Source organism: Corythoichthys intestinalis, chromosome 8 (genome assembly GCF_030265065.1).
Source record: "Corythoichthys intestinalis isolate RoL2023-P3 chromosome 8, ASM3026506v1, whole genome shotgun sequence".
In the NCBI taxonomy this organism is placed as follows: domain Eukaryota; kingdom Metazoa; phylum Chordata; class Actinopteri; order Syngnathiformes; family Syngnathidae; genus Corythoichthys; species Corythoichthys intestinalis.
In genome coordinates, this window is record NC_080402.1 from 55,672,599 (window position 1) to 55,785,327 (window position 112,729).

The following is a 112,729-nucleotide window of genomic DNA, read 5'->3' on the forward strand; positions in this document are numbered from 1 at the left end:
TGAGTCCTTGAGTGGCTTAGCCAGTCTCCAGATCTCAACCCCATAGAAAATCTGTGGAGGGAGTCTGTGTTGCCCAACGACAGCCCCAAAACATCACTGCTCTAGAGGAGATCTGCATGGAGGAATGGGCCAAAACACCAGCAACAGTGTGTGAAAAGCTTGTGAAGAGTTACAAAAAACGTTTGGCCTCCGTTATTGCCAACAAAGGGTACATAACAAAGTATTGAGATGAACTTTTGGTATTGACCAAATTCTTATTTTCCACCATGATTTGCAAATAAAAATACTTAGTTTCCACCATGATTTGCAAATAAATTCTTTAAAAATCAAACAATGGGATTTTCTGTTTTTTTTTCCACATTCCGTCGCTCATGGTTGAGGTTTACCCATGTTGACAATTACAGGCCTCTCTAACATTTTCAAGTGGGAGAACTTGCACAATTAGTGGTTGACTAATTACTTATTTGCCCCACTGTATATCTGCCATCAAATGGATTTGATGTCTATCACTGCCAATGGCCTGAATGAGTAGTGCTCTTCATTTATTGGAGGACATCGATCACGCTAACTGCATGTTTTTGTCCCCAAACAATTCAGTAGTGTTGGATTTAAATAATCTGCCGTTCTGTTTCACATCTCCTACTGTGCCCATCCGATTAGGCAGGAGCATACTTAATGGAGTGGTACTCTCACTTTCATTCACTAGCAAATGTTGCTGTTGAGGGCTTAGAGAAAGACAAGCTCCACCTGAACCTTTTAAGCAAAACCCATACAAAACTCCTCCATGCCAAAGAAGCACATTTACACTGAGTAAGGGGTTACAAAACTGGAGAATTCTCATGTTAGACAAAAGTTTGTCACAGCCTGCAGTGAATTGTTTGATTCCTAATGTTTAAACATAATAAAGGTTCTCTATCAGGTCATAGCTGCTAAATTAAGACCTATGCAATGTCCTTTCAGGGCTAAACTTGTTACATAAGCTAGCAAACTAAAGCTATCCTTCCTTCAAGACAGCCTGACGTATAGTAGATCACCTCCCTTGCCCTGAAATAAAAATAAGTCTCTGCCCATTCAAATTCAAATAAAACCAAACTTAGCACAAAAAACTAGCAAGCTTTGAACTGTAACAAGATCTCAGATCTGGTGTTGTTGAATTGACCATTTTATATATATATATATATATATATATATATATATATATATATATATATATATATATATATATATATATATATATATATATATATATATATATAGCTAAATCAAGAAAAAACATTTGGAAGCTTTCAGACAAAAATATTAGATGATATGAAATCATCATTGACAAAATTTTAGGTTGAGAGATTGCTTTTAATGGTGAGGATGAATTAATAATAGTGTTGAGGCTTCTGAAGGTGGTGTTCTGCCAAGGCTTAGTGGCGTAAGACTGAGCCTGAAATAACTGCAGCTCTCCAGTCACCCTTCCCCCCATTTTTTGAGAAATTCCATTGGTGCATTGACATTAAAGGGGAAGTTCAGAATTTTTGACATCAGGTTTAATCTTTGCGTTAGCGGGGGTTTAATTAGTCGGTGGCGTTGATTATTAACAAATTCTGTGTAGTTTGTTATTTTTTAGTTTCAGAGCTCCGGAGTGGCCACGAAAAAACAACATATGCACACATGAGAATCACAAATGACCCGTGCACTCAAGAGTGTTGGGTATGTTTTCAGGAGAAACTTATTCAATCTAACCATTGCATGTCAATAACAGAAGTATGAACAGCAACATTTGTAATCCAGCTGATCTACAGGGAACAGGCTGTCTAGGCAAACAGGGCGGAGTGATATCCAAGGGCATACGTTTGCATAGGGAGAGTAGGGAAATGACACTCCAAACTTTTCAGAATGTTCAAATTGACCCCTCCAACTTTTAAGCCACTTTATATGCATTATACAATGAGTTCAGTTATGTACAGTGCCTTGCAAAAGTATTCGGCCCCCTTGAATCTTGCAACCTTTCGCCACATTTCAGGCTTCAAACATAAAGATATGAAATTTAATTTTTTTGTCAAGAATCAACAACAAGTGGGACACAATCATGAAGTGGAACAACATTTATTGGATAATTTAAACTTTTTTAACAAATAAAAAACTGAAAAGTGGGGCGTGCAATATTATTCGGCCCCTTTACTTTCAGTGCAGCAAACTCACTCCAGAAGTTCAGTGAGGATCTCTGAATGATCCAATGTTGTCCTAAATGACCGATGATGATAAATAGAATCCACTTGTGTGTAATCAAGTCTCCTTATAAATGCACCTGCTCTGTGATAGTCTCAGGGTTCTGTTTAAAGTGCAGAGAGCATTATGAAAACCAAGGAACACACCAGGCAGGTCCGAGATACTGTTGTGGAGAAGTTTAAAGCCGGATTTGGATACAAAAAGATTTCCCAAGCTTTAAACATTTTAAGGAGCACTGTGCAAGCCATCATATTGAAATGGAAGGAGCATCAGACCACTGCAAATCTACCAAGACCCGGCCGTCCTTCCAAACTTTCTTCTCAAACAAGGAGAAAACTGATCAGAGATGCAGCCAAGAGGCCCATGATCACTCTGGATGAACTGCAGAGATCTACAGCTGAGGTGGGAGAGTCTGTCCATAGGACAACAATCAGTCGTACACTGCACAAATCTGGCCTTTATGGAAGAGTGGCAAGAAGAAAGCCATTTCTCAAAGATATCCATAAAAAGTCTCGTTTAAAGTTTGCCACAAGCCACCTGGGAGACACACCAAACATGTGGATGAAGGTGCTCTGGTCAGATGAAACCAAAATTGAACTTTTTGGCCACAATGCAAAACGATATGTTTGGCGTAAAAGCAACACAGCTCATCACCCTGAACACACCATCCCCACTGTCAAACATGGTGGTGGCAGCATCATGGTTTGGGCCTGCTTTTCTTCAGCAGGGACAGGGAAGATGGTTAAAATTGACGGGAAGATGGATGCAGCCAAATACAGGAACATTCTGGAAGAAAACCTGTTGATATCTGCACAAGACCTGAGACTGGGACGGAGATTTATCTTCCAACAGGACAATGATCCAAAACATAAAGCCAAATCTACAATGGAATGGTCTAAAAATAAACGTATCCAGGTGTTAGAATGGCCAAGTCAAAGTCCAGACCTGAATCCAATCGAGAATCTGTGGAAAGAGCTGAAGACTGCTGGTCACAAAAACTCTCCATCCAACCTCACTGAGCTCGAGCTGTTTTGCAAGGAAGAATGGGCAAGAATGTCAGTCTCTCGATGTGCAAAACTGATAGAAACATACCCCAAGCGACTTGCAGCTGTAATTGGAGCAAAAGGTGGCGCTACAAAGTATTAACGCAAGGGGGCCGAATAATATTGCACGCTCCACTTTTCAGTTTTTTATTTGTTAAAAAAGTTTAAATTATCCAATAAATGTTGTTCCACTTCACGATTGTGTCCCACTTGTTGTTGATTCTTGACAAAAAAATTAAATTTCATATCTTTATGTTTGAAGCCTGAAATGTGCCGAAAGGTTGCAAGATTCAAGGGGGCCGAATACTTTTGCAAGGCACTGTAGGTAATTTTGATTGTCTTCCCATATGTTATAAGGATTGAATACACCCTGCCATTATTAAGTGAATTATTTTCATTATGTTCAGACTAAAATTCATCCCTTTTCACTTGCTGAATGTGCCGGTCCATTTTTATTTATTTCTTTCCCTCAAACACACGTTTCATTGGCTGATGACTTTACCCCCTGCTCCCTCCTCCCGCCACATAAACATACGCACACTCACACAACCTCGCCGACAGAAATAAGGGCTGTCAAATGATTAAACATTTAAATCGATTTAATCACAGCTTTAAAATTAATCGTAATTAATTGCAATTCAAGCCATCTCTAATATATGCCATATTTTTCTGTAAATTATTGTTGGAATGGAAAGATAAGACACAAGACAGATACCGTATTTACATTCAACATACTGTACATAAGTACTGTATTTGTTTTTCATAACAATAAATCCACAAGACGGCATTAACATTATTAACATTCTTTCTGTTAAAGGGATCCACGGATAGAAAGTAGTAGTTCTAAAAAGATAAATGTTCTTACAAGTTATAGTAATTTCATAATAAAACCCCTCTTAATGTTTTTGTTTTGACAAAATTTGTAAAACTTTCAATCAAAAAATAAACTAGAAGCTCTACATTGTTGACGTCGCCGAGCGGTGACATCACAGCGGTTCTTCCACAGTGTCTTTAACTACGTAAGATAGTGATTGAAATACACCACAAGGTGTCAATGGCGAGTTTTAAATTACTTAGAAATCAAGCTAATGAGTGTGTGTTGTCCCTCGACTGACGCCGTAGCTCCGTTTTTTTAAATTTTTTTTTAGACTGGGTCTATTGTGATTCACGTTCAAGTGCTGGCTTCACAACGTACGGGACCACTGATAATTTGTATATTGTGACTAAATATTGCCATCCAGTGTATTTGTTGATCAAACGAAATGTTTGAATAGAGTTTGTTTGAATAGAGTTTCACCTTTTGTGAACATTATTATTTTTGAGAGATAGGAATAATATTTTTGTTGTGCTTGCACTAAATTATACTTATGTTTGTTGTGAAGGAGTTGCCGAAGCTTATGCCAATAAACAGCGCGGTCCAATGAACACCTGTGTCCACTGCCTTTCTCTACCTCTTAGCTCTCAATGTGCAAAAAATGGCTTAATTGTAATTTGTTTGAGGTAATGCATGAGCGGGTCCTTCCGCACATGCGTTAAAAGCGTCAAATATTTTAACGTGATTAATTTTAAAAATTAATTATCGCCTGTTAACGCATTAAATTTGACAGCACTAACAGAAATACAACGTGCCGCCTCCTCCACGCCCTTCAAAGAGGAGCACTCCAAATGTTGGATAATATCTAAAAAACTATGATTGCTATGAAACAAGGCTGCCATGCCCAACAAGGTAGTAAGACACTTCAACACAAGAACACAAGAAAAAAAACTCAGGTAATATGTACACACACGGGGTAATGGGGAACAGGTGGAAATAGGCGATTTGGTGACAAGAGGAAGGCCAAGTACACAGACACAAGGAGGGTAAAGCCTTCAAAATAAAACGGGAAACAACATGACATGACCTGACAGTAACTTGTCTTTGCAACTTTTTTTCTTCAACTAAACTTTGTGCCTAAAACAAGGTGAAGGAAATTATGAACAGTTTAAATTAAATGGCAGTAATAGCACACAGTCTTCGAGCTTCCGGGGAGGTAAAGAATTCCAGGAAAAACTAGTATAACAGAAATTTATCGGAATATGGAATTATTTAGAGGCAGCTTATATGCTTGCAGGTCTGTCTGTACATCTTTCCATTCTACGAAATACAACCTCATTGGTTTTTGGCAACATTCACTTAACAGTTATAAGATGTGCACACTTGTGCAACTACAATATTTCTGGGTTTATTTAATTAATTAATTTATTTTTCTATTTTCTCTTAAGAGGCTTTTTTCCCCTCAGTTGAGTTTGCAAGTTAAAGGACACAGTAATCGTGGAAACTTTTAAATGACTTGTTTCACTATTTAATTAACAAATACATTTGATCAGGCATGTGAAGACTTTTTATATCCACGGTAAAAAAAAAAAATGCAATGCCAGTAGAAGACTTTATTTTTCTACTCGTGTTGGGTCAAAATACAGTCTATGTAGATTTCAACAAGTAGCAGATAAAAATTTGCTGGAGGGAAAAAAAACAACCTCGCTCAATCAAAAAATGCTAAATACACCAGGCAAATGGGTTTTGTTTTTTCTATCTGTCTTTGCTGTAGTTAACTGTCAAAGATGGCCGACCCAATTTTTTGCTCTTCAGTTTCATGTGAGTGGATGTTGCCTCAGTATTTAGATAAATTATTTATTAGAATTATGTTTAATAATAGCAATACAAAACAATAAAAAACTAGGCCTGCAAGCAGGACTGAACGGGCCCTCGCAATCTAGCGCAACTGGGACGTCACGCAACTTGGACAGTGTGCAGGTCAGGGTGGTGGCAGATCGTCCTCTCTAATCATCTCATTAGAACCTAACATGCTCGAAAGTCGCCTCTTTACATTGACACACGTAAGAGATAAAAACCCCTATTGGAGAGAGTACTACAAAAAAGGAGGTACTATTGAGCTGTGCAGCCAAGCCCTTATTCAAAACCAAAATGAATCTTCTAACTGGGCCAATTCGACCAAGTGTGCCAAATTCTGTGGCTCTATAAGCTGCCTGAGTCTCTGAAAAAAATATTTCCTTTTAATGGCGAACAAAGGGTCGTCACGGCAACAGACAGATGGGCCGTAAAATAGTGAGGTCTTGAAACTACAATGACCAACCTGAAAAGAACTGGACATGTATTGGAAAAACGAGTGACTTTCTATTGCCACTAGTTGGCGCTGTAGGGTTGATGGAAATGACCCCTGCAGGACCCTTCAGAGTATGACTCAACAAGCACGAGATGTTTGGCGCAGATATGTTGTAGATCTTCCAAGTTATGACTGTTCAAAACTTGTGGTTAGACGAAATGGCTTCAGTCATTTTCACTTCCCCTGTTGGACCCTTCTGCTTCAACCAAACCTCACTATTTTTCATCAGGCACCTGAACCCATGTCTTAAGGCTCCTCTGATGCAGGTTTGAGGTGAATAGATTTTTTTTCCTTGGAGGAGGAGCCTGTTTCGTAAAAAAAAGGCATTTCCTGTTCCCACTAGGGGGTGCTAGGCCTAATGGGTAATATTTCAATGCACTCGTGTTAAGGGTGGGATCTCGCACATACATGCCAGATATGAAAAAGATTGAATGTTGTGTCAAGGAGCTATTAGTCATTTACTGAATTTGTCATTTTGCCGAAAAAATGGCCAACTTTGGCACCACGCCCAGGTCAGACCCATGAATGAAAACGCACCATTTAAATTTGAATTGAATTTATTGTCATTGTCATCATCATCATAATCATTGACAGTTTCAGAGTGTGGAATTTGCCCGAAAGACAGACGATGACAAAGGAAAGACGGGAAAAAGCAAATGCTTATCGATACCCGTCCCCCAACAGCCCGGGACGCACAGTCAAGCATATTTGTGTTACAGTCCAGTTATTATCAGTTTTTTGTTGTTTTTTTTTCCACATATCATTCAAGTCATTGATTGCCATGGAATTTCACATATTGTCAATTTGAGTGGGTTCATTGTATCAGTTGATGTCTAAGTTGGTGTAGGGAGTTTAGCTCATTTCTATATTTCTTAAACTCCTCCTAAGCAGGCCCTGTCCTTTGGAATACTTATACAGAGCTGTTTTCTTTTTGCGTTGATAAGCGTCTTGGTCATCCAAGGTTTGTTTTGAAAATTTAAGATCGCCTATGTCTCCTGAATAGTCTAACCAATTTTGAAGATGATCCAACTAACTCCATCTGTGACAAGGTCTCAAATGTGCACCCTGTTAATTGATAAAAATTTCACATTCGATCCAAAATACCGATTTCCTGGGATTTGGAATATGGGTTCAAGAGACTTTTTGGAGCAGTTATGCACAAGGTATTGACTCCCCAAATTTCATTGCTCTACATTAAAAAAAACTAATAGGAAACACCTTTTTGAAAAATTCAAGGGGGCGCCACTGAGCCATTTTGTTACATTTTTTTTTTTGTAACGTCGCAAGATGATCGAAATCCACGCAAAGCCGCATGTATGTGCAAAATTTGGTAAGTTTTCGTGCATGTTCAGGCCTCCAAATGTAAACTATACTACAAATAGATAAACATTTCACATTTGATCCAAAATACCCGATTTTCTTTTGGATTTAGAAAATGGGTGCAAGAGACTTTTTGGAACAGTTTTGCATAAGGTATGGACTCCCCAAATTTCATTGCTCTATGTTGAAAAAACCCAATAGGAAAGGCCTTTTTAAAAACTCCTTTCCGTCGCCACTAGTTGGCACTGTAGAGTTGATGCAAATGACCCCTACAAGACCCTTCAGGGTATGACTCTCAACAAGCACCGGAAGTTTGGCGCAGATATGTTGTATAGCTACCGAGTTATGACTGTTCAAAGTTTTTTGCGAGACAAATTGTTGACTGTCATTTTCACTTTCCTGTTTGGACCCCTCCGCTTCAACGAAACCTCAATATTTTTCATCAGGCACCTGAACAAAGGTCTTAAGGCTCCCCTGATCCAGGTTTGAGGTCAACTGATTTTTTTCCCTTGGAGGAGGAACCTGTCTCGTTAAAAAAAGGCATTTCCTGTTCTCACTAGGGGGCGCTAGGCCTAATGGGTAATATTTCAATGCACCCGTGTTAAGGGTGGGATACCGCACATACAGTGGGGAGAACATGTATTTGATACACTGCCAATGGGTTTTCCCATTGACTGTGTATCAAATACTTGCTCTCCCCACTGTACATGCCAGATATGAAAAAGATTGAATGTTGTGTCAAGTAACTATTAGTCATTTACTGAATTTGTCATTTTGCCGAAAAAATGGCCGACTTTGGCACCACGCCCAGGTCAGACCCGTGAATGAAAACACACCATTTTAAAAACTTAAGATGTCATATGTCTCCTGAACAGTCTCACCAATTTTGAAGATGATCCAACTAACTCCCTCGGCGAAAAGGTCTCAAATGTGCACCCTGTAAATCGATAAAAAATTCACATTCGATCCAAAATAACCGATTTCCTGTTGGGTTTGGAATATGGGTGCCAATGCTTTTTTGGAGCGGTTTTGGACAAGGTATAAACTCCCCAAATTTAACTGCTCTACGCTGACAGACCCTGGTGTTATAGGCCAATTTTAAAATTTCAAGGGGGCGCCACTGAGCCATTTTGTTACATTTTTTTGCAACGTTGCAAAATTATCGAAATTTACAATTTTCCGCACGTATGTGAGAATTTTGGTGACTTTTCGTGCATGTTCAAGCCTCCAAATTGGCCGTTTTCATTTGCCCTGAAAAAAATTAAATTTAATTAAAAAAATAATCCTTTGCAAAACAATAGGGCCTTCGCACGCTTAGTGCTCGGGCCCTAAAAATAATGTTTTGCTGCTGTGTGGGAGTCTGGCCTCGGAGGGGCAGTGTGGCGCACACATTACCAAAATCCCAATTTAATTTTATCAGTCCAACAAATTGTTCACATATTAGGAGGAATATAAGATTGCATTTGTCTGTAAATAATCATTATTTGGAGGTGAACCCCTCCATAAATTCTACTGCTAGTGAGTTTAATTTTATTTATGTATTCATTTATTTTATAGTAACTCAAGATCAGTCAAGATAGTGATCACTTGTTCATTAGGTGTTCGAATGAGGGTGCTGGTGTTTTACTTTAAAAAATGTGCCCCCCCCAAGTGTAGCCTTTAAGTTTTCTGCCAAATTCAACATTTACAAGTGTATAAAAAAGACAACTGACATACTGGAAATAACATAGAACTTGCTTAATAGATCCAACACATTGGTAAAGTGGGATTCAAATCAAAATTCCATTGTGATACAAGATTTGAAATAAACAGTGTCAACAATTGTGATATCACTTATCTAACATTTAACAAATTAGCAACATCTATTTACAGTGCTGCTCAAAAGTTTGTGAACCCCCTCAACATTTTGGAATTTTCTATTATTTCAACCTGATTTCCTAATCAATCAATTCAGTAGTTTTTTTTGTTTGTTTTTTTAACAGTTGTGTTGTCGAGACTAAATTAAAAAGAGTTTTCATCAACTGATGTAGGTGCAAAATTGAACTGTTTGGTCACAACCAAAACCGCCATGTCTGGCGAAAAGTCAACACTGCATACCACCAAAAGAACCTTCTCCCAACAGTGAAGCATGGAGGTGGGAATGTCAAGATCTGGGCTTGCTTTTCATCCTCAGGACCTGGACAACTCCACATAGTCCAGGGAATCATGAATTCTGAGGAATATTGTCAAATCCTAGAACATAACCTGACGCCATCTGTTTTGAAGTTAAAGCTTGGCAGAAGGTGGATCATGCAACATGATAATGATCCAAAGCATTCCAGCAATACAACCAAGGAATGGCTGAAAAAGAAGAAGATTCGTGTTCTGGACTGGCCCAGTCAAAGTCCTGACCTAAATCCCATTGAAATGCTGTGGCGGGACCTGAAGCGAGCAGTTCATGCCAGACGCCCATCAAACCTCTCTCAACTGACTGCGTTCTGCAAGGAAGAATGGGCAAAAATCTCCCAAAGTAGATGTGAGAGGCTGATTAGTCACTACAGAAACCGTTTGGTTGAGGTAATCTCTGCAAAAGGAGGCGCAATATCCTATTAACTGAAGGGGTTCACATACTTTTGCACACATGATATCTGAGTTTTTCTTAAATCAACCACTTTTGTTAAATAAAGAATGACAATATAACTATTTCTTTTGTTTCAGTCCATTATTTGGAATGTCAGTATTGTGGATTTGGGTATAACTTAACATTTAATAAGGTTATTTTAGTTTTTTTTACAAAAAATCTGACCATCGCTGTGGGGTTCACAAACTTTCGAGCAGCACTGTATATTGTTATTTCAATGTCCTGGGATCGCGATTTTTGTTTGCAGTAGAGGACTACGGCAAGGACAACTGCGACAATGAAGAGCGCGGTGATAGTGATGACGAGGGTAGCGAATGCAGTGGTTGTCAGCAATAGCGGACTGCTCATATTTTTGTCCTGGGGCAGTGAACAGTTGAAGTGAAGGTCGCAGTGTTTGGTGCCCACCATACTTTCCACCGTGCAGCGATAGCTTCCACACTCCTGCTCAGTGTTGTTCAAATGCAAGGTGCCTCCTTTGGGGTCCACAAGGGCTTGAGTGGACAAGACCATATTTCCGCTGGTCTTGGTCCAGATGTAATGCAAAGGTGGGGTGCCGTGCAGAGATCTGCATTTGAGCGTCATACTGTTGTATTCTTTGTCCACACTGCACAGAGGCCGACTGGGTGCCTCTATGACCGTCAGGTCTAAGTTCTTCTGGTCCACGCCTGGTAACTTCACCGTACAACGGTACATCTCCATGTCTGAGGGACGTACATCTTTGATGCTGATAGACGCGTCTCCATTTTGGGGATCTGCTGATGTAAAGTGGACCCTCCCCTCCATTGGTTTGTACAAATCAGTATACAGGTGGCCGCCAGTAAACCAAATGATGGGCTGCTCGTCCCGGTCTGCAGACACGATACTCCACAAGACGTCCATGTCCTGCCGAGAGTCCACGGTGTGAGTATACGCACAGGGTAGCTGGACACTTGCCCCCCTGGCGACGTAGTAGTGGTTCTTTTCCTTCTGGATTTGCAGCGGGCATGCTGGACAAATGGTGCAAAACAATCCCAGGAGGACAGAAGGCCAAAAGAGGTGCCACATCATCATCATCTATACACTGGTAAGTACAAACAAAAACATACTGGAATCAGTAACATGTATTTTATTTTTTATTTTATTTTTGTGACAAAACACTTAATGGCCTTGGACCAAAATACATGCTTGATTTGTTAGATTGCTATGAAACATCTAGACCCCTGAGGTCGTATGGAACCGGTCTCCTGTATGTTCCAAGAACAAGAACCAAGCAGGGTGAGGAAGCATTTAGTTATTATGCTCCTCACCTCTGGAACAAGTTACCTGAAGGTCTGAAGTATGCTCAAACTGTTAGCACCTAGCTTCAGGGCTAAAAACGCTTTTGTTTAGAACAGCATATCCATAACTGTCTATATATTTCAATCTATTTGCTTTCTATTCCTCATGTGCTTTATCGCCATTGCTGATTTCAATTATTATTATTAGTTAGGGGTGTGACAAAATATCGAAATGGTGATATATCGTGATACTTTGTATCACAAAAGGTTATCGATATGCTCCTGCCAAGAATCGAGATATCGTTTTAAAAAGGTGTCAATGTCTGGAAAAAAATAAATAAATAGGAACCAACAAGTTGCTACCAAAATCTTCCACCATAATAGTGTCTCAGTTAACTCTAAGGCTGCATTGACCATGCACGACGCCGAATCCATTTAGATTGGGAATGTTCGTTCATTCGAAACCAGAGCAGTCATCCTGTCCGATTTTCAGGGCATTTACAGGCCATTTCCTGTTGAGTTTGAGTCACTGCCTATTCATTTGGGTGATTCTTGCTTTTTATTTTGAGTTACAGAACAGGGAGCGAGCCATAAAATACCCCAAAAATCAACAGGAAGTAACTGAAAATCAACAGGTAAATGGCCTTAAATAGCTCAAAATTACCTTATTGCCTGGGATTGGCTGCCACTGACGGCCATAGACGTTCAATCCGTTTGAAGTGGGAGGGATGGCATTCGCTGCCACCCTCCCAGTTCAAATGGATTGGACGTCTACTGGTGACAAACTCATTCCAATTCACAGCAGAGGCTTGTTTTCCTGTTTATTAGTTGTTTGTAGAATATTCTAGAAGGATTTCCTGACCAATGTATCGATAATCGTCGTATCGCCGTATCGTCAGATCATCGTTATCGTGAGCTTTGTATCGCAAATTGTATCGTATCCTGAGGTACCAAGAGGTTCCCACTCCTATTATTAGTAGTAGTATTTTTTATTTTATTCATTTTTTTTTTTAATTCTACTCGTGATTAAATGCGATTTTTATGTATAATTTTATTTCCTGTTTTGATTGTCTTTGTTTTTACATTCTATGGCTTTAATGTAATTTTTATGATCTTCATGATGTAAAGCACTTTGAATTGCGTTGTGTTGAATTGTGCTATATAAATAAATTTGCCTTGCCTTGTTACATCACAAGAAAGCATAGACTTGATGTCAGCAATTGTTTTTTTTTTTTTTTTTCATAACGAGTGTAAAAAAAAAAAACGGAAAACAGAAGAACACATACTTCAGTTAGATGTATTTTGCCTCATTACAAGTGTAAATGTTATAAAACATTAATGTTTACACTTTAAATGAAAACATACAGTTGAGGTCAGCAATTATTTTTTCATGACAGGTGTAAAAAAAAATAATAATAATGGAAAACACAAAAACACTGACATATGATGTTTTTTTGAATTATTGCAAGTGTAAAAGCTATCAACCAGCAATGCTGAGACTAAAATGAAATTACACACACACACACAAGATAACGGAACACTGTACAACACCACAAAATTTTTGCTGTTATTGAGTTACTGTAGTTACAGTTTTACACAACTAATTACACTGGTCTAAAACATTTTGGGGAAGAGAATCTTTACCTGGTAAACTTTAGGAAGGAAGAGGCACAGCAACACTTGTCTGTTTCTTTGGTATTTGTTAAACAACTTAATATCGAAAACGCTTAACGAGAAGATCAAAGCATCTTAGAGGAAAAAGGGACACTTTACTTGTGACGTCACGCATTGCTGACACGCCTCATCCGCCATGACTGACGGCAAAATACGCCTTTGAGTGCCGCAAAGCATACAAACAAACAAACAAACAAACAAACCTATAATAAACAAACCTTGTCGTGGTGGGTTGACGAGGGAACGAGAGGGGGGCTCGGCACATTGGCCACAATAAACTGATGCATGTCGGTACTGTGCTGCTCCATTGCCTAACGGTGACACCTGATGGATCCTAATATCTTTGCAAGCAACATCGTTAACTCACAGGCTAATTAATTACATGACCTCTAAAATTAATAAGGACAAAGTATAATTCATATTTTAAACTATTCTAAATATATGGCGCTTTAAAACATGTTTTTTTTAATGAAATCAATAAATATGAACAATAAAGTCAGAGTAAAATTGTTTAAATGTGATGTTGCTTGATTTTAATTTTCCATCTCAAAATGTTATTCAAGAAATTAAGAATCTCTAATGATTTGGGCTTAAGGAATTTCGTGCCTAATGCCCCAAGAGACCCTGGCAACGACACTGCACAGTTTTATGAGTGTTGGTGACCTGCTGAGAGGTGTCATGCACCCAGAGGCGTAGCAAGGGTCCCTGGGGGCCCCAGGCAACAAGCAACATGGGGCCCTTCGAGCGTGTGCAAGTAAGGGGGACAGTTGGACTTGGAGCAATAGCATATTTAATAAAAGTCTAATAACGCCTTGCTCTCATAGAGCGCTTTTTAGGACACTCAAAGTGCCCCCCATTGCATTATTCATTCACTCCACACTCAGTGGATGTAAGCTTCTATTGTAACGACAGCTGCCCACACACCTTCTGAAAAAATTCCTACATGAAAATGTGTATGTTGATTCTAAACACTGACTTTATGTTCTAGGTAACATCTTTATGTGTGAAGAAACGCTAGCATGCTGCAATGCTTTTAGCAAACGCTAACAAGTTAGTTACAACAACTCAAGGCAGTTAATTGGTTTAGGACATAAAAATACCACGACCACTACTAGTCTGCAGTGCTTCTACTACATTAGGACATAAAACAACAGTGACATAGTACACTCACTGCTGTTTTGCTTCCTTTTTTTCTTTTCTTTTTTCGCTTCCAGAAGAATAACTTCTCTTCATTTTGCCAATTAAGAAAAGGCCAGATCGCCAACCACTTTCATTCTGAGTCACGTGACACACATACATACTGGCGCAGAATAATGAACACAAAGGTGCGGGGGTGCGAGTGCGCGCTGCGTGCACGTGCGGTCATCTTGGCCATAAAAGTGGCGAAAACTAAGCACTTTACGCTGACTCATATGGATGTACTTACATTCGTTCATGGATGCACACATTTTAACAGGTGGCCATCCTCTGCTCAAAATGCGCACCTTAATGTTTTGCGTTTTGGACACATTTTGGCTAGGACATTTGTATTTTAATCACTTTAATCAAAAAAGGAAACATTTCAATCATAGAAAAATAATTTAATTTTTCATTGAAAATGTTTTCTTTGATTGAAGCAATCATTTTCATGTTTTGGGCCAGACATTTGCGTCTAAATCCCCCCAAAAAAGTAGCTTCGATGAAAAAAATATTTTCAATCAATGAAAAAAAATCATTTGAAAAACAAAATTTTTGAAAATAATATTTTTATTTGAATTTTTTTTATTTTTTTTTTTTTGCTGAAGTGTCACTTTTTTTGAGGTGCAAAAGGTTTTGAACTACCTTTTTTGATTGAAGAGGGAAAAGTTTTGAAAGTACTTTTTTTTTTTTAATTGTAATTTTGACACAAATGTTGCACTTCGCCAATAGAGCCTACCCACGTACCACGTGTTCGCTGTAGGGTTCCGCCCACTTGTCCGTCAAAACGACTCTGTATTAGCATTGTTTTCAATTGATGGCGCAATTTAAAATGCATTTCATGGAAGACCCGGTGCTTTCTGATGCCGCAAACTCACTGGATCTGTTGCATAAAAGGCGTTATGAGGAAAAGCTTCGTTCTATACAGTCGCCAGATCCATATTTGATGCCCAAATCGATGTTTTTCGACCCACTGTCTTCGTCCTGTCTGCCTGACATCTGCTACGCAGATATTTACAATGATCTTGTCCACACAAAATCAGCCTATTCTCACGAAAAACTTCAAGAGCTTGGACACTTATAAATACTTCGTTGCTGGTTGGGTGAAACAGGTCCTCGTTTGGCAGGAATCTATCTTGTGCTTGGAAAGGTGAGTTACGAAATTTTCAATTCGAATTCTTTTGTTATTGCTAACATCCACTGTCAAGTCTAATGTATTTCATGTCGTTTGTCACTGGAGTTAAGGCTTTTAATGTTTTTATGGTTTAGCGATAGCACTCACTACATACATACGTGTATGTTGTCGGCGATGAGCCTAGCAATGATCTTAATTGTGGTTATTTGTCAGCCCCGTAGACGAGGCCAGTTTCTTTTACTTGGTACCAGCTAAATATTATTCAAAAAATAACGATGGTGGAAGAAAGGGAAGTCACAAACATCTTGAATTTGAAACTATGTCGTACTACGTCGTATGTTGTCGCCGATTAGCCTAGCAATGATCTTAATTGTGGTTATTTGTCAGCCCCGTAGACGAGGCCAGTTTCTTTTTCTTGGTACCAGCTAAATATTATTCAAAAAATAACGATGGTGGAAGAAAGGGAAGTCACAAACATCTTGAATTTGAAACTATGTCGTACTACGTCGTATGTTGTCGGCGATTAGCCTAGCAATGATCTTAATTGTGGTTGTCAGGCCAAAACCCTCTAAATATATATTAAATGCATCTTACCGGATATAAAATGACTACTACATAGTCTGTGGTGATTTTTTGGTGTCCAGTTTTCACGTCGAATTGCAGCCGTCCATTTCGCTCTTCTCTTTGGATCCCTCGGAATACGGTAAAACTTCAAGTCTCTCCTTCCATCTTCTCTATTAGTGCAACCAACAGCCACACACGCCTTCACCATTTTGATTATTAATGTTAAGGAGCAGAAAAACACGCCGTAAATAGGAGAAATGTACGTAGCCGTAATAGGTTAACACTATGTTTTGACGGACAAGTGGGCGGAACCCTACAGCGAACACGTGGTACGTGGGTAGGCTCTATTGGTCAGACATGCTTGTGTGACAAGTGACTATGCCAGTGGCGTAAGCCATAAAAGCATGATGAAGCAAGAATCATGGCCACCACTCGTTGGGCTCCAGCTGTCGGCTCCAGCCCAAGCCAAAAATAGCGCAAAGGCGGATGACTTCGATGCGAGGCAGCGCTTCTATGATCCGAGAGCCTGCTGCATCATGTGATTCAAAACAGTCAACTTCACTAGCTAGCTTGACGGCTGGCTATCAGGGTCCAACCGGAGCGTGACTTTTTTTTTTATTGAAAATATATATTTTGATTGAAGCAACTTTAAGACACAAATCTACCTCCATACAAATCCGCCTCACACCAAAATACAATCTTTCATCTACCTCAACTACACTCTAAATGGAACATTTTCTCATGAGCATGGATGCTACGATGCATGAACCAATCAGGTGTCTAAACAAATGGAATATACAAATCTAGTATGCTTTCTTTGTGAGTCTAGTCAAATCTTTTGTTGTTATTGAGTTACTGTAGTTAAAGTTTTACACAACGAATTACACTGGTCTACAACATTTTGGAAAATATCTGCTTCAGTGATAAGATATACAGTGGGGCAAATAAGTATTTAGTCAACCACCAATTGTGCAAGTTCTCCCACTTGAAAATATTAGAGGCCTGTAAATGTCAACATGGGTAAACCTCAACCATGAGAGACAGAATGTGGAGAAAAAAAACAGAAAATCACATTGTTTGATTTTTAAAGAATCCATTTGCAAATCATGGTGGAAAATAAGTATTTGGTCAATACCAAAATTTCATCTCAATGCTTTGTTATGTACCCTTTGTTGGCAATAACGGAGGCCAAACGTTTTCTGTAAATCTTCACAAGCTTTTCACACACTGTTGCTGGTATTTTGGCCCATTCCTCCATGCAGATCTCCTCTAGAGCAGTGATGTTTTGTGGCTGTCATTGGGCAACACGGACTTTCAACTCCCTCCACAGATTTTCTATGGGGTTGAGATCTGGAGACTTGCTACACCACTCCAGGACCTTGAAATGCTTCTTACGAAGCCACTCCTTTGTTGAGCTGGCTGTGTGTTTGGGATCATTGTGTCAGCCACGTCTCATCTTCAATGCCCTTGCTGATGGAAGGAGATTTTCACACAAAATCTCTCGATACATGGCCCCATTCACTCTTTCCTTTACACAGATCAGTCGTCCTGGTCCCTTTGCAGAAAAACAGCCCCAAAGCATGATGTTTCCACCCCCATGCTTCACAGTGGGTATGGTGTTCTTCGGATGCAATTCAGTATTCTTTCTCCTCGAAACACGAGAACCTGTGTTTCTACCAAAAAGTTCTATTTTGGTTTCATCTGACCATTACACATTCTCCCAGTCCTCTTCTGGATCATCCAAATGCTCTCTAGCGAACCGCAGACGGGCCTGGTCGTGCACTGGCTTCAGCAGGGTGACACCTCTGGCAGTGCAGGATTTAAGTCCCTGGCGGTGCATTGTTTTACTCATAGTAACCTTTGTTACTGTGGTCCCAGCTCTCTGTAGCTCTCTCTGCAGGTCTACAATTTTTTCTCTGGTGTCCTTTGACAGCTCTTTGGTCTTGGCCATAGTGGAGTTTGGAGTGTGACTGACTGAGATTGTGGACAGGTGTCTTTTATACCAATACAACAGGCATTAAAACAGGTGCCATTAATACAGGTAACGAGTGGAGCCTTGTTAGACTTCGTTAGAAGTTAGACTTCGACAGCTGGAAATCTTGCTTGTTTGTAGGTGACCAAATACTTATTTTCCACTGTAATTTCGAAATAAATTCTTTAAAAATCAAACGATGTGATTTTCTGTTTTTTTTTTTTTCCCAACATTCTGTCTCTCATGGTTGAGGTTTACCCATGTTGACAATTACAGGCCTCTCTAATCTTTTCAAGTAGGAGAACTTGCACAATTGGTGGTTGACTAAATACTTATTTGCCCCACTGTATAGACCCGACTCACATGACGTCACAACCACGCCTCCGCGCCATATTGTCCGTCAGCTCGTCGTGTTTACGCATTACCGCTATGTAAATTCCTCCTATTATGGCGTGGTTTTCTGCTCGTTAACATTAATAATCAAAATGGTGAAGGCGTGTGTGGCGGTCGGTTGCAATAACAGAGAAGATAGACGGAGAGACTTGAAGTTCTACCGTATTCCGAGAGACCCGGAGAGGAGAGCGAGATGGACTGCTGCAATTCGACGAGAAAACTGGGCACCAAACGATCACCACAGACTATGTAGTAGTCATTTTATACCTGGTAAGATGCATTTAATATATATTTAGAGGGTTTTGGGCTGACAACCACAATTAAGATCATTGCGAGGCTAATCGCCAACAACATACAGTTTCAAATTCAAGATGTTTATTTCTTATGCCACCATTATTTTTTGAATAATATTTAGCTGGTACCAAGTGAAAGAAGCTGGCCTCGTCTACGGATCATCAGTTAAACAGGGGTGTCCAAACTTTTTGCAAAGGGGGCCAGATTTGGTGTGGTAAAAATGGGGGGGGCGCTACCTTGGCTGATTTACGTAGAACAATATATTTAAACAATTTTTAGCAAGCCCTTCTGTGTGTCACATTTGCTTTATTATCATTTTTTTAAATTCATAATTTCAACAATCTCGCCTTTGTGGCATTCTCTTTCGACACTCGGGCTCTTGCGAAATACTGCTGCTGTGAAATTAAACTAGCTTCAAGTTGCTGTAATTTCTCGCTGCGTATCTTCCTTGTAATGTCGTACATCTCAGCGTGTCTTGTTTGGTAATATCGCGTCACATCGAACTCTTTGACAACAGCGACTGTCTCTTTGCAAATGAGGCAGACACAGTTGTTGCGTATTGTATTGAAGAAATAGTCCAATATCCACCTATCCTTGAAGCGTCGGCCAACGCAGTAAACTTTTTTTTTTATTGATTGTCGCCATTTTAGAAAATTGAAAGTAAAGGGTCACACGGGGTAATGTTGCTTGGAGTGCTGCTCTTAAAGTTTTTCAAAGTTTCGTGAGAGTAGGCTGAGTTTCTGTTGACAAGATAGTTGTAGATATCAGGGTAGCAGATGTCAGGCAGAGACGGCGAAAAATATCGATTTAGGCATCAAATATGGATCTGGCGAATGGATAGACTGAAGCTTTTCCACATAACGCCTTTTATGCAACGCATCCAATGAGTTTACAGCGTCTGAAAGCACCGGGGCTTCCATGAATTGCACTATAAATTGCACGAAAAATTGAAACCATTGAGAATACGGATAAACAATGACGGACAATATGGTGGCCGGATACAGCGACAGGTCATTGTGTGACGTTGGTGAGTGGGGTCTATAGACCCCAATCACGTGACGTCACAACTCCGCCCTCCTGACTGGTTCCGCCATATTGTCCGTCAGCTCGTAGTGTTTACATATTACCGCTACGTACATTCCTCCTATTACTGCGTGTTTTTCTGCTTGTCTAAGGAATCACCGCCTAGTAAACGAACCCAAAAACCTTCCTGACAATCGTTAACATTGATTGATCTGACTGATTAATCAAAATGATGAAGACGTGTGTGGCAGTTGGTTGCAGTAACAGAGAAGATAAACGGACATTTTAGAAGTTGCTGTGTGTGTGCCCATTGTTAAAAGGGCAAATCTCTAGAGCAGCACGGTTTGTTTATCTCGGTCGATGGTGCGTCTGTGTCGACAGCCGTCAGACAGCGGCGAAAACATCAATATGATACCAACACGAGACATCATCAGACGGAGACTACGAAGCTCGTCTCTACGGTCGTGCAGCAAGAAGGTGAGCGCAACAGGTGTGAAAAATAGCCGCCCTGCATGAAATGTCCCCCCTGACGGGAGCGCCCACACGGAAACTACTTTCTTGTAGCCTACCGTGAATATGTATTATTTTACTCTGCTTGAACTAATGTTATACCTGTGTGACTGTCATTGGGATATGGTCGTGAAAACCTGTCGTGTACTAATACATTTCTGTTCAAAGATGGTTATGTGGCCCAGTCCACGATTTGTTAGTAAAATACAGTACTAATATTTTGTGTAATTTAATTATTTAAAACTGATCTTACAGTCGTAAATCCATTACTGTAATGCGTCCATGAAAACATTTGATGTTTTCACGTCAATAAAGTGTTATAAATAAGCGCTCCCGTCAGGGGGGACATTTCACGCGGGGCAGCTATTTTTCAGCACATGCCGGCCCGTTGTTGATCAAGTTTCATTTTACAATCGTGACAACGGTGATGCTCAGCTGACCAAATGTCGGTTTATATTTGGGCCGGTGCCGATTTTGGGTACCCGACTCCTCATCGTGACATAAACTAGAGTATGATTGGAAATTTTGTGATCTCAGGACGAACTCTGACGCATGGGACGGAACCGGACGGGAGGAAACATCGGTTTGGGCATCAAATATGGATCTGGCGACTGGATCGACCGAGGCTTTTCCAAATAACGGCTTTTATGCAACTAATCCAATGAGTTTACAGCGTCTGAAAGCACCGGGGCTTCCATAATTTGCAAGTGGATCCACCTTACAAACTACGATCAGTAGCCACGTTTACATGCTGACTTTTATTCATACCGATTCAAATCATTCCGAATGGAAATTTCAGATCAGCTGTTTACATGGCACTTCATCTATTCCGATCCAGCGTTTACATGTGACTGCCTTTATTCCGAAAGGACGTTTGACAACTGCCGTCTGACATGCCCAGATTAATCAAAACAAAGCGTCACGTTGCAAAACATGGAGATCGATCGTCGGAGTGCTGCTGTTTTAACTTTAACCCACTTGTTGTGTTTGTGGGGTCGTATCCGCTTCTGCTGTTTTGCTCTTTTGCCTTGTAGTAGCCGGTTTTCCACCGGTTTCTAATCTGGTCAACGCTCCGGTCTATTCCGGCTTGTGTAACCTCTCGTGAACTTTAAATAGTTCACTGTTCCTCGTTTTACGCCCGTCTAAGCGAGCAATTATATTCAATTATTTTAAAGTTTAAATTAAATACAATCCAGGCATGAAAATGGGTCAGGGGTTAAAAAGGTGAGAAGGGTGTGGAGGAAATATGTTCCGGCGTTCTGCCAAAATTTTGCCTACATGAGGCGAATTTGACAATTTTAATTTTTCACATAAGGCTTAATATTAGAGTTAGCGGGGGTTTAATAGTTGAAGGAGTTGATTTCAACCACCATTGACTCGCGCTAGCTTAGCCACTCCGGAGCCCTGAAACTAACAAATAACTGGCAAACTGCATAGAATTTGTTCAAATCAACTCCAACGACTAATTAAACCATAGCTAACTCAACGATTAAGCCTAATGTAAAAAATTCTGAACTTCCCCTTTAAAATAAAGACCTTTGAATATGGCCACTAAAATGTTGTCTATAAAAGTTTTAGAGCAATAAAACAAACAACAAAAATGAATGAAATGAACAAGAATCCTTCAAAGGGGTCCAAATTATTTTTCGAACAGATCATGTCACTATAGCACCTTAGAGACAGCCGTTTGCTTTGCTTAGCCAAAACTACAGCTGAGGAGGCAAAATGGATATTTAGAAATTTCCTTAAACCTAAGCTTTCAAAATCTTCAACAACAACTGAGCTTGAACCGAGGATTGAGCACGAGCAGTATCAAAAAGTCCTGGCTGTCTTGTTACCTGTTGTGCTGTAATTCCAAGTGGTGCTTGAATTGGATGCTTTTAGCGGTCGACAGTCTTTTTGAGCCAGCGCAAAGTTTCGCAGCGCACGGAGATATTTTTGTCCTCTTTACTGGACAAAAATGTGAAGTAATGTCCGTGTTTCCAGTGTGCAAATGCAGCCATTTTTGTATATCTCCTGCCTATTTCATTGCATCCTGGCGAGGTAGCAAGGCAATGTTGTTTTGGCTGCAAACTCCCAGCGCTCATGGCTCACGCATCATAGTAACCTGTTTTTTTTTTCCATCCCCGATTAGAAAATGTGACATGTGATGTCACTCCCATGACTACAGTATTCTTCATTCTACATACATTATGGGGCAGTAACAAAATAGTAACGCACATGCATCAAGGAAAGTAACTTTAATCAGATTACTGATTTAGAAAAATGAACACGTTAGATAGCTCTTTACTGAAAGAAAGTAATCAGATTACAGTTACGCATTACTCACATAACACGTAACTGACAACACTGCTTTTATATTACCGTTAAATACACAAGCTTGACACCAACTTATCGGGAGCTATTTTTTCACCGGAGATTTGGCTAGCTCTGGCAGTGTTCAACGCAAGCTGCAATGAACGGCAGTAACTTTGTCCAGCACAAAATATGAAAACGATTGAAACCATTACACACCATATTCAATATGCAGGCAAATGCATTTATCTAAAAAAAAAATTGGGAGTGAGACCTCTCCTCGTCCATCGAACGTGAATTTGTGCTTAGGACAAGATCATCTGTCGCTATTAGCGATCTTTGACGCTCTCTTTTTCTCCCCCTGCATTCAAACTTGTTTCTCTCTCAGCGGCTGTGATTAACCTCAGTGTAGTTGTTCTCCTAGCTAAGCCTTGCCTATCATTCGTCCTTGTAAGTTTTTAGTAACTTTGTGTATTGAATTTGAAAGGAAAATGTGTGTTTTGTTTTTGGCAAACTTTTTCATGAAGCTAAACTGTTGAAGCTACTCACGTGGAAAAATACGATTGCACAACGTTTTAAATGTATTCATTTGGTATATTTTAGTCACCACGATTTGAGAGATCAATAAATTGAAGAAAAGTACGCCTTGTGTTTGGAGTGTTTGTTTTTGGGTTTGCTGGAATAGCGTCACTGACACACGCAGCATCAAAAGGGGAAGGGGTAAGCGCTGCCGTGCCAAGCCACTTCTGGCTGCATTTTTGACACATGAAAAATAACGAATACGTACTACTGTCTGACAGAAATTTTTAACCGCGACGTTTTCATAGCATGGTAAACCGTGAAGGTAACTGGCACATGCCAACACCCAACCCCCCCACCCCTCTTAAAAAAATTCTCCTCGGATCTACACGATTCACGTAGGTCATCCTTTTTGACTTCAAAACGGCGAATTTCGCCGAAAGGTGAGAGATTTTCATGCCTGACAATCTTTCCGCCGGACTCCAATTAGGTGCGCTGTGCTTGGAAGCCATGTTGCAAGTGACGTTACTTACGTCACCAAGTGACGTCACCACGTCAGTACGGAGCATGTGCAGAAAGAACGCAACCAGACACCATTCCGCTTCCCTGTTTACATGATATAATTTCACTTCTAATCTGTTTGGGAAAAGGAATATTCCACCCCTGTGAATAGGAATGAAATTCCATTCGGTTTGGGCCTGTTCATTCCGAATGAGGTGTTTATATGGAACACATTTATTCGGTTTGAACAAATATTCCGATTGTAATTGGAATATTTGGCTCCATGTAAACTTGGCAATTGACAATACGGACACACAATGACGGACAATATGGCGGCACAATACAGCGATCACGTGATTGTGTGGCGTTGGTGATTGGGGTCTATATGCTGCCATAGCAGATTCATAGCGCATTTTTATAAGCCCCCGAACTATTTTTAATTTGCCCGTTTTACCCTGAAAACCCCCGTTTACAGACGTCGAGCAACCGTTTTTGTTTCAACCTAGCCAAGTAAACAAGGTAACTAATTATATTTATTATTCAAAATGTCTGATATTTTTAGCTTGAAATAATTGATGTTTAATATTTTGTTTTAAAAAAAATGACTTTAAAAAATTATTCACTCGCATATTTTACTATTTAACTTTTAAACAAATTACTTCACAATGGAAAATTGCCGTCTGTAAAAAAAGTCACGGATTTCTACTATCACATAAATTGTTTTTTTTTTTTTTTTTGTAACTGTCGCATTTTACCCAATATGTTAGATGATAAATAATCGATCCAAACAAAGAAAAAAAAAAGTTTAAAAGGGTAAATATATGAAAATCTCGAACACTCCTTGATGTCTGCGATTTCTGCATCGCGACCCTTGTTGTATTACCATGTTTCACCCATAAAATTACCCAAAAATCCAGCTGTGACCACTCACAGCTGTGTCTTGACACTCAGTGATACATGCGACATGGAGTATTTGGATCAAAACAAGGTAAGTACGCGATATTCTCGTTAAAGTCATGGCGTCTGTAATTCTGCTCTTCCGTGCTCTCCCCTCCAGATAGGGTTTTGCTGTTTTAAAAAACGTTAAAAAAAAAAAAAATGCCCTCCTGTCCAAAATTTTTCTTCCCTCAGAAAATTGAGATTTTAAGCTTTCCAATGATGTATCACACGTGCATATCGGACAATTTTGAAATCTGGCCAAAATGGGGGGTCTCAGAGCGGAAATTCAAGTCACCTGAGTGTTTTCCGCCTTATAGATTTTAGGAAGAAACAACCTGCACCTCCTCAACCCACTTGTATTAAAGGTAGCAGTATAGAGGTGGTAGAGTAAAATATGAACCAACTTTAATTACACTTGTAACTTCTGAATTTCATGATTTGAAAAACAAAACAAAATAAATAAAAAAAAAAACTTATTTCAGTCATCCCTTCAGATTTTTCTTTGATTTTGAAAAAATGGGAGCAGTATTTTTGGGCACTATTGTTAGTCAGTGCTTTCATTGTTTTTCCAGCATTAGTCCTTGTTGGGATTGACCAACCACCAGGGGTGAAACTTAAGGGGGTGTTGGTAGTGTGACAGCACCCGTGCCTCTAAGGAGCCCATTTTGCGGGCATAAAGTGGCGTAGCTGGGCGAGGGTCAAACAGAAAGGTATGATGATGCACAGAGCTGTTTAAATGTTAATATATCTCTGCCACTAGGGGTGGGTCCCGTTTATGCTAATCGCACCCGGGCCCTGCTCACATTTGTTATGCAACCGCCTACCAACACTGATGTTTTTCACAAAATTTCACAAGGATTGATCTAGGTACATTAAAAATAATACAATGACTTCGAGCATGTGCATATTCCGTTTTTATTAGTCACAAACAGACATTGAATTATAGAAAAAAATGCGAGATGTGACCTTTAAGTGCACCTTGTTGAGGAAAGACGCATCCTCCATTGTTTGTGATATTGGCTTTTCATTACAGTACATTACAGTTGTTAATTAGTATTTCTTCAGTCTGCTTGTTTCTGGGAACGGCCCAATTTGGGCTCTTGCCACCTCAGAAAACTGTAAAGATCATCTTTATTCTGATTTATAAACCTGTATGAAAGTCAATCATTCATTCACCAAGTTATGCCCACGTGATTATGGTCCTCACCAATTAAGTGCTTCTCTTCCCATCCCAAACGTCTCATCTATCCACAGCACTTGGCTTTCTTTCCATAGCATTCCACCACATCTGGTGAGACGCTCTCATCCTCATTTACATCCTCTGTGACAGTCTTGCCAACCAAATGGAAGATGTCTTCGGCCGCTACTCCCATGGGCTCGGCTACCTTCACTGCCAACATGTCCAGACTCAGGACAGTTCCTTTGGTTATCTTCACTTTGGCCACAACTGACTTCCCGAGCTGGAGAAAAGGAATGACGTTAAAACTGGTCAACTTTTGACTGCAATGCGCCTACTCATATGAGCAATAAATATGCTATGCTGTACTAAATCCACTATAACGCTGAACCAATCAAAATTTGGACATGTTTTCTAATGTTATTTAATCACAAGGTAAGAATCGTACCTTATCGTGACACGGCTTCTCACAGGGTAACATCTTTTTGAGGCCACTTCCTAGTGCCTTCTCCACCAGTCGAATGGAACGAACCAACTCGACTAGCTCAGACGGCTCTAGAGATGCTTCGTGGTCGCTTCCCTTCCATGTCTTATCCAGTGTGATATGACGCTCTATGACCTTTGCCCCCAGAGCAACAGCTGCCACTGAAATGTAGATTCCTGACTCATGGCCAGAATACCCGATTGGAATATCGGGAAATTCTTTCTGGTATTCCTGTTAATGGCGAGCAGTCAGAAGATTAGGCATACTTTCACATTCTATATTACCACATTTTTTCAATCAAAAGGCACACCTAAATGTCAAAATTTTTCTCCAAAATGGACAGAACGCCTAATATTGTGGACTGAGTACCAAATTGTGTCTGTCTGTCTGACTGACTGAGCGATTTTTGAAAAGGTGGATGTGAGAGTCGCATGGGAACCTTAAAGGGAGAAGGTTGTGTGTGATGGGGGCATCCCCCCAATAGCTGTAATGTTCGAGTGTGTGCGTTAGGCTAAACAACATTGGTTTGGTGAAGGACCCTCAAAAATGTCATCTACTGCGAAGAGACACGCTTACGAAGCCCACTTCAAACTAATGGATATCACCTACGCGAAACAAAAACAAACTGCCACCCATGGGGATTTTTAAGAAGACGACGCTGCCTAAAGAAAAGTTGAGCTGCCGTGTTTGATGTAGACTTATCCTGGCTGTTCAATTCAGATACGGATGAGGACTTTGATGGATTTGTGGATTGATTAAGTTTGATGTGAGTACTTTGTTAAATTCTATAATGAAGTACAATTGAACACAGTTTTGCTTTTGCTGCCTTTAAAAAATATATATATATCTATATATAGATATCTATATATGCAGATATCTACCGGTAAGTATATCTTTTCATGGGACAACACTGACAAAATGAGACTTTGACACAATGAAAAGTAGTCTGCGAGGGGTGTACTCACTTTTGTGATACACTATATATACGCTAGCGCACACGGTAGCGTGTATGCTAGCGTATGTTTTTCATGGGCAAATTTATTAGAAACCGGTTCCCATCTGCTTTGGGAGTGTACCCACTCACAATTTTTTGGGTTGACCTGAACAATTTGATCAACTCTTAAATTAAGCCCTCATTGAAAATAGTTTTCAGATATATTTTGTTTGGCCTGTCCAACCTTGAACTAGAAATAGATAAAAGACATGTTAAAATGTTATCTTAAATTTAGCAAAATTCCGAATTCGTTGCGTAAAATATTAAAATCAAAGACGAAAGTTTCATGTTTTTGTAAAAATGTTTTCTTTATACTTGGACGATTTATCTTTGAACCCCAAGGCTATAATGACCAAGAGAATTTGCAAACAGTACAGCTTGTTTTGAAAAATAACCCCAACCCTTCTATTTATTTTTTCTTTTGTGTGTGTAATTTTGCTAACTGTATGTGAATCGTTCACCCCATATTTGTATTTGTTGTGAATAAAGTTAAAAATAAATAAATAATAATGATGCGGTACGCCTTGTTTGTGTGTTAAGTACAAAAATATCACCGAAAATGAGCATGCGCGTTTTAATACAGTGCGCCCTTAAGCCGCAAAAATACAGTATATTACGAAAAATACAGTAACTTAAGGGGAAGTTCAGAATTTTTGACATAAGGCTTAATCTTGGAGTTAGCAGGGGTTTAATTAGTCAGTGGAGTTGACTTTAACAAATTCCGTGCAGTATGTTAGTTATTTATGTCTATGGGGCTGCCGTGGCACAGTTGGTAGCTCGAATTGTTCCTGGGACTGAAGGGTCAGCGGTTCAATTCCCGGCTATGACTTCCCACTGCTGAAGTGCCTTTAGGCAAGGCACTGGACCCTAATTTGCCCCCAAAAGGTTGGCAGCGCCTTACATCTAAAAAAAATGTCCCGCAGGAATAAATGAATTACTGCAGTTTGGTGTGACATCGTTTTGGCCACATGTCACATCTTGAACAACAATCTGCATTTTGAATTTATTTATGTTAGATCTCTTAATGTTTTTTTATTGGCATGCTAGAAAGGGACCATTAACTTGTACTAGATTAGCCACTCCGGAGCCCTGAAATTAATAAATGGTAAATGGAGAGTACTTATATTGCGCATTTATCTACATTGCTACAATGCCCAAAGCGCTTTACATTAGCACACATTTAACCTTTCACGCACACATTCACACACCAATGGTGCTGCTGCCATGCAAGGCGCTGCCAACCCATTGAACAACGATCTGCATTTTTACTTTATTTGACTATGTTAGATCTGTTAATATCGTTTTTTATTGGACCACTGACTCGTGCCAGTTTAGCCACTCCGGAGCCCTGAAACTAACAAATACCAAGTGACAAACTGCACGGAATGTGTTGAAATCAGCTCCACCGACTAATTTAACCCCCGCTAATTCAAAGATTAAGCATAATGTCAAAAATTCTGAACTTCCGCTTCAGGCATGTTCAAGTAATTTCTGTTTGATTTACTGTGATCACTCTAAGGTTGACATCCTCCGCCTCAAGGGGGTAGGCACTGGTACACTGCAGGATGGCAAAATTTGGGTTGTGCTCCTTCACTGTTTTGTACACTTTACGCATCGTCTCCATGGACTGCATCCCACTGGATACCACCATGGGACGTCCTGAAACATGCACACAAGGTAGAAAAACATATTCAACAAAATACCAGACAGGTTAATTTATGAATGTTCTTGAATCATATCGGTCTTTATTGTGCACATGTGACATGTCCTGCACCCCCACCCTCTCACCGATGACTGTTGGTTAACTCATTCACTACCAAAGACGTACAGTGGTACCTCTACTTATGAACATCACTACATACAGAATTTTCAGGTTACAACACGCCTCAACGGGAAAATATTGCCTATTTGTTACATAAGACGTTTCAGGATACAAAAGTCAAAAACACTATGTGGGCTGCTACTCGCCGCTTCCTACATAGAACGTAACATAATTATAGCTACTCTGCAATTGGCTATGCCTAGCAATGCATGTTCTTGGCATCTAACCGGCTAAGAGGGACCTTTACTGTGTGTGTACTGTAAGTGTGTGTGTCTCAGCGTCCTCTTCATTCGCCCCTCATGTTCTGACAGCTTTACGTGAGTGTATTAACTTTTATTCTTTACTCTTTGTTTTTTACATTATGCACAACTCTCATTGTATGTTTATTGGGTGGTAATCTAATTGTAAAATGTATGTGTTACATGTTTTGATGCACTTTTATGCTTTATAAAAGATTTATGTCTGAATTTAGAGGGCTTGGAACAGATTAGGGCATTTACATGGAAAACGTGTCTCTACTTACAGAATTTTCAGTTTACAAAACTACTTACAGAACCAATTAATTTCGTAAGTAGATGTACCACAGTATAAACAAAATTGTTCTTCAAGCCAAGCTACACTCCTGGCTGGCTTGTTTTGACACACATGGTACGATTTGGTTTCTTACCTTGATAAGAGAGAATATACAATGCTGCTTTAGCCTTTAAAAGGCTGTGCTGAGTGATCATCACACGCGAAATGTAACTCATAGCGTTAGCATTAGAGGTGGGAATCTTTGGGCACCTAACGATTCGATTCCGATTACAATTCAGAGGCTCCGATTCGACTGAAAATCGATTATTGATTTTACCCCCTACGCCTTTAATGTGTTGTACGTTAGTTCCAAAATTGTTCAAAAATCATCTCAGGCTAAACCAAACTAATATTTCATTATCAAGTTAACAGTTAGAAACAGTAAAATAAATACTCAAGTCTCCATTCTGTATCAGCAGCTTTAAACTACATTCAATTAATTTATTGATGTGAATCAACCGTTAAAGTTGTTAAAATTGCTATCATTATTCCATAATTTCCCTTCTGTCTACTTTCAACATGTCAATGTTTTAAAACTGTTTCTTCGTTTAAAGATAGATTCAAGTCAAGATTTTGTCGATTTCGGAGTATTTTAGATAAAACATTATTTAGGTTCGCTGCAACAGAGTCTTCCAGAGAAGTCTACTGCTCTAAGATGGCGGTTGTTTACAATGCGGCAACTACTAAACGGCAAGTCTGTCATTTTGCATCTAGTTCTACATATATGTGATATCTATCATAGCCTTATGTGTCCGTATGTTTTTACCAACTAGCAACTGGGTGTTGTTTGAAGCAGCTGTCGGCCGCAGTCAAGTATTATTGTTTTTTTATCTGGAGGCATGAGTTGTACATGATATTTACTCTCTGTCCGTTCCTCATTGCGTCCCGAAGACCGCGCTGACTGTGTTTTATTTCTGCTTTACCTGGTATAATTCAATAATCGGAATTTGGATGTTTGTGAATCGGTCTCGAATCTTTTCACGGCCGAATCGCGAATAATCCATGAATCGGAAATTTTGCACGCCTCTAGTTAGCATAAAATCCAGGTTAGCATTAGTATTAACTTTAGAGTAGTGAACCTCCTCTTAAACTGTTGTTTTCGTTTTATTAGCGTCATCTACGGCTTATATTAGTCGTGCTCAGTGTTTCCGTTTGCATGTTTTTTGCTTTTTTTTTTTTTTTTTTAATAAAAATCAGCCAAATTTACTATCTAACAATAACTAAAGTGCTAATATGCTTCTTCAAAATACAATAGAAAAACGCTTAAGACACTGATTGGCATAATCGCTAACGCATACCGGGCCGTGCTAAGTCATAACGTCTCATCAACAAAGAATACAAAATATACAGTTGGCTTCATTTACTCACCTCTGATGGAGGCACACCAGATCTAACAACACAAAAGACAATCAAACACACGACACTTCATAAAATTATTGATTCAGCAACTCAACCTGAGTGTAGCAGACTAGCAGTGAACTATTTCTCTCTTGCTGTAATCACTGGCGCACATGCACAGCCTCAAATTATACACAAAGACCCAAACGGGACTGCTCAGAGCTGCTGACAAAAATCGATTATCAAATTTATTGGCAACTAAATTAAAAATCGATTAGTTGTTGCGGCCTTAGCTCATTCACTACCAAAGACTTATGAACAAAAATGTTCTTCACAGCCAGGCTGCACTCCAGGCTTGTTTGTTTTCAAACGCACGATAAGATTTGTTTTCTTGACAAGAGAATATGCAATGCTGCCTTAGCCTTTACAAGTTTGCTGAGTGATTATCACACGCTAAATGTAACTCATAGCATTAGTGTAACATCCACGTTAGCATTAGTGTTAACTTTAGCGTAGTGATTCTCCTCTTAAACTGTCGATATTCGTTTTATTGTCTAATGCTAATGCTATCATTATCATAACATCCACGTTAGCATTAGCATTAACTTTAGCCATAGACTTCAAAATTATATTGTCGGGACACATTCCCCAGACACTGCGCCACACCTTTAAGTAGGGGGCCGTCCCAGACTCCCCTTCAGTCGGTCGAAGTCGGTCGCAGTTATTCTCATACACATGCAACGATCTAAAGCCGGATTTTGGTTGAAAAAGTAAAAAAGCTGTACCGCAAAAAAAAGGAAGGATTGTCTCAGGAGTGATTTGTTCGAGGATCCAAGGCATTTATTATATTTTTCGTTCCATGCATGCATTTTGAAATGTGAAAAAAATCAATGGGAGAAATTAGCCGCTACAGCATTGGCAGATTACTTTGCAATATTTACGTAAAATAAATGCTACCTGCACTTTTTTTTTCTTTTTACCAGAATCCAGACTATTTTAACGTCCATATCTAGAAAGAATTCAGGGATTCAGGCGTTAGATTAAGCATTAATTCACAAGAATTTTCAACAGAAAAAGCTCTTTGTTTACATATTGCTGCAGCTAATTTCCTTACTGACTAGCCTTGTAGTTCGCAGTATTTACGTAAATTAAATGCTACCTGCAAGTTTTTTTTGTTTTTTTTTTTTGCTTTTAACTAGTGCTATCAAATTTATCGCGTTAACGGGCGGTAATTTTTTTTTTTTTTTAATTAATCACTTTAAAATATTTGACGCATTTAACGCATGCACAGAATGACCCGCTCATGCATTGCCTCAAGCAGATTACAATGACGCCGTTTTTTTTTGCAAATTGAGAGCCAAGAGGCATAGAAAGGCAAGTGGACACAGGCGTTCATTGGACCACGCCATTTATTGGCATAAGCTTCGGCAACTCCTTCACAACAAACATAAGTATCATTGAGTGAAAGCACAACAAAAATAATATTATATTATTTATCTCTCAAAAAAAATCATGTTCACAAAAAGAAAAGTGCTTCAATCTGTATTAATGAGGTCCTATTCTCACGCAGTTAAACAACAATGAAAAGAGAACTGACATTCCCAATCAAAATAGCTATGCAAAAAACACATAAAACTTACTCAGACTTTGGTCAAACTCTATTTAGTCACAATATACAAACTATCAGAGGTCTCGTATGTTGTGAAGCCAGCACTCAAATGACCGTGAAGTACAATGGATGGAACAGTAAACAGGGACTACGGTGTCAGTCGAGGGACAAAATACATCATTGGCTTGATTTCTAAGTAATTTAAAACTCTCCATTGACACCTTGTGGTGTATTTCAATCACTACCTTACGTAGTTAAAGACACTGTGGAAGAACGGCAGGGAGTCCGATGTGACGTCACCGCTCGGCGACGTCAACAATGGCGAGCTACTAGTTTATTTTTTGATTAAAAATTTTACAAATTTTATTAAAATGAAAAACATTAAGAGGGGTTTATTGTTATAATAAACAAATACAGTATTTAAGTACAGTATGTTGAATGTATATTACAGGTACACGATAATTATCCTTTCGATAACAGGAATTATGACGTCATCCCAATAAATCCAATAACATTATTAATAGGACCGATAATATACGTATAATATTTTTGGCACGGTGTTGGCGGATTGGGATGAGAACGTTTGTTTCCACTCCTGTTTTGCCTGTACAACATATCAGTGACTGTGTGTGGTTTGGGAAAAGGGAGTTTTACAACAAAACGAGCACTCCATTTCTGTGACGTAACGCTTAAGTGACGGCAGTGTGCAGCACGGCTAGCTAGTAAACAACAAGCATGGCATCGGTTGTGTGGGATTTTTTAAATTGTCGGTGGAGAACTCTTGACTTGCAATTTGTAACACATACAAAGCCTAAGTTCCACGAGGAGGGGAAAAGTTGTCGAGCTACAACACATCTTAATAAGCCACATAAAAGATCACAATCGCTTCAATGGTGTTTTAAACGAGTATGAGGACGTGCGAGCTGCGTATGAAGCTGCCCATCCCAGGTTCATCATTCCAAGCCACGGCCACTTTTCAGATGAGTGTTTACCGGCCAATTATAATGAGATTGCCACGCTTGTCCATACTTTGATCAGCAACCATGCACGGCACATAAGTTTCACCACAGATATATGAACGTGTAATGTTAGTCCTGTCAGCGTGCTTGGCCTGACGGTGCAGTGGCTGGATAAGGATTTCGTACTGTACAGAGAAGAAACCTCATGCTTCATTCAAAATGGGTTCACTCACTGCTGTTTATGTGATTATAAGGCAAGCCATTAATGCTTTTTGTTATACCATATTTGATCATGAGGATAGGCTTTCACTAAATTTCTAACTTGTTTCAGTGTCAGTTATTTACTTTTGGATACTGTGAAGAAAGAGTCTTAATGCACTTTTTGTTTCAGTTAAATTTATCAACATTTACCTGTATTTCTTTACTTGAATCCTAGCCTTGGCTTATGCAAAGTTTTGTTACTGTTCAAGAGGGCGTATTTTTCTATCATTGTGTGATGAACCTTACTATGGCAATTAGCAAATGTTTGAGAGGCCTTTTGATTATTGAAAGGCTTTCTGTCCCATAATTGCCAGGTTAAGTTGTTTAAAGGACCAAGACCACAACAGTCTCCTCTCCTCTGGCAGCAAATGTGTTTGTCTGATGACAAAGCACAATATTTGTTGGGTTTATGTTTTAGTTCAGTGCTCATTGTTCAGGGAACACCTCCTCAATGACATTGACTAATTGATTGTGAATGACTCAAATTATACTTATTTGAAAAAAATAAATATTGGCACTTTAATTGAAGTCGCGACTATTCTTGTCTTTGTTTTGTTCATTATATTAATGTTAATGTCATCATGACAAATCTGGTTAGGTCAAAGGAAAATCTATGTTGAATCCACCACTAGTTTTTTTAACTTCCAGTTCAAAAACTGTGAATATACATTTAAAAATTATACATTTATTATCAGTTATCAATATCGGTATCGGCTTTGAGGAGCAGAAGTTATAGATATCGGTTTCAAAAAATGGATATCTTGCACCCCTAATGTATATATCCGTCTTGTGTCTTATATCTTCATTCCAACAATAATTTAGAGAGAAATATGGCATAAAGATGATTTGAATTGCGATTAATTAATTTTTAAGCTGTGATTAACTTGATTAAACATTTTAATCGTTTGACAGCCCTACTTTTAACCAAGAATCGAGACTGTTTTACATCCATATCTATAAAGAATTCAGGGATTTAACCATTTATCCACAAACATTTTCAACGTAAAAAGCTCTTTGTCTCAGTTTCCACTCGTTCAGCTTTGACGGAGATAGGCCTCCTATTAATCGGCCCCGTGTCCCGTCAATAAATTAAGAAGATTATGTTTTACCATTATGTTGGCATTTTCCTTGTAGATGCTACAATATGTGCTCGTCTGTCACTGTTCATTCAAAATTGTTGGAAACCTTTTTTTTCTATTTATTTTTGGACTAAAACCTTTGAATTCTTACAAAAATATTTTGAATATTCGTTGACAAAAACTTTTTTAAGTATTTTTCAATAAACACTAACACATTTTGAGATGACTAAAATATGACTAAGACAACCCAGTACTCAATACTTCGTCAAAAAGGCACAATGGAATAGAATAGAATAGAATACAATACAATAGAAATAGGCACAACAAAAATAGCACAATTAGCCTTGTTTTTGGCAGCACAAGGCTAATTGTGCTATAATAAGTTCACAGGTGTCATCTATTAAAACTGTTTCTCAACCATTATTGAACCATATTTGACATTAGAACTGCTGTTAACAGTTCTATGCAGTTTCATTATGTACACCTTATTATCACAACAACGATAGAAAAAATATTTCATAATTTTCATGGTAATGTTGTCAAATAACAACGTGCAAAAATTCTATACATGCTTTAATTTGGAACTCGTTACTGAATTGGATTTTCCCACCTTTCTTGGCCGTTTTCTCCAGGTAAGGAAAGTTGTTGGTGTCTCCTGAGCCCACTTTGAAGAAAGGCACATTCAACTCATGGAGGAATTCTACCGCCATCTAAAGTGCAAATATTTATAGTGAAACGCATTTTTCATTTATTAATTAAAGTGTAAAATCTAAAAAATGAATGGAGTGGCCTACCTCATCCATTCCCGAGGCGGTGAAGAAAATCCCAATCTCCTTTGCATACTTCTGCAGCTCCCTGTACTGCTCATGGCTGAACTCTAGGTGGCGCTTGTGATCACCATAAGTTTCCCCCCATGAGTTCTTTGTCTTGTAAGGACGCTCTAAAGCACGTTTGTTAAACTTGTACTCCAGCTCACTCTTCTGGAACTTGGCACAGTCGGCACCACAGTCCTGTCAAAGTGCAATATAGTAAGGTCCAAAAACATGCTATATATATTTACTTTAATGGTGGCATGTGTGACAGTGTGACGCACGTCCACCTCACAGTTCTGGCATCAATCTAGAGCTCCGGCCTTCCGGTGTGGAGTAGTTTACATTTTATCGCCGCGTGTTTGCGTGTGCTGCATGCATTCGGCATAGCACAAATGCCTGTTAATTGCATATGAGATTCCAGTTCCTTTCACAGATGTTTATTGGTCATCAACACACCGTTGAAATAAAGTTCAGACATACAAAATAAGAAAAACATCTGTATTAACATTGTTAAATGTTAGCATTGCTATATTGAAGCTAGTGGATAAAAGACACTACTAACCACGAGTGGTGTGACAAAATATGGAAATGGTGATATATCGTGATGTTTTGTATCCCAAAAGGTTACTGATATGCTCCTGCCAAGAATCGATATATCGTTTAAAAAAGGTGTCACTGTCTTCATGTTCATTTACGGGCATTTACAGGTCACTTCCTGTTGCCTTATTCATTTGGGGAGATTTTCATGTGACTTCCTGTTCTCTAAACCAAAATCAACAGGAAGTGACCCAGAAATGCTCCAAAATCAGGAGAAAGTGATCTGAAATGCCCCAAAATTAAACGAGCTATGCATTGTGTTTATGTGTGTGTGTTTTTCAAATATTTCTTACTTTTAGAATAGCTTCTGTTTTATTTAACAATAACAAATTTATGCATTTGAATGCGTGATTTATTAGGATGTATTGCCACTACATTAAGCCCATTTCAGACTTACACTGCTGGCCAAAAGTATTGGTACCCCTGCAATTCTGTCAGATAATGCTCAAATTCTCCCAGGAATTGATTGCAATTACAAATGCTTTTGTCGTAATATCTTCATTTATTTTGTTTGCAATGAAAAAAAACAAACACAAAAGAGAATGGAGGGGGAAAAAATGACAATCATTAACATTTTAATTTGAACTCCGTATTGGCACCCTTTGAAAAATCATGTGTTGCTTCTCTAATTTGTGAAATTAACAGCACCCGTTACTTACCTGTGGCGCATACAGTGGGGCAAATAAGTATTTAGTCAACCACTAATTGTGCAAGTTCTCCCACTTGAAAATATTAGAGAGGCCTGTAATTGTCAACATGGGTAAACCTCAACCATGAGAGACAGACTCTGGGGAGAAAAAAACCCCAGAAAATCACATTGTTTGATTTTTAGAAAATTTATTTGTAAATCATGGTGGAAAATAAGTATTTGGTTGTCACAAAAAGTTCATCTCAATACTTTGTTACGTACCCTTTGTTGGCAATAACGGAGGCCAAACGTTTTCTGTAACTCTTCACAAGCTTTTCACACACTGTTGCTGGTATTTTGGCCCATTCCTCCATGCAGATCTCCTCCAGAGCAGTGATGTTTTGGGGCTATCGTTGGGCAACACGGACTGTCAACTCCCTCCACAGATTTTCTATGGGGTTGAGATCTGGAGACTGGCTAGGCCACTCCAGTTCCTTGAAATGCTTCTTACGAAGCCACGCCTTTGTTGCCCTGGCTGTGTGTTGGGATCACTGTCATGCTGAAAGACCCAGCCATGTCTCATCTTCAATGCCCTTGCTGACGGAGGGAGATTTTCACTCAAAATCTCTCGATACATAGCCCCATTCATTATTTCCTTTACACAGATCCGTCGTCCTGGTCCCTTTGCAGAAAAACAGCCCCAAAGCATGACGTTTCCACCTCCATGCTTCACAGTGGGTATGGTGTTCTTCGGATGCAATTCAGTATTCTTTCTCCTCCAAACACGAGAACCTGTGTTTCTACCAAAAGGTTCTATTTTGGTTTCATCTGACCATAACACATTCTCCCAGTCCTCTTCTGGATCATCCAAATGCTCTCTAGCGAACCGCAGACGGGCCTGGACGTGTACTTTCTTCAGCAGGGGGACACGTCTAGCAGTGCAGGATTTGAGTCCCTGGCGGCGCATTGTGTTACTGATACTAGCCTTTGTTACTGTGGTCCCAGCTCTCTGTAGGTCATTCACTAGGTTCCCCCCGTGTGGTTCTAGGATTTTTGCTCACCGTTCTTGTTATCATTTTGACGACACGCGGTGAGATCTTACATGGAGCCCCAGATCGAGGGAGATTATTAGTGGTCTTGTATGTCTTCCATTTTCTAATAATTGCTCCCACAGTTGATTTCTTTACACCAAGCGTTGTACCTATGGTAGATTCCGTCTTCCCAGCCTGGTGCAGGTGTACAATTTTGTCTCTGGTGTCCTTCGACAGCTCTTTGGTCTTGGCCATAGTGGAGTTTGGAGTGTGACTGACTGATGTTGTGGACAGGTGTCTTTTATACCGATTATGAGTTAAAACAGGTGCCATTAATTCAGGTAACGAGTGGAGCCTCGTTTGACCTCGTTAGAAGAAGTTAGACCTCTTTGACAGCCAGAAATCTGTTGACAATTACAGGCCTCTCTAATCTTTTAAAGAAGGAGAACTTGCACAATTGGTGGTTGACTAAATACTTATTTGCCCCACTGTAACAGGTGGTGGCAATAACTAAATCACACTTGCAGCTAGTTAAAATGGATTAAAGTTTACTCAACCTCTGTCCTGTGTCCTTGTGTGTACCACATTGAGCATGGAGAAAAGAAAGAAGACCAAAGAACGGTCTGATGACTTGAGAAGCAAAATTGTGAGGAAGCATGGGCAATCAACAAGTCCATCTCCAAAGACCTGAATGTTCGTTCCTGTGTCTACCGTGCGTAGTGTTATCAATAAGTGTGAAGCCCATGGCACTGTGGCTAACCTCCCTAGATGTGGATGGAAAAGAAAGACTGACGGGAGATTTCAACGAAAGATGTGCGGATGGTGGCTAAAGAACCTCGACTAACATCCATACAAGTTCAAGCTGTCCTGCAGTCCGAGGATACAACAGTGTCAACCCGTAGTATTCGTCGCTGTTTGAATGAAAAGGGACTCTATGGTAGGCTACCCAGAAAGACCCCACTTCTGACCCAGAGACATTAAAAAGCCAGGCTGCAGTTTGCCAAAACTTTATTGAGAAAGCCAAAAACATTTTGGAAGAATATTCTCTGGTCAGATGAGACAAAAGTAGGGCTTTTTGGGAAAAGGCATAACAGAGTTTACAGGAACAAAAACCAGGCCTTTAAAGATAAAAACACGGTCCTCACAGTCAAACATGGCGGAGGTTCCTTTATGTTTTGGGGTTGCGGGCAGCAAAGCACCCTTGTCAAGAGTCAAAAATCTGCATTGGACAAGGTGTCACGAGTCAAGAATCTGCATTGGACAAGGTGATGATGCTGGAACTTTGCTTTGGTGCTGTTCCAGTGAGATTTACAAAGATGACTGCCTGAAGAAAACATCAAAATTCCCTCAGTCCTTGACGATATGGGGCTTCATGTCAGGCAAAGGCACTGGGCTGGCTGTGGTTAAATCTTCAATTAATGCAAAAGTTTAAATTGAAATTTTAGACAGCTTTCTTATCCCTTCAATTGTAAATATGTTTGTCATTTTCCAAGATAAGAATGCATCATGCCACAGAGCAAAAACTTAAAGCATTCCTTGGAGAAAGACTCATCCAGTCAATGTCACGGCCTGCAAATAGCACCGATCTCAACGCTATTAAAAACCTGAGGTGGAAATTGAAAAAAAAATGGTCCACAACAAGGCACCGACCTGCAAGGATGATCTGGCAACTGCAGTCAAAGAGAGTTGGCACCAAATTGATGAAGAATACTCATGAAATCCATGCCTCAGAGACTGCAAGCTGTCATAAAAGCCAGAGGTGGTGCTACTAAATACTCAAGATGTGTTTTGATTGTAATTACTTTGTTTATTTCTTATATTTTTTTCCTCAGAATGGAGTGATTCCATATATATTTCCCTGCACTTGCTCTATGATAGCAACATTTACTGACCACCACAAAGTTTTTATTAATTTCTCTAAGAGTAGCACTTTTGAAGTTATTCATTATTTTTTCAAGCTTTTTATCCGAGTTTGTTTTAAATGATAAAATGTCTGAGTGAGTGCTCGTTCGAGACTGGTGATTCCATACTTTTTGCTAGGGGTTGTAGGACACGACCCAGTTAATCTCCGTGTCAGTCGACCCGGGAACTTGCTTTCAGACATAAGGGCTACCCATTTAAATCCCGTGATTTAAACAGAGTTCAGCATTTGTCTGAAAGGGGCTTTTTCGTGATTGGTTAAAAAAATGACAATCATATCGCATATCGGCAATAATTCATGAGATAATATATCGCCTAAAAAAATTTATGGCGACAGGCCTACTGTATAGGGATGTGACAATATATTGAAAAGGTGATTTATCGTGATGCTTTGGTGCCCAAAAGGTTATTGATATGCCCCCACCTAGAATCGGTACAACGTTTTAAAAAGGGATCATTACTTAAAAAAAAAAAAAAAGTTGTTCCCAAAATCTTTCATTGGAATAGTGTCTACGTTAGCTTACTGGCTGCCATTGACGGCACTAGACGTCCAATTTATTTTGACTAGATTGCACATCTAGTGCCGTCAATGGCACTGAAACCAGAGCATTCACAGCCTTTTGTGGGCATTTACATTTTACTGCATTTACGGGTTACTTCCTGTTGATTGTGAGTGATCCGACAAAATACATTTCTGAAAGTTTGAAACTTGGTTTAAGATAAATGAATCACACCCTTCACTCCCCCCACCCACAAAACAAACAATCACCTTTGCATTTGGACACTGTCCATTAAATGTTGCTGCACTTTCATGTGTAATAAATAGTAAAAAATAAAATCCATAATATTAGCCACAAGAAAATAATGTTTATTATTGTCTTTAAAAGATCGTTTTGGCAGTAATTACCTTAAGAAATTTAAAAAGTGAGATTGGTTTGGCATTAATTACCTTTAAAAAAAGAAGTGACATTTACCATTATGAATGTACTTTTTATTTGTTTGGTCGATTGATACACTTTTTGTTCAAGCACATTCGGTTAACTTTAACGCATAAGGCGGTTTTGGTTTCATATCCGTGTCACCGTTATAAATGATTACCTTTGCCATTTTGATCATTTTCTTAGCGACCTCGATGTCTCCCTGGTGGTTTTGTCCTATTTCGGCAATAATGAAGCATGGGTGGTTGGCTCCGATCATCCGACCCGGGCAAAGTTCAAATTTTAAAGGCATCTTGTTGAAAGAAATATTAAACCAGCACTTACAAATATATTTAAATAAATGAAATTGATCGGAGTGACGCTACGACTGGCTCTTCTCAACTAGGGAAGACCAAGCGGAACGCTTATTGTGTTGCACGTCCCGGAAGTGTGATTATTTCCGCGTTTGTAAGAGTTGCCGACGTGGCGGCCATGTTGGATAGGTCAACATCTATGGAAATGAACCATAAATGTTTTCGAAATGTGGGAGGACAACACATCTACCGATTATATAACGTTTTTTTTTTTTTTTTTACCTCATAGATGACCAAGGCGGTCTTCTAGGATAGAAAATGTAAACAGGTGTACACAAGGAATACAAATTCCAGTCTAACAAGTCTACATGTCCATTGTTAAAACAAGTGGAAAAACAAATAAAGGGACAAAGCACATTTATTTGAAACGCATTACATGAGCAAATGTCTGTTCATTATGAGAATACCTTTAACAAATTTACATTACCCAAAGCTGCGCTAAACTAGGGTGACCATATTTTGATTTCCAAAAAAGAGAACACTCAGCCCGGCCTTAAGTTACTTGAATTTTACTCGAAGTTCACTCAAAGATGGCTATATTACTTTAATATATTTAAAGTGCGCCCCCTCACTCTGGATGGAAAAATGCATTTTGAAAAAAATATATATATACTGGACTGTCTCAGGAAATTAGAATACACAATATTCTAATTTTCTGAGACAGTCCAGTATATATATATATATATATATATATCAGAGGTTGCGCTAGACATTTTCGTTGTCTGTCATTTTGACTGACAGGGTCATAAAAATCCGGTCATAGTCTATTTTTACCCGTCACTTAAATTTTTAAAATGATAATGATGACATATTCAATAGTTTAGTTTTTATTCATTTTGAATTAATATTGTAACGCTTGCTTGGCGGCGAAAAATTAGACACGGAAGTCGTGGTATTTTTCTCCCTTTTTACTCTGCTTACCGCCAACAACTCCGCCCCCAAAGAAAAAGAGGCAGCGATATAGACCCCAATCACCAACGTCACACAATGATCTTAATTGTGGTTGTCAGCCCAAAATATTCTAAATATATATTAAATGCATCTTACCAGATATAAAATGACTACTACATAGTCTGTGGTGATCGTTTGGTGCCCAGATTTCTTGTCGAATTACAGCAGTCCATCTCGCTCTCATCTCGGGTCTCTCAGAATACGGATAGAACTTCAAGTCTCTCCGTCTATCTTCTCTGTTACAGCAACCAACCATCACACACGCCTTCACCATTTTGATTATTAATATTAACGAGCAGAAAAACACGCCGTAATAGGAGGCATGTACGTAGCGGTAATGTGTAAATATGACGAGCTGACACACAATATGGCGGCTCCGGTCAGGGGGGCGGAGTTGTGACGTCATGTGATTGGGTGATTGGATGACGCGCTGGCACACCGGGTGCACCAATAAGAACCTCGCGTTGATGTGTCAATCACGGTGCCGCCGCCAGACCCCGGTGACGCTACAATATTCTGACAGAAGAGCCAACGACATCATGCATTAAGAGAGACAATAGCTAATATGCTGACTCGCCACCCTGTGGTCTGGGGTGTGAATTGCAACCTGTCAAAATGATGGACGGATTTCAGTTTTTTCCATCACCGTTTTAAAAAACCGGTCAACGACGGAAAATATCCGGTTAACGCGACCCCTGATATATATATATATATATATATAATGCAGACCCATGGAAATGTAGTCCAGTCAATACATAATACAATAATACAACAATCCAATAGTAGACTATGTGCCAACTAAACATTTTTATAAATTACTATAGCGACAAATGTCATTGACAAATTGTTATTCCCATTCAATGCTCTAGATTGCACACAAACAATAACCGAAAAAAACTGACAAACGATTCAACCAGCATGTTTCCAAACGTAGCAGTTCAAAACTACGTTTCCCATAATGCCTAGCGTGGTTTAGCTTACTGATAGTTAGCTGAGGCAAAAATCAAACTTTGCTATAAAAATTTACAATCATCGGCAGCATAACGATGCGACACCAAACGGGATTTTACAGTTAAAGCTCCAACATAAGTCAATAGTTGCCATTATATACGTATTTATCGTAAAAAAAACTTAACAACTGGGCAGGCGTTGTGGCCAAATCGTCAACCCAATATATGGCATTAATGCCTCATGATAGGGGTAAACTGCCATCAAAAACAAGAAGAACCAGTCCTTCCCTCCCTTCTAGTAGGAGCCATGTCAACTGCTGCCACCCAGCGGCCGGAGGGATTCTCTTCAAATTGGTCCCGTGAAAAATCATAAAAAACGGACATTTTTATAAATTCATAAAACCCGCCCGGACGACGAAGATACTACGTGAAAGTAGGACATGTCCGGGCAAAAGAGGACGTTTGGTCACCCTACGCTAAACTAGTGTGTTGTGATTTTCCTTTGAGTCTGAGGTGATTTTTTTTTTTTTTTCTGATTTGTCTCAAATCTTTCCAATAATGTCACTTTGTCAAACGGTGCATATTTACATACATAATGAACAAACAGCTGCCCATCTGTGTATAGTACAAACACAATGAAAATACTGTAGAGTATGATCACCTCTATATGCAGAGGTGGGTAGTAACCATAAGCGGATTTTCAGGAGGGGTCAGGCCCCTTTTCTGTTAAAATATTCGCTATAAAAGTTGTAAAGCAATTAAAACAACAAAAATGAATGAAATGAACAAAAAAGATATTTTTATAATGGGTCAAAATTATTTATCGAACAGATTATGTGGCTAGCACCTTAGACGGTCATTTGCTTTGCTTAGCCAAAACCACCCGAGGACTAAAAAGGCAAGATAGGTATACGTCATTTTTTTCAAACCTAAGCTTTCAAAAGTGACAACAACTTCTGAGCAAGAACCAAGGATTGAAAATGTGGACCATGAAACGCATGAGACCACCGTCAAAATGGTGAGCGGAGTTTCAATTTGCCCCACAAAAGACACTAATTGTACAACAGAGCCACCACCGGTGTCTTGCCAATGTATTTACCCCCGTCAAAAATTGTGTCCCCTGGCTGCGAGAGCGTGCACACTCACACATTAGTTATGAGGGTTGTCAACATAAACGATTAACTGAAGCCAGAAAAGAACCATAGTTACCGGTATATATTTTAGACATCGACATTTACAAAACAGGAGAAACTCCATACGGGACTTGAATTACAGTAAGAACAGTTATAGGTCATTCAACGAGTAAAACAGTGAAACATTGGCTTTTTTAATGTTCAGTACGTATGTTACGGTATACACAGAAAAAAAAAGTTTTTTTTTATGGATGCATGTTTTAAAACCTCGTAGATAACTACATCACCAAAACATGGAAATCAAGCAAATCAATGCAGCGCAGTGGCTCCACGCAGACTGGGTTAACTACATTGGCATGACACCGGTGGGCTTACCATATTCAATGGATGACAATCTATGCGAAAAGTATAGCCTAGGCAGCCTGATTTTAGAATTCCCCTCAAGAATGATGGGAAACAAAAAACGCTCATTTTCAACTTATCATTATAAATATTCTTGTAAAATAATTTTATTGGTGACACTGCGTTTCGGGGTCATCAAGATATTGTGCCCCCCTGCCCCAAAAGTCAAACTCTGCTTATGGTAGTAACGCATTACATTTACTTGAGTAACTTTTTGAGAAAAATGTATTTCTAAGAGCAGTTTAACTAAGCCATAATTTTTACTTTTACTTGAGTAGATTTTTTAAGAAGAAACACTACTCTTACTCCACTACTTTGGGCTACACTCGTCGTTACATTTTTCCTCTTTTTTTCTACAAAATAGATTTTCCTTTTTTTATTGCCAGAGACGCCAACAGTGGCTTAACCATTTTCACCAATGAGATTTCGCGACAATAATTACATGACTCCGTTGTACCAGGCTCAAGCTTGTCGTTCTATGATCATGCCGACTTGTTCAATCACTTGGCGTCTTTAAAGCACCGTAAAAATGAAGTATCTGACATAGAACGCCGCCGTCAACATGACTCAGTAGCGTGAATTTGAACCGCTCTCCCAGTTTTTAATTGGCACCGATTGACCACCGAAAACCAGAGATATGATCCTATTGATTTCATAATAGGAACTATAAAGGTAATATTCACTGTTCAACTATTCAAACTAGGAAATATTTTCTCCACTAGAGGGCACTTATGCTCTTTGGACGGATGATTCTTCAGTTTTGTATTATTATTTTTTGTCTCTCGCCGGAATTCAATGATTTTTACTTTAAAAAAGTATATTTGGCCTAATTGAGTTATTTAATGGGTTACCATTCAGTATAATAATAACAGCTAAAATAGGTAACTTTATGTCGCAAAAAAACATTGTTTAAAAGAAATGTTTTGAACATTGTAAGCAGTTACTCACAATGTTCATTACTTGAGTCTTTTCACCGAATACTTTTTTACTTGTACTTTCTCCACTAGAGGGCACTTATGCTCTTTGGACGGATGATTCTTCAGTTTTGTATTATTATTTTTTGTCTCTCGCCGGAATTCAATGATTTTTACTTTAAAAAAGTATATTTGGCCTAATTGAGTTATTTAATGGGTTACCATTCAGTATAATAATAACAGCTAAAATAGGTAACTTTATGTCGCAAAAAAACATTGTTTAAAAGAAATGTTTTGAACATTGTAAGCAGTTACTCACAATGTTCATTACTTGAGTCTTTTCACCGAATACTTTTTTACTTGTACTTGAGTACACTTTTTCGACGACTACTTTTACTTGAGTAATATTATTTTGAAGTAGCACTACTCTTAACACTACTCTTACTTCAGTAAGATCTTTGGCCATTAACTTCACATGCAGATTGCAGAATGAATTTAAGTAAACTTGTCTCTAAATTTACTCACATAATAAAACTGTCAGTCTATTCAATTACATTTATTGTTGTCTTTTAACGTACTGTAAATAGTTACTGTATACATAATCCTATAACATACATAAATAATGCTAATTTCTTTTGATGTAATTACATAGGTAAATACGTGCTCTACGTAATGTAAACATCTGTCTCGATAGAAAGAATACACTGATAGCAGGATTTTTTAAAATGAAATCATAATTTAATTTATAATTTAAGATGAGCAAAACAACACATGATTTTGTATAGAATCTGACTGTGCCTCGACACAAAGGAAATCCGTACATTCCACAGTATTCATTTGGGGATAATTAATATAATAACTGATTGTGTGTTACTCTGTAGAAGAATTTCTCCAGATTGAACAAAATGATCACATTTTAGAAAATGGCTACAGGCCATCCACTACTTCTGGTATGATGCTCTCATCTTCACCAACATCCTCATTTACAACTTTGCCAACCAGCTGGAAGATATCTTCAGCTGCGACACCCATTGGTTCGGCCACCTTCACCGCCAACATGTCCAGACTGAGGACAGCTCCTTTGGGGATCTTCACCTTTGCCACGACAGACTTTCCCAGCTGAAAAAAAGCAGGTCATAATACTTTACCATTCATACTTGGTCAATGAATCCTAGTCTCCCACAAATCTAGTACAGTAAACATAGGCAAAAGACGGCACCAGACCAGATTATTTGGCTACAATGTTATGTTATGCAATGTTGCTTTTAAAGTTTATCAGTGGTCTTCCACTATGTTCTTTTGTGGAAAAAATACTTGTAGTACTTGTTTTAAAATTGACTTTAAAAATAAAAAGTAAAAGTATTTTCTCCATATGCAAAAATGTAATTGTAATTTACTGGGGTTCATAAGTATTTGTTCCTCTGAGAATCAGCAATAATTATGACACTCAAAGAGTAGTCGGTCTACCTTAAAAAAAAAGTCCACCTTGACCCCATAAGTAAGCACCCACCCACCACCGGTTTAAGCTCAATATTGTCACCTGTGCACCCCACAGTCAGTCATAATTCAACTGCTACCATGGACAAGACCCGAGAGCTTTCGAAAGACACCAGAGAAAAAAATTGTTGAGCTCCATGAAACTAAAAAAGGCAATGGGATGATTGGAAAGCAGCTTGGTGAGATTAAATCAACTGCTGCAGCAATTGTTAGAAAATGGAAAAGGCTAAACATGACTGATCTATCTCGGACTGGGGCTCCATGTAAAATATCGTCTCGTGGGGCATCCCTCATGATGAGAAAAGTGAGGGATCAGCCTAGAACTACACGGCAGGAGCTGGTCAAAAACCTAAAGAGAGCTGGATGCACATTTTCAAAGGCTACTGTCAGTAGAACGTTACGGTGCAATGGTTTGAAATCATGCATTGCTCAGAAGGTTCCCCTGTTGAAGCCAGTACATGTGAAGGACCGTCTGCAGTTTGCCAGGGACCATCTGAATGAGACAGAGGGGTCATGGAAGAAAGCCATGTGGTCAGATGAGACCAAAGTCAAACTTTTTGGTGCAAACTTTACTTGTCGTGTGTGGAGGAAAAAGAAGGATGAGTACAATCCCAAGAACACCATCCATACTGTGAAGTATGAGGGTGGAAACCTAATGCTGTGGGGCTGCTTTTCGGCAAAGGGAACAGGACGACTGTACTGTATCATTCAGAGGATGAATGGTGATGTATCGTCAGATATTGAGCCACAACCTCCTTCCCTCACTCAGAGACTTGAAGATGAGTCGTGGTTGGATCTTCCAAAATGACAATGATCCGAACCACACAGCCAAGCTGACCAAGGAGCGGCTGCGTAAAAAGCATATTAAGGTCCTGGAGTCGCCTAGCCAGTCTGCAGACCTCAATCCAATAGAAAATCTTTGAATGGAGCTGAGACTTCGTGTTTCTCAACGACAGCCCCGAAACCTGACAGATCTAGAGAAGATTGGTGAGGAGGAATGGGCCAAAATCCCTGTTTTCATATGTGAAAACCTGGTGGAGAACTACAGAAAGTGTCTGACCTCTATAATTGCAAACAAAGGCTTCTGCACTAAATATTAGCACTGATTTTCTCAGGGGTACAAATACTTATGGTTAAACTATGCTCTCAGTTATATGTTTTTACTTGATTTTACTTTTACTATTTTACTTGATTGTGTGCACCTGTGTGGGCGTGGTGAATAAATGTCCTCCTGCATGCAGTTGCTATGTGTGCAGCGAGTGACCGAGCAAGCAGCAGCGTTTCCTTGTCCTCCTTATTTTGACAGTTTGTATTTACTTCTATATTCGGTGCTTTTGCGAACTGAAAAGGTACACGACATGTACCGCTGTGAGAGTTAACTCTGCCAACACTTATGAGCCCCAGTAAATTACAAATAAATTATTGAAAAATCATGCAACGTGAGTTCCGGATTTTTTAAATTTAGATTATCTCTCTGTAGGTGGAAATAAATCTACAGTATATATATTCAATAATCTTTAACAAAAGACACTTCAACTTTGTATATTTTTGCAGGAAGTCACTGCCACCGTACAGTGGTCAACACTGTAATTACACCCAAATAAATGAAAGCCAGGAAAAAAACAGACAATTGTACAAAAATGATGTGTTATAGTGGGACCACAAACCAGGAATATCCCATGGATCGGATTAGTAATCCTCGTTGCATCTAAGGGCTAATTTGATCAAAAGGGTACACACAATTTTTTTCCTTAGGCCAACTGCAATCTTTTATTTTCTCTCACGCTCGCTGCATTTCTCTTTTGCACACACTAGACAGCTGTTGGACCAGTTTGGCGATTCTTTCTTTTAGTGCTAATTTCTCATGCATACTCACCATCTAGGATTTAATTGGCGTCATGGGTCTACAAGACTTGTAGTACAAGTAAGGTTGCCAACTCCCTGAAAAAATACCAAGGGCCCGATAACCATCACCCTTTAGTCATTTCTTTGTATGTTAGAAGTGTTTTTTTTTTTAATTATCATCATTATTTTTACACAAAACTGAATTAATCAGGTACAGATTTGAGTGAAAAACAATAATTATCAGCAACATATTTTTAATAGGAAAAATACTACAATAAAACTAGCATCTGTCATACTAAATTTAAAACTGCATAATTTAACCTTTAAGCCTTTTGTTTGTGGGTGCGGGGTGCGTGTGTGTTGTGTATGTGTGTTGGGGGGGTGATATATATCTATATATCTACATATATATACATATATATACACACACACACACACACACACACACACACACACACATATATATATATATATATATATATATATATATATATATATATATATATATATATATATATATATATATATATATATATATATATATATATTAGGGCTGTCAAACGATTAAAATTTTTAATCGAGTTAATTACAGCTTAAAAATTAATTAATCGTAATTAATCGCAATTAATCGCAATTCAAACCATCTATAAAATATGCCATATTTTTCCGTAAATTATTGTTGGAATGGAAAGATAAGACACAAGATGGATATATACATTCAACATAAGGTACATAAGGACTATTTGTTTATTATAACAATAAATCAACAAGATGGCATTAACATCATTAACATTCTGTTAAAGCGATCCATGGATAGAAAGACTTGTAGTTCTTAATAGAAAAATGTTAGTACAAGTTAGAGAAATTTTATATTAAAACCCCTCTTAATGTTTTCGTTTTAATAAAATTTGTAAAATTTTCAATCAAAAAATAAACTAGTAGCCCGCCATTGTTGATGTCAATAATTACTTACTCAATGCTCATGCATGCCTATAAAATCAGTCGCACCCAAGCGCCAGCAGAGGGCGGAAAAACTCCATAAAACACAACAAGTGAGCGTTTCAATGTGTACTGTCATTTAAAACTCCCTGAGCGGGGCATCTGCGTTAATTGCGTCAAATATTTTAGTGTGATTAATTAAAAAAATTAATTAACGCCCGTTAACGCGATAATTTTGACAGCCCTAATATATATATATATATATATATATATATATATATATATATATATATATATATATATATATATATATATATATATATATATTAAGGGTGTAACGGTACATGTATTTGTATTGAACCGTTTCGGTTCGGGGTCCTCGGTTCGGTACGGGGGCGTACCGAACGAGTTTCTGACGAAACGTAAAGTGCTGTCAAACTTAACGTCAAACGTAAACGGGCGGTAATTAATTTTTTTGAATTAATCATGTTAAAATATTTGACGCATTTAACGCAAGCGCGGAATGCCCGCTGATGCTTCCCATAATCCCACTGTTACGTCCCACGGACGGCTGCTAAGGGCGTAACATAAAACGAGGCACGCACACAAGTTGCAAGTGGACACAAATTTATTCACACAAGTCGAACTCGCAATGAACAAAATACACAAAATGCGGAAGAAGCTAGCTTCAGCGTAAGCTCAGGCCAAAACAACAAAAAAAATGAAACTACACTTGAACCCCACCCGCTAAGTAAACACTGATTGTAAAAAAGAAAAAACAATACAGCCACTAACCTGGCTTCTACACTAAACAAAACGGGTTGAACGAAAACGGCAGTTTACCTCTACTGCTGCGATGCTCTTATTTACAGTGGTGAACAAAAACGATCCAATAACGAATGAACACAAAATACCTCACCGAAAAAGCGGGAGTGTAACAAAATAGCGATCAAATGCACAGGTGAATGAATAGCGAGCTAACAGCTGGCGAGGAGGTACGCGGCACGTATGCTGTCAAATGCGAAGTAGTGAACTCTTTGAGTGTTGACTGTATAATGACGAGCGGTCAGATGACTTTTGTTAACGCGGCCTTTATTTGGTTAACAATACAACACACACGCGGGTATGCAAGCTCAAACAACGGCCTAATAGTATTACCCAGAGCCGTATTACCGTGTATCGGATTAGCTGCCGTAAAGTGTCGTTATTGCCGCAAATGTAAACAAAGCGCTGCATAATGGATACATGTCAGACAGCGGCTAGTTCGGGTGGCCCGTCAGCGGCGGTGACGTCGTCAGCCTGTCCGGCGTCAATCAGAGTACGCCACGTTGGGAGGGGAGGCAGCAAGCTGGCGGACGCGGCGATCAGATGACTGACAGTCTCAAAAAAGATAACAATTAAACGGCCGGGGCCGTCGCACCACTCAGAAGTGCAGTGAGCAGCGTGGGTAATGGTTAAATGTTAACATGGAAGATGGTTGGCTTTCTGGGTGGGGAATTCAAATTAAAAAAGAATATAGATGGAACAACTCTTCACTTCAGTGTTGCAACAGTTCAATTTTGCACATCAGATATTTATTTTAAAGAAAAAGTCTTAGCCAAAGTTATTTTTATTTTGTTTTTCAAAATTTCTACATTTCAGAATATTGTATTTTCTATTTTTGACCAGAATTCCAGCTTTGTAGAGGCTAATGTTCCTATTGTTGAAAGCACAAAAGTGTGTAACAAACAACTAGCACATTTATATTTTGCATTTTGTTTTCTTACTGTACCGAAAATGAACCGAACCGTGACCTCAAAACCGAGGTACGTACCGAACCGAGATTTTTGTGTACCGTTACACCCCTAATATATATATATATATATATATATATATATATATATATATATATATATACATATATATATTTAAAAATATATATATTTTTTTTAATGTGCAAATGTTAACTCTGCAACAAACTTATGTTTTTTTTTTTTTTTTTTTTTCAAACAATTTTTCAAAGTCCCCCTCAGCAAAAAACACTTTCACAAATGATCACTCCAAATATAATGTGGAAATGCAAACGAAATTGACAGAACTCAAAAATATAATACATATAGTGAAACTAGGCGGCACGGTGGCTGAGTGGTTAGCACGTCTGCCTCACAGTTCTGAGACCAAGGGTTCAATCCCGGGCTTCGGCCTTCCTGTGTGGAGTTTGCATGTTCTCCCCGTGCCTGCGTGGGTTTCCTCCGGGAACTCCGGTTTCCTCCCACATCCCAAAAACATGCATGGTAGGCTGATTGAACACTCTAAATTGTCCATAGGTGTGAGTGTGTGCGTGAATGGTTGTGTGTCTCCTTGTGCCCTGCGATTGGCTGGCAACCAATTCAGGGTGTCCCCTGCCTACTGCCCGAAGTTAGCTGGGATAGGCTCCAGCACCTCCGCGACCCTCGTGAGGAATAAGCGGCATGGAAAATGAATGAATGAATAGTGAAACTAAAGTACACAGAGAAGAACAACAAAACAAATGATCATCATTTTGAATAAGCTTTTTACTCGCTCTTCACACAAACCCCTTTTTTCCTACATTCTTATGTTGTCTTCCGTTTTCCTCATGGCAAACGGCAGTACCTCCTCGACCATTGAGATGAGCTGGATTGTCATTTTTCTGTCAGCTCATTGTTCAGAAAACATGAGGGCGTGGGAAGCGTTGCGTTCCACCACGTGTTCTTGAAAAGCACCATGACAGTGTTCATTCGGTCTACAAGTAAAACACGATTATGAATATTCATGGTAATACTGGAAAAAGCGCGTCCCTTGTAAACTGAATACGGGACGGACACTTTTGTTTCTGAATACGAGACGATACTGTTTTTCAAGGAACGGTTGGCAACCCTATCTACAAGCGTCTTAAGAAAATGGCCATGTATGTCGAATCTATTGGTGCCAATGTACATGGATTACATTGACGCATATGTAAGTCAATGCTATTGACGGCCATGCACGTCCAAATTTCCCCTTCATTTTTTCCAATGTCATTCGCATTGCGTTGATGCACACGTACACAATTGCAAATGAGGGCTATGCACGTCCTTGCCATTGACGGCCATGTATGTCGATTCTATTGATGCCGATGTACTTGGACTCCATTGACTCATATGTAAGTCGATGCCATTGACGGCCATGGACGTTCAAATTTCCCATTAATTTTCACGACAAAAAAACAAATGTCCCCAAATTAACTGGAAATGAACAGATATAAATAGGACGTGTCCCCCAAATGTCCCCGATTCCATTGAGGCATTTGGAAATTGATGCCATTGACGCCCATGGACGTGCAATTTTCCCCCATTCATTTCCAATGGCATTAACAGTAAATTGAGGCCAATTTAATCAGATGCCATTGATGGCCATGTATATCAATTCAATTGATGCCAAAGGTACTTAGATTCCATTGACGCATATGGATGTTAATGCCATTGATGGCCATGGACGTCCAAATTTCCCATTCATTTTCAATGGCAAAAAAACAAATGTCCCCAAATCAACAGGGAACGACCAGATAGCAATAGGACGTGTCCCCTCAAATGTCCCCAAATGACCTGATATGACTAGGACCCACCCCCCCCCCCCAAATGTCCCCAAATGACCTGATATGACCAGGACAAGCCCCCAAATGACCTGAGATGACCAGGACAAGCCCTCAAATGACCTGTTATGACCAGGACACGCCCTCCAAATGTCCCCAGATAACCTGACTAGGACACAACCCCCATATGTCAGCAAATGACCTGATATGACCAGGACACGCCCCCCAAACAAATGTCCTCAAATCAACATGAAGTGGCCTGATATGTGCCCGAAATGTCCCCAAACCAACCTGGGCGAGGCTAAGATCTGTATCGCCACACATCAAAGACCCAGAGTAATTTCTCCAGAAATTGCAGTTTCAAGTAACAGAATTAAGATTTGTTATTAATAAAAACATTAAAAGTGTTCGTTGGGTGTCACTGAGTAGCATTTGCGAGCACTACGCAAATATAGCCATGTAAATTACTCCCAAGAACGGTCAGAGACGTAAGACAACCAGAAGATATAATATTTAAGAAAGACAGGGCATATGGTGGTAAAGGATAGAGTGTTGAAACAGGAGCCATTGTCAGTGGCGTAAGGCAACGCATACATGAAAATGGTGTCGACAAAATAGCTACCTCTGGATCAGGTCGGTGTTCTGCCAAATTCTGCAATCTTATAATATTTTGCTCTCAAAGCTGTTGTGGCTGTGAATAAGCTTTCTTTTACATTCAGTAGGACTCTCAATGTTAATAAACTTATACTTTATTGTAAGTTGATCAATGGCGGAAAACACTCAGGTGACTTGAAGTTCCACTCTGAGACCCCCAGTTTGGCCAGATTTGAAAATTGTCCTATATGCATGTGTGATACATCATTGGAAAGCTTTAAAAAATTTTGAACAGGAGGGCATTTAAAAAATTTTTTTAAAAAGTTATTTAAACAGCAAAACCCTATCTGGAGGCGAGAGCACATGAGAGCAGAATTAAAGACGCCATGATTTTAATGAGATATTATCACGTAGTTACCTCTTTTTGATCCAAAAACTCCATGTAGCATATATCACCGAGTGTCAAGACACAGTTGTGAATGGCCACGGCCGGATTTTTGGCGGATTTTATGAGTGAAACATGGGTCGCAATGCAGAAATCGCAGGAGTAGGAGTAGTCGAGATTTTCTTTTTCATATATTTACCCTTTTAAACGTTTTTTGATTTTTCTTTGTTTGGATCGATTATTTATCATCTAACATATCAGAGAAAATGCGACAGTAACAAAAAAAAATGCAATTAAGCGATAGTTATGAGGTAAATATCCGTGACTTTTTTTACAGACACCATTTTTTTCATTGTGACATAATTTGTTTAAAAGTTTAAAATATGCGAGTGAAAAATGTTTTAAAGTCTTTTTTTTTTTTAACGAAATGTCAGACATCAATTAATGATTCTAAGCTAATAATAACATTTTGAATTATAAATATAATTAATTACCTTCGCTTTATGGCTGGGTTGAAACAAAAGCGGTTAAGTGACGTCTGTAAACGGGGGTTTCCAGGGTAAAACGGAAAAATTAAAAATAGTTCGGGGGCTTCATGCGCCATGAATCTCCTATGGGAGCATATAGATATATTGTTCTATCAAACACAACAGTCCTTTTGGATTAAAATACAGCAGTTTATTTTAAAAAGGACTGCAAGGGCAGAAACTGCTTTTTCAGTCTTGTCAATGTTTTCCACCCTATATATTTTTTTCTTAATTATTAAAAAGGACACAATGTTATGCAGAGGTGTACTTATAATAATAATAATTTTATAGACAATTGATAACATTTACAGTGGTGGCAGAGCGTTGGGGGGCGAGAAAGGTCCTCGGGTGAAGAAGGGGCTTAACAGAAAAATAATTAAATGATACAGTTTTAAATTTAGCATGACAGATGTTACTTTTAGTATTTTTTGTATTAAAATACATCGCTGATGATTGTTGTTTTTCATGTGCTTGAGCTGAAATATGTACCAAATTAATTCAGTTTTGAGTAAAATTATTATGATTTTTAAAAATCGCTTTTCATATACAAAGAAATAATTAAAGGGTGACGGTCATTGGCCCGGCCGGCTCTACCAATGAGGTGTCCTTTATATTTTTTTTCCAGTGAGTTGGCAAGCCTGATTACATCTGAAAAACTTTTGGTTGAATTGTAATTAGAGAAGTTGGTCAGTAATATCCCACCTTTCTGTGAAATGGCTCCTCGCAGGGCAACCTCTTCTTAAGGCCACTTCCAAGTGCTTTCTCCACCAGTCGGATAGAATGAATCATCTCAGCCAGTTCAGTGGGCTCCAGAGATCCTGCATGATCACTCCCCCTCCAAGTCTTGTCCAGTGTCACGTGGCGCTCTACAACCTTTGCGCCCAGAGCAACAGCCGCGACTGAAATACTGATTCCAGGCTCATGGCCAGAGTACCCGATGGGGATATCGGGGAACTCCTTCTGGAATTCCTGTTGAGAGATGTAGTTATTAGATCAAGCATGCAGAATTCTAGCGCATACTGTAACTGAAAGGTGTTTAAGTCATTTCTATTCTATTTACTGTGATCACTCTGAGGTGAACATCCTCAGGGTCAAGAGGGTACGTGCTGGTGCACTGCAGGAAGACAAAGTTTTGGTTGTGCTTCTTCACAGTCTTGTACACTTCACGCATCGTCTCGATGGACTGCATGCCACTGGACACCACCATGGGACGTCCTGACACACACACAAAAGAGAAGTATAATGGATAAATTAAAGAAATGTTCAACAATACCACAAGTGTTATATAACACATATAGTAAAATATCAGTACAATAAGCATAACGTAATTAGGCGCTGATTATTAACTTTATATGCAAACGGTAATTCCAATCAATGAAAAAAAATGACTAAAATTCGATGTTCTTTTCCATGTTACTTTCTTGAGAAGCATTTCATTAGGTTGTTACAGTGGTATGAAAATGTATCTGAACCTTTTGGAATTCCTCACAATCCTGCATAAAATCACCATCAAATGTGATCTGATCTTTGTCAAAATCACACAGAGGAAAAAAATGCTTTAACTAAAACCACCCAAATATTTAGGTTTTCACATTTTAATGAGGATAGTATGCAAACAATTGCAAAAGGGAGAAAAATAAGTAAGTGAACCATCACATTTAATATTTTGTGCCCCCCCCCCCCCTTTTTGGCCGCAATAACTTCAACCATACGCTTCCTGTAGCTGCAGATCAGTAGCCATTGTAATTTCATAGGGAGGCCATTCCATATGGAATCACATAAGTGTGGAAATTAAAAAATAAATGAATGAACATACATAAATAAATATATATAGAAATAAATGGATGAATAAATAAATGAATGAAAATATAAAAGTATGTTTTGTCATTGACTTTTACTTTTTGTCATTGAAAATCCCAAAAGGAAAAAAACAATGGCAATTTTTATGTTTCCTGCGATTGGCTGGCAACCAGTTCAGGGTGTCCCCTGCCTACTGCCCGTAGTTAGGTGGGATAGGCTCCAGCACCTCCGCGACCCTCGTGAGGAAAAGCGGCATGGAAAATGAATGAATGAATTTTTGTTTCATTGACTTTTAGTTTTATTCATTGAGAAACACAAATGACAAAAACATTGGCAATTTTTTTCTTTGCCTTTTCTATTTCGCTTGTCATTGTTATCACCAAATGGCATTGGCAGGGGCTTTCCAAACAGCAAAGGGTTAGTTATCAACAGCATTAAATTTAATTGTCTTGGTGACGGGGTAGTTGGTTGAGGCGAACCATCTAGCCTGTCAGCTGCTCCTCTAAGCAGTTGTAAAAAGGATTTTATTCATTCAGTGGTATGAAAAAGTATCTGAAGTTTTTGGAATTTCTCACAATCGTGCATAAAATCACCATCAAATGTGATCTGATCTTTGTCAAAATCACACAGAGGAAAAAAACTGTCATTTTTAGGTTTTCATATTTTAATTGGGATAGTATGCAAACAATGACAGAAAAATTAGTAAGTGAACCATCACATTTAATATTTTGTGCCCCCGCCCCCTTTGGCAGCAATAATTTCAACCAGATGCTTCCTGTAGCTGCAGATCAGTCTGGCACGTCGATCAGGACTAATCTTGGCCAATTCTTCTCAACAAAACTGCTGAAGTTCAGTCAGATTCCAGGGATGTCTGGCATGAAGAGCTGTCCTTAGGTCATGCCACGGCATCTCAATGGGGTTCAAGTCTGGACTTTGACTCGGCCACTCGAGAATGTGTATTTTGTTCTTTTGAAACCATTCTGAAGTTTATTTACTTCTGTGTTTTGGATAATTGTTTTGTTGCAGCATCCATCCTCTTTTTAGCGTCAACGGTCTAACAGACTGCCTCAGGTTTTCTTGCAAAACATCCGGATAAACCTTTGAATTCATTATTCCATTAATGATTGCAAATTGTCCAGGCCCTGAGGTAGCAAAACAGCACCAAATCATGGTTGTCCCTCCACCATGCTTCACAGTGGGGATGAGGTGTTGATGTTGGTGAGCTGTTCCATTTTTCCTCCACACATGATGTTGTGTGGTACTCCCATAAAATTCAACTTTGGTTTTAATAGTCCACAGTCTACTTCTTTGGAATGTCCAAGTGTCTTTTTGCGAACATAAACGAGCAACAATGTTTTTTGAGACTGCAGTGGCTTTCTCCGTGGAGTTCTAACATGAACACCATTCTTGGCCATAGTTTTACATAAGGTTGATGAGCACACAGAAATATTGGACAGTGCCAGACACTTTAAGGTTCTTTTTTTACCTCTTTGAGTATTCTACACTGAACTTTTGGCGTCATCTTTGGTGGACGACCACTCCTTGGGAGAGAAGCAACAGTGCCAAACTCTCTCCATCTGTAGACAACTTCTCTGACTGTCGATTGATGAACATTCAGACTTTTAGAAATGGTTTTGTATCCTTTCCCAGCTTTATACAAATCAACAATCCTTGATCGCAGGTCTTCAGACAGCGCTTTTGACCGAGCTTTGATGCACATTAGACAATGCTTCTCATCAAGACAATTCTTATCAGGTGTGCGTTTTATAGTGGCCAGGGCAGCTTTAAACCACTCATCAGTGATTGGGCACACCCCCGACTTACATTGTTATGTAAAAATTGGTTTCAATTGCTCTTTAAGTCGCCTTAGGCAGTGGGTTCACTCACTCCCCCCTCTGTCATCGTTTGCATGTTATCGTCATTAAAATATGCAAACCTATAAATGTTTAGGTGGTTTTAGTTAAAGCAGACAGTTTTTACATCTGTGTGATTTTGACAAAGATCAGATCAGATTTGATGGTGATTTTATGCAGAAATGTGAGAAATTCCAAAATGTTCAGATACTTTTTCATACCACTGTAGAAAGGTTAGAAATGGAATATTGTGAAAACGTATATACATATATGTATTGGGCATGTCAAACGAATACAATTTTTAATCGAGTTAATCACAGCTTAAAAATTAATTAATCGTAATTAATCGCAATGAATCCATCTCTGAAATATGACATGTTTTTCTGTAAATTATTGTTGGAATGGAAAGGTAAGACACAAGACGGACATAAACATTCAACATACTGTACATAAGTACTGTATTTGTTTATTATAACAATAAATCCTCAAGATGGCATTAACATTATTACCATTCTTTCTGTTAAAGGGATCCACGGATAGAAAGACTTGTAGTTCTTAAAAGATACATTTGAGTACAAGTTATAGTAATTTTATATTAAAACCCCTCTTAATGTTTTCGCTTTAATAAAATTTGTAAAATTTTCAGTCAAAAAATAAACTAACAGCTCGCCATTGTTGACGTTGCCGACCGGGACGTCACATGGGCTCCCTGCCGTTCTTCCACAGTTTCTTTAACTACGTAAGGTAGTGATTGAAATCCACCACAAGGTGTCAATGGCGAGTTTAAATTAGAGATCTAACCAAGGCAAAGTCTGAGCAAGTTTTATGTGTATTTTGCACAGCTATTTTGATTGGGAATGCCAGTCCTCTTTGCATTGTGCGCTTTTCTTTTTGTGAACATTATTTTTTTGAGGGATAGGAATATTATTATTACGAAGTGTCGTGAGTTAGATTGTCTTGTGTGTTGTAAGATCCAGTGTGCCCCGTCAGAGGTGAGTAAATGAAGCCAATTGTCTTGTTTGTTGCCTGTATTCATTGTTGAGATGTTACTACTTTGCACGGATGATGCGAATTTGTGTCTTAAGTCGCCATTTGTATTGTGCTTTAGAAAAGCATATTAGCACGTAGTTATTGTTAGATAGTAAAGTCTTCTCATTTCTTTTTAAAAAGAAACAACACACATAAACCCATTCATATAAAAGATTTAAACAGAACCTCCCATTCAAACTGTATGTAAATTGTCCTACAACAGAGTGTCCTCTGAAATTGGAGTTGGATTGCATTTATGAACAACTGTTTGATGAAGACAATTGATACATTTTAGTTTGCCTCCTCCTTAATCAGTTTTGTTGTTTAGTTTGTTTAAAGATAATAAATGAGTCATTGACACAATTGATATCAACGCTTTGACCACAAGGGAAAAAAATATCAATCAGCAGCCCTTTTTCTAAATTCGAATGAACAGGACTTTTGATTTGTGTGTTGAGAAATTCTTTGTATTTTATTTTTTTTTATACTCAGATGCTTTATTAAAAACTTTAAAAAGTTTGATAAACTTCAAAATGTACAGTTGTAGACTACACAGTTAAGTACAGTTAAGTCAGGTAATAACATTTTTTAAAAATAGTCATCCATTTTGTCTTCATACTACTTTATTTGTATATTGTTCGCTGGATTCAACTCCAAACTATTCAGCATTGGCTCAAATGCCTTCTACTCGATGTGATGCGAGGCATCAATGGACAGCAACTTCAGAACGCGCGTGTAGCAGTGTTCAAGCAAATTTATTTTATTTTCCTTTATTTAATAATGTATATGGTGGAAAACACAGACAAGGCTGAAAAAGCAGTTTCTGCTCTTGCACTACTCCTTAAAAGAAACTGCTGTATTTTAAGCCAAAACAACTGTTGTGTTTGATAGAACAATATGTCTATATGCTGTCATAGCAGATTCATGGCGCATTAAGCCCCCGAACTATTTTTAATTTGTCCGTTTTACTCTGGAAACCCCCGTTTACATATGTCGCACAACCGCTTTTGTTTCAACCCATAAAACGAAGGTAATTAATTATATTCATCATTCAAAATGTCTGTCATTTTTAGCTTAGAATCATTAATTAGTGTCTAATATTTTGTTTAACAAAAAAAAAAAAAGACTTTAAAAAATGATTCACTCACATATTTTAAACTTTAAAAAAAATTACGTCATAATGAAAAAATTGGCATCTGTAAAAAAGTCACGAATATCTACCTCATAACTATCGCTTAATTGTATTTTTTTGGGGTTACTGTCGCATTTTTCCAATATGTTAGATGATAAATACTCGATCCAAACAAAGAAAAATTGAAAAAAAAACTTTTTTTCAAAAGGTAAAATACATGAAAAAGAAAATCTCGACCACTCCTTGATGTCTGCGATTTCTGCATTGCGACCCTTGTTATATGACCATGTTTCACCCATACAATCCCCAAAAATCCAGCTATGAATTTCCTGACACTCAGTGATGCATGCAACATGGAGTTTTTGGATCGAAACAAGGTAAGTACGTGACAATATCTCGTGAAAGTCATGGTGTCTTTAATGCTGCTCTTTCATACTCTCACCTCCAGATAGGGTTTTGCTGTTTAAAAAAATTTGGGTTTTTAAAAATGCCCTCCTGTTCAAAATTTTTCTTCCCCCAGAAAATTGAGATTTTAAGGTTTCCATTGATATATCACACGCGCATATCGGGACAATTTTGAAATTTGGCCAAATTGGGGGTCTCAGAGCGGTCAAGTCACGTCACGTCAAGTCACCTGAGTGTTTTCCGCCATATATATATTTTTCAGTCATCCCTTCAGATTTTTCCTTGATTTTGAAAAAAAGGGATCGGTATACCTGTCAGGGGAGAAAATCCATTCTCCCTTTGTTTTAAGAAGAAAAAGGCTCTCACTCCAGAAGTCTTTTCAAAGTTTACTTGTGATCATAAGGAGAACATCAATCACATAATGAACAATGGTCCTATGATTACAAGACAAAATACATCATATCATGAAGCGTGGGTGGCCAGGCTGCGCTTTTACCAATTAAATGTTACACTGTATCTTTTGAAGAACAGCTTTAGCCCTTAAAGCGCCTCAAGAAGTAGACAGCTGTGCTCTGAATTATGACTTTTTAGATAATACTTGTTCAATAAAAAAGCATAAAGTGCCTGTGACAGAATAAAAAAATCTTAAATAGCCTTCACCGAAAGATGAGCATTCACAGCCAGCCAGGCAGGACAACCCCACAGGCCGGATCGGACCCCCTGACGGGCCTTATATTTGACACCCCTGCTCTATTCCGAGCTGATGGTGGACTATATTAATTAATATTCATTTGGGAACAGTGTGCTAGCTCCAACTCTCTGGAAGCAGACAGAATGCTACAAATTTGTGTTGATCCTTTGGTGATTTATCATTGTCTGCCAAAGGTGGTGATAAGACGTTTAATCCATTCCCAATTAAAATATTGATGATTGAATGAATGAATGAATGAATGATGTGGTTTTTTTTTTTTAACTCCCAGTAACAGTAAACTCACCTTTCTTGGCAGCCTTTTCCAGATAAGGAAAGTTGTTGGTGTCTCCTGAGCCCACTTTGAAGAAAGGCACATTTATCTCATCGAGGAACTCTACCGCCATCTAAAAGGTGCAATTTGATGTTACTTTTGTTGAAAACGTTGAACATAAAAATAAATCGAGTGACTTACTTCATCCATTCCCGAGGCAGTAAAGAAGATTCCCACTTCCTTTGCGTATTTCTGCAGCTCCCTGAACTGTCCATGGCTGAACTCCAGATAGCGCTTGTGGTCACCATAGGTTTCCCCCCATGAGTTTTTGGTCTTGTAAGGACGCTCCAAAGCACGTTTGTTGAACTTGTACTGCAGCTCACTCTTCTGGAATTTGGCACAATCAGCACCACAGTCCTGTCAAAGCAATTATTATTTGTAAAGGATTAAACGAAATAGTGACACCATTTGAAGAAAACAAAAATACTGGAAGCACAATGTCAATACGTGTCACGAAGGGCGTAGGTCTGCATAAGGACAGTAGAGACGTAACACTAACAGCGTTTCAAGATGCTCAAACTGTCCCCACCAACTTTTAAGCAACCTTAATTGCATTATATAATGAGTTCAGTTAAATAGTTAATTTAGATTGCCGTCACATATGTTGTAAGGATACAATTGACCCTACCATTATTAAGTTAATCACTTTCATTATGTTCAGAATTACATTTAACCCTCTTTTCACTTGCTGAATGTGCCGGTCCATTTTTCCCCCCTGAAACACACATTGGATTGGCTGATGACTTGACGTCGGCAATATGCCGCCGCCTCTGCCCCCTTCAAAAGGAGGGATATTACAGTGGTTTTTTTTGTTTTTTTTCCGCCCAGTAGCAGCAGTTACTGTAAGTGAAGTAAAAAGACAGGAGGTGGGGAACACATCACTAATTTTGCTACTGAAAGTCCGACCTGCATCTGAGTTAGCATAACATTAAAGTGCATGTGACACAAAAAAACATGTTTATTTCATATTACACGTGGTATTTTACGCTCCTGAATGAAATGGACCGCTTGGGTGTCTGTGGAAGCGATCGATATACAGTGGTATGAAAAAGTATCTGAACCTTTAGGAATTACTCACATTTCTGCATAAAAATCACCATCAAATGTGATCTGATCTTTGTCAAAATCACACAGATGAAAAAACAGTTTCTGCTTTAACTAAAAATACACAAACATTTATAGGTTTTCATATTTTAATGAAGATAACATGCAAACAATGACAGAAGGAGACCTATAGAGCAATTGAAACCAATTTTTTACCAAATAATTTAAGTCAGATGTGCCCAATCACTGACGAGTGGTTGAGAGCTGCCCTGTAAGAATCGTCTTGATGAGAAGCATTGTCTGATGTGCATCATGGCTTGGTCAGAAGAGCTGTGTGAAGACCTGCGATCAAGGATTGTTGATTTGTATAAAGCTGGGAAAGGATACAAAACCATCTCAAAAAGTCTGGATGTTCATCAATCGACAGTCAGGGAAGTTGTCTACAAATGCAGAGAGTTTGGCACTGTTGCTTCTCTCCAAAAGAGAGGCTGTCTACCAAAGATGACGCCAAGAGTTCAGCACAGAATACTCAGAGAGGTAAAAAAAAAAACCAGAGTGTCTGCTAAAGACTCACTGATATCACTAGAGCAGTCCAATATCTCTGTGTATACATCAACTATGTGTAAAACTATGGCCAAGAATGGTGTTCATGGGAGGACTCCAGAAGAAAGCCACTGCTGTCTAAAATAAACATTGTTGCTCGTTTAATGTCTGAAAAAAGGCACTTGGACACTCCACAGATATTTTGGCAAAATATTTTTTGGACTGATGAAACCAAAGTCGAATTGTTTGGGAGTAACACACAACGTCATGTGGAGGAAAAATGGAACAGCTCACCAACATTAACATCTCATCCCCACAGTGAAGCATGGTGGAGGGAGTATCATGATTTGGGGCAGTTTTGCTTCGTCAGGGCCTGGACAACTTGCAAACATTAATGTTAGAATTAATTCAAAAGTTAATCGGGATGTTTTGCAATAAAACCTGAGGCCGTCTGTCAGACAGATGAAGCCAGAAAGAGGATGGGTGCTGCAACAAGACAATGATCCAAAACACAGACGTAAATCAACTTCAGAATGGTTTTACAAGAACAAAATACACATTCTGGAGTGGTCAAGTCATTGTCCAGATTTGAATCCCATTGAAATGCTGTGGCATGACCTAAAGACAGCGATTCATGCCAGACGTCCCAGGAATGTGACTGAACTACAGCAGTTGTGTTGAAAAGAACGGGCCAAGATTAGCCCTGATCAATGTGTTAGACTGGTCTGCAGCTACAGGAAGCGTCTTGCTATTATTGCTATTACATGTTATTGCTGCCAAAGGGGACACAAAATATTACATTTGATGGTTTTGTCTTATTTTTGGCATACTATCCTCATTAAAATATGAAAACCTATAAATGTTTGGGTGGTTTTAGTTAAAGCAGACACTGTTTTTTTCATCAGTGTGATTTTGACAAAGATTAGGTCACATTTGATGGCAATTTTATGCAGAAATGTGAGAAATTCCAAAAGCTTCAGATACTTTTTTATACCACTGTATATATTTAACTTTATGAATCCCGCACCATGAAAACGACTGACTTCGGGCTAGAGCCTTGGGTTGAGGAAGAAGGCAGATGTGACGTCAGAGAATGAAATCATCTCCACTATACAGCCATGCGACTGTATGCAGAAGGATTGCTGATTTCACGTCACGCCTGCCCAATGTGCTGTAGGCTTTTGTTGCTACACCAGGGAGAGTGGGGGGAGCCATTTTGGATTTCCAAAATATCCTGTTCACCGCGAAGAATGGGCAAAACAAGTCTGACAATCAAGCTACCATTAGAGGGACGAGGAAGTGAGTAAGCAACGTGTTATATACTATATCTAATACAGCGATCATGGCCCACGTTTTAATGAGGAGGTGGCTTGCTTTTGTGGGTGACAATGCTCCCTGTGAACTGGTGAAGGCGGGAGTGCCCGTCTTCATCGGCCGGCGACCACGGCGTGTGACAAGCCTCCGGTTTGTCCACCGAGAAGGCAGGAATGCCCGCCTCCCGGGCCAACCAATGAAAGTGGGAGGGCCCGTGCTCGGGCAGCCACATGCTCTCGTCTCCGACTCTCGATTGTGTCGAGCCTCCACCCCCTCCCTCGGCCCTCTTCGCTTGCCTGCCTAGAGAGCGCTATAATCGGCTTGGCCTTGAGCAGCCACGCGCTCCGATGTTGGCCGGTTTGTCCACCGAGAATGTGCCATTTTCGGCATTCCTTCCCCTGCTGTGTCCCCCGAGACAAACACTACAGCCTGCCGGGGCCGCAGCAGGAAAAAGAGGAGTCGAAACTTTCCCACCGCCTGGGGCTGGCTGATCGCCGCCGTTTGTGACATGAGTCAGGGTAGTTTTGTGTGATTTTGGTATTCTAAAGGCGAGGAATTGATTTGGAAGTGCTGTTCAAGTATTATAATTTAAATTTGCAAATGAAATCCAGACATTTATTCTGGAAGTTTTCAAAATGTTTCTTTAGTAGTTTAGTAGTTTTTGAAATGAAGGTTTGAATCAAACGGTATATCACCTTAACCAATACACATGAACGTTAGTATGACTCAAAACAGATTTATTTTGCATTGACCATTTAGGCCATCTATTAATTAGGTTCGTATTCATTAGAAATGTAGCCCTGACCCTCGTTCACCCAATCTGTTTGGTCTTATAAATGTCCCGTCCCCAGCAAAAAGTGTACATGCAGGTTATGGTTATACGACAAATGACGGCAACAAGCTTATATACTGTATATATAGTATATATAAATCAGCTCAAGGTTGTTGCTGTCATTTGCCTGTAGTAGCACATGCTTGTTTTTACTATCTCCAGCCTATCTCTGGCGATCAGCAGCAATCCTGCAGCCGTTGGGAATACATCCAACCACAAGTTAAGAGGCGGAGGCTCTCGCAGCCTTTGCTCATCAGCACCTCCACAGCGCCTGAGAAACACAGGATTGGCAGCTCCTACGCAACTACATTTTTACCCAAACGGCCCAATGATATTTCCCCGCCCTCTTTAGGCGAACCTCAACCCAGATGCAGGTTTTGCAGTTAAATTGAAACCCAGCATTTCACCTTTCAGCTGTTATTTGATCTAACACAAGGAAACGCAGGTTTTTTGCTCTACCTATCAAGCCTTGACCATAGCAATTTTCGTGTTACTTTTACGTGAGTATGTATACTTGAGAGCAGTATTGACTAAACCGAGAAGAGATTTGTGTACGTCGCCTTTTAGTGGTGGCCACCATTACAGCACCATCAGTCATTGTAAACAGCAGCATTACTGTAACTGTGTGTTGTGGTCGCTGTCACTGTCAGAGTGCCTGCAGCACAAACACAAAATACAATTTAAATAAAGTGTCTCCAAATGTGTATTTTTACCTAGATATTGTTATTATCACAATTATTCATGATTGCCGCCAATGAGTAGGTTTTTTTGGCGTCACGTCCACTCATCCCTTGTCAGCCCACTTGTTGAGCTGCGGCAGGAGGGATGGGCTGTGGCACTGGGGCGGCCCCTGCGAAGCATTTCCACTTGTCTGCAGGACTATCACACGTCTGATGGGATTCACGCATGACTAGGTGCAATTAGACACACTCACGTAGAGAAACCATCAGAACCAGGAATAGCCATCAGGTAGCATAGAATAGGATGTCAACTTATCCACACTTACAAGTGATTCACATAATACTGGGTTCTACACTTCACACTGCTTATTTGTGTATGCTCCACCCCATCCAATCACATCACTTTCTGACTCCCCCCACCCCTCTTTTTTCTCCTCAGTCATCAGGTCCCCCACATGGTTTCCACCGGAAATACAACTAGCTTACGATAGCACTACTATATTCATAGTAGGTGTAGGTGTTTAATGTATTTCTTGTTGTTGTTTCTTCTTTTCTTCTCTGTCTCTCTCCTTTTCTGTTTTCCTTTCTGTCCCCCCTTAACCCCTTCCTGCTCGCTGCTTTCTTCTAATAAACGAAACATAATGAATAAACACAATGGGAGTATTTAATACTCCCATGTGATACATTAAAACTGTTCAGCGCAATAGGACACTCCCGTGTCAAGCAACTGAGTATGACAGGTTAAAAAAAAAAAAACAGGTTGTACCAAGAAAATTATTTTATGTAATTTGACCCTTTAACACCGAACGTGTCGGCAGGCAGCAACACGTTTATGCATATCATCTTTGAAGCCTCGTCACGCTGTAATTACGTCACCCACGTGCCACTGGTTGGTCTCATTTGAAAGTGCGGATGTTGAGGTCCACACCAGTTTTTACTTGAAGTCAATCGACCACGTAAAACAGGAGATAATGTCATTTGAGTTTTATAGTTTTATTGCACTCATAAAAAAGCATTAAAACGCTGCATGGACCATTTGTTTATCTCCATATTTCCATCATTTGTTGTCCTTTTTCAAAACCGAAAGCAACGCAAAAGACTACATATCCCAGGAGTCGTTTTGTATGGCAAGGGCATTACTGGGGGGGCAGGGGGACACGCTCTGACCACCCAAAGAAAACTGGATGTAGTACTAACGGCAGTCTGGGCACTGCGTATGGTATCCCATTCATATAGTACTGAAGTGTTCTAAGTTTTAACCTTTGCGTTGTTACCTCCTTTCACCTTAAAAAAAAAAAAAAATGAAATGGTGGTTTTGTTCCTAGGGGGCAATACACACATTTACGCATAATTAGATTTTTTTTTTTTTTTTTTTTTTACATTTTATCAAAGTTTTCACCAGTGTTCACCTGGCTGTTGAGTTTGGTGCGTTTTGAAGCATTCTGAGGGGGTCAAAGTAGGGAAGTAGGGCTCAAAGCGTTGGCGGGACAATGAATGACTGCTAGGGTGCGCTACATTGTGTATTTGGAATTTGTCTTTACACGGTTTCAAAGATTGCACCTGTCTTGACCTGCCTGCCGATTTTGGTGCATTTTGAAGCCTTCTAAGGGGGTCAAATTGAGCTCAAAGGGGCTGCGGAACAAAGAATAACTATAATAATAATAATAATAATAAAACCGAGGAATCACAATAGGTTACCTAAAAAAAAACATTGTCACCTGCATGTTCATACTGTTCAGTTATGGATGTGTTCTAAGTCAAATCAAATCAAATCAACTTTTATTTGTTTACACCACAGGTGTCAAAACGATTCCAGAAAGGGCCGAGTGGGTGCTGGATTTTGTTCCAACCGATACAACGCAGAGAGTTTAACCAATGAACTTCCTGCTGAAACAAGCAGCACCTGACAAAGTTTAACTGATTACACATGTAAAAGATCTAATTGGTGAAAAGGTGTCCTCTTCATTGGTTGGAAAGCAAACCTGCACCCACTTGGCCCTTTCTGGAATCGGTTTGACACCTGTGGTTTACACCAAATCACAACAGCAGTTATCTCAAGGAGAAAACAAAAGTAGCCCTACGCTGAATTTCGACCTACTTGAGCATTGTAGCTTTTTTTGTTGTTGTTCATTGTTCACAGTTTTATGACAGATAAAAATTTAATTGATAAATGGCAGAGTCTCAACCTAGGGGTTAAGCGTTACTCTTGGTTCAAAGCTAGCAGAATTGATTATTGGTTAGTGAGTAATAAGGTTTTGATATTTCTCAATCTGAGATTGCTAAAGCGCCCCTGTCAGATCATTGTTTTGTTGAGTTAGCATTGGAATCCAAAAGAAGGGAAAGCCGGAATAAGGGGTATTGGAAATTTAATGCCAAATTGTTGCAAAATGAGGAATATTGCATTAAGATTAGGGAAATAATTAAGGAAATTGCTGATAATGGCTCACTGGAAAGTAACGCAGGCAAATGGGAATTCATTAAGTTTAAGATAAGACTGTTCTTTATTCAATTTAGCAAAGAACTTAACAAAATGAAAAGGGACTGGGAAAATACGATGCTAACGGAAATGAGTCTTGTTTGTAGTAAACTACATTGGAATCCAGAGGAAAAGATTAAATTAATGGAGTTGCAAACTAAATTGGATTATCTTTATCTTGACAGAGCTCATGGGGCGTTTATTACAACCCCTAGCAAAAAGTATGGAATCACCAGTCTTGGATGAGCACTCACTCAGACATTTTATCATGTAGAACAAACTCAGATAAAAAGCTTGAAAAATAATGAATTAGTTCAAAAGTGCAACTCTTTAGCATTCAGAAACGCTAAAAGAAATGAATAAAAAAATATTGTGGTGGTCAGTAAATGTTAATTTTATAGAGCAAGTGCAGGGAAATATGTTTGGAATCACTTCATTCTGAGGACACAAATATGGAATCATGAGAAACAAAGAAATAACAATCAAAACACATCTCTAGTATTTAGTAGCACCACCTCTGGCTTTTATGACAGCTTGCAGTCTCTGAGGCATGGACTTGATGAGTATTCTTCATCAATTTGGTGCCTACTCTGATTGCAGTTGCCAGATCATCCTTGCAGGTCGGAGCCTTGCTGTGGACCATTTTTTTCAATTCCCACCACAGGTTTTCAATAGGGTTGGGATCTGGGCTATTTGCATGCCATGACATTGACTGGATGAGTCTTTCTCCAAGGAATGCTTTAACAGTTTTAGCTGTGTGGCATGATGCATTGTCATCTTGGAAAATAACAAACATATTTTCAATTGAAGGGATGAGAAAGTTGTCTAAAATTTCAATGTAAACTTGTGCATTTATGGAAGATTTAATCCCAGCCATCTCCCCTGTGCCTTTGCCTGACGTGCAGCCCCATATCATCAAGAACTGAGGGAATTTTGATGTCTTCTTCGGGCCGTCACCTTTGTAAATCTCACTGGAACAGCACCAAACAAAAGTTGCAGCATCATCACCTTGTCAAGAATCTGGATTTGACAAGGTAATTATATACTCATTTCTTTTATTGTTTCTGAATGCTAAAGAGATGCATTTTTGAACTAATTTTTTATTATTTTTTTTCCAAGCGTATTATCTGCGTTTGTTCTACATAATAAAATGTCTGAGCGAGTGCTCGTCCAAGCCTGGTGATTCCATACTTTTTGCTAGGGGTTGTAGATCAAAAGCAAAGTGGATCATGGAAGGAAAAATAATTCATCCTATTTTAGCAATTTGGAAAAAAACAGACAATAGAATAACTATTTCAAGTTTGATTATTGATGGTGTTGAAAACAAAGATCTTAAGTGTATAAAAAAAGGAGGTCTTCTCTTTTTTACTCTGTTTTATATACCTCACATTATTCCGTAATGGATGCTGATGTCCTTTTTAATAAGATTAGGAATTCAGTTCCTCAGATTGAAGAATCATTTAAAGAGGTATGTGAATCAGACTTAAAAATTGAAGAATTAGATATTGCTGTTCGTAAAATGGCTTTAAATAAGTCCCCAGGGCCGGATTACTGACCTCAAATTTCTATCGTACTTTTGGAATGATATTAGAATTTTGTTGTTTAAAGCACTCAAGGAATGTATGGACGGAAAGGAATTGATGTCTACCATGAAAAGGGTTTAACCACCTTGATTCTCAAGCCTGGTAAGGATAAGAGAATACTAGATCATCTTAGAGTCAAACATGATCTAAGATGATATTGAAAATTGGTCTAAGACTTAGACCAATTACACTGCTTAATACAGATTATAAAATTTTCTAAGGGGCTGCTATTGCAGAAACACTGAAAATTGGGTTGTCTGAAATAATTGGTGAGTAACAATCTGTTTTTTTAAAAGGTCGATCAATTCATAATAATATCAGTCTTGTATGGGAGTTACTTGATTACAGTTAAATGGTCCAAGGAAGTTTATTTATGTTGTTATTGGACTTGTATAAAGCCTTTGATTTGGTAGAACACCTCTTTATTATAAAAACTTTAAGTCATTTTGGTTTGGGGGAAAAGTTTGTAGATATCATTGGAATGCTTTATAAAGGGATTAATAGTTTAATAGCCTTAGGTCAAGGTTCTTCCCCTAGGTTTGATATTAAGAGAGGAATTTGTCAGGGTTGTGGAAGCTCACCGTTACGGTTTATAATGGTGGCTGAAATATTATCTATTTTAATCAAAACTAGTAGAAGTGAGAGGCTGAAAGCAAGGGCGTAGGTTTGCATAGGGACGGTAGGGACATAACACTACCAACTTTTCAGGATGTTCAAATTGTCCCCACCAACTTTTAAGCAACCTTTTTTGCATTATATAATGAGATCAGTTCTATATGTAATTGAGATTTTCTTCCCATATGTTGTAAGGATAGAATTGACCCTACCATTATTAAGTGATTTGTTTTCATTATGTTCAGACTTACCTTCCCCCCTTTCCACTCCCTGAATGTGCCGGTCCATTTTTCCCCCCTCAAACGCACATTTGATTGGCTGATAACCTAAGCCCCTGTCCGCACACGCACACTCACAGACCTGACAGAAATACAGTATGTATGGCTGGGTGGGGGCCGTGGCCCTGGGTTGGCACACGCGTGGCGTTTCCGGTCGTCTGCTTGGCTGTCGCGTGTTTTGTTGGGCTCTCGTGCGGCTAGTTGTGGTTGGGCACGCTCGGGTGGGGGGTCCTGGTGCCGGGATTGGCGGTGGGGCGGCGTAGGGTCGGTTGCCAACGGGCTTACACTCACAAGGCATTCACACAATTACTGGGTTCTAGATCACAGTGCTGATTAGTGTACACTCTACCCCTCCCAATAATTTAGCTTATAGTCTCCCCCACCTACCTCCCCTTCTTTCCCTGGTCAACAGCCCCCCCCCACATGGTGTCAACTGGAAATACATCTAGATGACGATAGCACAAACACATTATTAGTTAGTGTAGATGTTCAATGTGTTTCTTGTTGTTGCTTTTCTTTCTTTCTTTTCTTGTGTTTCTTTTTTTTCGATTCCCCCATAACCCCTTCCTGTTCGCTGCTCTGTCACAATAAATACGGTATGTTGAATGATCACAATGGGAGTATGTCATACTCTCAATGTAAAACATTAAAACTGTTCAGACCAACCGGACACTTAGACTTCCCTTCTCCGTGTCAAACAGCTGAACAGGACAGGTTTACAAAGAAATACAATATGTCGAAAACATACCACCTCCTCCGTACCCTTCGAACAGGCGGGATATTAGAAGTTTTTTTTTTTTTTTTTTTTCAAGGAGCAGCAGCCACTGTAAGTGATGTAAAAAGATGTCAATGTTGTGAAGGTGGGAAACACACAACTAATTTTGCTCCTGAAGGTCCGACCTGCGTCAGAGTTAGCATAACATTAAACTGTGTGAACTTGCAAAACTCGAGTCGGAATTTGCTTTGAAAGAAGTGTCCTCCTGTATGTGTTTCCTACTGTTAACATTAATTAAACAGAGAAATGTTTTGAAACCAAATACCTATTAGTGCATTTCATTTATTCATAAAAATGTATTGATTTTTCTGTATTTATTTAAAAATACTTTTATTTGCAGCTTATGCAGAAATATTCTCAGATAGTCATACATAAATCATAATCAAGGTAAAAAGTTTAGTTATTCCCGATTTTTTCCCCCCATAATTGCTCAACCCACTGATGCACTTTAGAGATGCTTGTGGACAAAAGCAGCTAGTGTTTTACCTGGAGGAAGGCTCCGTTTTTATTTCCTTTTTTATTCCCTGACTAAGAAGTTTTTTTTTTTTTCAGTCATATTTATTTAGATAGATTTATTTTTGCATTCCTGGATAGTTAGTGTATGTTAATATATTTTTTGTTCAAATATTGCAGTTTAAATTTGCTAAGAAAATCCAGACATTTAGTCTGAAAGTTTTCAAAATCTCTTAGTAGTTTTTGAAAACGAAGGTTTGAATCGAATGGTGTATCTCCTGAACCAATACATGCGAAAGTTAGTATAAGCCAAAACAGATTTATTTAGCTTTGATCATTTGATTATTTAGGTTCATATTAGTGAGAAATGTAGCTCTGACCCCTTTTCAGCTAATCTGTTTGGTCTTACTAATGTCCCGTCCCCAGCAAAAAGTGTACATGCAGGTTATGCTGTCCCTACCAATGTTGAGACCAAACCTACACCCATGCACGAGAGATTAGTACTACCTATCGGAGGGCCGTAAAATCATTGCCTTTTCAACATTGTTAGCTCGTCGCCTGATCCTTTTTAAATGGAAGGATGCAGCCCCACCGACAACATCACAATGGATCAAAGATGTATTATTCCATCTAAAACTCGAAAAAATCAGATATGTGATGAGCGGTGTTGAGAGAAATGGTGGAGGAAATGTTTTGTAATCATAAATGTGTCCTCAGTTGATGTTGAAATAATGTTCCTATTGCTTGTTATTATTGACATATTATCTTTTCGCCTCAAGATGGCAGGATGGAACTTAATTGTCTAAAGTGCTACCTTTATTACTTCTTTGTGTTTGACTTTGATTACTTTGATTTGTGGGATTGTCTGTGAAGACAGCAATGAGAGAGGATGTATCCGCATGTCAATAGAAATTAAATACGCCCAGTTTTGGCTGAAAAAAAACATTCTCCGTCATTTACTCCTACGAATGCAACGTTGAGCTGCAACCACCTCAACAAGCGGCTAAGAACAAAAATTTTATAAGAACAAAAATTTTATAAAGTTTGGGCGGTCTTTCTGAAATACGTCGAACATAGGAATGAAAATTCTGTTGTATAAAGGCATGTATTCTGTTGCATAGCAACGGTCTTAAAATACGTATGCTTGATGTACATGCCTGTGACAGTTTTTTTTTGTTTTGTTTTGTTGTTTTATTTATTTATTTATTTTTGGTTTGTTTTTTGTTGGGAGGGAGGGGGGGAAAGTGTCTTATAAGGACCTCTTTATTACTCTTTCAAATCTGAATAAACACATTCAAACACAAAATATAAAGGCGACATCAAAGGCACACAAATTCGGACAAAATAGGCTTAGGTGTTGTGTTAAGTGAACGAATTACTACAATGTACAAACACACATAATTATGAAATCATTAAAGCAATGTTAATTGTTGCTCTCTCAACAGTGAAGCGTACATGGTACAAAAAAACAAACAAAACAAAAAAACGTACCTTTGCCATTTTGATCATTTTCTTGGCTATCTCAATGTCTCCTTGGTGGTTTTGTCCAATTTCAGCAATAACAAAACATGGATGATCCCCTCCAATCATCCTACCTGGGCACAGCTCAAATTTCAAAGGCATGTTGCTGACTAACCAAACAATGTATAAATTATAAACCTGGGGTGATGAGGTCTAACAAATAAGAGACGTTTCCAGTCAACAAGGACGAATCTGCGCAACATTTGCCTATTTAAGCCAGCAGTGGGCGTACAATAAAAGGCGGGTGTGGTTTCACAGCAACCAACTTTTTTAAATTATTATTATCATCATTAACACAATTATACAATTTATAAACAAAAACGGGTTTACGAAATTGCAACATTATATCAAGAAAACAACAAACAACTCTCCATCATAATCTACCAAATTTTACTCGCTTGCCATGTTTGCATTCATACACACACATGATCACACGCACGCACGCACGCACGCACACACACGCACAACCTTACTTGGCAGACAGTCAGCCATGAAGAAAGTAATAAACTCACTCTCCTTTCATTTCAGCAGAAAAGAAAGTATGCCTTATCAGACTAGTGCTTCCATTTTTTTTATATGGTTAACGGATTATATATCCCAGATAGCAGACCGACATTGAATAAACGTTTATTTTCCATCAAAATCAATATGGTTGATATCGAAGTTTTCGGCGTCAAGTGACTTTGAAACAATGTTGTTCTATGGAATGTCAGGCGATGGTTGGGTTAACATTGTTTTATAATTGATGAACTAATGTCGACAAACAGTTGATTGATGATTGACCGGGAATTAGGACTGAAAAGTCATTGAATTATGGATGAGTGGCGTTTTGGTCGAAAACATAACATGCTCTTGGATCCCAGCCAATGATAAACAAAGTTTTATGTTTTAAGTTCTTTTCAGAAGTCAGAGTCGCAGGCTGGCTTACAAAGGCACAAGACTGAGAAAATTGACGCCATGGACATTATTAGGAGTGTAAGGGTTAACCATTGAGTGGCTGACCAAATTGGACTGCATTTTTTATAAAGCTTCTTGGATTCCAGAGTTCTTAGAAGCAGTAGTAGGGAAAGTTAGGGACTTTTCGAACCTCCGTGAAGTTGGCCAAATTCATAGAAATATTAGGTCATTATGTCAGATATTGAGATATTAATTTCGAGTGATGATGTCACGCAACACCCCATTTATTGCAAAGTGGACCCGAAATGGTGCCATTCATTTATGCCACGCTTGTGCTCGTTTGCATAGCCGGCGATTGCCCCCCGGTGGCCAAAATGGCATTGCACGTAATTGACTTAAAAAAAAGAATTAAAAAAAAAAAAAAAACGTGCACGCATGAGAATTACAGATGACCCATGCAATCAATAGTGTTGGCTATGTTGTCAGCATAGACTTCATAACAAGGGCGCAGGTTTGCATAGGGATGGTACTGGGGACATAACACTAGCAACTTTTCAGGATGCTCAAATTGTCCCCAAAAACTTTTAAGCAACCTTCTTTGTATTATATAGTGAGTTCAGTTCTATTGGTCATTTAGATTGTCTTCCCATATATTGTAAGGATAGAATTGACCCTACCATTATTAAGTGAATTATTTTTATGATATTCAAACTTACATTTATTTACCCCTTTTAACTTGCTGAATGGGCCGGAACCATTTCTTAATTTCTTCATCATGATTACTAAAATTTAACAGTGACTTTTGTTGTACAGTAATTGCATGTAGCACTTTTGGGAATTTCTATCATGTCTTTTGATGGCTGCACTTCATGGCACTTCAGTTCGCTATACAGTTTGACTTGAAGGTTGTTCCCCAGATCGCAGATCGACGTTGAAAACATGTTGGATCAACATTCCCCTGCCGATCTCATATGGTTGAATCAACGTCACTTTTGCACCCTCAATGAATGTTGTTTCAACGTTGAAATCCTTAAAAATTTAAACATCATTTTGATTATTAATAATATTGAAACAACGCTGAATCAATTTTATGTTTTCGACCAAAACGCCCTTATCCATAATTCAATGACTTTTCAATCATATTTCCCGGTCATCATCAATCAACTATTTGTCAATATTAGTTCATCAACTATAAAACAATGTAAACCCTACCATAGCCTGACATACCATAGAACAACAGTTTCAATGTCACTTGACGTCGAAAATTTCAATATTCTATATTCAATATTCAATTTCAACCATACTGATGATTTTGATGGAAAATCAACATTTATTCAATGTCGGTCTGCTATCTGGGTCGTTAGTGTGTCCAATTATAAATTAAAATGGTAAATTGATCAAATTAACTTAGCCATGCAATCTTTGAGTCAGGGAACATTTTTTCTTGTTAATTCTGAGAAGTGATCAGCAATAGTTGTAGGCAAATTGTGAGAGGCAACAAATTGGCAGAATAAAACCTCTGCTTTCGTCACGGCATAGCTTTTCATTCTGCAAACTGCATCTTTATGACCAGTGTTGTTAATCTTACTTTAAAAAGTATTTAATTAGTTACAAATTACTTCTCCCAAAAAGTAATTGAGTTAGTAACTCAGTTACCTGAATGTAAGAGTATTTAGTTACTTGGCAAAGTAACTGGTGTTACCTTCTATGTTTAAAAATAAAATAAATAAATAAGTAAATAACATGTGTTTGCTATGTTTGGAAGTCATTTAATGTTGTGAATCAACCGTTAAAGTTCTTAAAATTGCTTCCGTTTTTGCATTAGCTCCCTTCTGTCTACTTTCAACATGTGAAAGTTTTAAAACTGTTTCATCATTTAAAGATAAATTCAAGTCAAGATTTTGATGATTTAGGAGTATTTTAGATAAAAAGTTACTTAGGTTCCATAGGGAGTTTCACTACAACAGAGCTTTTCTGAGAAGTCTACTGCTTTAAGATGGCAGCTGTTTACTAACCCCGTCGAGTCTGTCATTTCGCATCTAGTTCTATATGCATGTGATATCTAGTGTAGCATCAAGTGGGCGTAGATTGTAGGCTGGGTCAGGAAATATTGGCGCCACCTAGCCTAGCATCGCGTTTGCAACAGCGTCACAACACTCTTCCCTCCTTCCCACTCCCGCTCTTCTCTCTCCGTGTCTCGGACTTTTCTCGCATCATTCAACCAACGTAGTAACGCATAGTAACGCACATTGTCTCGTTGCCGAAACAGTGACAAAAAACGTAACGCACAAAAAACGTCCAGATTTTGAACATACGGCGTACACATTTAAAAAATCAATGCTCACTTGTGCAAATTACGCCAAAACCGTACAACTTGACAGGTACAGTATGTAATAATGTCCCGTCACCAGCAAAAAGTGTTCATGCAGGTTATGCTGTCCCTACCAATGTTGAGACCAAACCTACGCCCTTGCTTCATAATGATATTGACGGGGCGCGGGGCCGATTAATAGGAGGCCTATCTCCGTCAAAGCTGACCGAGTGGAAATACAGACATAAGCTTTTTACATAGAAAATTCTTGTGAATAACTGCGTAAATCCCTCAATTTTTTGTAGATATAGAAGTAAAACAGTCTCAGTTCTTTGTTAAAAGAGCAAAGAACCGGGCTGTTAGCATTTATTTTACGTAAATAGGGAAAATGAATGAATGAATGTCGAATGTGCTGCCAGTCTTTAAGCCACTGTAGCACCGCCTTATCTTCACTGGGAGCTTTTTCGATTGAAAATTCTAGTGAATAAATACTTAAATCCCTGAATTATTTAAACATATGGACGTAAAACAGTCTCGATTCTTTGTTAAAAGCAAAAAAAACATGCAGTTAGCATTAATTTTACGTAAATATTGCAAACTATTACGTAAATGCCGGAGCTGTCATGTTCTGCTCCTGGTCAGATTTTGTTTTGTTACAGATTTACAGTGCCTTGCAAAAGTATTCGGCCCCCTTGAATCTTGCAACCTTTCGCCACATTTCAGGCTTCAAACATAAAGATATGAAATTTAATTTTTTTTTCAAGAATCAACAACAAGTGGGACACAATCGTGAAGTGGAACAACATTTATTGGATAATTTAAACTTTTTTAACAAATAAAAAACTGAAAAGTGGGGCGTGCAATATTATTCGCCCCCCTTGCGTTAATACTTTGTAGCGCCACCTTTTGCTCCAATTACAGCTGCAAGTCGCTTGGGGTATGTTTCTATCAGTTTTGCACATCGAGAGACTGACATTTTTGCCCATTCTTCCTTGCAAAACAGCTCGAGCTCAGTGAGGTTGGATGGAGAGTGTTTGTGAACAGCAGTCTTCAGCTCTTTCCACAGATTCTCGATTGGATTCAGGTCTGGACTTTGACTTGGCCATTCTAAAACCTGGATACGTTTATTTTTTAACCATTCCATTGCAGATTTGGCTTTATGTTTTGGATCATTGTCCTGTTGGAAGATAAATCTCCGTCCCAGTCTCAGGTCTTGTGCAGATATCAACAGGTTTTCTTCCAGAATGTTCCTGTATTTGGCTGCATCCATCTTCCCGTCAATTTTAACCATCTTCCCTGTCCCTGCTGAAGAAAAGCAGGCCCAAACCATGATGCCGCCACCACCATGTTTGACAGTGGGGATGGTGTGTTCAGGGTGATGAGCTGTGTTGCTTTTACGCCAAACATATCGTTTTGCATTGTGGCCAAAAAGTTCAATTTTGGTTTCATCTGACCAGAGCACCTTCTTCCACATGTTTGGTGTGTCTCCCAGGTGGCTTGTGGCAAACTTTAAATGAGACTTTTTATGGATATCTTTGAGAAATGGCTTTTTTCTTGCCACTCTTCCATAAAGGCCAGATTTGTGCAGTGTACGACTGATTGTTGTCCTATGGACAGACTCTCCCACCTCAGCTGTAGATCTCTGCAGTTCATCCAGAGTGATCATGGGCCTCTTGGCTGCATCTCTGATCAGTTTTCTCCTTGTTTGAGAAGAAAGTTTGGAAGGACGGCCGGGTCTTGGTAGATTTGCAGTGGTCTGATGCTCCTTCCATTTCAATATGATGGCTTGCACAGTGCTCCTTGAGATGTTTAAAGCTTGGGAAATCTTTTTGTATCCAAATCCGGCTTTAAACTTCTCCACAACAGTATCTCGGACCTGCCTGGTGTGTTCCTTGGTTTTCATAATGCTCTCTGCACTTTAAACAGAACCCTGAGACTATCACAGAGCAGGTGCATTTATACGGAGACTTGATTACACACAGGTGGATTCTATTTATCATCATCGGTCATTTAGGACAACATTGGATCATTCAGAGATCCTCACTGAACTTCTGGAGTGAGTTTGCTGCACTGAAAGTAAAGGGGCCGAATAATATTGCACGCCCCACTTTTCAGTTTTTTATTTGTTAAAAAAGTTTAAATTATCCAATAAATGTTGTTCCACTTCACGATTGTGCCCCACTTGTTGTTGATTCTTGACAAAAAAATTAAATTTCATATCTTTATGTTTGAAGCCTGAAATGTGGCGAAAGGTTGCAAGATTCAAGGGGGCCGAATACTTTTGCAAGGCACTGTACAGATACTGTGGGGGCGTTCCTGAAATCGCACCTGCTGCTAATTCCTGCTCATCAACAATAGTATAAAAACGCAGGCGATCCACTGGAAGGGCGCTGAGATATTTCCTTGCTGGTCGCCATTCGACATCTTGTAGTTTCGAGTGGCCTTGTATTTGGTTATTTCGCCCCAGCCTTGGGTTTTGGTCGTCTGCCGCCTTAGTTCTTTATTCCTCTACCCTGTGCAGGTACGTAAGTGTATTTTAGTTGTTTTACTGGCTTTTTGCATACCACCTAGGTTTACCTTCACGTTAAAATATACCATGATTTTCGCACCTGACTATAAGCCGCCACCCATAAAATTTGACACAAAAACCACATTTGTTCATAGATAAGCCGCACTGGACTATAAGCCGCAGCTGTCCTCACTGTATTATGGGATATTTACACCAAAAGATATTAACCGGTAACACATTATACGACTAACATAAGATCAAATGAACCACCATGAAGCTTTGAACCAATTGGCTGCAAAACTTCATTGCTTCAAGAAGCTTCATTTGGCCATCACTGCTCCCTTGAGGGAGTCAGTCAACCTTTGCTGCCACCTGCTGTCAACACTGGTGTTGTCCAACATGCTTCCTAGCATGCATTGCAGCACTACAGATGTAAACAACAATCGAAAATCATGTTCTGTGCTCATTATTTCTTCAGTTACTGTTCCAGTTGTTTCATTAATTGCTAGTTATAGTATTTAGTAACACTATATTTGACAGTGGTGCCATTAGACTGTCATTAGACAATCATAATTATGACATGAGACTGTCATGAGCATTAATGAATGCTTAAAACAGATGTTATTTAGTGTTTTCTGGCAAATTATCTCACTTTTGAATGGATGTAAAAGATCCGAGCTAGACATAAATGGACTTAGTGACATAATTTGCCAGATGACATTTAATGACATGTGTCAAAAGCATTCAGTTATGCCCATGATAGTGTCGTGTTATAATTATGACGGTCTTATGACGCCACTGTCAAATAAAGTGTTACATATTAACACTAATAAATCAATAAATAAACCGCAATGGACTACAAGCCGCAGGATTCAAAATGGGGGAAAAAAGTAGTGGGTTATACTCCAAAAATTACGGTATTGATCCCCATTGACCTTCTGTCACGGACCTGTTTTTCCATTTCAAATATATTTTATTCAACTTTTCAATGTACATAGACAGATGAAAAATTGCAAAATAATCCTAGAAGTAAACAGAAGACTAAAAAAAAAAAATAATAAAATAAAAAAAAAAACAAAAAACAAAATAAACAACCAAAAACCCACAAAACAGCCCCCCTCCAAACCCCAACTGTCGCAAATGGCTATATTATTTAGGCAAACCATACATAGCAATGATGAGATATTAGCAGTGCATCACACAGAGTCAATGTTGTTGTATTCATGTCCATATTTGTATTCCTCATGGCTTTGTTTGAGTGTTGTGAAAGTAAGCCAAAAAAGGGTCCCACGTCTTGTGAAACTTTCCCCTTGACTTAGTCAAAGAGAAGCGCAACATTTCTAATTTGATACAGGACATTAGATCTCGAAGCCACTGATCAAGTGTGGGAAGGGCGGTACCCTTCCATCTTAGTAAAATTGCACGTCTAGCTAAAAGCAGGGCAAAAGTGACCAAACGGTGTTCTGTTGCTGAAAAGTGACCATTATCTTCACCAAAAATACCAAACAGAGCGAGGATGGGATTGATGCTAATATTCTTGTTTAATACAGGGTAACGACAGGGTTTGGAAAACGTCGTGCCAGAATTTCTGCAACTTGGGGCTTAGCCAATACATATGAATCAATGTAGCGTCCCCTAATTTGCATTTGTCACAGGTGGAGGATATGTTTGGGTAAAAACTGGACAGCTTAGCTTTTGATATGTGAGCTCTATGCACTACCTTAAATTGAAGGAGGCAGTGCCTAGCACAAATTGATGACTTATGTATTGAAGACTGTATGGAATCCCATAACTTATCAGGGAGGTGCCCCACATCCCGTTCCCAAGCTGCCCTTACCTTCTCAGATGCTGATCCCACTGACAATGAAATATAGTTATGCAGTATTGACAACGCACCTTTGGGAAGTGGATCAAAGGAAATAAAGCGGTCGATAGGATTAATAGTGGGTGCTAAGGGAAAATTGGGCACATTCGAGCACACATAATGCCTGACTTGCAGGTAACGAAAAAAGTGAGTTTTGGGCAAGTTATATTTCTCAGTCAGTTGAGTAAACGAAACAAAATGTCCATCTTCAAACATGTCGGCAAAGGATTTGATACCCTTATCATGCCATATTCTAAAGTTACAGTCAAAGGAAGAAGGAAGGAAAAGGTGGTTAGAGGCAATTGGACTCAAAAGAGAGAATTGTCTGTAGTTAAAGAATCTCCTAAACTGGACCCATATCCGAAGGGTATGACGTATCACTGGGTTAAGAGAGTTTGGTATATGACAGTCGGGTGGTGCAGCAAGAAGTGCGGGAAGAGAGATGTTTTCACAGGAGTCTAGCTCCAAAGACGTCCAGCCCGGACCATCCGGTTGGAGAAAAAAGTGAGTCCAGAAAGCGATACACCGAATATTGGCAGCCCAGTAGTAATGCCGAAAGTCTGGGAGCCCCATACCTCCATCCTTCTTGGGTCTCTGTAGTATGGCTTTACTGACCCGAGGCCTTTTGCCTTGCCATATGTAAGAGGAAATAATGGAATCTAAAGAAACAAAAAAAGATTTAGGAACAAGTACTGGAACATTCTGGAATAAATACGTAAATTTTGGAAGTATGTTCATTTTTATTGAGTTTATGCGTCCAGCAAGCGTTAATGTTAAGGGAGACCACTGCGATAATGATGTTCTAACCTGATCTAACAGAACAGAAAAATTGTTTTTTAGTAGATTCCTAAATTGCCGTGTAACGACCACTCCTAGATATGTAAACTGTCTCTCTTCAATCTGGAACGGGGTGCTGCTATGGTCCAAGTCCGATGCTTCTCTATTAACTGGGAATAACTGACTCTTAGATATATTAATCTTATATCCGGACACTGAGCTAAATTGATCAAGCAATGAGAGAGCAGCTGGAAGAGAGGTATTGGGATCCGACACAAACAAGAGGAGATCGTCTGCATACAGAGACACCCTATGCTCCATACCACCTCTCCAAATACCAGAAATATCCTGGTTGTTCCGAAGTGCAATTGCAAGTGGTTCAATTGCCAAGTCAAAAAGGATGGGACTTAGTGGACATCCCTGGCGGGTTCCGCGACCCGATGCAAAGGGCTGAGAGGTTATATTATTTGTTTGAACTCTTGCAATGGGAGAAGTGTATAACAATTTTATTAATGCTACAAGTATTGGACTGAGTCTAAACTTTTCCAGGACCTTAAACAAGTACTTCCACTCAACCCGATCAAACGCCTTTTCGGCATCAAGTGAAACTACACATTCGGGAATATTACTCGGGCTTGAGTATAAGATATTAAATAGCCGCCGAGTATTAAAGAAGGAGTGTCGATTTTTAATGAAGCCAGTCTGATCCTTCGCTATTATTAAAGGGGCAACTTCCTCTAATCGGTGTGCCATTGCCTTGGCAAAAATTTTTGCATCGGTGTTCAACAAAGAGATTGGTCTGTATGAGGAACACAGAGTGGGATCCTTACCCTTTTTAGCAATTAGTGTGATATGAGCCTCGTTCATAGACTGGGGGAGTGAGCCAAGCCTAAGGGACTCAGAGAAGACCGTGACAAGGTACGGCGAAAGTAATGCTGAAAATGCCTTAAAGAAATCCGACGATAGACCGTCAGGACCCGGTGTCTCCACTGATTGCATTGATGCAATAGCCAGGGTTATCTCCACCTGGGACACAGGACCCTCCATTTTCCCCCGTAATGTTGGTGGAATTGTTGGGATAGGTAGGGGTTCAAGAAAGGCCGCAATAGTTGCGTCCTCATTATCATTCTTGTCAAATTGCGAGGTATACAGCCGGGAGTAAAAACTTTTAAATGTGTCATTTATTTCAGTGGGATCGAGAGTAATATCGCCATTATCTGTTTGAATACGTGTTATAAATTGTTTAACCTTTTGGCCTTTTAATTGGTTAGCTAGTAATTTCCCTGTCTTTTCACTGTTCTCGTAGTACCCACTTTTACTTTTTAATAGAAGGTTTTCTGTTTGGTATGTGGTGAGGAGGTCAAGCTTTGTTTTCAATTCTACACGTTGGTTAAATAGCTTAGGGGTTTAATTACGCGCATACTTACGATCAATCTCCTGGATTTTTGATATCAAATTTGATTGGTCCTTTTGCGACTGTCTCCTCAGACTTGCAGTAAATGCAATAATTTGCCCTCTTATATATGCCTTGAATGTGTCCCAAACCAGAAGTGAGGATACATTAGGTGAGCAATTAATTTCAAAGAAAAGGATAATGTGTTCTTTTATGTAATTGAGAAACTGAGGGTTTGAGAGTAAAACAGGGTTGAAACGCCAGTGCCTCATAGGCCGGGGAACATTGGGAAATGACATCGACATCACAATAGGGGCGTGGTCGGATATGACCATGCTTTGGTACGTGCAGGAATTGACCAGAGGGATAAGTCTGCTATCAATAAAAAAATAATCAATTCTAGTGTAAGTGTGATGGACACTGGAAAAAAAAGATAATTGTTTTTCTTTAGGGTTAAGAAACCGCCATATATCTGAAATCCCAAATTCAGTGATGAATGAGTGAATGCGTGTTGCGGATCTACTCACTACTCCTGATCTGCTAGAGGAGCGGTCAAGACTCGGGTCCAGCCAGCAATTAAAGTCCCCCCCCAACACTAAGTAATGTGCATCTAACCCATTAAGTAGGGGGAAAAAGTTATCAAAAAAGCAGACATCATCGGTGTTCGGAACGTAAACATTAGCTAGTATAATTTTTGTATTAAAAAGTTTCCCAGTAATTATTATGTATCTCCCATTTGGGTCAGCTGTGACATTTTCTGGTTCGAAATGTATATGTTTGGCAACCAATATAGAGACCCCCCTTGCCTTAGCCCCAAATGTAGAGTGAAAGTGCTGCCCTGGCCAGCCCACCATAAGCCTGCGATGTTCAGAAGCCCGTACATGTGTCTCCTGTAGGAAGACAATGTCTGGTTTAAACTGCTTTAGATGATTGAATACCTTCTTTCTTTTAATTGGAAGAAAGAGTCTAAAAAAGTTAAAGTTAAAGTGCCTAAATTAGAGCATGAATAACTGCTTCTCCCTCCCCATTCCCAAACCCGTTTAAATAAATAAAAAAATACAGAAAAAATTAACTTCCAAAAAACAACTATACAGATAGCAACAGTAAGTTGCAAGCTCGTCCTAACTTTCCCTATACTGTACATATACTTCCAGTCCACTTAATCTCAGCCCTGCTCCCATATATGTAACAGTGCCCCTACATTAGTAGTCCCCACATAACTAATTATTCTGCCAAGCACGAAAGGCTGAAGAGGAAATAAGTGATAAAAATAGTGAAAATAATAAAAGCATCAGCCGGACTGTTAGCATAACAGCATATAGATCATTCGTCAAGTAGCGAACACAGGGATACAATACCTAGAATAAATTAAGGGTCCGCGTATCAGTCAATTGCGCTGTGCCAATAAGAGAGAGAGAGAAAAAGGAGAAATCGAACAAAAACGACCGCAGTAAACACTGTGGCTATCACCGTTAGCTCATTATGCCAGTGCAACCTCAGGAGATAGTCAAGTGTCAAAACGAAGATCAACTGAAACGATAGTGTTACCACTATTCTCCAGCCGAGGGTCCTGTCGCATTATCACGGTGTGCTCTCGAGAAGACAGTGGCGTCCTCCACCGAAGTGAAGAACTTTTTCTTCCCGTCCTTAGTTGAGATCCGTAGCCTGGTTGGATACAGGAGCGCTGGTTTGTAGCCTTGTTGGTACAGCCTCGACATCACTTGCCGGTAATCCCGTCGTTGTTCCACCACTTCAGGACAATAGTCGTCGTAGATGGCGATCGGTGTTCCACGGTAGAAAAGCTTGCCTCTCCTGTTTCGGGCTTCCCGTATGATCAGTGCCTTTGTCTGGTAGTGGTGGACGCGCGCTATCACCGCTCTGAGCTTGGATCCTGGAGTTGGCTTGGCTACCAGAAGTCTGTGAGCTCTGTCAAGCTCCGGGGCCTCGAAGAGAATCTCTTCGCCAAAAATTTCCTTCAATAGTTCAGAAAAGAATACCGCGGGCTGCGTGCCTTCAATCGATTCGGGGACGCCAACAATTCTTAGATTATTGCGGCGGCTACGTGAATCGAGGTCGATGGTTCTGGCTCTTAGCTTGTTGTAGCTGTCTTCCATATCCGCGCATTTAGCTTCGAGCGCCACCATTCTGTCACTGAGCTCGCGAGTATTCCCCTCGAGTGAGGAGATGCGGTGCCCGTGATCAATAATTGTGGTCTGCACGACGTCCAATTTTGCCTCCAGCGGTGCGATGGCCGATTTAAACTCTGCAGAAAGTGCAATTTTATGCTCTTCGAGTAGCTTCGTCAGAGCCTCCATTCCATCCTCGGGTACGGCTGGGGCAGGTGTGTCACCCTTCTTTCTGGTCGCTTTTGTTGCCATGTTTGAAATCCTTTAGGCAGGTATCATCAAAATGTCATGGAATCATCAAGTTCCACCTCAACAAAAAGTATAGATGAGGCTCAAATGACGAAAATGTGGAACAGTGGATGGGAGCTCGCAAAAACCGCGTCTAATCCATGCGCGACCCGGAAGTCAACCCCCTCGGACCTGTTTTTTATGTCCCCTTTTGACCGCGATCACTTGTTGTTTGATTTTTGTATTTACCGGTAATAAACCCTTGTACACATCCCTCAGTTGTTTTTTGTCTGTTGTGAGGTCCAACCTTGTTTCCACGTTTGTGGATCCTGACATTAGCAGTTAATTTCTCCCATTGATTTTTTTCTCACAACAAACTGCATGCATGTTACGTAAAATATCATGATTACCGTATTTTTCGGACTATAAGTCAAAGTTTTTTTTTATAGTTTGGCTGGGGGTGCGACTTATACTCAGTCAGGAGCGACTTATGTGTGAAATTATTAACACATTATGATATCATTTCACATGTTATTTTGGTGTTTTGGAGTGACACTAATGTTTTAATAAACTTGTTAGCATGTTCTTGATGCTATAGTTATCTGAATAACTCTTGATAGCTATGGCCACGTTCGCGTTCTGCCTTTGGCAATGTGTGTTCAATTGTATTATTGACTTTTTTATATTGAAATGCATGCTTTTAGTTTGTGGCGCTTTCATGCACACGTGAGGGCGCACTCGCACTTGTTAACGCAAAGAAGAGCGCTCACACGCCAGATGAAGACTGACAGAGAAAGAGAGAAAAACACGGCTGCGAACCTACGTTCATTGTTTAAGCTTGTAAAATATCTCTACAGAGGCAACGCCTGTGTGTATCATTTTTTCTGTTGTTGTTGTGTGTTTTCCACCCGCATTCGGACATTTAGAGCCAGTTGTGTGGTTGTTTGAACGATGTGGTAATGCTTGCAAACGCATGCTAACCATTTGTGTCATTGCTGTAATAGCACCTAATTGTTATTTATTTACATTGATGCTAACCTGTTTGGTATCGAGGACGAAATTGATTCAGCAAATTATACGGACGTCCAGCATCGTCATTTAGGAGTTTAGCTCGCTGTATAGCCAGGACCAAGCCGTAGCGTCCTGGTGAGGACAGTATATTCGCATTTCGTTGTTCATGCACTGTACACTGTACACCTATTCATCATGTTGTTCTCTATTGTATTTTTATATTAAATTGCATTTCAAGATGAAATATCTGTTCTATGTGTCGGATTTTATCAAGTAAATTTCCCCCCAAAATGCGACTTATACTCCGGGGCGACTTATACACTGTATATGTTTTTTTTTCACTTCGTTGGGCATTTTATGGCTCGTGCGACTTATACTCAGGTGCGACTTGTAGTCCAAAAAATACGGCACCTGGAATCCTCACACAAATCACTCTCGAGACAATCCTTTCAGTTTGTATGCACAGCTGTTGTACTTTTTCAACCTAAATCCAGCGTTAGATCGCTGCGTGCGTGTGTTTGAGAATAACTCCTCTTGATGTGGGCAGGCCCCCTACATAGACTTCATTAACTATTGACCTAATGACACTCGTCATTCTTTGCGTCACGCCCTATCGGAGGGGGCCGAGCTTCATTTAGTATAGTCAGGCGACCACGGCACAAACTCATGTCTAAGCTGAATTCAAGCTTGGATTTCTGAGGAACTACGAAAGCTGTACCGCATACAAACAGGAAGGATTGTCTCATTTGTTCGAGGATTCAAGGTAAATATTATATTTTTCATACCATGCATGTATTTTGAAACGTAAAAAAAAAAAAAATCAATGGGAGAATGGTAACCGCTACGGCATTGGCGTCATTCTTCGACATATATACGTAAAATAGATGCATAACTGCTGGGTTTTTTGCTCTTTTAACAAAGAATTGAGACATTAATACATAAGAATTAATACATCCATATCTACAAAGAATTCAGTGATTGAAGCATTTATTCGCAGGAATTTTCGTCTATGTTTATACATAGAGGCGGCTAATTTTTGTAACTGACTAGCCTCATAGTTGGCAATATTTACACAAAATAAATGCTACCTACGTTTTTTTTTTTTTTTTGCTTTTAACCAAGAATCAAGCCTGTTTTACGTCCATATCTATGAAGAACTCGGGGATTTCAGAATTTATTCACAAGAATTTTTGCCAGAAAAGCTCTGTTTACATCAGGCGGCCGCTAGCCTCATTTGCTAACATAGTAGCATTGTACTTCGACAATATACGTAAAATAAACACTAACAGCACGGTTTCTTTGCTTTTAACCAAGAATCGAGAGTGTTTTACGTCCATATCTATGAAGAATTTGGGGATTTAAGCATTTATTCACAAGAATTTTCGCTCTTTACGCCAGGCGGCAGCTAGCCTCATTCGCTAACAGTATATAGTTATTAAAGATAATAAAGGGCTATTCCATTCTATAATAAGTTGTGATTGTATATGGAATTTATTAATAATCTATTTATGAATTATTTATGATTGATTCTGCATGTTTTCCTCAAGTATTAAGTTTCTGATGTTAAGTTGAGCTGTTGAAAACTTAGCAGTAAATACCAGTAAAAGAAAAATAAGTTGCTATTTTGGTCAAAAAATTAAATGATATGTTAAATATTGCTATTGATCCTGAAAATATAGGTGATTATCTCTGCATTTGGTGATTTTTGTACATCTAGTGTAAAATCTGAGACTTTTATAGCCATTTTAAGTTGTGTTATACTTAAAAAATAATTAATCTGGATTTTATAAGGGAACGACTTTGAATTTTTTGATGCCGCTGCTCATGGAGACTCATATATGGCTAAGGTAAGTACGTGTTTTGATTATAGGTCGGTAGCAGCTTTGGTTTTGAAAATATTTAAAGTTCTTTAAAATAGGCCCCCTACGAATCGGCCCCGTTTCCCTTGCCATGTCAATAGGTTATGAAGCCTATGAAAGCTATATGTCAAGGAAATTAATTGAATTGAATCATTTCAAAAGGCTTATTTGTAAAATTATAGATTTCTCATCAAGTATCCAAAGTCACGTTAGCTATAATGCTAGCTAAGCTAGTCTGAGGAGGGCTAACTTTAGCACAAAATGTGTTAGTGTCCACTCAGTTACGTTCTGCTACTCTGGCTGTAGTAACCAGCAGCAGGTGTGCAAGTGTGCTCGTCTGTCTGTGTTGTGTTTGTCAGAATTGCTGAAAAAGTTTTCCTGCTTTAATTTCGCTGCTTGATGAAAACAGACGAGAACGATTGTTCATTAAAGCAGTAGTCATGGAGATATATTACGTTACGTGGTCATCTATGGATTTACCATGTCCAAGGAGGAAGTAGCTGGCAGCAACATGAGCCGGTAAGGACTCGGGAATGTTTAATGCAATGGAACAATCCGAGTTTGGGAAATATAAACTTCGGTCTGCTTGTAACCGGGGATATTTTAGAAGAGATCTCCAGGCACAGGCCTCCTGGAAATGATCGCAAAAATGATCGCGAAAACTCTTGTAAGGCGAGGAAGCGAGGAAGGAGAGGTGGCGTTCGACTTTGGTTAAAGCGACAAAAAATTCGCCGTATTTCTCTCCGTACAATAATACTCGCAAACGCGCAGTTGCTAAGGACCAAGACTGACGAGCTTCAAGCAAATTCATACCATTTACAGGCATACAGGAATGCCTGTATGATGGCCTTCACGGAAACATGGCTGTCATCTAAGGACACGGACGTGGATTTATCGGTCACTGGCTTTGGGGCGCCTGTCAGGTTGGACAGAGATGCAAAAATCACAGGGAAATCTCAGGGTGGTTTTGTGTGTGTATACATAAACCAGAGTTGGTGCAGCAACGTCACCGTCAGGGAATCGTTATGCACTCCGGACATTGAACTGCTCTCCATTTCTGTTAGGCCATTCTATCTCCCAAGAGAATTTCCCCAGATATTTGTGACTCCAATATATAATCCCCCTTGTCTGCTTATGAGAGATTTTAATAACTGCATAGTGAGTAAATCCCTCAACTTTTATCAATATGCATGCTCAACATGCTCAACTAGAAAAAATAAGACTTTGGACAAGTGCTATGGTTCAATTAAGGAGGCTGATAAGGCCATCCCTTTGGCTCCCATGGGATCTTCAGATCTTTGTGCTATCAACCTGAAGGAATTCGCCCCCCCCCCCCCCCCCCGGCTAAGCCGCACGGAAAAGGCGTCAGCCAAACGGAAATGGTGCTCCGCTGCTCACCGCTTCCTTGATTCAACCGGGAGGGCTGAAATTCCATGCGTTCACCTCTTATGTTAACCCTTTGTACTGACTCCATGTTCCAAACGTTTGAAGAAGACTCATCGAAAGCAGGTTGACAATTTATTCGTCGACAATGGTCAAAAAAAAGGGCAAAAACAGACGACGGAGGGACAATTCTGGATCCAAAACAAGGCTACATAGAAAATGTTTCCGGGCAGCAAATCTGTATTTTTATCTCAGTGTCCAGTGTTTTTGAAGGCTGCGGTGGAGTGGGCCGGGCTGAAGAGTGTTGTTTCGGGATCATCCCTCTGTGGCTGGTTTTGGGCGGTTAGGTTCGTGCGTGGATGGGACGTGGTTGCCACAGCGACCGACGCTGGTCTTGACGTCCCAAGCACCCGCTATCAACTTTGTTATCCTGACTGGTCGAGACGCTACTTGTTTTAGGACAGAGCGCCCTGCTCTTTGTCCTTGGAGTGGCCAGGAGACTGATTGCGCTAGTTGGTGCGTCAATCTGGCTCGTGACGCCCACGTTGGGCTTCTGTGATAAGATGGCGTTGTGTATCTATTCTGCTTTTTTTCATTAAACTATGTTGTGCTACTTATTTAGGTGTTTTAGAGTAGTACAAACAATCCTACAGTACATATGAGAAATGATACTATTCCCTGATTGATTGTATTACGTGTGTTAGAGTAATGCAAACAGACGATGCCTACGAGAAACGGTACCATTTTTCCATTTCCCCCTCATGAGCCCCGATAAGGTGATTCACTTTACTGTGTCCAAGGGCATGGAGTGAAGTCTGCCTTAACTGTATTTAGATGAATGTGTTAGACTAATGCAAACAGTTATATGGTGTGTGCGAGAACGGTACCTATTCCCTTCAAACCTCACCCCTGTTTATAGATTATAGATTATTATAGATTGAAACAAGAGAGATTGAGTCTTGGGATGATGAGTCTGTTTTGAAATTGCAAGGTTGCTTTGACTGCACTGATATGTCTGTCTTTATGGACTCTTCCTCAGATATTGATGAGCTCGTTGACACTGTATGTTCTTATACTTCTTTCTGTGTGGACACTGTTACAGTGGGGCAAATAAGTATTTAGTCAACCACTAATTGTGCAAGTTCTCCCACTTGAAAATGTTACAGAGGCCTGTAATTGTCAATATGGGTAAACCTCAACCATAAGAGACAGACTATGGAAAAAAAACAGAAAATCACATTGTTTGATTTTTAGAGACTTTATTTGCAATTCATGGTGGAAAATAAGTATTTGGTCAATACCAAAAGTTCATCTCAATACTTTGTTATGTACCCTTTGTTGGCAATAGCGGAGGCCAAGCGTTTTCTGTAACTCTTCACAAGCTTTTCACACACTGTTGCTGGTATTTTGGCCCATTCCTCCATGCAGATCTCCTCTAGAGCAGTGATGTTTTGGGGCTGTCATTGGGCAACACGGACTGTCAACTCCCTCCACAGATTTTCTATGGGGTTGAGATCTGGAGACTGGCTAGGCCACTCCAGGACCTTGAAATGCTTCTTACGAAGCCACTCCTTTGTTGCCCTGGTTGTGTGTTTGGGATCATTGTCATGCTGAAAGACCTAGTCACGTCTCATCTTCAATGCCCTTGCTGATGGAAGGAGATTTTCACTCAAAATCTCTCGATACATGGCCCCATTCAATCTTTCCTTTACACAGATCAGTCGTCCTGGTCCCTTTGCAGAAAAACAGCCCCAAAGCATGATGTCCCCCCCCCCCATGCTTCACAGTGGGTATGGCGTTCTTCGGATGCATCTCAGTATTCTTTCTCCTCCCAACACGAAAACCTGGGTTTCTACAAAAAACGTTCTATTTTGGTTTCATCTGACCATAACACATTCTCCCAGTCCTCTTCTGGATCATCCAAATGCTCATTAGCGAACCGCAGATGGGCCTGGACGTGTACTTTCTTCAGCAGGGGAACATGTCTGGCAGTGCAGGATTAGAGTCCCTGGCGGCGCATTGTGTTACTGATACTAGCCTTTGTTACTGTGGCCCCAGCTCTCTGTAGGTCATTCACTAGGTCCCCCCGTGTGGTTCTAGGATTTTTGCTCACCGTTCTTGTTATCATTTTGACGCCACGTGGTGAGATCTTGCATGGAGCCCCAGATCGAGTGAGATTATCAGTGGTCTTGTATGTCTTCCATTTTCTAATAATTGCTCCCACAGGTGATTTCTTTACACCAAGCATTTTACCTATTGCAGATTCAGTCTTCCCAGTCTGGTGCAGGCCTGCAATTGTCTCTGGTGTCCTTCGACAGCTCTTTGGTCTTGGCCATAGTGGAGTTTGGAGTGTGACTGATGTGGACATGGTGTCTTTTATACCCATTATGAGTTAAAACAGGTGCCATTTATACAGGTAACGAGTGGAGCCTCGTTAGACCTCGTTAGAAGAAGTTAGACCTCTTTGACAGCCAGATATCTTGCTTGTTTGTAGGTGACCAAATACTTATGTTCCACTCTAACTTGGAAATAAATTCTTTAAAAATCAAACAATGTAATTTTCTGGGGTTTTTTTCCACATTCTATCTCTCATGGTTGAGATTTACCCATGTTGACAATTACAGGCCTCTCTAATCTTTTCAAGTAGGAGAACTTTTGAACACAATTGGTGGTTGACTAAATACCTTTTTGCCCCTCTGTATTCCCATGAAGCATGTTAAAGTGTATGCCAACAATAAGCCATGGGTCACTAGCTCTCTGAAACAAGTGCTACTGAAGAAACAACAGGCTTTTCAAAAAAAGGGGCGAAGTGTGAAATCAGGGAGGCAACAAAGGACAGAAATAAAGAGAGCTAAACTGCATTATAAAAATAAAATGGAGGAAAGACTGGGCAATAACAACTTGAGGTCAGCATGGGATGGGGTGAAAAAAATGACAGGTTTGCAAAAGGGACAAAAGTAATCAGTTCAATTGCCAATAGACCTATATAAAAATGATAATGACTTGTCTGAAGCATTGAACACCTTTTTTTCATGTTTTGACATTAAAGATTTTTCAAATAAATAATTTAACAGAGGAACTGGCCCAGGTAGATAGTACTCCTTTTTCCATTGCAAAAGGAGGGAGGTCGGGTCTATATTTAAAAAATCTAAAGTAAATAAGAGTCCAGGTCCAGATGGGATTAGTGGGAAATTGTTAAAGTGCTGCTCAAACCAGCTGTGTAGTGTATTTGCAGATATTTTTGAGTCCTCTTTGAACTAGAGGAGGGTTCCAATGCTTGGAAGGAGTCTAAAATAGTTCCAGTGGCAAAGAGCAACTCTCCAGTCACACTGAATGACTTCAGACCAGTGGCATTGACCTCACAGGTCATGAAGTTGTTTGAAAGGGTTGTAAAACGACTCCTACGATGTAGGGTGGCCAGGGCCCTGGATCCCGGGCAATTTGCTTACAGGGCTAGAAGGGGGGTAGAGGATGCCCAGATAACACTTTTAGATGTCCTTTACAGACACTTAGATGGTCCTTGTGCGCATACCAGGCTCCTGTTTTTGGATTTCTCCTCAGCTTTTAATACAATCCAGCCTCATGTTTTAGTTAGCAAGTTACTTGCAGAATTTGATATTGAAATCAATCTTGTCGGTTGGATAATGGACTTTTTAACAAACAGAACACAAAGAGTTGGAGTAAATGGTTGTCTCTCTGAAAGACGTGTCTCTTCTACTGGCTCCCCTCAGGGTTGTGTACTCTCACCCTTAATACTCATCCTTTTCACTAATGATTGTATGAGTCAGGATAGAAATAGACACATCCTGAAATATGCTGATGATACAGTCATTATCAGTTTACGACAGAAACATGAATCCCAGCATGGGCCTGTGGTCGACGAGTTTGTTAGTTGGTGTGACAGATCTTTTCTCCAACTCAACACCTCTAAAACTAAGATATGTTTATAGATTTTAGGAAAAAAAACATCCTGCTCCTCCTCAACCCACTCCTAGAAAAGATATAGGTATATGTATGTATGTATATATATATATATATGTATATATACTGTAGATCAAATTCGAGGCAAATACTGTATAGAGACAACTGAACTCTTTTAATGTTGATAAGGTTATCTTGTCTTTGTTATATAAATATTTTATTGAATCTGTTCTTACTTTTGCTTTTAATGCCTGGTTTGGAGGCATAAGCGGATTTTATGGACAGGCCAGGGGGCCAGGCCCCACCTGGTGTCCAAAAAGTGTCATTGCAAGTAATTGACTTTCCTATGCTGTATATATATAAAAGTTGACAAACAATAAAACTGCAACAAAAATGAATGAAATTAACAAAAATATATACTTTTATAATGGGTCAAAATTATTTTTCGAGCACCTTAGTCATTTGCTTTGCATATAATTTTTAAAAATTTAAATTTATTTGGGAAAAAAAAAAAAAAATTAATGATTTTTTTTCTTTGACCGAATTTTTTTTTTTTTTTTTTTGATTGAAGCAACTTTTTGGGGGATGGAATGATTTAGACACAAATGTCTTAATCATAATATGGCCCAAACACTAAAAGGATTGCTTCACTCAAAGAAAACTTTTTCAATGAAAAATTAAGTGTTCAAATGCAAATTTTTTAATCTCAAATATTTTTTCGCATTCAAAAACTTTTTCTATGATTGAAATGTTTCTATTTTTGATTGAAGTGATTTTCTTTTTTAAAGCCTATATTTTTTTTAAGCAACTTATTTTTTCATTGAATAATATAGACACGAATGCCCTAGCCAAAATGTGGCCCAAAAACAAATCAACATTACTTCCATCAAAAAGTTGCTTAAATAACAAAAGCTTGACTTCAATAAAAAAAAAAAAAATCAAAGAAAAATAGCTTTCACATGCATTTTGGGGGGGGGGGGCGAGTTTTTTGAGTTTCAAATTTATTTTTGCATTCAAACACATTTTTTTTTTTAATTGAAGCGATATTTTTTTGGGGGTTGAATAATAAAGACACAAATCTATTTGCTTGGTACACCAGACTCACCGCTGTTCCAGCTATTGAGTCTGGCCACCATTCACGCGGATACAATTTCCAGGGCGGAGCAAGCCACAGCAAACAGACAGCGGAGTGCACCAATCAGCGACGGGCAGACGTGACGTTAGTAAAATGACGAGGGACGGACGAGGGACTTGCGCGCGGAAGTAAACATACGAAGAGAGCGGAGTTTATTCAATATGGCTAGCGCGAGACAGACTGTTGTCAATGACTCGTGTCTATGTGTTTTTGGTCATTTAAAACTGATTTTACCGTGGATTGGAACATACTCTCGGCTCTCCCGTTCACCATCTGTGTTGTTGTGGAGACGACTTTCGACGCGCAAGAGTGACGTTGCTCGTTAAGAACACATCATGCAAATAAACGAATCTGATTTGTTGATTGATTTTGTACCTGCTCTAGAGGCCGTTAATGGGCTGGTTCCCAGACTATACTCTCAGGGTTTGAAAAATACAGGGAGAATAGTCTGGCAGAGCCAGGCAACAAATCTACCTCCATATGGCTCCGCCCAGGGGATACAATTTTTGACTGGGGTAACTACATTGACACGACACCGGCGGGCGTACCATATTCAATGGATGACAATCTTGGCGAAAAGTATTGCCTAAGCAGCCTGATTTAGAATTTCCCTCAAGAATGATGGGAAACAAAAAAAACGCTGATTGTCAACTTATTATTATAAATATTCTTGTAAGTTAATTTTATTGCTGACACTACGTTTCGGGGTCATCAACATGTTGTCCCCCCCCCTACCCCAAAATTCAAATTCCGCCTATGTTTGGAGGTATCAGCCTGAAAGAGAAAAATGACATCAACCACATTGTTAAGGTGGCTGGTAAGATAATAGGCTGTCCACAGGTCTCCTTAACTGATATTTATGAGAGGCAGGTTATGAGGAAGGCAAATGACATACTGGACTGTGCAGATCATCCCCTTCATTTTTCATTTGAGGTTCTCCCTTCAGGCAGGAGATTCAGAGTCCCTTGTTTTAAGTCCAACAGGACAAAGAACTCCTTTTTACCAAGTGCAATTAGGCTGTAAAAATTTGCACAATTCTTGCACCGAGATGCAAAGCTTTCTAGAGCGTTTTTTAAATTGTAGTCTTTGTTATTTTATGTGTACGTGTTATCTGTTGTTGTGTTATCTGTGTGCTCACCTGCTGTATGATAAGTTTCCCCTCCTTAGGGGACAATAAACTTGAACTGAACTGAACTGAATCTTCAGGCAGAAAAAAAAACACTTTTGGACACTTGACATGAAATTTCGGAATGTCAAAATCATAAAACACTGAACTTGAAAATTCTCTAAAATTTGCTCATGGTCGTTTATAAGCTATGGAATCAGTTGTTTCATCGATGTTTTTGCTGTGACCATAGGTTGTGTCATGGTTTGCGTTTAGTCGTGTGGCCTATTGTGTCTTGTCTATGTGATTACCCATTGATTTCACCTGTTGTGGCCTGCTCCTTGTGTGTTGACCAATCCACTGCCTCTTGTGTCACCCACCTGGGCCTCATCGTCTCGCTACTCCATGTCTGTATTTAGAGATCCCTGTGTACTGTCTGTTCTTCTGGCATGTGTGTCGATTTCTCGTCTATGCCAGTGTGCCTCTTCCTAGTGGTCCTTCGGCTTATCCTAGCAAAATCCTGTTACATAGTCAGTTGTTTTGTTTCCCAATCTGTGGTTGATCTCCCAAATTCTTTTTTGGACATTGTTTTCTTGTTAAATTCTATCAAAGCCTTCTGAGTTACCATCATCATCATCATGGTTCTTACTTTGGGGCAGGTTCCCCATCCCATTGCGGATGCAATATTGCATCCTTCAAGAAAACTCTGTGTTGTTGAAGGTCATCCACGATAGTGTCAAGCCATCGAGTGCAGGGCTTTCCTCGTTGTCATCTCCAGCCATGTCGGGTGGTCAGGAGGAAGACGGAGAACATGGCCAAGCCAGCGGATGCGGTGCTGTGCAGCCAGGTGGGAGGCTCTGGGCTGATTTGTCCGGGCTCGCAGGGTTTCATTGGAGATTTTCTGGGGCCACGTGATGTTCTCGATGGTTCTGAGAGCTTTGCTGTCAAAGCCATTTATTCTTGCGGCCAGTGTTTTGTTTAAAGTGCCTGTGACAGCAAAAAGCATGTTTTTTTCATATTTTCTGCAGTGTTTTATGCTCCTGAATGAAATGGACCACTTGGATGTGTCTGGAAGCAATTGCTACATTTATTTAGCTTTTTGAATCCCATGCCATGAAAATGAGTGACTGCCGGCTCCAGTCTCGAGTTGAGAAAGAGGGCGCTGTGACGTGTACGGTATGAGAAGGATGAAGGATTCAGCTGATTTTGCAAATTAATTTGTTTATTTTTTGCATCACGCCAGCCAAACGGCTTAAGAAGAATTTTGCTGCACCATGGAGAGGCGTGTGAGCCTTTTTGTGGTTTCAAAAGGTTCCCATTCACCGGTGGATATTGGCCAAAACAAGCCCTACTACTGTGGGACCATTGGACTCATGAGGAAGTGAACATACTGGGATCATTTTAAACCCAGGTGGCTTGCATTTTGTGGCTGACATGCTCCTTGTCGACTCGGCCGACGACACCGGCGGGAGAGCACTATACTCTGTTTATTGCCCTGTTCATGTGCTCGGTGTTCTGTCAAATTTTCAACCCCATCAGAAATTGCAACTTTGTGTTGAAAATGGCCGCGAATACAGCGATTGCAAAGTAAACACTACAAACCTTTTTTAAATAAAGGACTATTTACTTATGTTTCATCATTGATGGGCAGGTAGAAAAGATCCCCTAAGAGACATGCTGTCTGTCATGTTAGCTACACAACAACTGCACGCCGCTCTTTGTTTATGTCGTCGCCATGTAGTAAAGCATTATTTTTCATTATATTCGTGTTGACCATGTGGCAGCTCCGACGTCGGACGGTTTGTCCGGCGGTATCCTCCAGCTGCTTTCCTGGCGAGCTCTCCTGTCCGTAGTAGCAGGGGAATGAGCTGTAACTTACTCTCTGCAGGGCAGGTTGCCAATCGGCGAAGACAATCGACAACCCCGCGGCAGAGTGACGTGATCAGGGCTAGGTTTGTGTGATTTTTCGCTTCGAAAGCAAAAATAAGACTTTGAGATGTCACTCGGTTCGGGTTAGCATGTCGGCTAGCTGTCACGCCTCTTGGTTTGTTTACATTCTCCGAAGCCGGTGGGCAGTGAAATTAAATAAATGCATTTTTATTATTTCATATTCCATTTAGCACAAGATTGTTATTTGTCATGACCATACCATTTATTTAGCAATTTGGGAAAAATACTTAAAATAAAAAGAATATCCTTTAAAAATATTGGCGTAGAGAGACTGAAACAATGACATTTTGCGTCTCTCTTCGTCGCATTTTCCTCATTATTAATAATTCCCCCTCAATGGGCTTCATACTAAATCAGATTAAACCATTCTCCCGCTAACATCATCCACCTGTTGGGGGCGCTAGAGCCCTATAATGGTAGGCGTGGCTAGACGGCGGATTAAAACACTAATTTCTCGTCATATCTGCTTTGCCAAATTGTTGTACAGTATATAGTCGAATCGTCTCAAAATATGATTCTAATTCACTTAATAATGCTATTTAAGACTTTTTTTTAACCTGTCGTACGCACTTTAAATCAAAGTTGAATTGTTTGAGAGTAACACACATCGCCATGTGTGGAGGGAAAAATGGAACAGTTCACCAACATCAACACCTCATCTTCACTGTGAAACACGGTGGACGAAGCATCATGATTTGGGGCTGTTTTGCTACCTCGGGGACTGGACAACTTTCAATCATTAATGGAAGAATGAATTTAAACGTTTATCACGATGTTTTGCAGGAAAACCTGAGTCCGTCTGTCAGACAGTTGAAGCTAAAAAAGAGGATGGATGCTGCAACAGACTGATCCAAAACACAGAAGTAAATCAACTTCAAAATGGTTTCAGAAGAACAAAACGTTCTGGAGTGGCCAAGTCAAAGTCCAGATTTCAACCCCATTGAGATGCTGTGGCATGACCTAAAGACAGCGATTCATGCCAGATATCCCAGGAATCTGACTGAACTACAGCAGTTTTGTAGAGAAGAATGGGCCAAGATTAGTCCTGATCAATGTGCCAGACTGATCTGCAGCTACAGGAAGCGTCTGGTTGAAGTTCTTTTCTGCCAGGGGGGCAGGGGGCACAAAACATTAAATGTAATGGTTCACTTACTTATTTTCTTTGTGATTTTGACAAAGATCAGATCACATTTGATGGTGATTTTATGCAGGATGGTGAGAAATTCCAAAAGGTTCAGATACTTTTCTATACCACTGTATTCATTAATTCAAATGTATTTCCTACATTAATATTAAAAAATATATATATTTGCAGCTTATGCAGACTTTTCCCCCAGATAATCATACATAAATTATAATCAAGGTAAAAAGTTGCTCAACCCTTGCAGAGACGGAAATAAGGGAGAAGAAGACAAAACGACAACTATTTAAGGGCCATGTTTCGGAGCCATAGAGGAGAATAGAGAGTCCGGCGGTGTTGTAAATTCGGAGCTTCGTCTTCCGTGAGATGGCTTGGTGCCGCTAGAGTGGTTTCCAGAGAGACTGGAGGGCAGAAGTTGCCAGGGCTCTCCGGCAGACAATCTCTGATTTAAGATCCCCGTTATGGGTCACGTGGACCCCAGATAAGCGAAGCTCTTCACAGGCTCTACGGTGTCTTTGCCAAGCAGGATAGGGGGTGGATCAGGTCCCTCACTGACATGCATGAATTTGGTCTTGGTCCAGCTCACGTGGAGACCAAGGTTTTCTGCCTTTCCACTGTATATACTCAGAGCGTCCCTCAGCTGGTTGTAGGAGGTGCTGAGCAAGATGGTGTCGTCAGCGTACTCCAGGTCGGTCAGTTGGTAGTTGCCAAGGGACAAGGAGGGGGAACCTCTTGGTACCTCACGATACGATAGGATATGCAACACAAAGCTCACGATAACGATGATCTGACGATACAACGATTATCGATACATTGGTCAGGAAATCATTCTAGCATATTCGACAAACAACTAATAAACAGAAAAACAAGCCTCTGCTGTGAATTGGAATGAGTTTATCATGATTAAACGTCCAATCCATTTGAACTGGGAAGATGACGTTTAAACGAATTGAACGTCTATGGCCGTCAGTGGCGGCCAATGCAGGCATCAAGGTAATTTTGGGCTATTTAAGGCCATTTACCTGTTGATTTTCAGTTACTTCCTGTCGATTTTGGGGTATTTTATGGGTTACTTCCTGTTTATTTTTAGTTACAGAACAGGAAGTGACCTGGGAATCACCCAAATGAATAGGAGTGATTCAAACTCAACAGAAAATGACTTGTAAATGCCCTAAAATAAACAGCAAGTGACCTGTAAATGCCCTGAAAATCGGACAGAATGACTGTGAATGCTCTGATTTGGAATGAACGAACTTCCCTGTCTAAGTGGATTGGGCGTCGAGCACCGTCAATGCAGCCTTAGAGTTAACTGAGACACTATTATGGTGGAAAATTTTGGCAGCAACTTGTTGGTTCATTTTAATTTTTTATAGACATTGACTCCTTTTTCAAAACGATATCTCGATTCTTGGCAGGAGCATATCGATAACCTTTTGGGATACAAAGTATCATGATATATCACCATTTCTATATTTTGTCACACCCCTACAAAGGACACTCCGGGTACTCGCTCACAGACCCTGCACATCAGGTGGTGGATTACACAATTAAACAGGTCTGGAGCAGCTACGCAGCATTGGCAGACACCACTGGAGATGCAAAACCAGTCAGAGTCACAGCCGTTGACGCGGACACAACTCTGCGTGTTGCTGTAAAGCAGCCTGAGGAGGGTGATAATTTCCGGAGGTGCGCCAAGGGCTCCACAGTGATGAGTGGTGGACTGTATCAAATGCAGCCTTGAGGTCTAGGAATCCAATGTAAAGATGCTGGTCTTTCCGGAATTCATAGACTTTCTGAGTTACCGCCACACCTTTTTTGCCTCACCTCCATGTCCCTGCATTTGGGTCCGCCTTGTCTGCCTGCTCGCTATCCCTGAAAGATTTAGGGAAGGAATATTTGCCAGCATGATACTCACAAAGCATCAGCACTCGTACCGCTCTTCTAAAATGAATTGTTCTTTGTAGTATTTCACCTGGCATTTTATTGTATTGCATTGCTTTAATCTAATCTTTTATCATGATTTTTTTTTTTTTTATCTTTTTATCTTTTATGACCTTTTATAGTGGGTGATATCATACAAAAAATTGTCTGCAATAAAGGTGTCTAATGTTCATATGTAGGAGGTCGATCTTATGACATGCATGCATTACTGCTAATTGAACAACAATAACACAATACAATAGTGTTCATGATTGGAAAGCTGATAAATTATGAGGTGTATTGAGAAAATCTCTGTGTTCACATTCAGAAAAATGCTACAGTGACCACCAAGGGCGTAGGTTTTGTCTCAACATTGGTAGGGATGATATAACAGGATAACCTGGAAGTACACTTTTTGCTGAGGCCAGGACAGATTGGCGGAACAAGGGTCTGGGCTACATTTTTCACAAGTATGAACCTAATTATTTGATAGGCTAAATGACCAATGCAACCTAAATCTGTATTGTCATATACTAACTTTCATGTGTTTTGGTTCAGGTAATACACCGTTCGATTCAAACCTTTGTTTTAAAAAACTACTAAAGAAGACTTCCAGAATAAATGTCTGGATTTTATTAGCAAATTTAAATTGCACAATTACATAAATTATATTAACCCTTTGATGCACAACATGGGTCAAAATTGACCCAACCAAGTTTTTATGATCTGTATCTTTGTAATAACTTAATGTTATCTTTCAGCATTCCAGGTATTCCTCAATTAACTTGTTTTTGGTCAATAAATATTGTTATTCAATTATTTATCTTCATACTTTTTGAATAAAAACATTTTTTTTATCGCTACCCTTCCAATGCACAACATGGGTCAAAAATGACCCACATCTATTTTCTATGGTATCTCATGTAAGCCCGAGTGTTGCTTAGCTATACATTTGAAATAAATGTATTTTATTGTTTACTATCACGTATATTCAGTAAATATCATGTTTTTGTTCAGCACTAACCTTCATTTTTATGTTTCCTTTCTTACTCTATGAACGAACACAATTTTTGTATTCGCACATCAACTTCACACACATGGGTCAGAAATGACCCACCTGCCTTCACTGTGGTACTTGGTAGGAACCTTTTGAATTTTAGCATGTTTGTAATTAGGGATGTATTTGGTAAATGTTAAATGGACAGTACTTATATAGCGCATTTATCTACATGGTTACCATGCCCAAAGCGCTTTACATTAACACACATTTACCCTTTCATGCACACATTCACACACCAATGGTGCTGCTGCCATGCAAGGCGCTGCCAACTTCGACAGTGGAAAGTTGTAGCCGGGAATTGAACCACTGACCCTTCGGTCCAAGGACAACTCCAGCTACAAACTGCGCCACGGCCGCCCTTTTGAATCGTCCCACTTCCAGCAGAACAAGAAGTTATAACATTCTTAGAAGTTGCTCTGGACCTACAACTGGATCAAGAACTGTTTTACCAAAAGATGCATGGGATATGTTCATCACTGAAAACATCATTGAGGAGGTTCTAAAATGCACCAACTTAGAGGGACGCAGAGCAGCCGCAGCTAAAGGGAAAGTGTGGAGAAATATAGTGAAAGAGGAATTCATGGCCTTTGTTGGTTTGACCCTCCTTTCAGGGGGGGGGGGGGGGGACTGGGATGTGGCCTTGCGAGAGCTGTTTCTAGATCAGCTGCAAAATTCAATGTACAAGGCCATCACGGGGCTCAGGAGATATGAGGATATCCGCTGCTTCATACGGTTTGACGACAAGAGGACCAGGGCGTTGCGCTTGGAAACAGAATACATGGCAGCTTTTAGATATGTTTGGAACTGTTTCCTTGACAATTCCAGAAGACAGTTCATTCCCAGTGATTGTGCCACCATAGATGAACAGCTGGTGCCATTCCGTGGCAGGTGCAGGTTTTGCAGTACATGCCTGGCAAGCCTGCAAAGTATGGAATAAAAATCTTCTGGAAGTGTGATGCAAGGGTCCCCTATGCAATAGCCGGAATTGTATACACAGGGAGACAGCCAGGAGAGGAGGTGCAGAGGAACCTTGGGGAGAGCATCGTCCTAAATTTGAGCAGTCGAATCATACAGAAAAATATATAAGTTCTACAACACTGTTAGAATTGATATAAATTTGAATACTATGTCGAACATTTTGTTCATTTCCTCTCAACATCACAATTGACAACTTCTTCACCAGTGTCCCTCTGGCTGAGAAGCTCCTTGAGAAGAACCTGACTATTGTAGGGACTCTTAGCCAGAACAAGCCAGACATAACTCCAATCACGAAGCCATCCAAATCACAGCTGATTCATAGCTCAGAATTCAGGTTCAATGGTAACATGACCATGGTGAGCTATGTGCAGAAGAAAGGAAAGGCTGTTGTCCTTCTGAGCACAATGCACGATGACAAAGCAGGGGATGACACTCCAAAGAAGAAACCCGACGTGATTCACTACTACAATAGAACAAAAGGAGGAGTGGACACAACAGATCAGATGGTTGGCACCAAGACATGCAAGCGGAGAACACGAAGATGGCCCATGGTTCTGTGGTACAATATGCTGGATATTGCCACTCTCAATGCTTACACCAGCTTCAATGCAGAACACCCTGGTTACATGGCTGGTGTCACTAATGCACGCTGACTGTTCATCAAGGAGCTGGGCAAAGAGCTGGTCATGCCACATATGAAGAGCCGCTTGGAGGGCACACCCACACTCCAAAAGCATATAATAGAAGCAATGGGAAGATGCGGGATAGAAAAACAAAGCAGCACCGGACCACAAGAGGACAAGGGCACAGCAAAGAGGAAGAGGTGTGCGATCGGCCCATCTGCCAAAGACCGAAAAGCCAGCAGCTGCTGTTCCCGGTGCAAGAAGCCTGTGTGCAAGGAGCACAAACGTACAGTAGTCATTTGTGATACTTGTGACGAATTGTAAGAACTGAATTTACAGTTTGTGCTTTGATGATTTGATCAGTCGTGTTCGATTTTACGCTGATCAAATTCCCTTTTAGTTATCTGTCAGATGTTTGGCAAAATGACAAATAAACAAGTTTCTTTAACAAATGTACAGATTGTTTGGCCTGGATAACATCTAAAATAACTATTAGAAAGAAAAATATTATAAAATATAAATATAAATATTATAAAATGGTTTGTTTTTAAATTGCACTTGGATAAATGGGTCATTTTTGACCCATGTGTGTTAACTTGATGTAGTGTCACAAAAATAACTTTCGTTCATAAGATATGGCAGAAAAAAAAATATAAATAATGATTTGTGGCAATGAAAAACAAGAGTTTTAAAGAATACTTGGATTAATAAATTATGAAATACATAGACTCAAAAGATGCAGCAAAGAAAAACTCCGCTTGGCGGGCAAGCGAAGAGGACCAAGGGGGGTGTGCGACAAGCCGCCGGTCATCGGCCGAGTGGCCTTCTCCTTAATAAAACGTGTACTATGATCCAGTATTTGACATAATACAAAACACGTAGTTACTCACTTCCTCATAAGTCCAATGGTCCCACAGTTGTCAGATTTGTTTTGGCCAATCTCCAGGGTGAACGGGAACTTTTGAAAGCCAAAAAGGCTCACACGCCTTTTCCTGGTGCAGCAACAAAAACCTGCAGCACACTTGGCTGGCGTGATGCGAAAAGTAAACGAATTAATCCGCAAAATCAGCTGAATCCGTAGTCTATCTGCATGCTATAAAGCAATGCTGTATTGTCAGATGCTGACCCGGGTGACGTCACATTCACATTCGTCCTTAAACTGAGACTGAAAGCGGAAGTCACTCATTTTCATGGCGCGGGATTAAAAAAATTGAATAAATAAAACGATTGCTTCCACACACATGTAAGCGGTCCATTTCATTCAGGACAATAAAATAGCGCGTGAAATATGAAATAAACATGCTTTTTGCTGTCATAGGTATTTTAAAGCATCAATACTTGTACCACCCTTCTAAAATGAACTGTTCTTTGTAGTATTTCACCTGGCATTGCAATGCTTTAATATTTTATCATGTATGTTTTTTTAAATCTATCTTTTTATCTTTTATGACCTTTTTTAGTAGATGATATCGTTCAAAAGAATTGTCTCCAATAAAGGCATAAGCGGATTTTAAAGGGTAGCCGGGGGGAGGGGGCAGGCCGAAAAGTGTAATTGCATTTAAGTGACTTTCCTATATATGATTTTAAAATATAGTTTTCCTGTAAAATATTGTCTATAAGAGTTTTACAGCAATAACACAACTAATGAATGAATGAAATGAACAAAGAAGATATTTTTATAATGGGTCAAAATTTGTATGAGCAATATTCCTGATTTGTGTTGTTATTGTAATTTTACTCCTTGCCACTAGGAGCTGTCAAACGTTTCTTTCCACTGACCTGAAGACAGCCCCTGTACACTTAAAATGACAACTAATCATGACACAGGGGTTGGTAGTTAGGCGGGCAGATGTGTTTGTGACTGTTGCTAATAGTTCATTGCAATCGAAATAAATGTACTAATTTTGTTTGTTCCGTCGTGAATACGTTTTTTTTTTCGTTTGTTACTTTTATTTGGATAAAGAGCATTTAAAGTGTGTACGACAGGATAAAGAAAGTCTTAAAAAGCATTATATTGTGAATTAGAAATATATTTTTAGACGATTCGACTATATACAACAATTTGGCAAAGCTCTGATGACGAGAAATTAGTCTTTTAATCAGCCGTTTAGCCACGCCTACCATAATAGGGCTCCAGCGTCCCCAACAGGAGGATGACATCGGCAGGGTCATGGTTCCATCTGATTTAGAATTCAACCCAATGAGACAAGATGCTGGTTGTCAGCCAAGTGGCATTCTCGGTGGACAATCAGCTACAAAATGCAAGCCACCTCCGTATTAAAACGTGTGCCATGATCCCAGTATTTGACATAAAACACGATGTAACACGATGTTTACTCACTTCCTCATAAGTCCAATGGTCCCACAGTTGTCGCACACTTGTCTTGGCTGATCTCGGGGTGAACGTAAACTTTCTGAAACCCAAAAAGGCTCACACGCCTCTCCCTGGTGTAGCTACAAAAGCCTGCAGCCGTTTGGCTGGCATGATGCGAAAATAAACAAATTAATCCGAAAAATCAGCTGAATCCGTAGTCTATCAGCATGCAATAAAGCAATGCTGTATTGTCAGATGCTGACCCGGGTGACGTCACATTCTCATTTGTCCTCAAGTCGAGACTGAAGCCGGAAGTCACTCATTTTCATGGTGCGGGATTCAAAAATTGAATATATTAAATGATCGCTTCCACACACATCCAAGCGATCCATTTCATTCAGGAACATAAAATACTGCATGAAATATGACATAAACATGCTTTTTGCTGTCATACACACTTTAAATAGTTGTCGTTTTATCTTCTTCTCCCTTACTTCCGTCTCTGCAAGGGTTGAGCAACTTTTTACCTTGATTATGATTTATGTATGATTATCTGGGGAAAAAAAGTCTGCATAAGCTGCAATTTTGTACTTTATTGAGGATAGTAAGCAAACAGTGAGAGAAGGGGGAAAATAAGCAAGTGAACCATTACATTTAGTGTTTTGTCCCCCCCACCTTTGGTAGCAATAACTTCAACCAGACGCTTCCTGTAGCAGCAGGCACATCGATCAGGACTAATCTTGGCCCATTCTCCTCTACAAGTCAGATTCCTGGGATGTCTGGGATGAATCGCTGTCTTTAGGTCATGCCACAGCATCTCAATGGGGTTCAAGTCTGGACTTTGACTTGGCCACTCACAGCAAAACATCCCCAAATCATGATGCTCCCTCAACCATGCTTTGAGGTGGGGATGAAGTGTTGATGTTGGTGAGCTAGCTGTTCCATTTGTCCTCCACACATGACGTTGTGTGTTACTCCCAAACAATTCAACTTTTGTTGCATCAGTCCACAAAATATCTTGCCAAAACATCTGTGGAGTGTCCAAGTGCCTTTTTGCAAATATTCAACGAGCAACAATGTTCTTTTAGACAGCAGTGGCTTCCTCCTGGAGTCCTCACATGAACACCATTCTTGGCCATAGTTTTACATATAGTTAATGTGTGCACAGAGCTGTTGGACTGTGCCAGTGATTTCTGTAAGTCTTTAGCAGACACTCTAGGGTTCTTTTCTTTCCTCAAAGAGTATTTTGCGCTGAGCTCTTGGCGTCATCTTTGGTGGACAGCCACTCCTTGGGAGAGAAGCAACAGTGCCAAACTCTTTCCATTTGTAGACAACTTCTCTGACTGTCGATTAATGACTGTCCAGACTTTTAGAGATAGTTTTGTATCCTTTGTCAGCTTTATACAAATCAACAATCCTTGATCGCAAGTCTTCAGACAGCTCTTTTGACTGAGGAATGATGCACATTAGACAATGGTTCTCATCAAGACAATTCTTACCAGGTGTGCGTTTTATAGTGGGCAGGGCACCTTTAAACCACTGATCAGTGATTGGGCACACACCTGATTTAAATTGTTTGGTAAAAATTGGTTTCAATTGCCCTTTCAGTCTCCTTAGGCAGAGGGTTCACTTACTTATTTTTCCCCCTTCTGTCATTGTTTGCACGCTATCCTCATTAAAATATGAAAACCTAAAAATGTTTGGGTAGTATTAGTTGAAGCAGACACTGTTTTTACATCTGTGTGATTTTGAAAAAGATCAGATCACGTTTGATGGGGATTTTATGCAGAAATGTGATAAATTCCAAAAGGTTCAGATACTTTTTCATACCAATGTAAATTCACTAATATAAGGTATTTGGTTTCAAAAGTGTAAAGCAGCAGCATGTATTTTTTTTGACTCAACACTTTCCTGTGAAACACAAACTCTCTAAGCAGCTTCTTGTATACATTTGTCTGGTTCTACAGTTTCCAAAAGAGTTCACTACATTTCTCACAGTCTAATTAACATTAACAGTCGAAAAAGCAATCAGGCGTACCCGTCTCTAAGCTGCTTCCTACTCGAGTTTTGCATGTTAGCACACAATTTAATGTTATGCTAACTCTGATGCAGGTTGGGCTTTCAGCAGCAAAATTAGTGGTGTGTTCCCCACCTCTACAATTTTGACGCCTTTTTACATTACTCACAGTGGCTGCCTGTGTCGCGGAAAGTTGGGTGCTGAGGGTACTGCCGCACTCCCTGGGGTTGGGAAGCTGAAAAAAGTGTTTTGGTCATTTTTTTTTTCAATAAATCAATAAAGACTATTTAAACAATAGCGTGTTGTTTTTGAAAGTGTTTCTTGTTGTTATTAACATGGTCACAACCCGGTACCTTGCTTGCTACTGGGTCAGGTTGAATAAGGCACTATTGGAAAGGAAAAGTCAACTGTTGACAGAGGAGGCGTCAACATGGCACACAAAAATGAATTAGTGTTTTTTATTTTTTTTTTTTACAAAAACAGCAAATTTTTCAAAAATTTATTTCGAGGTCGAAAATGAAGATATGATAGTTTATAATAGTGCCCAGCAAGGAAAAGTTAGCTGCAAATTTAGAACGTGGAGAACCTCCAATAAGTAAGCCAAATTATTGTTTGTTGTTGCTACTGAGCTGTGAAGGAATCTGACCTTCTAGACAGATTGCCGGAATCACGCCAGCCGAACCGCCGGACCCGCGCTGGCGCAGCTCTAATGACCCAGGCACGCGAAACACTGACAACCCGGCCAAAAGGCCAAACCCCGGGCGTTCAACTTAGTCTTAACCCCTTGTTCTGACTCCATTTTGAAAGCAGGAAAAAGGCTTCGAAACGCAAGTTGACAATTTATTCAGGTCGACAGCGATCAAACGGCTAGGCAAAACAGCAACAGACCCGAGCAAGGAGGCAGACTCGTTCAAGGATCACCATATCATAACTCAACAAAAGGTTCTTGAGAAAAATGACAACGATTAGTTAAACATTCAGTCTTTTTAAAGGCTCTCGTGGGGCGGGCTGTGTGCAGGAAGAGGGGTGTGTTTGGGTGTTCATCTGTTGCAGATTTGGGTGGTCAAGTTCGTGTGGTTAATGAGGCAACTGAGGTGGGAGGTTCGGTGCGCCTCACCGTCTGAGAGGCGCTGAGCTATCAAACTTGGAGTTCTTTTTGTTATCAGTTGTTGTGGTAGTACAGGACGTCCCGCCATTTGGATGTCTTGCCTATTACCTGGTATTCAGCGTCAATCTTGCTCAGTCAGCTGCATGACGCACGTGTTGGGCTTCCGTGGTCAATTCCAAGTGCAAATGTTCATAATATTAAATATATTCTGCTTGTTTTGTCTAAAACCATGATATAAATGCTATCTATTTTATATAGGGTGTGTTAGAGGAATACAAACAGTCATACAGTAAATACGAGAAAAGATACTATTCCTTCAGCTGCCACTGTGAGGAGCGCCGTTGGATATTTGTGTGCAATTTATTTGAGTGTTGTAAAAGTGGGTGTTAAACCAAGGCCTATTTGACCTTTTAGTTTTCAAATGTGTTTATGTGTCATTGCGCCGTCTAGCTGTGGGGATTTGCATGAGGATACATGGGCGCTTTTATTTCCAATACAAAAACTCTAACACACACTGTAAGTGAAAAAGAACAGTGCCTTTGTAGTCGCCTAGTGGTAGTACGTAAACTATCCAGCACGCGTGTGAACTGCCATTGTGCACGCCCTGTTGTATGGAGAAAAAGCCTGAGCATGAAAAATTTGGACCCAAACGGCTGTTTATGGATGGGGAAAACAAAATAACATCCTCAACAGAATGTAAGGAAACCGAAGCTGGAAACTTAGAACCTACAGCAGCTTGTTTTTGTTTATTCTGCTGTAAGTTTATCACTAGTTGACGTCCAGTCCATTTGAACTGAAAGGGTGGCATCGAACGAACCCCTCCCACTTCAAATGTGCCCCTCCCTCTTCTATGGCCGTCAGTGGCAGTCAATGCCAGACAATGAGGTAATTCTGTTGTTTTCCGTCACTTCCTGTTGATTTTGGGGCATTTTATGGGTCACTTCCTGAAATCAACCCAAAATCAACAGTTAGCTAACAAAATCTTCCACCATAATAGTGTCTCAGTTATGGCTGCCATTGACGGCGCTCGATGCCCAATCCATTAAAACTGGGAAGGGCGAATGAACATTCGTTCATTCGAAACCAGGGCATTCACAGTTACTCTTTCCGATTTCCGTGGCATTTACAGGTCACTTTCATTTTAGGGCATTAACAGGCGAATTCAATTCAATTTTATTCGTATAGCCCTAATCACAACAAGGTTGTCTTAAAGGGCTTTGCAGAGGCAATATGATACACAGTCAGAAACAGCAAATGAAGTAAAGAAAGATGAATAAATGAAGTTCAAGTCCTGGGCATCCCCCATCCTTGGACCCTCCATGTCGGCAAGGAAAAACTCCAAAAACTCCAAGCTCTTTGGGAGAAAATGAGAAACCTTGGGGAGTACCACAGTCAGGAGAGATCCACTCCCAGGATGGATAGACAGGATGCACCAGGACTTCTAATGGGAATTAGCACTTCCTGTTGTAGGACTTCCTGTTGAGTTTGAGTCCCTGCCTATTCATTTGCGAGATTCTCGGGTCACTGTAACCCAAAATCAACTGCGGCAAACAGTAGGCGTGTTGTGTTGCACAAGTTGATGCAATAAATGATTAGAAACCTGACGAAGCTGGCGATTTCGTTGGCGATGTTACCACAATAATAATTGTCACATTAACTAACGGGGTGGCGTGGCTCAGCGGTAGAGTAGTTGTCCCCCGAACCAGAGGTTGTGGGTTCGATTCTCCGCCCTGATGAACTCGTCTAATTGTCCTTGAGCAAGATACTGAACCCCACATTCCTCCAGGTGCTGTGTCACCAGTAGGTAGATGGTGAGATAGTGTAAAGCGCTATATACTGTAAATATAACACCATTTAACGTATAAAGACTGGTGGTCGGAGGAGGACCGTGGAGATGTCTTGTTGAGCCAATTCACGGATGCGCACCCCACGATCATATTTTTCTATCATTTATAAGGATGTAACGGTACATGTATTTGTATTGAACCGTTTCGGTACGGGGTGCTCGGTTTGAAACGCGGAGGCGTACCGAACGAGTTTCTGACGTAATGTAACCCTTACTTTTCGAGGCTGTGAGTTGATCGGGTTACAGTTTCTTTGTGTAGATTATATTTACTCCGTCTTCTCTACTATAATGAGGACCAACACGGTGGGACAGTAAATAACTCAGAAACATCAACGGCTCGACAACGTGGCCGCCGCGAGAACGCAGTGAAACGCGGGCATTAAAGTCAATCAGTCAATGGACACCAGTCGCAGTGCGCCCGCATGTTAGACGCGTCCCAGAAGCGGCTCAATGCGACGCACGCGAAAAGAATGGCAGAGTTTATTATTTGACGCGAGACGCGGCCCTCCTGCGTCAATACTACTAGCTAGCAGACAGGGCAGAAAATACAGTGGATCCGGTCGATTTTCAAATTAATATGCAATCGTAACCCACTTTTTGAGCCCATCAGATCTCTTGAGTGGTAGATCGGGGCACAGTTGACTTGTGTTTGTTGATTTACTGCTGTCTTCTTTGCTATAATAATAACCAACACGGCCCCGTGTTCAATACAAAACCCTCCTACCACAACAAAACAAGTGGGAACTAACACTCACATAGGAACTAAAGTTATACAACATAAAATTTACAATATAAATGAATACAACATCACATTTGTAAAATATAAACACATAATAAAATAAATAATAGCCCACTTAAATAAAATGAATTGAAATGAGCTAAAACACCTGTAATTAAATAATAAGAATAATACACAGATCCTGCTTACACAATTAAATGGATTAATTTCTGTGTGGCGCTTTAACTTGAGAAAATCCACCAATAAAGCTTTTGAAAACCG

General features: G+C 39.6%; 3 protein-coding genes across 5 annotated transcripts; all 3 read right to left on the reverse strand.

Moving 5' to 3' along the window:
• Positions 1–6,995: 6,995 nt before the first annotated feature.
• LOC130920534 (coxsackievirus and adenovirus receptor homolog) lies at positions 6,996–13,623 on the reverse strand. Of its 2 annotated transcripts, none has more exons than XM_057843837.1 (2): positions 13,513–13,623; positions 6,996–11,424 (listed from the first exon to the last, which is right to left on the reverse strand). In XM_057843837.1, the coding sequence occupies exon 2, from the start codon at positions 11,415–11,417 to the stop codon at positions 10,458–10,460; it is 960 nt and encodes a 319-aa protein (XP_057699820.1). In that variant the 5' UTR covers positions 11,418–11,424; positions 13,513–13,623; the 3' UTR covers positions 6,996–10,457. The 2 variants fall into 2 exon arrangements, with proteins under 2 accessions (XP_057699820.1, XP_057699819.1); XM_057843836.1 differs by lacking the exon at positions 13,513–13,623 and adding an exon at positions 13,265–13,399.
• An 11,868-nt stretch (positions 13,624–25,491) lies between these two features.
• On the reverse strand, positions 25,492–41,244 carry LOC130920812 (sialic acid synthase-like). The gene is made up of 6 exons (XM_057844267.1): positions 40,998–41,244; positions 35,706–35,921; positions 35,522–35,621; positions 28,775–28,929; positions 26,241–26,507; positions 25,492–26,075 (listed from the first exon to the last, which is right to left on the reverse strand). Exons 1-6 carry the CDS (start codon positions 41,127–41,129, stop codon positions 25,860–25,862), a joined length of 1,086 nt encoding a protein of 361 aa, XP_057700250.1. The 5' UTR covers positions 41,130–41,244; the 3' UTR covers positions 25,492–25,859.
• Positions 41,245–46,281: 5,037 nt separating this feature from the next.
• On the reverse strand, positions 46,282–74,488 carry LOC130921004 (sialic acid synthase-like). Of its 2 annotated transcripts, none has more exons than XM_057844595.1 (6): positions 74,224–74,483; positions 62,281–62,496; positions 62,113–62,212; positions 55,959–56,113; positions 55,601–55,867; positions 46,282–46,659 (listed from the first exon to the last, which is right to left on the reverse strand). In XM_057844595.1, exons 1-6 carry the CDS (start codon positions 74,353–74,355, stop codon positions 46,468–46,470), a joined length of 1,062 nt encoding a protein of 353 aa, XP_057700578.1. In that variant the 5' UTR covers positions 74,356–74,483; the 3' UTR covers positions 46,282–46,467. The 2 variants fall into 2 exon arrangements, with proteins under 2 accessions (XP_057700578.1, XP_057700579.1); XM_057844596.1 differs by lacking the exon at positions 46,282–46,659 and adding an exon at positions 52,335–52,564 and having other exon boundaries at positions 74,224–74,488.
• Between the last annotated feature and the right edge of the window lie 38,241 nt (positions 74,489–112,729).

What these genes read in the sequence shown, in the direction of transcription:
- LOC130920534 (XM_057843837.1), bottom strand. Translation starts at nt 11,417, where the DNA reads ATGATGATGATGTGGCACCTCTTTTGGCCTTCTGTCCTCCTGGGATTG.
- LOC130920812 (XM_057844267.1), bottom strand. Translation starts at nt 41,129, where the DNA reads ATGCCTTTAAAATTTGAACTTTGCCCGGGTCGGATGATCGGAGCCAAC. An exon ending in CCGCCTCGGGAATGGATGAG is followed by an intron (nt 35,622 to 35,705) that starts GTAGGCCACTCC and finishes TTTGCACTTTAG; the next exon opens with ATGGCGGTAGAATTCCTCCA. An exon ending in GGAGAAAACGGCCAAGAAAG is followed by an intron (nt 28,930 to 35,521) that starts GTGGGAAAATCC and finishes TGCATGTTTCAG; the next exon opens with GACGTCCCATGGTGGTATCC.
- LOC130921004 (XM_057844595.1), bottom strand. Translation starts at nt 74,355, where the DNA reads ATGCCTTTGAAATTTGAGCTGTGCCCAGGTAGGATGATTGGAGGGGAT. An exon ending in CTGCCTCGGGAATGGATGAA is followed by an intron (nt 62,213 to 62,280) that starts GTAAGTCACTCG and finishes TGCACCTTTTAG; the next exon opens with ATGGCGGTAGAGTTCCTCGA. An exon ending in TTCACCTCAGAGTGATCACA is followed by an intron (nt 55,868 to 55,958) that starts GTAAATAGAATA and finishes ATCTCTCAACAG; the next exon opens with GAATTCCAGAAGGAGTTCCC.